Source organism: Nicotiana tabacum, chromosome 20 (assembly GCF_000715075.1).
Source record: "Nicotiana tabacum cultivar K326 chromosome 20, ASM71507v2, whole genome shotgun sequence".
NCBI classification, from domain to species: Eukaryota; Viridiplantae; Streptophyta; class Magnoliopsida; order Solanales; family Solanaceae; genus Nicotiana; species Nicotiana tabacum.
The window spans coordinates 161,963,737-162,107,915 of record NC_134099.1 but is presented as its reverse complement, the minus strand read 5'-3'; the positions used below and the strand labels follow the sequence as shown (position 1 = coordinate 162,107,915).

At 37.4% G+C, this 144,179-nt stretch overlaps 5 protein-coding genes, 1 long non-coding RNA gene and 1 pseudogene across 12 annotated transcripts; 2 read left to right on the top strand and 5 right to left on the bottom strand.

Annotated features, from left to right (window-relative positions):
• Positions 1-53,014: 53,014 nt before the first annotated feature.
• On the bottom strand, positions 53,015-53,669 carry LOC107787728 (ubiquitin-ribosomal protein eS31 fusion protein-like; annotated as a pseudogene).
• A 17,354-nt stretch (positions 53,670-71,023) lies between these two features.
• LOC107787729 (uncharacterized) lies at positions 71,024-75,947 on the top strand. Of its 4 annotated transcripts, XM_075241124.1 has the most exons (7): positions 71,024-71,183; positions 74,381-74,761; positions 74,849-74,969; positions 75,067-75,414; positions 75,551-75,620; positions 75,704-75,731; positions 75,812-75,947. In XM_075241124.1, exons 1-4 carry the CDS (start codon positions 71,140-71,142, stop codon positions 75,085-75,087), a joined length of 567 nt encoding a protein of 188 aa, XP_075097225.1. In that variant the 5' UTR covers positions 71,024-71,139; the 3' UTR covers positions 75,088-75,414; positions 75,551-75,620; positions 75,704-75,731; positions 75,812-75,947. The 4 variants fall into 4 exon arrangements, with proteins under 4 accessions (XP_075097225.1, XP_016464827.1, XP_016464824.1 ...); XM_016609341.2 differs by having other exon boundaries at positions 75,067-75,620; XM_016609338.2 differs by having other exon boundaries at positions 74,849-74,973; positions 75,067-75,620.
• A 10,782-nt stretch (positions 75,948-86,729) lies between these two features.
• Positions 86,730-89,511, bottom strand: LOC142174637 (uncharacterized). Its single transcript, XM_075240469.1, has 7 exons — positions 89,166-89,511; positions 88,789-88,993; positions 88,326-88,613; positions 88,091-88,173; positions 87,785-87,916; positions 87,332-87,678; positions 86,730-87,131 (listed from the first exon to the last, which is right to left on the bottom strand). The coding sequence occupies exons 1-7, from the start codon at positions 89,509-89,511 to the stop codon at positions 86,730-86,732; spliced, it is 1,803 nt and encodes a 600-aa protein (XP_075096570.1).
• Positions 89,512-92,685: 3,174 nt separating this feature from the next.
• On the bottom strand, positions 92,686-100,724 carry LOC107830819 (rab GTPase-activating protein 22-like). Of its 4 annotated transcripts, none has more exons than XM_075241317.1 (5): positions 100,221-100,724; positions 99,841-99,963; positions 99,672-99,760; positions 99,161-99,266; positions 92,686-93,096 (listed from the first exon to the last, which is right to left on the bottom strand). In XM_075241317.1, exons 2-5 carry the CDS (start codon positions 99,866-99,868, stop codon positions 93,053-93,055), a joined length of 267 nt encoding a protein of 88 aa, XP_075097418.1. In that variant the 5' UTR covers positions 99,869-99,963; positions 100,221-100,724; the 3' UTR covers positions 92,686-93,052. The 4 variants fall into 4 exon arrangements, with proteins under 4 accessions (XP_075097418.1, XP_075097419.1, XP_075097416.1 ...); XM_075241318.1 differs by having other exon boundaries at positions 100,488-100,724; XM_075241315.1 differs by lacking the exon at positions 100,221-100,724 and having other exon boundaries at positions 99,841-100,208.
• Positions 100,725-120,740: 20,016 nt separating this feature from the next.
• On the bottom strand, positions 120,741-122,664 carry LOC107830817 (uncharacterized). The gene is made up of 2 exons (XM_016658467.2): positions 122,285-122,664; positions 120,741-121,415 (listed from the first exon to the last, which is right to left on the bottom strand). The coding sequence occupies exons 1-2, from the start codon at positions 122,565-122,567 to the stop codon at positions 120,964-120,966; spliced, it is 735 nt and encodes a 244-aa protein (XP_016513953.1). The 5' UTR covers positions 122,568-122,664; the 3' UTR covers positions 120,741-120,963.
• A 3,924-nt stretch (positions 122,665-126,588) lies between these two features.
• Positions 126,589-131,767, top strand: LOC107830818 (large ribosomal subunit protein uL18c). Its single transcript, XM_075240981.1, has 3 exons — positions 126,589-127,224; positions 129,349-129,510; positions 131,473-131,767. Exons 1-3 carry the CDS (start codon positions 127,048-127,050, stop codon positions 131,620-131,622), a joined length of 489 nt encoding a protein of 162 aa, XP_075097082.1. The 5' UTR covers positions 126,589-127,047; the 3' UTR covers positions 131,623-131,767.
• Positions 131,768-132,622: 855 nt separating this feature from the next.
• Positions 132,623-133,704, bottom strand: LOC107830820 (uncharacterized). Its single transcript, XR_001658234.2, has 2 exons — positions 133,502-133,704; positions 132,623-133,102 (listed from the first exon to the last, which is right to left on the bottom strand). It is a non-coding gene; the product is annotated as an uncharacterized LOC107830820 (long non-coding RNA).
• Positions 133,705-144,179: the final 10,475 nt, after the last annotated feature.

Here is a 144,179-nt window from a genome sequence, read left to right as displayed (position 1 = left end):
TCATCCCGAGGCCCCCGGGACCTCAACCAAAAATACCAATACATCCTATAATGTTATTCAAAGTTGTTCCAATTATCAAAACACCTCGACTAACACCAAAATCATCGAATTACACCAAATTCAAGCCTAAGTTCCTTTAAAACTTCCAAAACGTGTATTCGATCAAAAACTCGACCAAACCACGCCCGAATGACTTGAAATATTGCACACACATCCCAAATCACCTAATGAAGCTACAACAACTTACGGAACTCCATTTCGACCCTCGAATCAAAATTTCATCTATCAACCGAAAATCGTCAAAATACTCACTTCGCCAATTCAAGCTTAATTTTACACCGGTCATCACAAAAATATTCTGGACGCATTCCAAACCTCAAAATCACCTAACGGAGCTAACAAAACCATCAAATTTCCATTCCGAGGCCGTCTTCACATTGTTCCAATTACGGATCATTTTTCTACACTTAAGCTCTCATTTAGGAACTAAGTGTCCCAAAACACTCTGAATCCCAACACCGAACGTCCCGACAAACCAAAATAGTAGAAATGGACATAGGGGAAGCAGTTAATGGGAGAACGGGGTGTAAATTCTAAAAACGACCGGCCGTGTCATTACATCCTCCCACACTTAAACATTCGTTCGTCCTCGAACGAGCATAAAGAACAAACCTGGAGTAGTGAAAAGATGAGGGTATCGGCTGCGCATATCCGGCTCGGTCTCCCAAGTTTCCTCCTCGATCGGCTGGCCCCGCCACCGAACCTTTACTGAATTGATGTCCTTTGATCTCAACTTTCTAACATATCTGTCCAATATAGCCATTGGCTCCTCAACATAAGATAAATCCTTGCCCAACTGGACTGAGCTAAAATCCAACACGCTTTAATATCTCAAAAAGGGTCAATAAACCTCAAACTCAACTTCTCTTTCTTCCTAAATCTCGTAATGCCCTTCATAGGAGAAACACGAATCAGAACCTTCTCTCCAACCATATCAGAACCATCACGATCTCTTCGATCCGCATAACTCTTCTATCATGACTAGGCTATATAGAGTAAATCCTGAATCACTTTAAACTTTTCCAAAGCATTCTAAACCACTTTCTGTGGCACAAATTTCAATCCTTTTGCTAGAACATATGCTGCAAACTCCAGTGATCAAAATAAATCTCACAAGGCGCGACGTACAAATAATAATGGCAGATCTTCAAGGCATGAACAATATCAGCTAACTCAAGGTCGTACACATGGTAATTCTTTTCATGTATCTTCAACTGTCTATACGCGTATGCAATCACAACCAGTAGGCAATATCAAAATTGGGGCCGTGGTCAAAAGCTCGTCTCACACTCCTATGTCCACTGAAATGGAGCACTCTTCTGGGTCAATCTAGTCATAGGGGCTGCCATCGATGAAAACCCTCCACAAAACGACGGTAGTAACCCGCCAAGCCAAGGAAACTGCGAATCTCTGTAGCCGAGGGTGGTCTGGGTCAACTCTGCACTGCTTCTACTTTCATTAGATCCGCCTGAATACTCTCACTCGATACCACGTGGCCTAAGAATTCCATGGAAAACAACCAGAACTCACATTTTGAAACTTTGCATAAATTTTCTTTTCTCTTAGAGTCTGAAGCACTATCCTCAAGTACTGCTCATGATCTTCCCGACTCCGGGAATACACCAGAATGTCATCAATAAAGGCAATGACAAAAGAGTCGAGATGTGGCTAGAATATATTATGCGTCAAATGCATAAATGCTGCTGGGACATTGGTCAGCGCAGATGACATAACAAGAAACTCGTAATGACCATAACAAGTCTTGAAAGCAGTCTTCGGGATACCTGGCTCCCGAATCTTCCACTAATGGTAACTTGAGCGCAAGTAAATCTTAGAAAACACCTGTGCACCCTAAAGCTAGTCAAACAGATCATCAATATGAGGCAAAGGATAACGGCCCTTCATTGTTGCCTTGTTCAACTGGCGGCAATCAATACACATACGCATAGAACCATCCTTTTTTTTCAAATAACACCGTGGCACCCCAAGTGATACACTAGGCCGAATAAAACCCTTTTCAAGAAAATTCCTATAACTTATCCTTCAACTTCACTGAAGGTTTCACCTCATCCTTAGTTCATAACCTTAGGACAGGACCCAAACTTCAACATCTAACATTCATCATAGGGTCCGAATTCCCCATTGTCACACTGCATTAGTCTTATTTCAACATACTTCAACTTTTCATAGCGCTTAATTACTTCGAAATTGTTTCTTCGGGATGTTACATTCTCCCACACGTAGGGTCATTCATTCTCAAATACAGAACGTAACTTATCTGTTTCTTCGCACATCTTAAAGTCTCAATTTTTTTTTAACTCCCAAATTTTTCAGAAATTTTGGCAGAGCCTCCCCTGTAATTAGGCCTATCCACCTGCCAGAGTAACACCAAAACAACTCCTAACAACATATCCACAACCCAATGAAACACCACAATGTATATGTAAATAATACTAATCTCTGCATTACAAGCATCATATTATTATAATGATATCTGGACATGAAATACGTCATCTGTATGCCCATAACCTCATCTCCGGCCATAATAGTTGTTCATAAATCACAACATTGTCAATTAACCTTATGTTAACAAACATCTCATTTCATACCTCCGCTTTACTCACAACGAGGCATGAAGATCTCATAATTACTTACCCGAATTAACGAGTCACATTTAACGCCACCTGGGTGCCCATCTCGTAGGCTAAAACTCAATGTTTACAACACAAAAATGACTAAATATGAAAAGAAAATACACAAGAATTATCAAATAAGCCTAACAGGCATGACTCCCATTTTTAAAATATAGTACAAAATTTTAAATTTCATGAAATGAGAATTTTAAACATATAAACTTTTCACCGCCAGGACCTTGTCCTTATATAACATCCACCGCAGCTTCTAGCTCGGTTCAAAATATTTCACATTATATAAATATTTGAGGATATCACCCTCAATTCTGAATCACAAGTATTTGCACATTGTGCCAACTCAAATTTTTCATTTTCTTTCTTTCTCTCTTCAATAATTTCCGTCAAAGAGAATCACAACATATAATGAACCCTCATACCGATAGGGCATATAATTTGACAATTGAAATTAATTATCCTGAAATTACATCAAAACCCACTATAGTAAGTAATAGAAAGTCACTTTTAGCCTCATAGATATTCTTAGTGACAAACACATAATGATAGGGATAACTATCTCCATATAATATCCCAATGTGTGTATTCACATAAGTAGATTTGAGGATTACGAAGCTCACTCATTAGTTGATCATATTAAGAGGACTCGCCTCAATTTTTCAAAACTCAAAACCAAATCAAGTTAAGAAAATTTTTACTTTTAATAATTCGAGATCGTACTTGTAACGACACCATCTGGTGTTGCGACCCCAGCCATACCATAGAAAATATATCAACGGCTGGGTCTCCACCTCTAGGAGTCTCACCTCCACCTCTAACATCCTGACCCCTACCTCTGGCTGGTCATATAAGCTAAGTACCGACTGCAATGGGGCACGTAGCTTGAGTTATGTCATAATTTATATTTCTCCAAACTACCACATTCACAACAATTCCTTTGAGGCTCAGCTAACTTATTGAACCTGATGACATATTCAGACATTGTCATGGTGACCTGGCATAACTGTTCAGATCACATATACCACACATTGCAGAGAATCCGGGGGGTAAACTCTTTTAAAACATTTCTTAAAATAGAGTTGAGTAGGTAGTGTTGCATTGGCCAGTCTGCCCTCTTCGTAGGCTTGTCACAAACACCAACGACCAATTTCCTCTTTTGCTATGCTGGCTTAACACTGCTGAGCTACCCTATTTATTCATATACTCTTCATTATTCTTTGGGGGAGATTCTTACCCCTCTTTACGCATAACGATCACAAAGGTAAAACTCCATACAGATAAATCCTAGCACAAACCACATAGTCGAGAAGGTCATCTACCACTGTACTTCCTCCAAAGTACCCCAAATTCGCAACCGTGAGTGCCATACTAAGTAGACCTTTTATAAATTAAAGTTGTTTTCCCTAACTCCCTTGATACTGAAATGTTGGATTATTAAGGAGGCAGACATACCACAAGTTCCAACCTTACCCCCTGCAAAGTACCAAGCCTTAAATATGTATAAATTATTTGGGGAACCTTTCCGTTCCATATATATATATTCCAAGCCAAAACTGACATAACACATGACCATACAGTCCATTCACTGATAGTGGAATTCCCCTTTTGGCGCTAAGTCAAAGTCATAAAATTCGATAATCCACAATATTTGTCCCTCACAACTCAAACAAATCAACCAGACGTCAAGGTCCGTTGAACCCCCACATAATTCATTAGGTGATCTCTTGATACATCTGCATCTTCCGTTGGAACCACAACTGGTCTGGTAAATACATTATCATTCCACTACTTTTATTTGCCATCCGAAGCACAGAAAAATGAACCCCTCGCTTTCCACTATTCTCACGTTCTGCTATACCTCATAGCAGCGGTCAAGAAAATCCCGTAGGTTCTCAAAAGATGCATCACTGAAGGTGGTAGAAAAGAGTTTGGTGAAACCTATCCGACCTCCACAAAACCTCTGAAGGCTTCGTTGATCTATCACCGGCCTGTGCCATTGTTCAGCTGAAGAAGGGGTACGTGACTTCGCCATTCATGGGAATACAAGAGTAGAAATTCAATTAGCTTTGAGAAATAGAACCGCACGACAAGAAAGAACGAAGGTGAAATTTTTCCTAACTCTGTAGCCTCTGGGGGATAAATACAGACGTCTCCGTACCGATCCCTCAGACTCTACTAAAGTTGTTCGTGAGTTGTGAGACCTACGTAACCTAGAGCTCTGATACCAACGTGTCACGACCCGAATTTTCCCACCATCTGGAGTCGTGATGGCGCCTACTAATGGGAGCTAGGCAAGCCAACCCTTACTTATCTTTCCATTTTTAACAATACTTATTTAAAGCTATTGTCAACAATATTAAAATTATAACGGAATAATTAAATTTAGCGGAAGACTTAGGTAAATATTACTAAATACGATACAGAAATCCAAACATAAACCTCTACCCAAGAACTGGTGTCACAATACTCACGAACTTCTAAGAATACTAAACACAACCGTTTGAAAGAAATATAAAACTGTTTGTCTCGAATACATGAGATAACAGACTGAATAAAAAAAATAGAGGAGACGTCGGGTCCTGCGGAAGCCTGCAAGGCTACCTCAGTGTCTCGCTGATCATAATGCTAACACTCGCACTACTACTGTTGCTGCTGTCCGAAACCTGTATCTGCGCAAAAAGAGCGCAGAGTGTAGAATCGGCATAACCGACCCCATGTGTTGGTAAGTGTCTAGCCTATCCCGACGAAGTAGTGACAAGGCTAAAACTAGACACTCACATAAACCTGTACAGTTCAAAAATAAATATATACAACAAAAATGGCAGGAAACAACATTTAATATTCGGGAAGGGAAAACATGCTCTGGGGTAGCAACAAAATATAATGGAAGATACGGAATAAAGGAATTTAATGCCACTTTCAGGTGCAACTAATCTTGTTGCAGGCGTGCAACCCGATCCTATTTCATTTCATATCTTGTGGTAGGCGTACCACCCGCTCCCATTTCAATATCATTTGTAGTAGGCGTACCACTCGCTCCCATTCAATATAATTTGTGGTAGGCGTACCACTCGCTCCCATTTCAATATAAATTTGTTCTCCCATTTCAATATATAAGTGGTCGGCGTGCCACATGATCCCATTTCAATATATAAGTGGTCGGCGTGCCACACGATCCCATTTCAATATATAAGTGGTCGGCGTGCCACACGATCCCATTTCAATATATAAGTGGCCGGCATGCCACACGATCCCATTTCATCTATATATAATTTACAGTATATTATTGGCGAGAAAAAACTATAACTCGATGCCAAAGCTCAACAAATAATTCTTTCACAGAATCAATTAAGAATACAAAATTATCAATTCAAGACCCACGGTCATGCTCGACCCCCAATGTATAGATACTCGTCACCATGCCTATAAGTTTGAGGAGGAGGTTCCAACACCAGTAGCTTTGGTGGGCCCAGCTCAGGACCCAGAGGGGTTCATAGCCATCCCAGTTCTTCAGGGCGCTTTGGTCAGATTGGTAGGCCTTGTGGAGAGCATCATTCGAGTGGGTTTGCTTCCAGGAGTTCAGCCAGCAATGGCTCAGGTCAGGAGTGAGATCACTGTTCAGGAGACGGCCAATGTGGGCCGTAGAGTTGAGGTGGTTTTGCCACAGGGAGGCGTCCATATGTCAGATGAGAGGCCCTGTCATGCAGGCAGATTCAGTCGTACCTCGTCTGGAGGTAGGGGTACTTATGGTAGAGGCCATCCTCCCAGGCCCTTTCAGTCAGCTCCCTATGTCACTTATGGTACTTCAGGTGTTCATTCAGGTCGACAGGGTCAGACCCAGTTTCCTTAGCTGCAGTGTTTGAGTAGATGTTATGAGTGTGGTAAGTATGGTCGTAACAGGAGGGTTTGCCCGAGGTTGAGGGGTGCTCAGCCGCAGCAGACGAGGTTTTGCCATGCTTGTGATGATCCGAGGCACATTGTCAGATATTTCCCTCGAGCTTATGGTAGCTTCCAGCATCAGAGTTCTCAGCTCTGACTACGGCACCGATATTGGTTTTGCCCACAGGATCGAGGCCTTAAACCGTTTATTATGATGCTTCCCGTATTGGGCTTGGTGTAGTATTGATACAGGATGGCAGAGTCATAGCATATTCTTCTAGGCAGTTGAAGATCCACAAGAATAATTATCCAATCCATGATCTAGAGTTGGCAACCACCGTTCATGCTTTGAAGATTTTAAGGCATTATCTATATGGTGTGATGTGTGAGGTATACACGGATCACAAGAGCCTTCAGTACTTGTTCAAGCAGAAGGAGTTGAATTTGAGGCAAAGGAGGTGGTTGGAGTTGTTGAAAGACTATGATGTTACTAACTTATACCACCCGGGGAAGGCCAATGTGGTGGCCGATGCATTGAAGTAGGAAGTCCGCCAGCATGGGTAGTCTTGCTTATATTCCGGTCAGCCAGAGACTGCTTGCCTTGGATGTTCAGGCCTTGGCCAATCGATTTGCGAGGTTGGATATCTCTGAGCCTAGCAGGGTGTTAGCTTGCACGGTCGCTCGTTCGTCGTTGTTGGAGCGTATCCGTGAGCGGCAGTTTGATGATCCCCATTTGTGTGTCCTGAGAGACACGGTGCAGCGCGAAGGTGCCAAGAAAGTGACCTTGGGATATGATGGTGTATTGAGATTGTAGGGGCGAGTTTGTATGCCCAATGTTGATGGTATTCGGGAGTTGATATTAGCGGAGGCCCAGAGTTCTCGATATTCTATTCATCCGGGCGCCGCGAAGATGTATCAGGATTTGAGGCAGCACTATTGGTGGCGCAGAATGAAGAAAGACATTGTTGCATATGTGGCTCGTTGTTTGAACTGTCAGCAGGTTAAGTACGAGCATCAGAGGCCCGGTGGTTTATTTCAGAGGATTGAGCTTCCCGAGTGGAAGTGGGAGAGGATTACCATGGATTTCGTTTCTGGCCTTCCGATGACTCGGAAGAAGTTTGATGCGGTTTGGGTTATTATGGATAGGCTGACCAAGCCAGCGCATTTTGTTCCAGTTGCCACCACCTTTTCGTCCAAGAGATTAGCCAAGATTTATATCAGGGAGATCGTTCGCCTTCATGGGGTGCCTATATTTATCATTTCGGACTGGGGTCCGCAGTTTACCTCGCATTTCTGGAGAGCAGTTCAGCAAGAGTTGGGCACCCAGGTTCAGTTGAGTATATCATTTCATTCCCAGACGGTCGGTCAGTCCGAGAGGACTATTCAGATTCTTGAGGATATGCTCCGAGCCTGCGTTATTGATTTTGGAGGCGCGTGGGACCTGTTTTTGCCATTAGCAGAGTTTGCCTACAACAACAGCTACCAGTCCAACATTCAGATGATTCCATATGAGGCGTTGTATGGTAGGCGGTGTCGGTCCCCAGTCAGATGGTTTGAGCCAGGAGAGGCTCAGTTATTGGTTACAGATCTAGTTCAGGAGGCCTTGGATAAGGTCAAGATCATTCAGGACAGACTTCGGACAGCTCAGTCTAGGCATAAGAGTTATATAGACCGCAAGTTCAGAGATATTGCTTTCATGGTTGGTGAGCGAGTGTTGCTCCGAGTGTCATCTATGAAGGGCTTGATGCGATTCGGGAAGAAGGGCAAGCTTAGCCCTAGGTTCATTGGCCCATTTGAGATTCTTGATCGTGTGGGAGAGATGGCTTATAGACTTGCCTTGCTGCCTAACTTGTCAGCCGTGCATCCAGTTTTTCATGTATTCATGCTTCGGAGGTATCACGGCGATCCAGCCTATGTGTTAGATTTAAGTACTGTCCAATTGGACAAGGATCTGTTTTATGAGGAGGAGCCGGTGGCTATTTTAGACCGGCGTGTTCCACAGTTGAGGTCGAAGAGTTTTCCTTCAATGTGTGTTCAGTGGAGAGGTCAGCCTCCTGAGGCATTGACCAGGGAGTCCGAGTCCGATATGCGGAGCCGTTATCCTCATCTATTCCCCGACTCAGGTACTTCTTTCTTTTGTCCGTTCGAGGACGAACGGTTGTTTTAGAGGTGGAGGATGTGACGACCCAAAGGGTCATCACTGTAATTCTTCCTTTTTCCGTGCTTCCGAGGCCTTGAAAACCTCGTGTTTAGTTACCTCGATTTGTGTGCATAGTTAGGGCGCGAAGCCGGAAAGCTTTTATGTTGAAATGTGTGAATTATGTGTAAAATTTGAAGAATTTTGATGTTAATATTGTTAAAGTTGACTTCGGTCAACATTTTGGGTAAACGGAATCGGACCCGTGATGTGATGGTCCCGGAGGGTCTGTAGAAAAATATGGGACTCGGGCGTAGTCCCGGAATCGAAATTCGAGGACCCGAGTCTGAGTAAAGAATTTTTGAAAGAAATTATTTGTCTGAAAATGATATGAAAATTTGAAATGAAAGTAAGTTAGAAAATATAGGTATCGGGCCCGTATTTTGGTTCCGGCACCCGGTACTGGTCTTAAATATGCGTTAAGCACTTTTTGTGAAATTTGGTCGAAATCGGACGTCGTTTGCGTGTTTCGGACCTAAATATCTAAAGTTAGAAGTTTAAGAAGTTTGAAATGAAAATGAGGATTTTGAAGTTTGATTCATTGATTTTGATGTTATTTTGACGATTTTATCGCTCGAGTAAGTTCGTAGGATGTTATGGAGTTAGTGTGTGTGATTGGTTAGGAGCCCCGAGGGCTCGGGAGTGGATTGGAGGTGGTTCGGGCTGTTTTTACACTTTGAATGGTAGCAGATTTTTTCTGCAATTTTTGCTTAGGGAATTCCTTCTTCGCGTTCGCGGCCTTAGGCTCGCGTTCGCGTACCTTCCCCTGATTCCTTCTCCGCGTTTGCAATTGTGTCCACGCGTTTGCATAGCTTCAGGCCGCCCTTCATCGCGTTCGCGTGATGCCAAACGCATTCGCGTAGGCCAATTTTTCGGGCACCCAATATTTTCTCTTAGCGTTCGCATCCCTTGTCCGCGAACGCGATGCTTGCCAATTTTTGTACATCGCGAACGCGATCCTACTATCGCGAATGCATAGGGTAATTTCACCCAGCGATTTTTAAGTCATAAAAACAGAACCATTACGGGATTTATTCCCAAATTTCATAAACCTTGTCTTCTCCATAGCACTTAGGCGTCCGTTGAAGCTCCTTTTCACCAAGACCTTTTGGGTTAGTAAATCTTCACTCGTTTTCTTCATTTTTCTATCATCAATTATCAAATTCCTAAACCTAAATCATGAAATCAAAGTAGAAATTAAGGGCTTTGGGTAGAGTTAGGGTTTTGATTGTTTTGGGTGATTCAACCTCAATTTGGGGTCGAATCTTAAAACAAATTGCATATTTGAACTCGTGAGGTTATGGGTGATTGAGTTTTGGTCCGAGCCTCGTGTTTGGACCATGTGGGCCCGGTGTCGGATTTTGGTAATTTTGGAAGAATGATAGGAATTTCATTTCTAGGCCTTGGGATTTCGTTTTTGAGCCTTTATTGATATTAGTGAATTGTTTATACCTAGATATCGTGGTTTCGGAGTTGGATTGTAGATGAAAGGCGGTATTAGAGAGTTGAATGCTATTCTTGGACCGAGGTAAGTGTTTGATCTAACTTTGGCTTTAGGGAATAGGATTAGGGTATTATTTGCTAATTGCTAAATGTTGCGTACGATGTATAGGCATGGTGACGAGTATCTATACACTGGTGTCGAGTATGACCGTGAGTCTTAAATTGTTAAATTATCGAATTCTTAATTGTTGTTTATGAGGTATTGGTTGAAAATCTTTAATACTAAGCCAGTAATTATTGAGACTAAGTATGGATTTTATCGTGTTAAGTAGACATTGAATGAGTTTGGTTATAGTTGGGTCTCCCTTGCCGGGATAGTTTATTATAATATTTCTCCTCCCTTGATGGGATTACTTTGTGTTTTGTGTTGAAAGATAAGGGATCGTGTGGCACGCCGACCACGAGATATTATGATTGAGATCGTGTGGCACGCCGGCCATGAGATATTATGATTGGGATCGTGTGGCACGCCGACCACGAGATATTATGATTGGGATTGTGTGGCACGCCGACCACGAGATATTATTATTGGGATCATGTGGCACGCCGACCACGAGATATTATGATTGTGATCATGTGGCATGCTGACCACGAGGTATTATGATTGGGATCGTGTGGCACGCCGACCACGAGGTATTATGATTGGGATCGTGTGGCACGCCGACCACGAGATGTTATGAAATGGGAATGTGTGGCACACCATCCGCTTATGAATTAAGAAATGGGATCGTGTGGCACGCCGACCACTTATATTTGAGTTATGGTATTGAGATAGCTTCGTTGTTATATCCGTTGATCTGTGTTCACTGTATCTCCCCCGATCATGCCCCTTCCCCTTTTAGCTGATTTTTTTTTGTTATTTCCGTTGCTTCTGTATTTGTATATATCTGCACAGGTTGTTTTAGGTAGGTACTGTCTAGCCTCGTCACTACTTTGCCGGGGTTAGACCAGGGACTTACCAATACATGGGGTCGGTTGTGCTGATGCTACACTCTGTGCATCTTTTTGCATAGATCCAGGTGTTGGAGCAGCATTTGAGTAGCAGTAGCATTTCGGGAGCGAGCTTCCAGTCCAGGGACATTCGAGGTAGCTTTGCTGACGTCCACAGGCCCGGAGTCCTTTCAATTTCATCAAGTTTGATATCATTGTACCATAGCAGACAGTTCTATGCTTCATTCGAACCTTGTATTTAGTATTCTCTAGACGTCCGTGAGTAATGTGACACCAGTCTTGGGTAGAGTATTTGTTAAACTTCCGCATTTTTTTCAGTAAATTATATTTGAGACTTCCGCTTTATTGTTAAATGTTTTATTGTTGTTAATATTTTCGATGTTCGTTAAAGAGGTATATGATAATTGGCTTGCCTAACTCCTATTAGTAGGCGCCATCACGACTCCCGAGGGTAGGAAATTCGGATCGTGACAATAAAGACTTGGACTTTTATCTAAATGATATTTCCACTAATTATTTTCAATTATTTACCCTCATTATAGTTTACGAAATCTTTATTTCTGTTAGTGTAGTAAAGGAATCCTTTAATAATATGTATGAGCCCCTTGGAAGTCAAGTCGTTTCTCACATATATTTTAAAAGTAGGTACTCTTACCAATTGTATCCTCATGCAATTTTCTTAAATAGCTCTATGTCAAATAGTCCCCTGGTAGTCAGGTCGATCCTATTGGCATAGTTGAGTTCAACCATCATGATAGCAAAGAACTTATTAAATTTTATACTCCCCCGGATAGTCCAGGCGTCTAGTATAAAATTGAATATTTCTTTCAATCCATACATCTAATGCAATAAATAATTTTAACATATTCTCGAACTATAAGTCTCATGGTAGTCAGGCCGCTCCTTATAACAAGAAATAAGTAAAATTATTACCTTGATGGATAGCTCTATAGTAAAATATCTTATATTTTATTATTTAAGAACTCAAATTTTAGTAAGAGAGAATTGTTACTAAAATAATTTTTAATAATATGAAGATCAAATCTTTTGTAGCATGTGAATTTAATTCAAGTTGTCTACATGCTTAGTCCTAAATTAATTTACATCACATGTAATAAATAATTCAAAATTATGTAATGAACAAGCACATGACATAAAAACGAAATTCAACATCCTCTAACATGTTTATCTTATATATCACATAAAAAGAATTCATGCTAGAATATTATTATTAATTAACATCTCATGAACTAATAACAATTAAAAATAACAATAGAATCATGTAACATATTATAGATTTCCATTGTATCTAATACCAAATTTCAAATTCAAGTTATAAACTATCTCAATAGTTATATGAATATATATTTTATCCACAATAAAATAATATCAACATTCAAACGATTTGACTATTGCACAAGACACATGTATTAAGGTTTGAACTCTTCAAATATAATACTATAATATTTCGTAAATAAATTTTAGACACAATAAACCACGGCTCTGATACCACTGAAGGATTGCGTATAAGTTGTAACGACCCGACCGGTCGTTTTGAGTACCAGCGCTCCGTTCAGTAGTCGGAGGACGTGAACAGCTTCATTTCGGGTATTATGACTTGTTCGCATGGTCGGAATCTAAATTAAGTTGAAAGAATGAACTAGAATTGGATTTTTGAGTAAACGACCTCGGAATTAGGATCTGAAGGGTCCAGCAGGTTCATATAATTATATCGGACTTGGGCGTATGCCCGGTTTGGGTTTTGGATAACCCGGGAGCATTTTGGCGCCTATTGTGGAAGTTAGCATTTTGGAAGAAATTTCATAAGTTTGGCTTAAAATGCATTTCAGCGTTATCGATGTCCGTTTGGAATTCAGAGACTGGGCGTAGCTCCGTATAGTGATTCTGGATTTGGGAGCACGATCGGAAGTGAATTCGGAGGTCCGTAGGTCATTTTGGAGTCGTTTGGCTAAAGATAGATTTGAAGGTTTTTAAGAAGCTTGACTGGAAGTGAAAATTTTGATATCGGGATCGAAATGCGAATTTTATGGTTCGGATAGCTTTGTTAGGTGATTTGGGACTTAGGAGTGTGTCCGGAATATTTTTGTGATGACTGGTGTAGAATTAAGCTTGAATTGGCAAAGTTAGTATTTTGGCGAATTCCTATTGATAGGTGAGATTTTGATTTGAGGGTCGGAATGGAATTTCGAAAGTTTTTGTAGCTTCGTTATGTCATTTGGATTTGTGTGCAAAATTTGAAGTTAATCGGACGTGATTTGATAGGTTTCGACATCGGAAATAGAAGTTGGAAACTTCAAAGTTCATCAAGCTTGGATTGGAGGTTGACTCATGATTTTAGTGTTGTTTGATGTAATTTGAGGCCTCGAGCAAGTCCGTAATGTGTTTTGGGACTGGTTGGTGTGATTGGTCGGGGTCTCGGGGGCCTCGGGTGTGTTTCGGGTTGTGATTACACTCTTATTTGATATTTCAACGTCGTTTCTTTGGAAATAAAGGGGTACCATATTAAGTAAATGAGCTCCAAATTCAGTTTTGTTTGAACCATTAGATCCGTATCGAAATTACGGAGCCATAGGAAAAAGAATCATCGAATTTGGACATCGTATGAGGAAGTTATGCTCATTTTGGTGTCGGAAAAAATTGCTGCTTCTGGTATGCTCGCAATTGCGAACAAAGTATGGGAATTGCGAACCCTGTAAGCTTCGCAAGTGCGAAGAAAAAGGCTGGGAAATGCGAAAACACTGTAGCAAGTTGGGAAATGCGAAAACACTGTAGCTTCGCAATTGCGAAGAAATTTCTGGGAATTGCGACTTCTGCGTCTGGGCAGTGTCTTTTTAGTCCGAGTTTTTGGCCAATTTCCCTCATTTCCCACTTAGCCTTGGGCGATTTTTGATAGCATTTGAGGAGGGATTCCATCATCATCAAAAAGGTAAGTAATTTCTTCACATCATAAGTTAATTACATAGATTATGAGTAGATTTAACATGTGAAATTAAGGAAAATTAAGGGTTTTAGATGAAAAGCCTAGAACTCGGTGAAAACAAGATTTAACGACGAAGTGGAGTGTGGAACTAGGAGTAAATTATATATTTGAGTTCCTAAGGTTATGGGTAACCTTTATCTTAGAAAAATTTCGGATTCAGGGCACGTGGGCCCGGGGGCATTTTTGGTCATTTCACAAAGCGGAGTTGGGAAATTGTATAATTTGAATTGTTAGCAAGTATTTGCGTATATTCTCATTAGTTTGCCGTTATTTGGATAGTTTTGGAGCATTTTGCGTTGGTTCAAGCCTTCGAAAGAATGTAGAATGTCGGTTATGGATCTTCGGAGCGAGGTGAGTCTCATTTCTAATCATGTGCGGGGGAAATTACCCCATAGGTGAATTAAACTGATTATGTGCCCTTATTTGTGGGGGCTACATGCGCACAAGGTGACAAGAGTCCGTGCGTAGCTACTATTATGCTATTGTCCGGGTAGTCTAGGACCCAAAAGTATGTTATACTTGAATCATTTGTAAATCATTGATGGCTTGAAATGCTTTAATCATATTAAATTAATAAGCGGATTTCTAAAATGACTAAAGCTATGTTTTTCTCAAATTGTTAAAAGGGAATGGACCTTACTTGGATATTTGCTCCACGCTGACTGTTTGACTGATTATCTGTCTGCGTGTGTTTATATTTCTGTTGGAACGGGCCGATCGCCTCGGTGAAATGGATGCATCTATGGTACGGGCCGCTCGACCCTTGGCAGTGCACAAATTTACATTTCTGTTGGAGCGGGTCGTCGTCTCGGCATGATTTATGCATGTTTGTGTTGTTATCTTGAACTCATTTGAGTTGTTTTATGCCACATTATGGCTCGAGATCATTTATTTAATAATAACAAGAAAACTAAGGAAATTTTCCATGAAAGAATTGTATGACTACCTGTTTTCCCATATCTAGGTTAGAATCCTGTTTATAAAACAAATTCACTGCTTGGATATATTTTTAAGGATAAATAGTCATTGGACTGCTAGTGAGTGTCAGGATTGACCATCTCGTCTCTACTCCTTCGGGATTAGGCGGGACACTCATTGGGTACACGTTGTTTTTGTACTCATACTACACTTGCTGTGCATTTTGTTGCACATGTATATATGATTTCAGTAGTCTACTGGACGTAGCAGCACGGATGATTATGCGGACTAGAGAGCTGCATCATTCGAGTCGGTCGCAGCTAGGGTAGTCCCTTTCCAGTACTGTGTTTATTTTTCGTCCATTGTATTCCGGACGGATGATGTATTTATATTCCTCTTATCAGTATATGCTCATGTACTTGTGACTCCGGGTTCTGGGATGGTTGAAACATTGTATTAATTGCTTAACTTTAAAAGAAATTTTATTTGAAAATGGCATTCTTTAGAATTTCTAAATATGGAAGAAAAATCATGTATTTCCAAAAGTGTTAAAACGAGATTTGATTAAGTAATCTAGTTGGCTTGCCTGACAGCAGTGTCCGGCGCCATCACGACCCTTAATGGATTTTTGGGTCATGCCAGCATGGTATCAGAGCACTAGGTTCCCTTCGGTCTCACGAGTCATGAGCAAGTCTAGTAGAGTCTCGCGGATTGGTACGGAGACGTCTGTACTTATTCTCGGGAGGCTACAGGGCTGTTAGGAGTACTTCCCTTCTTGATTTCCTTATCGTGCGGTTTGATTCCTTTGAGGCTTATGCCTTTGATTCTTTCCTACTTAGTCTTACGCGATGCGAGCGCTTGCTAGAAATTGAAAATTTGAAGAATTGCAATGGCACTACAGATGTGGTGCGGGATGTTTCTCCCGGTATAGTTGATCGGACTGTTATAGTCGCTCTATGGAAGGATATCGTATTGTTTCAGCTCAGCAATGGTACTCTGAGGGCCTTGAGGCTAGGCACAGGTTGCCATGATGCTTATAAGCTATTATTCCGCGGTGTGGTTGTGATGGTAGGATATTTGCCCACGTGTCGGGGAAGTAGATGAATTGAAGGGAAGTTTACTCAGCGTGTGATCAAGGGATTCAGTATTTTATCCCCGACAAGGGGAAAGGCAGTCGGACTAAGGATGGTCAGATTTGGGCTGGTGGAAGTAATGAGACCGGTATCTACAAGCGTGGTTGAGCTTTCTATTACGAGGGGATGTTGTGGCCCTAACGAAACGTACTAAGTTTGTCGATATTATAATCTGCTACAATTCGCCTTATGGCAGGATATTGTGAAACAAGATTAGAGATACAGTTGTTAGATATCGCATGGCGCGGTGGTTTAAGATTGAAGCATAATTTTTTAATGTTGATGGATCGATAAAGATGGCCTTTGGAAAGATTCTAAAGTTAGCAGCAATGGTGGATTCAAGTGCCACGAAGATAGATTTCATTTAAGGCAACATTTGAGCAGTGAAGTATGAGGAAGGACATGTGGGAAGTGTCAGGCGGTGTTTAAAATTTTTTAGAAGGCCAAGTATGAGAAGCAAGGTCGAGTGACCGATTAAGGAGATGAGTTCCGCCAAAGTGGGAGAGTGGCGGGGGTTACATATGGGCTTGGTAGTAGGATGACTACGCGCCTTAAGGAGAGTTTGGAATGATCGGAGAACTTCAGAGATTAGTGATTGGGGCCTACGGGGCGAACTTGAAGCATGGGCCATTATGCGGCAGAAGATTTGATATAGCGGAAATGAGCTGCTTGACGTGAAGGAAGATGTAGCATAATTCTGAATTGGGAGGATATTGCTGCACATTTAATTGATGTCCGCGAGGGGTGAAGGGACTTGTGCAACTGGAAGGCGAGCTCGGACTCAGGATGGGTTATTGGTGTCGTAGTGAAGGCACCCCGTGTAGCGGCGTGGGAAGATGTTGAGAGGTGATTCCCCCAGATGGGTTATTCCACGTAAGCAGGTTAGCGGTCGCGTGGTTGGCGAAACTTCCGCAAGGAATTATATTGGTTGCTCCACAAGGAGACCAGTCGTGCAAATGTGGATGAGCATTCAGATTATGGAAGATGGGGATTTACAGGAAGATTCCGAGAAATTTGACAATTTATGGCTAAAAAGGATTGGGAGAACTCAAGGGTTGTGAAATGATGGCTTCAAGCTAAGTGGGAGAGTCCCCCCGCCTAAGATTGGGTTGTATGATTAGCTACTTGCGTGATTTCTGGTTATTATCATATTGATGGGTTATTTCAGCTATGAGAAAAGACCATAAGTGGTAATTCGAGCAAATGAATTGTTGGAGGCATGCGATGGTTGGCCTTATTGGCTCATATTCGGACTTGGAAAAAGATTTAGGATTTATGCCTCATATAGATGCAAGTTTCAGAGGAAGTGATTTCGCCGAGTGCTTCACTAAGAGAGTATTCGTAAGTTATAAGAGCTATGGAGTGAGTTATATTCAGGACCAAGACAGAGTGGGTGGCTCTCAATAATGGTCATAGTGAATTCAAGAGTTCAAGTGTGGTCCTCAGTAATTTCGAGCCTATGGGTACAGTTAAGAATCAAGCTTTGTAGCAACTTATGAGAAGGTGCCCAGAATTTTCTATGATATTTTGACTTACGGGTAGCATTGAGAAATACGAAATGGTTCGTGGGATTCGAGACAACATGGTCTCGTGATTCAAGGTCACTCGGGGTAAGTGTAGATGGAGTATATTATGTGTTAAATGAAGAAGCATTATTTCTAAGGCAATCAAGGATTTAGTGGAAGGAAGTAGATTGATTAGCCATGGTTAACTTGGCATATTGGTAGTGGTGATCAGTTCATCCAGTGTGATCAAGTCATGCATGTGAAGTGTGGCGGTGCGTGTGATGCTTGTCGGCCGCAGTGATTGATGTTATTCAGAAGCATTTTTCTGTTATAGCCTATTATGAGTAGGCGGATCCCGGAAGGGTTATGGTGGCTTGGACCACTACTTAGAGATTGACATATATGGTTATGAGAATCCACCTGTATGTTGCTATAGTTCTCCCAAAGTGGGTTAAATAAAAAGTTTTATACGATGAAGTGCTAGTCTATCAGTGGTTCCAGAGTAGAGATGGAAATCGTGTTCTATCGTAGGTTGGCACATTGGATGCAGCGAGTAGCATAGAAATTCGAAGTAAAGATCAATGTTGCAGCTTGGGCTGGCAAGGATATCACGGGCTCGGGTGAGCAAGGAAGTGGTTGAATGATTAAAGTAAATTGGTATTGTCTTCAGCGTGATCGCTTTTCAGCGTTAGTGTATCCGAAGCTTTAAAGGTACGGACTCGATACTTATTTCAGATGATTGGGGAGTGTGTCCCACGAGAAGATTGTGTAAGTGTGACATGTAGTCGCTTGATTGACTAAAGATTTAACCAAGTATAAGGATTTTGGTAATATCATCGATTTGAGAATTTAATCCTGGAAGGCACTTTGTTTATTGGGATATGAACGGAGGAGGTTGCTCCAGTTGTAATGGTTGTTCCTATATGTTATGAGGAAGAATGAGTTACTATGAACCTTTAAAGGTTATTAGTCAAGTTGGTGCAATCAGAAATCGGCTTCAGATCAGTGGATTAATTTATTTGTGGACAGGGCTTTATATCTGGCTAGTTGTGTTCGTTTCAGCGAGCGTTCCCTATGGAGGAACAGTCGGGGTGTTATTTTGTCATCAGCTATTCCAGATAGTGATGTATTGCGCCGTATGGGTTGTGAAACGGCTTGGTAAATTTCTTATGTGTTGAGGTTCCATGTAGCGGTGATGTTATATGAGCATGATGGCTTTTGAGATTCAGATCATGTATTACACCTCAGTTGTGCTTGAGTTTTGTAGCCTATAGCGCTAAATGGTTCCTCAGGGATGGTATTATACACCTTAGCGTGTCTACGACCAACATTCGGTATTTTGATGTGATGAGCTATTTAGCTCAATGAATATCTCCTTATGTGAGCCTGTATGTGGATCGGGTGGCACGCCACCACGGGTATGTTATTTGGATCGGGTGGCACGCCGCCATAGTTATGATGTGTGGATCGGGTGGCACACCGCCATGGTTATGCTGTTTGGATCGGGTTGCACGCCGCAACAGTATGATGTTCAGTACAGTTCCCCCTAGTTTCTTTTATGTGTTCTGTTTCCCATTTTTCGGAGGAAAATACGTATAAGTTGTTAGCCTGCGTCGCGTGTATGTTTCGCGGGCGGGGTAATTAGATGTCCGTTTCAGAGTTCGTATTCTCCTTGTATCATATCCTAATCGGCGGCCTATTGGAACATGGTGGCATCATATGGGACTCTTGATTGTGTCCGAGGTGGCTTATTGCCTGAGCAGTTCGTACTACGTGAGATGAGATTATGGAGTTTAGGATCAGTGCAATCTGAGCACATGAAGTATATTAGAGAGCAGAGATCCTTATTTGGTTCAGAATGTGGTAATGGTTCTGTTAGAGGTATGGACCCAATGACTTGTTGATTCAGCAGTTGGTTATGAATTTCGGCACATCTCTTCCGTCGTGTCAGTGTTGTAAAAGTTAGAACAAGACCTATGTAGGTCATGAGGTGCAATGGGAGCATCTGATTCGTTGAATTTTGGCTAAGTTGATCATAAAATATTATCGTGGTCCTGTGGATTTTGTGTTGCAAGGTAAGAATCCAGCAAAGTTATGTAGTCATATTTGAGGACGGCGTGTGGTGAATAATTGGGTGATATCTTGATGAAAACAGGCCTGACATAGAATTCCGAATGTTGGAATTGGGCTCTAAGACTTATTTGTTTGAATAAAAGGGAATATCTTCAGAATATACCGGGCTAATGTGCTCAGCTGAGTTGTGGTAGCACGGGAAGGTGCATAAGATGCTAAACAATGATTTCAGACTACTTCAGCATAGTTCTCAGCACGTTCGAGGACGAACGTGTGTTTAAGTGGGAGAGAATGTAACGACCCAACCGGTCGTTTTGAGTACCAGCGCTCTGTTCAGTAGTCGGAGGCCGTGAACAGCTTATTTTTGGGTATTATGACTTGTTCGCATGGTCGGAATCTAAATTCAGAGAGATTGGAGTTAAATTTAAATGAAAATTCCCATTTCAGAAGCTTTAAGTTGAAAGAATGAACTAGGATTGGATTTTTGAGTAAACGACCTCCAAATCAGGATCTGAAGGGTCCAGCAGGTTTGTATAATCATATCGGACTTAGGCGTATGCCCGGTTCGGGTTTTGGATAACCCGGGAGCGTTCTGGTGCCTATTGTGGAAGTTAGCATTTTGGAAGAAATTTCATAAGTTTGGCTTGAAGTGCATTTCAGTGTTATCAATGTCCGTTTGGAATTTTGAGATTGCGCGTAGCTCCATATAGTGTTTGTGAATTTGGGAGCGCGATCGGAAGTGAATTCGGAGGTTCGTAGGTCATTTTGGAGTCGTTTGGCTAAAGATAGGAATTTGAAGGTTTTTAAGAAGCTTGACCGGAAGTGAAAATTTTGATATCGGGCTTGAAATGTGAATTTTATGGTTCGGATAGCCTTGTTAGGTGATTTGGGACTTAGAAGTGTGTCCGAAATATTTTTGTGATGATCGGTGTAGAATTAAGCTTGAATTGGCAAAGTTAGTATTTTGGCGAATTCCGGTTGATAGGTGAGATTTTGATCCGAGGGTCGGAATGGAATTCCGAAATTTTGTGTAGCTTCGTTATGTCATTTTGGATGTGATTTGATAGGTTTCGGCATCGGAAATAGAAGTTGGAAACTTCAAAGTTCATCAAGCTTGGATTGGAGGTTGACTCATGATTTTAACGGTGTTTGATGTGATTTGAGGCCTCGAGCAAGTCAGTAATGTGTTTTGGGACTGGTTGGTATGATTGGTCGGGGTCCCGGGGGCCTCGGGTGTGTTTCGGGTTGTGATTACGCTCTTATTTGATATTTCAACGTCGTTTCTTTGGACATAAAGGGGTACCATATTAAAAAAAATGATCTCCGAATTCAGTTTTGTTTGAACCATTAGATCCGTATCGAAATTACGGAGCCATGGGAAAAAGAATCATCGAATTTGGACATCGTATGAGGAAGTTATGTTCATTTTTGTGTCAGAAAAAATTGCTGCTTCTGGTATGCTTGCAATTGCGAACAAAGTATGGGAATTGCGAACCCTGTAAGCTTCGCAAATGCGAAGAAAAAGGCTGGGAAATGCGAAAATACTGTAGCAAGCTGGGAAATGCGAAAACACTGTAGCTTTGCAATTGCGAAGAAATTTCTGGGAATTGCGACTTCTGCGTCTGGGCAGTGTCTTTTTAGTCCGAGTTTTTGGCCTATTTCCCTCATTTCCCACTTAGCCTTGGACGATTTTTGAGAGCATTTGAGGAGGGATTCCATAATCATCAAAGTGGTAAGTAATTTCTTCACATCATAAGTTAATTACATATATTATGAGTAGATTTAACATGTGAAATTAAGGAAAATCAAGGGTTTTAGATGAAAAACCTAGAACTTGGTGAAAATAAGTTTTAACCACGAATTGGAGCGTGGAACTAGGAGTAAATTATATATTTGAGTTCCTAAGGTTATGGGTAACCTTTATCTTCGAAAAATTTCGGATTCCGGGTACATGGGCCCGAGGGCATTTTGGTCATTTCACAAAGTGGAGTTGGGAAATTGTGTAATTTGAATTGTTAGCAAGTATTTGCTTATATTCTCATTAGTTTGTCGTTATTTGGATAGTTTTGGAACATTTTGCGTTGGTTCAAGCCTTCGAAAGAATGTAGAATGTCGGTTATGGATCTTCGGAGTGAGGTGAGTCTCCTTTCTAATCCTGTGTGGGGGAAATCACCCCAGAGGTGAATTAAACTGGTTATATGCTCTTATTTGTGGGGGCTACGTACGCACAAGGTGACGAGAGTCCGTGCGTAGCTACTATTATGCTATTGTCCGGGTAGTCTAGGACCCAAAAGCATGTTATACTTGAATCATTTGTAAATCATTGATGGCTTGAAATGCTTTAATCATAGTAAATTAATAAGCGGATTTCTAAAAAGACTAAAGCTATGTTTTTCTCAAATTATTAAAAGGGAATGGACCTTACTTGGATATTTGCTCCACGCTGACTGTTTGACTGGTTATCTGTCTGCGTGTGATTATATTTTTGTTGGAACGGGCCGATCGCCTCGGTGAAATAGATGCATCTATGGTACGGGCCGCTTGACCCTCAGCAGTGCACAAATTTACATTACTGTTGGAGCGGGCCGTCGCCTCGGCATGATTTGCGCATGTTTGTGCTGTTATCTTGAACTCATTTGAGTTGTTTTATACCACATTATGGCTCGAGATCATTTATTTAATAATAACAAGAAAACTAAGGAAATTTTCCATGAAAGAATTGTATGACTACCTATTTTTCCATATCTAGATTAGAATCCTGTTTATAAAACAAATTCACTGCTTGGATATATTTTTAAGGATAAATAGTCATTGGATTGCTAGTGAGTGTCTGGATTGACCATCTCGTCTCTACTCCTTTGGGATTAGGCGGGACACTCATTGGGTACACGTTATTTTTGTACTCATACTACACTTGCTGTGCATTTTGTTGCACAGATATATGTGATTTTAGTAGTCTACTAGACGTAGCAGCACGGATGATTCTGGGGACTAGAGAGCTGCATCATTCGAGACAGCCGCAACTTGGGTGGTCCCTTTCCAGTACTGTGTTTATTTTCCGTCCATTGTATTCCGGACGAATGACATATTTATACTCCTCTTATCAGTAGATGCTCATGTACTTGTGACTCTGGGTTCTGGGATGGTTGAAACATTGTATTAATTGCTTAAATTTAAAAGAAATAAGATTTGAAAATGGCATTCTTTAGAATTTCTAAATATGGAAGAAACATCATGTATTTTCAAAAGTGTTAAAACGAAATTTGATTAAGTAATCTGGTTGGCTTGCCTGACAGCAGTGTCCAGCGCCATCACGACCTTTACTGGATTTTTGGGTCGTGACATAGGTGTTCGTAACACGCAGTGGAAGACTATAATAATCTTAGGCAGATCTTTTTGTGTTTAAAGTTTATTTACATGTCAATAGATCAGATCTAAGACGTACCTGGTGAAGAGAGTCCCGTTTCAAAATTTCTTCGATAGTGCGAAGACTCTATGCGTATCCACACCGAGATTGATCATTGCTATCAACTCTTTGTTCAATGAAACCCGCGAACAAATTGAACGAAATATTGCGTTGAAATTTTTCACAAAATGATATTTTCACTAATTATTTTAAACTATTTACCCTCATTATAGTTTACGAAATCTTTATTTTTGTTAATGTAGTAAAGGAATCCTTTAACAATATGTATGAGCCCCTTGGAAGTCAAGTCGTTTTCACATATATTTTAAAAGTAGGTACCCTTACCAATTGTATCCTCATACAATTTCCTTAAATAGCTCTATATCAAATAGTCCCCTGGTAGTCAGGTCGATCCTATTGGCATAGTTGAGTTCAACCATCATGATAGCAAAGAACTTATTAAATTTTATACTCCCCCGGGTAGTCCAGGCGTCTAGTATAAAATTGAATAATTCTTTCAATCCATACATCTAAGGCAATAAATAATTTTAACATATTCTTGAACTATAAGTCTCCTGGTAGTCAGGCCGCTCCTTATAACAAGAAATAAGCAAATTATTTACCTTGATGGATAGCTCTATAGTAAAATATCTTATATTTTATTATTTAAGAACTCAAATTTTAGTAAGAGAGAATTGTTAATAAAATAATTTTTAATAACATGAAGATCAAATCTTTTATAGCATTTGAATTTAGTTCAAGTTGTCTACATGCTTAGTCCTAAATTAATTTACATCACATGTAATAAATAATTCAAAATTATGTAATGAACAAGCACATGACATAAAAACGAAATTCAACATCCTCTAACATGTTAATCTTATTGTCACTACCCAAATCCCAAACCCGGTCGTGATGACACCTCTCGTAAAGACAAGGCCAGCCAACAAAACAAACGCTTCCTTGTAATAGTTATTTAACATTTATAAAGCTAAAACGTGATTAGCATAATCATAAGCGTGGAAAAACAATGATAACACCTGGGAACCATCCCGTCACAGCCCGACATCGGGGTGTCGCTAGTCATGAGCTACTACAGAATTCGCTAAAGAACTACAAGTTCGAAAATGGGAAACAAAGTCTGAAATTAATATGAACAAAATAAAATAAGGGAGAAGATCCGGTGTCGCGGACGCTAGCGGTCACCTGGCTCAGCTACGATAACAAATCTTCAATTCGCTAATAACCCGCTACCGGGCGAACAATACCTGCAACTGCACGCGTGGTGTAGAAAGTAAAGTGAGTACTTCCAACTCAGTGGTAATAAGAGTAAATAATAACTGAGAGGCAAGAAATCGCGTAAGAGAACACCAACATGCAATATGGGACAGCACAACTCTTTTAGAAAAACAGTAAGTCGGGGAAAAATCCTTTAGAAAATATCCAGCTCAGTTTAAAACCTCTTTTAGAAATGATCTTTTCAACTATTGCGCATATACTTTCAAAAACAATTTGTGACACTATGCACAGAAATTCGCCCCTCGGGCAATATCCTTGTTCCTGGTCAGCCACTCGGGCCCCAACGATCAATGATCAGATAGCACCAGCAAAAGCAGATAAATATCTCCAGAAATATCACAACAACAAATAATGAACAAATGCATGAATGCAATGCAATGCATATGATGGTACATTCCAGTACCCACTGCGGCGTGCAACCCGAGCCATCCATATTTATTTATCGTCGACGGCGCTCACTGAGGGTGTGTACAGACTCCGGAGGGGCTCCTACAGCCCAAGCGCAATATCTTGGTCAGTCATTGTTACCTGACCGGTTATCCATTATTACCTGACCAATTTATATCATACAGTGCCATTGTTACCACTGTTCAAGTATATCATCCAGTGTCATTGTTACCACTGTTTCAAGTTACATCATACAGTGTCATTGTTTCCACTGCTCAAGTTACATCACACAGTGTCATTGTTATCACTGTTTCAAATTACATCATACAGTGTCATTGTTTCCACTGTTCAAGTTACATCACACAGTGTCATTGTTATCACTGTTTCAAATTTCTGCTCGGTCCAGAAAAATAATATAAGCCCCTTGGGCATTTATAAAACAGTAGTCCTCAGCCCGAAATAACACTTAAAAATATCATTTGAGTTTTCAAAACTTAGAGATATGGCTGAGTTTGCAAAACAGTATTCAAAACCTTGGTCTGAGACCGTATGATATGCAAATTATGCTAAAACAGTAATAACAAACTTCAATTTTCTCTCTCTAGGAAGAAGGTGAATAGTACTTCCGTCACTTTTCATCGAGCTATAACTCCGGCATCCGGCGGTAGATTGTCGCAATCTTGGTGTCAAAAGAAGCATCTACTCTTTGCGCACAATCCTCAATTAATTTTATCCTCAAATTTGTAACCAATATTTCCAGATCTTAAACTCTATCTCGCGAGTTACTGTAGCATCCAGATTTGTTTTCCAGATTTAGGCTTTAATTGATGCTATTCACGTCAATTATGTGATGTTTTGAGCAGCCATGGATGTTGTCGTCTCTCCCCAGCTCCAAGATGTGGGAGAGCAAATGCAAAAGGCTAAGCAAGTTACTGCCCTTAGTAACAACATCACATATGCAGCGTGCGTTAATACCCAACAAACAGTCCCACCTATCACAACAATTCAACTCAAACCTACGGTTCTTGTGCATGGAATTCCTACACTACAGTTTACTTTGGACGAACGAGAGCAATTTGCAAAGGAAGAAGGATTACACCAAGCTGTTGTAATCAAGATAACCTTTGGTGCACCAGATTTGCAAGTGCTAAGAAGTTTACTACCAAAAACCATAGGTATTAAAGGTCATTGTGTTTTAGGTTTACTTGCTCATAGACAAATTTTGCTGCGTTGTGATCAATATGAAGATTTTGTTTGTTCATTGTCACGACCTGTTAATTACTTTCAACACGCTGGAAAGGAACACCAATTTAGAACTTTTCCCTGGAGTGTTGGATATAATCCTAAGGAGGAAACATCTAAGGCGGCAGTTTGGATTTCACTTCCAAATCTGTCACCTGACTTGTTTGCAAGCAAACCTTTAATGTCCATCGCAGCTGCAGTTGGTAGGCCAATTGCCATTGATAAGGCCACACAAGTTAAGTCACGTCCGAGCACAGCGAGAGTGAAGGTGATCTTGGATCTGCTGGATCATTATCCAAATAAGGTGATGATGCAATACATTGATTCCAAATCTGGAAAGATTGTCGAGGACTTCCAAACAATTGTCTATGATAATTTGCCTGCATATTGCTCCCACTGTAAGCATCAAGGACATGAAGATACTCAGTGTCGTTTGTTAAAAGGAAAGAAAATGCAAAATGCTCAAGGTGATGATGATCGTGTAGTGCCTACTGAAGTTTTGGCTTTGGCTGAGGAGATGAGCAAAGTGGAAAAATTACAAGGGGATGCTAGGGATTATTTAAATGCTAAGTTGCAAAAAATAACTAATGCATCAAGTCGTGCCGATATTCCAGTTGATCGAGCTCTAGCTAGAATTTCCAGTGCAGTGAATTTGGTTAAAGCTGGGAATGTGGATGAAGGAACTGTTGAGAATCGAGTGAGGCATGGAGGACAACAAAATGTTGATGTTACTGAAAATGTTAATGGAGATTTGATCGTAGTTAATGCTGGACAAAAAAGAGATGGTGAAGGGATAGTTGCTGGTAATCGAACAGGTGTTCAAGAATTTGATTTGAGTCGAGTAATGACTGGTAATAAGCAACAAGGGATAGCAGTAGGTGATGCATCAGCTCCTATGAAAGCTAAACTTCCAGCTGATATCCATGCTGCCACAATTTTTGCACGAATGAACGCAACTGGTGCTTTGAAGGATGATGTTGATCTAATTGTTACTAGTTCTGGGCAGAATAGTCAAGGGGCAGGACAAGTTGAAAAAGTTGTAAAAATTCCAGCTATTGTAGGATCGAATCAGGAGGTTGTTGTTGCATTGAATGCAACTGAGGATCGACATGCATCTACCATTGTTAATATAGGAGTTGTTGCACCTTGTAAACCTGAGCATCTTCAGTAGATGGTGGAGGACAATGCAACAACAGTAGCTGATCGTGACAGAGCTGGGCATCCTACTGTAGGTGAAGTTTCAATGATCGATAAAGGTCCACCTAAACCTTCACGTGATGTTCCTGCTAAGACAGAATTAGCAAGGATTTTTAATGTGGTGAATCCAGTTGTGGAAGCCTATGATAAGCAGAATTTGTCTAAAGCTTCAACTGGGTGTTTTACAAAAGAATCAATTGACAATCGAACTGAAGTTGCTGCAAAAATTGGTAATGCAGTGAATGGTGTGGCAGATGGTAATCGAGCCTCAGTTGGTGTTGAGCAGATAAATTGGTCAGTTGTGTCACATAATAAAAGGGCTGCTACAGATCTTAAAATGCAGGAAGTTGCATCAGAAGACATTAGGTGTAGTAATGCTTTTGATGCATTGGTCATTGAACAAGAAGATGGAGAGAATGATCATGCTAAGAAATTGGGACTGGTATGTGGAGATACAATCTCAAAATATGGAAAAAACAACTCTCCAACTAGTGGAAAGCAACAACACATTTCTCACAAAACTGGTGCTCGAGTGAAGGAACAGGCTGTTGGGACTTTAACAATACCTGATATCCACGCTGCAGCACATGAGCAGAATAAACTGATGGCAAGATCAAGTAGTAATGAAGGCTTCCAAGCTCATAGTTCCAATGTACCTATGCTGCAATTTTCCAATCCTCATCTAGAGCAAATCATCAAAAATGCCCAAAATGAAATGATGATGAATTGAACATTGGCTAAACAACCTTTTGTCACGCTGAACACTTCCGTGTTTGATGTCTCATCTCAATCAGTGGAGTCGTTTGGGGTGTTTGAAGGTGAATCTGGAAAGCCTAGTTTATCAATAGGATATAATAACGAGGTAATATGGTTGATGGATATTAACTCTAAGTTATGGGCTAACCAACGTGAATATGAAGATGAAGAAGATTTGGGCATAGGTTTTGCGGAGGATTCTTCTGATGAAGGTGAGAAGTGTAGTGGGGATGAGGAGGTGCTGTCAATAGCACCTAAAACGGAAGCTCCACAAAGGTAAACTCTAATAGAAAACTTAATGCAACAACACCAGATTTTGTGCCTCAAGCTGGAAAACAACAGGCTGGACCAAACACAGCAGGTGTTTCTCTACTGAAAAATGCAGCAAGGCCTGGACAACAGCAGCAGAGTAATGCAATCATACCAGCTGTGACATCTGTGGAGGAACATACATCAGAAGCACAAGCAGCTATTGAACAACAACAACACACTGGAAAAAGGCACGATGCTGCAACAATAACTACAACAACTCGAAATGCAAGAGCTGGAAATTTAGCTCACACCTATGCAACACAGTCCAAGCAGCAGCAGCAAGCCATGGAAAACACTCCAACTGATAGGCGTAATGGTGATCAACAAGCAGTAGCTGGAAGATTGGTTCAAACTGTAGAATCGAAGCAGTCCACTACAGTGATTCAAACGATGGGGCAGCAGCAGATTGTGACAACCAATCCTGCTATTTCATTAGAGGAGAGGAAGTTATTGGATACAATGGTAAGTTCCAATCCAATTAACTCTTTAAATCTTACTGTGGGTAGCACTGGACGCATGAGTAGAAGCAGAAAAAATATGCAACTCACTGAACAAAATCAAAGCAAGGCAATAGTGGCTAAAAATCAGGATGGAAACACATTGGTGTCACTTGGGTTTGAACAAAATGATCCACAACCAGTACACTTGGGGAGAGACTTGTATGAAGAAGGAGAGGAAGATGCAATGATACAACAATGTAGAGCAGAGGCCGCAAGAAAAGGAGATTTATCACCTATGCATAGCGGCAAAGGTAAGAAGACACATACAAGGAAAAATAGTTGGGACGACAAGGTCAGTGATTTTTTAAATGTTAGGCGACTTCCAATGAGAGTTGCCAAACAAAAGCAGGCTGCCCCAACTGCATCCACGAGGTCCAACCGCTCAAAAAAGAAGTCATGAATTTTGAAAACATTTTGAAGAGTTGGGACAGTGATGACAAAGAATTACAAATTGAAGAATTTACAAGTTTGGGCAAGAAGGGACAACAATTTAATTCCATCTACATTTTATTCTACCATTATGTTAGTATACTCATTTGTAATATCATCATAGAATATGTTATAAACTCTGTGATGATCATTAAATATTTGGTACTTTCCAGTTCTTTCTTTTTACATGCTTATTAGTAAGCGAGGCTTTTTATTTGCCTCAATAGGATTAGTACGTTAAGGTTTAGCCCGGTTTGTGTTGCCTTGGTCCTATGCCTTTGGAAAAATATCCACATGGCTATGAGATTATATGCCCTCGTGAGACATTGCCGACAGCTACACCATGAATTCTCTACATGAGGCTGTCATCATAAGGCAGTGTGAGGCGCAGAAGAGTGATTATATAGCTAAGGCATAAGGGTAACAATACCGGTGCTATTGTCCCCCTTATTTGTACTTTTCCTAATTGTTGTATTTTCTTTTCTTTTATTAATAAAAAACTACCCCTAGGCGCTTGCCTAGCAGATTGCCAAAAAAAAAATCCCCGAAGGATTCTACAAGTCGGCACAAGGATCTAAACATGACAATCAGCCCAAATTATGATGATAACAAGTAATTTCAATTAAATACGCAGTAAAATCAACAACCGGGACGGACCAAGTTACAATCCCCAATGATGATCTACCCCACGCTCATATCTGGCGTGCAAGTCACCTCAATACAGCACTATGATGTGCAAATCCGGAGTTTCAAACTCTCAGGATATCATTTACAAGTATTACTCACCTCAAGAAGGCCAAAAGTCTAGCTCGATATGCCCTTGCCTCTCGAATTGGCCTCCTCGTGCGACGAATCTGCCCAAAATACACAAACATCGATAAGCTCGATTTCTAAAAGGCGGGGTTTTAGCCATACATATCTGGCTCTTGCCTCTTAATGGTAATACAATGATCCACTACTCTTAGGTAAACTTAAATCCACAATACAACATTCAATAGGGCCAATATTAGTAATAAATTCCATAACTTATTCCATTTGGGCATATTATCAAACACCTTGTAGGCATAGATATTTACACCTCATTATTATAGTATTGGTTTCTCCAACTATCACCATTAACCAACAATTCATCCCACTACTATTCTTTAACAATTTATACTCCTAATATCGCATGTGTGATCAACCATTCACACCCAAACCAATAAAAATTCCATCAAATAAATACCTTTAAATCCCTACCATATTCATGTATTTAAATTGGGAATTTATGGCTTCTAACCACTATACTATAAGTTGTAATACTTGATTCATACTCATATTCTCATAATATATCCATATATGTAAGTCTAAGGTGTAGGATTTACCTTGTGGAAGAAATCTTGCAAAACCCTCCTTTAAGTTCTCGAAGGAATTTCTTGAAAATCTAATGATTTTTAAGATCAATCCATGTTAATATAAGTGTTTGGGAGTAATAATCAACTCAAAGTACTCCAAAAATCTTACCTTAATCATATAAATGAAGAGTGGGACGAAATCCCCTTGAAAGAGAAAGCCCTTAATCCAAAAATGGGTATTTAGGGGCCTGTTACTAGAGCGGCCGCACATCTGGGCGCGCTAGTGACACATGCCCAGTAAAATGGTCATAACTTTCTGTATACATCTCCAAATTACAAACAGTTTGTTGCATTGGAAACTAGACTCAAAGGGATTTAATTTGATAGGTAGATCCTCACACAACTCCTTATATAACTGGAGATATGGTCGTTTAAATTGAGGTCTTGTGCACACTCATTTACAATTTCGTCTATTATGAAATTTCTCAACTTCAAAAGTTCCCATTAGCCATCCGAAATCACCCCGAGGTCCTCGGGACCTCAACCAAAAGTGCAAACCCATCCTAAAACATCATATGAACGGGTTCCAACCATAAAAACACATCCAACAATACAGAAATCACCAATTCTCAACGGATTCAAGCCTAAGAACTTTGAAACTTCTAACTTCCACATCCGATACTGAAACATGTCAAAACTAGTCTGAATAACCTCAAATTTTGCAAACAAGTCTAAAATGACATAAAGAAGCTACCTAACTCTCGAAATTCCATTCCGACTTCCGGATCAAAATATCGCCTATCAACCGGAAATTGTTAAAATACTAACTTCGCCAAAATAGGCTAACTCTTTCACCGAGCCTCCAAAATTACTTCCGGTTGCTCTCCTAAGCCTTAAATCATCCCTCGAAACTAACTGAATCATTGGATATAAATTCCGAGCCCTTTAACTCACAAGTCAATATCCGGTTAATTTTTCCAACTTAAGCCTTATTAAAAGAGACTAAGTGTCTCATTTCTTAATAAAATCACTCAAATTAAATTCTAACGCATCCAATACTGATAATGAAACATAAGGAAGAAGAAAATGGGAAGAACGGGGTAGTTACTCACGAGATGACGGGTCGGGTCGTCACATTCTCCCCAACTTAAACAAACGTTCGTCCTCGAACGTGCCCAGACTTGTTCCAAAAGCCCAACAATTGCTGAATAACCTTACCATGTATAAATCCGGGGATGAACTCACGTCATCCTATCTCACATAGGTCTGATAATACAATACAACTGAAATTTCACAGCCATTTAGACCATAAACCGTAGACCCACATTGCACTTTCCGAAATCATACCCAGAATTAACACGAACCAGCTGTAATAACCCACAATCCAACACTCGGAATGATAGTCTCTATTCACAGCAGTTGCCCACAATACCCAAATACCGATAGGAAACCTCTTGTTAGCTAAAGTCTTATTCCAACACTTTCATATACTGCCAACTATAAATAAAACACGCGATAAAACGTAACTATTTCTCAGATCAACCATTTATAAAGTCATTTCCTCTTTTACTAATATCGCAACAGATTTCCGAGCCGAACCTCGATATTATCCTCCTAACAAGCCGAAATCGATTTTGTTCGTATTCATCACTGCCCCTAATGATCACCTCAAATCTAACACACCACTCTGGTGTTATAACACCCCAATACATGCCTTGCATAATACGCGCACCCATAAGAAACGGTCCGAACATACTCAAATCATGAAAATGACTCAACTGAGAGAGTTGTACCTCAAACTCACTAGTACTGCCACAACACAAGGCTGAGGCCCGGTCTCACATCATAGAAATAGGACACACAAATTTGACCAGCAAAGTCATGTTTCCACACATCTTTGCTGCAACGCACGATCTTATCCAAATACTACTCCACATGAAACACCTCAAGTCACAATGCTTGAAATCGACAACTATGCTCAATTTATGGCTGGAGGCAGAGCAAATCATTACACCCACGGTAATACAAATAACACCTACTACGCAAACCTGATAGAACATAATCCAACTCACCTCGCCACTCAACCCGTGGCATTCCCGGCATAGCCCATGGCACAATAGTTCAGAATTGCCTGACGCTAAGACAACCAGTCTAAATTCTGACATCACATACAAAATCTAACATACCAGCAAGTAACGATCTACTCGAACCTCCAAATTTTGATAGCCGTTAAATAGTACCGACGCACACGATTCACAACCACAATATAGCCTGTACATGAGAACTCCTAGTCTCCAACTCCATATAGCACATGCATCATCATACCTTACCCCAATACTATTGAAGTGACATCAACTTAATCACATTGGCCTTTTTCTGAAACATGTAACCTCTACAAATCACTATGATTAGAAATAAAATTTCCTTAATCATCTGAAGATCATTCACCTTAATCATCTGAAGCTCATTTCTCTAATCACCCAAAGTTGCCTGTACTGCCTAAGAATGTTATGAATTTCCATTCAGGACTGAACCATGACCTTACACACGCAATTCTCAATCCTTCACAACATATCGCATATACCATATCATCCTAAGGTAACATGAGGACTTCACCTCCCCTTCCAAACCAGGAATGTTTACGTACTCAATTAGTCAAGAACTTTCATTGATCCCCTCTAGAAGAAAAACCATTACACATCCCATGCTCTGCATGACACATATAGGTCTTGTTCAAATTCTTACAATACTGATACGACGGATAAGATCTGTATAAATTCATAACACTTCCGAATCAATAATTCATTGGGTCTATACTTCTGGCAAAAACTATCACCTCATTCTGAACCAAAAAATAGTCTTAGCCCCTTAATTTACTTTATATACTCAGATTGCACTGATCTCGAATTCAATGATCTTGTCTCACCCATTACGAACTGCCCAGGCAATAAGCCACCTCAGATATAATCAAAAGCTGCATATGATACCCCAATATGCCAATAGGATACTAATTCGAACGTGTCACAAAAGGAAAACGAACTCTGGAAGGAATTACCAATCCCACGCACTAATACGGACTTTCCTTAGAAAATAGGAAGTAAGGTATACAAAATAGCATATAGAAAACTATACTCAGTATCACACTGTTGTGGCGTGCAACCCGATCCAGATAATATACCCATGGCGGCGTGCCACCCGATCCATACATAGATCTCACATAAGGAGATGCACATCGAGCCAAATTTGCTCATTATAACAAAATACCGAGTATCGGTCATAAGCATGCTAAGTGCATAATAATATCTCTGAGGGACATATAGCGTTATAAGCTACAAAACTCAAGCACAACTAAGGTGCGATGTACAATCTGAGTTTCAAGAGCCAAGATGCTCATATAACGTCATTCCTACACAGATTCTCAACACATAGCAATTTCTCAAGTCGTCTCACAACTCACATGGCGCAATGCATCACTACGCAAAATATCTGACAATGAAACATCAACCTAGCTACTCCTCCATGAGGACCGCGTTACTAAAATGGACACATCTGGCCTGATATAGAGCTATTATTCACATTAAATCTATCCATCGACTTCAAGCCAATTCTGATCACACTGAACTAGTTTGATAACCTTTCTAAGGTCCATAATAACTCCCATTTGATAACACACAAGAACAACCATCACAAATTTCCTACTTGGTTTACATCTTTAATAAATCAAGTGATCACATGCCACACTTATATAATCTTCTCATGGTACACACTCCCACAACCTACCACAACAATGTCTGGAATGTACCTCCAAACCACCAGTTGCACTAATGCTGAAGAGCGATCAAGAATCATTAACCAGGATGCAAAACCCCTTTTTCAAAGCACCGACCTTAGGTGTAGCTGAAAACAATGCCAACTTAGCGTAGACATCGAAATTTATATCCTGCTCATCCGAGCTCATGACATCTTGTCAAAAAATTTCCTTCACTCGTGCCATTCTCGACCCAATTTCCACAACCAGAACTGATTCACTAGTATGCATCAAATCGGAACTAACATAGTAGATAACCGTGCAATCCGCTAACCAGTAGAAAGCTCCCCAACTTGGCTCGAAGCCATAGATCACAACACATATACTCTATTGTTGTCGTAATATCATGGTGAGATCAAACTCACTCCTTCATAAGCTTGTGGAAACATGAATCATCAGAATTTTAACTCTTCTGCAATTTTTGCATTCACTCACACAACAGTTAAGCCCACTTTTTAGGCGACAATTTTTTTTTACTAAGTCCCAAATTTTTCAAAAATTTCGGCAGAGTTTCCTTTGTAATTGGGCCTATCCACCTGCCAGAGAATCACCAAAACCATCCTAACAACACGTCCACAACTTGACAAAGCATCACAATGTATATCAACAACATTAATCTCAATATTACATGTATTATATTATCAAAATTGATACATGGACATGCGTTGCACCTATTTGAATCATAACACATAGAAAATACCTTTCAATCCTCCATTATTGGGCTATTCAACCGAGTAAGAACATATTCTTTCTTTAATGTTTTCGACCCTCAAGGTGGTCTCCTTGACTCAACGATTTCGTCATAATACATTTACAGAAGCGATCTCAGCTCCCAGACTTATCTAACTAGTATGACAAATAGATTCCCCTCATAAGCCAATTACCCACTAGCTTTACCTTTAGTTAATATTTTTTGTATACCTTCCACTGCCATACACATTACACAATCACTTAATCTTCCTGAGTCTAAACTCATACTGTAACATGAAATTTACTTCACTCCAAATAGGAGACATAAAAAGATTCTTCACGCACCCATAACTTGGGACTACACATCCTATCACAATGGAAATCATACACTCAATAGTTCATCTATCATCCAGTAGACCTTCCTCGTCACTTCCAAGTCATATAGATACATCTCGCAGTACTATCATACTCCTCACGTAGCTATCCAGCCATGATTCCCACTAATAGGACTGAACATATAAGGTCATAATACCAGCTCGCAAAATCAGCACCTCGGTGCTCAAGCCATAGGCGAAGATTCGGCCTCAAGTCCTCCAGACTGGCCTAACATCGACTCATAGAAATTACATTTTGCCCCTCGATCGGGGAATCACGAGCCATCAACACACATATAATACTGAGCGCTAATGTGCGCATACAAATGTGAGGAAGGAATTGTAAAAGTTACTTTTCAAGCTGAATCAAAGACGCACGATAAGAATTCAAGAATATGAAGTTTTTCCTAAAGATTCTACAGCCTCTCGAGGATAAATACAGACGTCTCCGAACCGATCCGCGAGACTCTACTAAACCTGCTCATGACTCGTGAGACCTATGCAACCTAGGCTCTGATACCAACTTGTCACGACCCAAATCCCAAACCTGGTCGTGATGGTGCTTCTCATGAAGACAAGGCCAGCCAACAAAACAAATGCTTCCTTGTAACAGTTATTTAACATTTATAAAGCTAAAACGTGATTAGCATAATCATAAGCACAGAAAAATAATGATAACACCTGGGAACCATCCCGTCACAGCCCGACATCGGGGTGTCACTAGTCATGAGCTACTACAGAATTCGCTAAAGAACTACAAGTCCGAAAATGGGAAACAAAGTCTGAAATTAATATGAACAAAATAAAATAAGGGAGAAGATCTGGTGTCGCGGATGCTAGCAGTCACCTGGCTCAGCTACGATAACAAATCTTCAATCCGCTAATAACCCGCTACCGGTTGAACAATACCTGCAACTGCACGCGTGGTGCAGGGAGTAAAGTGAGTACTTCGAACTCAGTGGTAATAAGAGTAAATAATAACTGAGCGGCAAAAAATTGTGTAAGAGCACACCAACATGCAATATGGGACAACACAACTCTTTTAGAAAAACAGTAAGTCAGGGAAAAATCCTTTAGAAAATATCCAGCTCAGTTTAAAACCTCTTTTAGAAATGATCTTTTCAACGGTTGCGAATATACTTTCAAAAATAATTTGTGACACTATGCACAGAAATCTGCCCCTCGGGCAATATCTTTGTTCCTGGTCAGCCACTCGGGCCCCAACAGTCAATGATCAAATAATACTAGCACAACAGATAAATATCTCAAGAAATATCACAACAACAACAAACAATGAACAAATGCATGAATGCAATGCAATGCATATGATGGTACATTCCAGTACCCACTGCGGCGTGCAGCCCGAGCCATCCATATTTATTTATCGTTGACGACGCTCAATGGGGGTGTGTACAGACTCCGGAGGGGCTGCTACAGCCCAAGCACAATATCTTGGTCAGTCATTGTTACCTGACCGGTCAGCCATTGTTACCTGACCAATTTACATCATACAGTGCCATTGTTACCACCGTTTCAAGTCACATCATACAGTGTCATTGTTACCACTGTTTCAAGTTACATCATACAGTATCATTATTACCACTGTTTCAAGTTACATCACACAGTTTCATTGTTATCACTGTTTCAAATTACATCATACAGTGTCATTGTTACCACTATTTCAAGTTACCTCACACAGTGTCATTGTTATCACTGTTTCAAATTTCTTCTCAGTCCATAAAATAATATAAGCCCCTTGGGCATTTATAAAACAGTAGTCCTCAGCCCGAAATAACACTTAAAATATCATTTGAGTTTTCAAAACTTAGAGATATGGCTGAGTTTACAAAACAATATTCAAAACATTGGTCTGAGACCGTATGATATGCAAATTATGCTAAAACAGTAATATCAATCCCCGAAGGATTCTACAAGTCGGCACAAGACCCCAAATATGGCAATCAGCCCAAATTATGATGATAACAAGTAATCTCAGTTAAATACGCAGTAAAATCAACAACCGGGACGGACAAAGTCACAATCCCCAATGGTGCTCTACCCCACGCTCATATCCGGCGTGCAAGTCACCTCAATACAGCACTATGATGTGCAAATTCGGGGTTTCAAACACTCAGGATATCATTTACAAGTATTACTCACCTCAAGACGGCCAAAAGTCTAGCTCGCTATGCCCTTGCCTCTCGAATTGGCCTCCTCGTGCGATGAATCTGCCCAAAATCACACAAACATCGATGAAGCTCGATTTCTAAAAGGCGGGGTTTTAGCCATACATATATGGGACTTGCCTCTTAATGGTACTACAATGATCCACTACTCTTAGGTAAACTTAAATCCATAATACAATATTCAATAGGGCCAATATTAGTAATAAATTCCATAACTTATGCCATTTAGGCATATTATCAAACATCTTGTAGGCATAGATATTTACACCTCATTACTATAGTATTGGTTCCTCCAACTATTACCATTAACCAACAATTCATCCCACTACTATTCTTTAACAATTTATACTCCTAACATCGCATGTGTGATCAACCATTCACACCCAAACCAATAAAAATTCCATCAAATAAATACCTTTAAATCCCTACCATATTCATATATTTAAATTGGGAATTTATGGCTTCTAACCACCATACTATAAGTTGTAATACTTGATTCATACTCATATTCCCATAATATATCCATATATGTAAGTCTAAGGTGTAGCATTTACCTTTTGGAAGAAATCTTGCAAAACCCTCCTTTGAGTTCTTGAAGGAATTTCTTGAAAATGTAAGGATTTTTAAGATCAATCCATGTTAATATAAGTGTTTGGGAGTAATAATCAACTCAAAGTACTCCAAAAATCTTACCTTGGATCATAGAAATGAAGAGTGGGACGATATCCCCTTGAGAGAGCAAGCCCTTGCTCCAAAAATGGCTTGGGAACTCTCTATTCCCAGTCTTGGGGTATTTAGGGGCCTTTTACTAGCGCGGCCGCACATCTGGGCGCGCTAGTTTGCCCAGTATTCTGTCTTGGGCGCGCATCTGGGCGCGCTAGTGACACATGCCCAGTAGAATGGTCATAACTTTCTGTATACAACTCCTAATTACGAACGGTTTGTTGAGTTGGAAACTAGACTCAAAGGTCTTTAATGTGATAGGTAGATCCTCGCACAACTCCTTATATAACTGGAGATATGGTCATTTAAATTGAGGTCTTGTGCACACTCATTTACAATTTCGTCTATTATGAAATTTCTCAACTTCAAAAGTTCCCATTAGCCATCCGAAATCACCCCGAGGTCCTCGGGATCTCAACCAAAAGTGCAAACCCATCCTAAAACATCATATGAACTGGTTCCAACCATAAAAAACACATCCAACAACACAGAACTCACCAATTCTCAACATATTCAAGCCTAAGAACTTTGAAACTTCTAACTTCCACATCTGATGCCGAAACACGTCAAAACTAGTCCGAATGACCTCAAATTTTGCAGACAAGTCCAAAATGACATAAAGAAGCTACTGAAACTCTCGAAATTCCATTCCGACTTCCGGATCAAAATATCGCCTATCAATCGGAAATCGTCAAAATACTAACTTCGCCAAAATAGGCCAACTCTTTCACCGAGCGTCCAAAATTACTTCCGGTTGCTCTCCTAAGCCTTAAATCATCCCCCGAAACTAACCGAATTATTGAAAATAAATTCCGAGCCCTTTAACTCACAAGTCAATATCCGGTTGATTTTTCCAACTTAAGCCTTCTTAAAAGAGACTAAGTGTCTCATTTCTTAATAAAATCACTCAAATTAAATTCTAACGCACCCAATACTGATAATGAAACATAAGGAAGTAGAAAATAGAAAGAACGGGGTAGTTAATCACGAGACGACGGGTCGGGTCATCACACTTATATATCTCATAAAAAGAATTCATGCTAGAATATTATTATTAATTAACATCTCATGAACTAATAACAATTAAAAAATAACTATAGAATCATGTAACCTATTATAGATTCTCATCGTATCTAATACAAAATTTCAAATTCAAGTTATGAACTATCTCAATAGTTATATGAATATATATTTTATCCACAATAAAATAATATCAACATTCAAACGATTTGACTATTGCACAAGACTCATGTATTATGGTTTGAACTCTTCAAATATAATATTAAAATATTTCGTAAATAAATTTTAGACACAATAAACTACGACTCTGATACCACTGAAGGATTGCGTATAGGTATTCGCAACATGCAGCAGAAGACAATAACAATCCTAGGCAGATCTTTTTGTGTTTAAAATTTATTTACATGTCAATAGATCAGATCTAAGATGTCCTGGTGAAGAGGGTCTCGTTTCAAAATTTCTTCGATAGTGCGAAGACTCTATGCGTATCCACACCGAGACTGATCCTTGCTATCAACTCTTTGATCAATGAAATACGCGAACAAATTGAACGAAATATTGTGTTGAAATTTTTCACAAAAATTTCAACTCAATGTTAGAAGAACAAGAAACACTTTTCTTGTAATTATATTTTTTTTCTTGGTTTTGTATTGCACTCTCACTTTCATAAAGTGATTTTTCTTCTCAAGAATTATTGTGACTAGGAATAGGTTTTCTCTCCCAGAAAAATTCTTTTCTCTCTAACTTCTGCGACAGCCTAATACCCTTTTTATATCATCAATAGGAACGTTTTCCTATTAGGTTAAGTAATGGTTAAGGTATTGATTTTCTTTTTGGAGTAAAAGTTTAATTTTACCGTTCTTGAAAATCAAACTCATTCCAAAGGAGAATCGCCGACGTCCTGGACTAACGTTAATTGGATCTAACAAATTAGGCACCATTAATATTTATATAAATATCTTATATAAACAAATATTAATTACATGCACTAAATATATATCACATATATAATTTCAAGAGATATAATTTAATTTTCCATTTCAAATAGAAAACTTCAATTTATTCACAATATTAATTATAACCTCTGTGCTAGCAAAGAATATAATAATATTTCATTTGGACTAATAACTTAAATTCTTTAATTTAATTATCAAATAATAAGTTAATTATTCCTTTAGCAAAGATCAGAACACTCGTTAGTGTGCGACCCCATAGGTTCAATACTAAGCCGGAAGTAAATTGACCACATCAATATACTAATCAAGGTTGGCGTCTAGCAACACTCCTTAACGACCGGATAGCATGAAGTATACAATTTACTCTCAAGAACCAGTAGAAGAATAATCTAGTAATTACTTCTGTCCTTGTAGCTCTGGATCACCCTAGGATATGGTTCAACTGTCAAATCCAAATAGGCGACCTACTATGTGTTCATGTCAAGTATAATTGATCATTGAACAACCTAAGAAACTCTTTTCTTGTTTCATTCAATTGCCCTGGCCAAGGTCTTAGTTTGGTCGTTTATAATTTATGACAACATGGAGCTTAAACACATTACCAGGAGCTGACAGATTCCATCTTGATCAATCACTAATTCTATAAGTATTTAATCGTACCCAATATCCTTTCAACTATCGTCCTAGGGCCATAGGTGTCTAGTATTAAAGCACAATAAATAACTTGTCAATTACTATGACGATCTCATGTCAAAGAAAATTCTTACATCACATTCTTCAAGAGAATATCCTATTGACAGTTTATGGTAATTCTAACCATTAGGAATTATCTAATGAGTCGGTTCAATGATCATATCTCTATATGCATCATTTATCTATGTAATTTAGTTAATGGGATCAACTAATCTTTATCCCATAAAGACAATCACATAAATATTGATCTAACTGGATTACTAATGTCCACATTAATAATCCTAAGATCAAGAACAAATTTAGATTAAATTATAAGAAATTTTACTCTCATTATCATGATCTCCATCACAATGTCAAGTCTCAAAATTTAATCAAGGACCTTGTAAAATTAATCAAGCAATTAATAACAATGATAAAAGAATATCAAATACCATATATATTTTATATCAAATAACGTTCACAAAATATGTTCAAATCATCAAATATGATATTGGATCTAGGGCATATTGTGACGACCCAAGGGGTCATCACCGTAATTCTTCCTTGTTCCGCGCTTCCGAGGCCTTGAAAACCTCGCTTTTAGTTGCCTCGATTGGCGTGCGCAGTTCGGGTGCGTAGACGGAAAGTTTTTATGTTAGAATATGTGAATTATGTGAAACATTTAATGAATTTTGGTATTAATATGCATAATGTTGACTTCGGTCAACATTTTGGGTAAACGGACCCGAACCTGTGATTCGACGGTCCCGGAGCGTCCGTAGAAAAATATGGGACTTGGGCGTGTGACCGGAATTAAATTCCGAGGTCCCAAGCCCGAGAAATGAATTTTTGGTGTGAAATTGTTTTCTGAAATTAATTAAGGAAAATGAAGAAGAAAATTGATTAGAAAATTGTGGTATCGGGCTCGTATTTTGGTTCCGACGCCCGGTACGAGTCTTAAATATGTTTAAGCACTATCTGTAAAGTTTGGCTAAAAACGGACATCATATGACGTGTTTCGGACTAAAAATGGAGAGTTTGAGTTATGAAAGTTGAAGAAAGAAAATCATGTGTTTGAGGCTTGATCCTATGTATATGATGTTATTTTGGCGATTTGATCGCACGAGTAAGTCCGTAAGATGTTTTTAAGGTTGTATGCATGTTTGGTTTGGAGCCCCGAGGGCTCGGGTGAGTTTTGAATGGGGCCCGGGAGGTCTTGGACTTAGAAAAAAGAAAATATTCAGGTTCAGATGTTGCAGGCCCAGCGCGGCTGCGGCCATTTCCGCACGGTCCGCGCTGGCAGCCACACGGCCGCGGTGCTTTTCTGTGCGGTCCGCGTGGTGGGGGTTCAGAGGGTCGACCAGCGCGGCCGCGCACCAAATCAGTGCGGTCCGCGCTGGGTGGGTTCAGAGAGAGCCCACTTCTTCCCTCCCTCGGCGCGGCCGCGGTACATTTCCGCGCGGTCCGCGCTGGCAGCCACGCGACCGCGGTGCATTTCTGCGCGGTCCGCGCCAGCCACCAGCATATATATAAATTTGGGATTTTCAGTCATTTTTTCCACTTTTCAAAAACCCAAAACCTAAGAGGCGATTTTCCAAACAACTTTTCTTCTTCAAAACGATTGGTAAGTGATTTCTAACTCATTTTCTTCACTTCTTAACATCTTTTAACATGATTTCAACTTCAAAACAAAGATTTTCATGGGGGAAATTGGGTGTTTTGGGTAGAACCTAGGTTTTCTACAAATTGAGGAGTTGGACCTCAATTTGGGGTCCGATTTCAAAACAAAGCATATACTTGGATTCGTGGGAGAATGGGTAACCGGGTTTTGGTCCAAACCTCGAGTTTCGACCACGTGGGTCCGGGGGTATTTTTGACTTTTTTGGGAAAAACCTTGAAAAAAATCTATTTTCATGCATTGGGGATGATTCATTTAGTAATTATTAATGTGATTAAGTAACTTATGACTAGATTCGAGCGGATTGGTGGTGGAATCAAGAGGTAAAGCTGTACTAGAAGCGTGAGTTGAGTTTGGAGCATTCGAGGTAAGTGTTTGTTCTAACTTTGGCTTGAGAGAATAGGATTAGGATGATATTTGCTACTTGCTAACATGGAGTACGGTGTATAGGCATGGTGACGGTTATCTATGCACCGGAGTCTAACATAATATTTTCGGTGTATAGGCATGGTGACGGTGGAGTACGGTGTATAGGCATGGTGACGGTGTATAGACTGATATATATACTCTCCCCTGTTGGGATATTTTCGGGCTGTTAGCTGTACCCTTGTCGGGTTAAAGGTATTGAGTTGTTATTCTCCCCTGAAGGGGTCTACTATATGAAGTCAGATATTATGAACTATAATTGGGATCATGTGGCACGCCGTCCACTTATATATGATATTATGGGATCGTGTGGAACGCCGTCCACTTATATATGACATTATGGGATCGTGTGGCACGCCGTCCACTTATATATGATATTATGGGATCGTGTGGCACGCCGTCCACTTATATATGACATTATGGGATCGTGTGGCATGCCGTCCACTTATATATGATATTATGGGATCGTGTGGCACGCCGTCCACTTATATATGACATTATGGGATCGTGTGGCACGCCGTCCACTTATATATGATATTATGGGATCGTGTGGCACGCCGTCCACTTATATATGATATTATGGGATCGTGTGGCATGCCATCCACTTATATATAATATTATGGGATCGTGTGGCACGCCGTCCACTATATGTATATATATCATGGAAACCGGAGTTTCTTCTATTTATTTTCGATATTTCATTTTTATCTGTTACTCCCCGATAGCATGTCCCCTCCCAGCTTTACTTTGTATTATCTTGTTATTGTTTTCTTGCACTTGTTGTATATATATCTGTACAGGTTAATTGTGGTAGGTACTGTCTAGCCTCGTCACTACTTCGCCAGGGTTAGGCCAGGCACTTACCAGCACATGGGGTCGATTGTGCTGATGCTACACTCTGTGCATTTTTGGTGCACAGATCAGGGAGCAGCTTACGGACCGCAGCAGTAGGACTTGTGGGAGCTATCTTCAGTCCAGGGACTCTCGAGGTAGCCTAGCTAGCGTTCGCCGGCCGAAGTCCCTCTCCATGTTTTTCGTTTGTTCATCTTGTATCAGACAAACATGATGTATTTCCTTTCAGACATTGTTTGTAGTATTCTGTAGTAGTCCGTGAGCTAGTGACACCAGACCTTGGGTACTGGTGTGCATTAAACTTCTGCACTTTTGGTTTTCAGTCGCTTTAGATTTAAAGTCTTCCGCTTAGATTTTGTCTCGTTTATTTATTGTTTGAAAGAAAGCAGGAAAGGTGTTTTACATATTTGGCTTGCCTAGCTCCGATAGTAGGCGCCATCACGACACCCGATGGTGGGAAATCCGGGTCGTGACATAATTGTATACTTTATGTAAGATAGGTCTCACAACTCACGGACAAGCTCTGTAGAGTCTGAGGGATCGGTACGGAGACGTCTGTATTTATCCCGCAGAGGCTACTGAGTTAGGAAAACTTTACCTTGTTCATTCTTGTCGTGCGATTCTGTTTCTCAAGTACTGATTGTCTTTCCACTCTGTTCTTTCGCAGATGGCGAGGACACGTGCTTCCTCTTCTACCGCGCAACAACCTGAGCCCCCAGCAGCAGCCCCTAATAGGGGCAGAGGGCGAGGCCGATGCCGTGCCAGAGGCCGAGGCCGGGGCAGAGCTCAGCCCCGAGCAGCATTTCCAGCGACGGAGCCTCAGGTCGATTTTGAGGAGGAGGTTCCGGCCCCAGCTGTTCCAGTGGGCCTAGCTCAGGTCCCAGAGGGTTTATAGCCACTCCAGTGCTCCAGGACGCTTTGGTCCGACTGGTAGGCTTTATGGAGGGCATTTCTAGAGCGGGTTTGCTTCTCGTAGCTCCAGCCACATCTCAGACTGGGGGAGGAATTCAGACTCCCGATACTCGTACTCCAGAGCCGGTAGCTCCTCAGGCTCAGGTTCCAGCAGTTCAGCCAGCCGTGGCAGTTCAGCTAGCTGTGGCAGCCCAGCCAGGTATTGCGGCTCAGTCCAGCGATGGTGCGGCTATGTCCGCGGATGCTTTGTGGAGGCTTGATCGTTTCACCAAGCTCTTCACAACCACATATAGTGGCACACCCTCAGAGGATGCTCAGGATTTCATATTCAGCTGTCATGAGGTTCTACGGACTATGGGCATTGTAGAGACCAATGGGGTCGACTTTGCCACTTTTCGCCTGGCAGGATCCGCCAAGACTTGGTGGAGGGATTTCTGTTTAGCCAGGCCAGCAGGGTCGCCATCATTGACCTGGGATCAGTTTTCAGAGTTATTTCTGGGGAAGTTTCTTCCAGTTACTCAGCGAGATGCTCTTCGCAGGCAGTTTGAGCGTCTCCAGCAGGGTCCTATGACGGTCACCCAGTATGAGACCCGATTCATTGACCTTGCTCGTCATGCCATTGTGATACTCCCCAACAATAGAGAGAGGGTGCGGAGGTTTATTGATGGGTTGGCCCATCCGATCCGTATTCAGATGGCCATAAGTGCCGGTAGTGAGATTTCATTTCAGGAGGGAGCAGATGGTGCCCGCCGGATAGAGATGGCACTTGCTCAGGGAGGTGGTCATGGGTCTAATAAGAGGCTCCGTCATTCTGGTAGATTCAGTGGTACCTCGTCTGGAGGTAGGGATTCTTATGGTAGAGGCCATCCTTCGAGGCCCTTTCAATCAGCTCTCCAGGCTTCTCATGGTACACCAGGTGGTCGTGGTTCTCATCCGCAGTATTCTGACCAGCAGCTCTTTAGTTCACCATCAGCACTTATCAGTGCACCACCACTTCGTTATTCTCAGCAGCCGAGGGCTTGTTATACTTGCGGTGATGTGAGTCACATTGCCAGATATTGCCCTCGAGCCTCTAGCAGCTCGCAGCAACAGGGTTCTCGCCCGATGATCCAGGCACCAGTTGCCCCACCGCCTGCCCAGCCGACTAGAGGCGGGGGTAGAGGACATAGAGGTGAAGGTAGAGGTCTTAGAGGTGGAGCTCAGACCGCTAGAGGTAGGGGTCAGCCAGCAGCAGATCGTCCTAGGGATATGATTCAGGGAGGTGGGTCCCAGCCCCGTTGTTATGCTTTGCCAGCCAGGCCAGAGGCTGAGTCATCAGATGCTGTGATTACAGGTACCATTCTGGTCGGTGATAGGGATGCTTCTGTGCTATTTGATCCCGGATCTACGTATTCATATGTGTCGTCCTATTTTGCACCCTATTTGGTTATGCCTAGTGACTCGTTGAGTATTCCTATTTATGTGTCAACACCGGTGGGTGACTCTATTGTGGTCGACCAAGTTCATCGTTCTTGTATCGTAGTGTTTGGGGGTCTTGAGACCCGTGTTGATTTGTTGCTTTTGGACATGGTCGACTTCGATGTTATATTGGGGATGGATTGGTTATCCCCGTACCATGCTATCTTGGATTGCCATGCCAAGACCGTAACCTTAGCCTTACCGGATTTACCCCGTTTAGAGTGGAGGGGGACTTCTGGTCATTGTAACCGCAGTGTTATCTCGTATGTGAAAGCTCGGCGTATGGTCGAGAAGGGATGTTTGGCCTACTTGGCGTATGTTCGCGATTCTAGCGCGGAGGCCCCTTCTATTGATTCTGTGCCCGTTTTTCGGGAGTTTCCTGAGGTTTTCCCTTCAGACTTGCCGGGTATGCCGCCCGACAGGGATATCGACTTTTGTATTGATTTGGCCCCGGGCACTCAGCCCATTTCTATCCCGCCATATCGTATGGCCCCGCCGGAGTTGAAAGAGTTAAAGGAACAGCTGCAGGATTTGCTTGAGAAAGGTTTCATTAGACCCAGTGTTTCGCCTTGGGGTGCGCCGGTGTTGTTTGTTAAGAAAAAGGATGGTTCAATGAGAATGTGCATCGATTATCGGCAATTGAACAAGGTTACAATTAAGAATAAGTACCCACTGTCGAGGATCGACGATTTATTCGACCAGCTTCAGGGTGCGAGGGTATTTTCAAAGATAGATTTGAGATCTGGCTACCACCAGCTGAGGATTAGGGCATCTGATGTCCCTAAGACAGCATTTCGCACTTGGTATAGGCACTATGAGTTTTTGGTCATGTCATTTGGATTGACTAATGCCCCGGCAGCGTTCATGGAGTTGATGAATCGAGTGTTTAGACCTTATTTGGACTTGTTCGTAATAGTCTTCATTGACGATATTCTTATATACTCCCGCAGTCAGGAGGAGCATGAACAGCACCTCAGAGTGGTCCTTCAGACCCTAAAGGATAGTCAGTTGTATGCTAAGTTCTCAAAGTGCGAGTTTTGGTTGAGTTCGGTCGCATTCCTGGGTCATGTCGTATCAGCAGCAGGTATTCAGGTAGACCTGAAGAAGATAGAGGCAGTCAAGAACTGGCCTCGACCAGCTTCAGCTACGGATATTCGGAGTTTCCTGGGGTTAGCAGGTTACTACCGTCGGTTCGTGGAGGGGTTTTCATCCATTGCAGCCCCTATGACCAGATTGACCCAGAAGGGTGTCCAGTTCAGGTGGTCGGACGAGTGTGAGGCGAGCTTTCAGAAGCTCAAGACGGCTCTGACTACGGCACCAGTATTGGTTTTGCCCACAGGTTCAGGGCCATATACGGTCTATTGTGATGCGTCTCGTATTGGGCTTGGTGCAGTGTTGATGCAGGAAGGCAAAGTCATTACTTATGCTTCGAGGCAGTTGAAGATCCACGAGAAGAATTATCCGGTTCATGATCTCGAGTTGGCAGCCATTGTTCATACCTTCAAGATCTGGAGGCATTACTTATATGGTGTGACGTGTGAGGTTTACACTGATCACAAGAGTCTTCAGTATATGTTCAAGCAGAAAGAGTTGAATTTGAGGCAGAGGAGGTGGTTAGAGTTGCTAAAGGATTATGATGTTACTATCTTATACCACCCGGGGAAGGCCAATGTGGTGGCCGATGCATTGAGCAGGAAGTCCGCCAGCATGGGTAGTCTTGCTTATATTCCAGTCAGCCAGAGATCGCTTGCTTTGGATGTTCAGGCCTTGGCCAATCGTCTTGTGAGGTTGGATATTTCTGAGCCTAGCAGAGTGTTAGCTTGCACGGTTGCTCGTTCCTCACTATTAGAGCGTATCCGCGAGCGGCAGTTTGAGGATCCCCATTTGTGTGTCTTGAGAGACACGGTGCAGCGTGGAGGTGCCAAGAAAGTAACCTTAGATGATGATGGTGTATTGAGATTGCAGGGGCTAGTTTGTGTGCCCAATGTTGATGGGATTCGAGAGTTGATCTTAGCGGAGGCCCACAGTTCTCGGTATTCTATTCACCCGGGCGCCACGAAGATGTATCAGGATCTGAGGCAGCACTATTGGTGGCGTAAGATGAAGAAAGACATCATTGCGCACGTGGCTCGGTGTTTGAATTGTCAGCAGGTTAAGTACGAGCATCAAAGACCCGGTGGTCTATTTCAGAGGATTGCACTCCCCGAGTGGAAGTGGGAGAGGATTACGATGGATTTCATTACTGGACTCCCGATGACTCGGAAAAGGTTTGATGCAGTTTGGGTCATTGTTGATAGGCTGACAAAGTCAGCGCATTTTGTTCCTGTTGCAGCCACCTATTTGTCCGAAAGGTTAGCCGAGATTTATATCAGGGAGATTGTTTGCCTTCATGGGGTGCCGCTATCTATCATTTCGGATCGGGGTACGCAGTTTACCTCGCATTTCTGGAGAGCGGTTCAGCAAGAGTTGGGCACCCAGGTTGAGTTGAGTACAACATTTCATCCCCAGACGGACGGTCAGTCCAAGAGGACTATTCAGATTCTTGAGGACATGCTCCGAGCCTGTGTCATTGATTTTGGAGGCTCGTGGGACCAGTTTTTGCCTTTAGCAGAGTTCGCCTACAACAACAGCTACCAGTCCAGCATTCAGATGGCTCCGTATGAGGCATTGTATGGTAGGCAATGTCGGTCTCCAATTGGATGGTTTGAGCCGGAAGAGGCTCGTTTATTGGGTACGGATCTGGTTTAGGAGGCCTTGGACAAGGTCAGGATTATTCAGGATAGACTTCGTACAGCTCAGTCCAGACAGAAGAGTTATGCAGACCGCAAGGTCAGAGATGTTGCTTTCATGGTCGGTGAGCGGGTATTGCTCCGTGTAACGCCTATGAAGGGAGTGATGAGATTTGGGAAGAAGGGCAAGCTCAGCCCTAGGTTCATCCGGCCCATTTGAGATTCTTGATCGTGTGGGAGAGGTGGCTTATAGACTTGCCTTGCCACCTAGCTTGTCAGCTGTGCATCCCGTGTTTCATGTATCTATGCTCCGGAAGTATCGCGGAGATCCATCGCACGTGTTGGATTTCAGCATTGTCCAATTGGACAAGGATCTGTCATATGAGGAGGAGCCGGTAGCTATTCTAGACCGGCAGGTTCGACAGTTGAGGTCGAAGAGTTTTCCTTCGGTGCGTGTTCAGTGGAGAGGTCAGCCTCCTGAGGCATCGACCTGGAAGTCCGAGTCCGATATGTGGAGCCGTTATCCTCATTTATTTCCCGACTCAGGTACTTCTTTCTTTTGTCCGTTCGAGGACGAACGGTTGTTTTAGAGGTGGAGAATGTGACGACCCAAGGGGTCATCACCGTAATTCTTCCTTGTTCCGTGCTCCCGAGGCCTTGAAAACCTCGCTTTTAGTTGCCTCGATTGGCGTGCATAGTTCGGACGCGTAGTCGGAAAGTTTTTATGTTAGAATATGTGAATTATGTGAAACATTTAATGAATTTTGGTATTAATATGCATAATGTTGACTTCGGTCAACATTTTGGGTAAACGGACCCGAACCTGTGATTCGACGGTCCCGGAGCGTCCGTAGAAAAATATGGGACTTGGGCGTGTGACCGGAATTAAATTCCGAGGTCCCAAGCCCGAGAAATGAATTTTTGGTGTGAAATTGTTTTCTGAAATTAATTAAGGAAAATGAAGAAGAAAATTGATTAGAAAATTGTGGTATCGGGCTCGTATTTTGGTTCCGACGCCCGGTACGAGTCTTAAATATGTTTAAGCACTATCTGTAAAGTTTGGCTAAAAACGGACATCATATGACGTGTTTCGGACTAAAAATGGAGAGTTTGAGTTATGAAAGTTGAAGAAAGAAAATCATGTGTTTGAGGCTTGATCCTATGTATATGATGTTATTTTGGCGATTTGATCGCACGAGTAAGTCCGTAAGATGTTTTTAAGGTTGTATGCATGTTTGGTTTGGAGCCCCGAGGGCTCGGGTGAGTTTTGAATGGGGCCCGGGAGGTCTTGGACTTAGAAAAAAGAAAATATTCAGGTTCAGATGTTGCAGGCCCAGCGCGGCTGCGGCCATTTCCGCACGGTCCGCGCTGGCAGCCACACGGCCGCGGTGCTTTTCTGTGCGGTCCGCGTGGTGGGGGTTCAGAGGGTCGACCAGCGCGGCCGCGCACCAAATCAGTGCGGTCCGCGCTGGGTGGGTTCAGAGAGAGCCTACTTCTTCCCTCCCTCGGCGCGGCCGCGGTACATTTCCGCGCGGTCCGCGCTGGCAGCCACGCGGCCGCGGTGCATTTCTGTGCGGTCCGCGCCAGCCCCCAGCATATATATAAATTCGGGATTTTCAGTCATTTTTTCCACTTTTCAAAAACCCAAAACCTAAGAGGCGATTTTCCAAACAACTTTTCTTCTTCAAAACGATTGGTAAGTGATTTCTAACTCATTTTCTTCACTTCTTAACATCTTTTAACATGATTTCAACTTCAAAACAAAGATTTTCATGGGGGAAATTGGGTGTTTTGGGTAGAACCTAGGTTTTCTACAAATTGAGGAGTTGGACCTCAATTTGGGGTCCGATTTCAAAACAAAGCATATATTTGGATTCGTGGGAGAATGGGTAACCGGGTTTTGGTCCGAACCTCGAGTTTCGACCACGTGGGTCCGGGGGTATTTTTGACCTTTTTGGGAAAAACCTTGAAAAAAATCTATTTTCATGCATTGGGGATGATTCATTTAGTAATTATTAATGTGATTAAGTAACTTATGACTAGATTCGAGCGGATTGGTGGTGAAATCAAGAGTTAAAGCTGTACTAGAAACGTGAGTTGAGTTTGGAGCATTCGAGGTAAGTGTTTGTTCTAACTTTGGCTTGAGGGAATAGGATTAGGATGATATTTGCTACTTGCTAACGTGGAGTACGGTGTATAGGCATGGTGACGGTTATCTATGCACCGGAGTCTAGCATGACCGTGAGTCTTGATTGCTTTTAATTCGAATAATGTGACACAAGCTCCTTGTTTATTTGATGAGTTTCATATAATGTGAACGGTTGAGGTAAAATTGTGATTGGTGTACTTTTGGAGCGTTAGCTTGAACATGAATGTTTTAGTTGAGGAAGAATGGATTTAAGAAGGAGAATGTGTTGTGAATACTCCCTTGCCGGGATGTGTAGACTGATATATATACTCTCCCCTGTCGGGATATTTTCGGGCTGTTAGCTGTACCCTTGTCGGGTTAAAGGTATTGAGTTGTTATTCTCCCCTGAAGGGGTCTACTATATGAAGTCAGATATTATGAACTATAATTGGGATCATGTGGCACGCCGTCCACTTATATATGATATTATGGGATCGTGTGGAACGCCGTCCACCTATATATGACATTATGGGATCGTGTGGCACGCCGTCCACTTATATATGATATTATGGGATCGTGTGGCACGCCGTCCACTTATATATGACATTATGGGATCGTGTGGCACGCCGTCCACTTATATATGATATTATGGGATCGTGTGGCACGCCGTCCACTTATATATGATATTATGGGATCGTGTGGCACGCCGTCCACTATATGTATATATATCATGGAAACCGGAGTTTCTTCTATTTATTTCCGATATTTCATTTTTATCTGTTACTCCCCGATAGCATGTCCCCTCCCAGCTTTACTTTGTATTATCTTGTTATTGTTTTCTTGCACTTGTTGTATATATATCTGTACAGGTTAATTGTGGTAAGTACTGTCTAGCCTTGTCACTACTTCGCCGGGGTTAGGCTAGGCACTTATCAGCACATGGGGTCGGTTGTGCTGATGCTATACTCTGTGCATTTTTGGTGCACAGATCAGGGAGCAGCTTACGGACCGCAGCAGTAGGACTTCTGGGAGCTATCTTCAGTCCAGGGACTCTCGAGGTAGCCTAGCTGGCGTTCGCCGGCCGAAGTCCCTCTCCATGTTTTTCGTTTGTCCATCTTGTATTAGACAAACATGATGTATTTCCTTTCAGACATTGTTTGTAGTATTCTGTAGTAGTCCATGAGCTAGTGACACCAGACCTTGGGTACTGGTGTGTATTAAACTTCCGCACTTTTGGTTTTCAGTCGCTTTAGATTTAAAGTCTTCCGCTTAGATTTTGTCTCGTTTATTTATTGTTTGAAAGAAAGCAGGAAAGGTGTTTTACATATTTGGCTTGCCTAGCTCCGATAGTAGGCGCTATCACGACACCCGATGGTGGGAAATCCGGGTCGTGACACATATCTACTATATCCCTAAGTTTTATTCTCCTGTTACACAACTGATATATTTGTGATAAAGTAATAAATTTCATTAAAAGAAGGGCCAAAAAAACAAAAAAACAAAAAAAACAAGCCAGATTATACCAAAAAAGTAGAAAACCCTTACAAAATGATATGAATTGATAAATATTAAAAGCAAAACAGCTCAAACGATGAAAAACAACATGGTTAGCCATCCAAGCAAAATCATCACAGAAGCACAAAATGATCGCAAAAACAAAAGGGAAAACATATTTTAGCTGACAAAAATCCTTAATTTCATAAGCTGCAAACATAATCCCATAATTCAAATTCATTACATCTTCTCACAAACAAGACATTAGGAGAGTATAGGGCAAGAAATGCGGGGAAAAACTAGTGCTAAAGTAACAAGCAAAGTAACACTCATCTAATCACCACCAGCCTTCTGGTAAACATAGGTAAGCCCACATTTACCACAATAGTGCCTGTCAAAGTGGTTAGCCATGAAAGTCCCGGCACCACACTCAGCATTGGGACACTCCTTGCGGAGCCTCTGAACCTTACCAGAATCATCAACCTTGTAAAACTGGAGGACAGCGAGCTTAACCTTCTTCTTCTTGTGCTTAATCTTCTTTGGCTTAGTGTAAGTCTTCTTCTTACGCTTCTTTGCACCACCACGGAGGCGAAGGACAAGATGGAGGGTGGACTCCTTCTGGATGCTGTAGTCAGCTAGTGTTCGGCCATCCTCAAGCTGCTTACCTGCGAAAATCAACCGCTGGTGGTCCGGTGGAATGCCCTCCTTGTCCTGAATCTTAGCCTTAACATTGTCAATGGTGTCCTATGACTCTACCTCTAAGGTAATAGTCTTCCCCGTCAGGGTCTTCACGAATATCTGCATCTTTCCCAACTATGTGCACCAACTGAACAATTCAACAAACAAAACTGGAATCAACCATATAAATCAAGTGTACCCGTTACTTGATTACGCTCCATTAGGATCAAATGAAGAACAAATATTTCACCAATCAATGAATCAGGCCAAGTATTCCAATTCGGGACCGGATTAAACGAAGAACATATTTTAAGAATTATAAGAAACAATGATATGTGAAAATGGGGCCAGCTATATGAATTCTCCGTGACTATTCAGTTTCATTTGAGCCAAATCAATGGGTATATGTTATCCATTATTCTCTATTATGGCCAAAATCAAACAAAGAACAAAAATTTAACCAACCAATGAACTAAGCCTCTATTTCTATTCGGGCCAGATTAAACAAAGAACATATGTAACTTGTAAAAGTTACAAGAAACAATGATATGTGAAAATGGGGTCAGCTATATGAATTCTCTGACTATTCAGTTCAGTGGCGGACCCAAGTGGTGGTTAGCGGGTTCAACGGAAACCGCTTCACCAAAAAATAATACTGTGTATATGTATAAATTAGGATTAAAGCTGTGTAAATTTTGTATATTTATTTTGTATAAAGCTATGTATAACTGTCTCCAGATTGTAGTTTAAATGTGGTATAACTGTAGTCATGTTATTCATTTGTAGAGAATTTGTAGTTAAAATGTAGTTTAACGTAGTTTAAATGTAAATAAATTGTATTTTTCTTAATACTTTGTAGATAAATTGTGGATAATTTATTTATATGATTCCTGTATTTATTTCATCTTTAGGTTATGTACCTTAATTTCAAATGACAGTTATATACAGAAATTACTTGGCACTTGAATGTATTTTATAAAAATAACTTGAAGATTAAAGGGAAATTGTAAGATGAAGTTGTTGCTGTAAAAATGTAATCAGAGTACTCGAGTATAAGATAATCAAGATAAAGTGCTGTAGAAAACCAAAACGACATATTTCCTACATTGTTTTCTAATTCAACTACAAAATTACACCGACTAAACTAGGAACACAATAGTCTATTTCTTCTTTCGCTGCACTCTAGTCCTCTCTTTTTTTGCAGGAGCACCCTTCCTCCTTGCTAGCCTTCATGTAACCTCACTCTCACTGATTGACGCATCTTCTTGCTTCTTTGTAGCATAGTCCCACAGTAGAGCTCCATAGCGTCTACGGTATTGGTCAATATCAGAAAGATCTTCTTTTGGGATTGTCAAATCTCCAAGGCTAACATACTCCATAAAAGCAGCCACAAATACACCACAATCGCTGCATAAGATCAGATTTTCTCATTATGTAATAGTTAATTAAAATAAAATAATTAAACATATAGAAAGGGAGAATGGTTTTTTACAGTGAGCTTTCCTTTTGTTGTGGAATCTCAGCAACCATCTATTGTATGTCGAGAGGGTCTGTAACTGGTTTCTCAATGTAGGCCTTTGTGGTCTTGAAGTCAATGTCTTTACGTTTCCTATAGAAACTAGTGCATGACAAATACAGAGGGATAATGATTGAAAACTTATTAACCAATGTCTCAACAGTATTATGACGGTTTGAAGACACCATGGAATCATAAAGTTAAAGTTCTCTGTCCGATATGTCAAAAACAAGCAACAACCAATGGAAATTCTCTACAAGGTTCACAGGCATGAGGACATAGTCAACTAGATCCCAGGCAACATTAGCAAGAATTCTGTACCCAAGAATATATTCTGCAACATCATCATCGGGTTTAACAACCGAATACTTTTGTTCCGGCGGAGAACTTATGAACTTGACATAGATTCTTTCAATCTTGGTCTTGAACAAGCAATCGGTTGTTGTGAACCTAGTGTTGTTGTTGGGGCCATATTTGCCTCTTTTTCTCAGATAATACATAATAACATCAATGTGCTGCCAAAATAAAATAAAATCTACTATAAGCTCCAGTGTAACAACAACTATCTACATACCAGCTACATCTTAAACTACAATTTGTACTTATGAAAAAATCTAATAGATTGCTACACTTTAGCTACTATACATAGGAACAAATGCAACATAGCACCTAACATAAGGTCTCAATAATCAACAAATTCAACCTACAGTTAATATTATAAGTCACCATAACCTGCTCTACAATATTACTACAAGGTAACTACAGTTATGGTACACAGAGATTCCAATTCAGTCAAAACTACCAAAATTCCAGTTTCTACATACAATCATCATCACATATGATACATAAGGTCCATAAAAAGCACAATTACATAGCTGAAGACAAAACATAGTAACCTATATATGCTGTCTACAATATAACTATAATAACACATCACAACTGAAGACAAAACTACAATTACACTACACAACTGAAGATAAAAAAGATATTGTGAATGATTCTGTTCTTTATACTTACTGTGTTATTGATGACTTGTCCTGGGTGAGCAAGGGAATAAAACCAGTCCTTCTTATCCACCATTTCACAACCAAACTCCAACAAAGGCTTGATTTGGTTATCCTTTTTGGAAAAGTATTCTTTCCTCCTGTAATAACAAAAAAATATCAAATACAAAAAAATGACAGAATGAATTACAAATTTAAAGTATAAAAATGGTGAAATGAAAGTGTAAAATTAAGCATTCATACCTCTTAGATACTTTGTCACTACAAAGGTATAACTAGTTGGTGAACCTTTCTGTCAAATCAGTATCTACATTTTCACCTATAACACTTGTGAAGGGGTGCTTGAGGTAGAAATATTTAGGTCCAACAGATGTTCTGCCTCCAGAACTATACAGAGGTGTGAAAGGTGATCGTGCATATTTCCCTAGTTGCCTGGTTCTACCCGGATGAATAGGGGTTGCTTCATCTGGTATGGGCTCGCCATACATGACCAATTGTGTTAAGTTGTCTGGCAACTCAAAGTCATCCAATGTCAAACCTTTGTTGTCATTGCTTGAACCTTCAGGAACTTCAATCACAGTCACACCGTGAATTGGCGACTGTGGAACGTTATCTTCAATATCTGTTACATATAAAATAACATACTTAACATCATTGTATAATTGTACAAGCAACAATTATCTATTCAAAAGTATATTATGATACTATACCTTCTTTTTCTACCTCAGCTCCTTCCTGAAATCCTTGTTCATCCTCAACCATTGCTGGCATACCCCCGGGAGAAACTTCACCTTCTGTAGATAAATGTAGAGCTTTGTAGTTATGTACAATATTGTAGATATAAAGTGAATATAATGAGCTTCTGATATTGTACCTGCTTGTTGTGCCTCAGCTACTTCTTCAATTTCTGGTTCTTCCTCAACATGTGGTTGGAGCTGTTCTGTTGAAACTTCATCTTGAATGGATAGTTTAAAAAATGAGAATTGTAGTTATATGTGGGAATTTGTAGTTAAAGTATAAATTATAAAAATTTTGCATTGTAACCTTATTGTAATGAAAGTATGATAGCATACCTGCTTTATATGCCCCAGCTGCTTCTTGAAAATCAGGATATAAGTCAACATGTGCTTGAACATGTTCTGGAGAAATTGCAGCTGCAAAACATAGTGAAAAAGGATTTAATATTATTAAATAATGTTGTCTTGAACTTTGTAGATATGTGTGTAGGAATTCTGTAGATACATGTATTGCTTGTGCTTGCATGCAGTTGATCACCAACATTGAACTGAAATTGCTGGTTGTTCTCTCCTTGTTGTTGGTCAGTATTTTTGGTTGAACTACCAGCAAACTACAATATTGGGAAAAATTTGAGAATACTTGTTTCATATGTCTTAATTAGTTTTTGTACAAAATTATATGTAAATTCTTACCTTTGACTCGTCCAAATCGTACCTCCTGCTTATGACCTTCATCACACTCTTCAAAGAATCATCTATGAACTCTCGAAGGCTTGAGAGTTCCTCAAAAACAGCCTTCCTAAAATCATCTAACTTTCCATCAACCTAAAAATTAAATAAATAATTAGTTGGTAATCTTATTCAATTTGCTACAGTTCCACTACAATTTAACAAAGATGAGTTCAATATAGAATTATACCACAAATTAACTACAATGTATAACATACTATAATTGTTATGGAATGAGGTTAAATTGTAGCAAAAAATGTCAATATATTGAAGTTATTTATATTACCTGCTCAATCCCCTTTTCCAACTTCCTGAGCTTGCTAGTCACAGATTCAGTGTCCTCTTGACCATCTGTATCTTTGGGTTTAAATGTTGGAGAAGCAACAATTGGAAACTTTGATGATTGAGCACCTGTAACCTTATCTTCATATTGAATCTTGTCTGGCAGATTAAGCACTCCAAGCTCTTCTCCAGATTCAGTCATGTTTGTGAACTGAATGATGGAAATAACAGTTAGTTCAAGTGAAAAAAAGAAATGTGTTATAAATGTAGTTATTATGAAGGTAAATGTAGCATCATACAAAGGTGAAAAAATTATACCTTGAGCCACTCATGCTTGATCATCTTCTCTTCAATTGCAGTTAACCAAATTTGGCTCTTTGTAGCTGACCATCTTAAAATGCGAGGTATAGATTCAGAACACCTCGTAGCAAGCTCTGTGCTAACGGACGAGCAACAGTCATATAGCCACACTTACAAGGCTAATGAGCATCCCCGTATCAAATAAGAATGTACATGGGGATTAAGACGATGTCGGACAGATTCAATAACCTGCTTGAAGGATTTGATACCCCATGAGTATGACTCAAAATTACCAGACTTTATCCGAAAGAACATAAACTTGTCTATGAAAGTCACATGGTCTTTATCAGAAGGACAAATAAAAAATTCCAACATATAAAGAATGCACAACTTCACCGCATCCTCATCGTTTGCCCAAGCTTTATTTATGACTACATTTTTCAAATGTCACTTCTCAACCCTTTGTTTGTTCAGAAAATATGTCTTCATTAAATGGCTAACATAGGTGGAAGTGTAACCATAGTCTGAAAACTTATTCACACAATTAAGACCAGTAAGCAACCCAAATTCTCTCAAGGAAAAATTCAATTTTTCACCCTTCAATAGTACTGAAAAATATGAGTCAGTAGACTTTGACAATTTATACTTTATCAGAAGATGAAGTGTTTGGTTTTGCATACAGATTGTGGGGAGACCAAATAAGTAACCAAAATAAGTTTTTTGGAAAAACTTTAAAGCATTTGGAGAGAGTAAAGCTTTTATCTGGCTAGGTATGCTAGGATCACACAAACTGTAGAATCTAAACACACCATAATCAACATTTTGTTGTGCAAAGTAAGGGTCATTCTGCAGAAAATAAAAAATTATTGAACATTAGTAGTTTGCATAAAAAGGAAGTAGTAATCTACATATAACTACATGACAACTACAAAATATAACTAAAAGAAGAACAACCTACCCACACCTATAACTACAAAACAATACAGGACATCTACACATGTAAACATTATCTCAAAATAATAAGGAAGAAAAGGGTAACCATAACTCTAGAACTACAGAAATATAACAGTTAGTTCAAGTAACTCACAAAATGTAGATTAATTATAGTTAGAATGAAGTTAAATGTAGCAGCAATACAACTACAGTGAAAAATACCTTATCTACAATTTAACCATCAAACTACAAAACAACTACAAATTAACTACATTTATGCACTGTCTAAGAATCACAGTTCAAATTAACCTACAAAATTGATACAAAGAATCTACAAAATTAGGACAATACCATATTTTACCAAAAAATACTTGAACAACCAAATAACACTTGAACAATGGATTTTTACAATCAAAATCAAACTAGAAAACAGTAAGGAAAAATAAATAGTGTTTACCTATATCAAAAATTTTTTGTGAACCAATTTTGGTACTTTTTTTTTAGGGTTTCTTCTTTTTTGGTTTTGATGAAGAAGGTGAGACCTTGGGTTTTTTCAAAGATGGAACTTTAGGGGAATCTTCTACAAAATCATCATCAACACTCAACTCTTTCCCCTTGCGTTTGAGTTGTTTCTCAACTGGTTTATCAACTCCACCAGCATCAACATCGTGCAAATACTTACTTCTCATTTCCGCACGGATTTATCTAGGAGATGAAATACTAGTTGTTTGTTCACTTGCATGCGTCGATTGTAGGTTTTTGGGTGGTGAGTTTGGTGTTAAAACACCCAAATCAAAGGATGGAATATCAACTAATGTAGCTTTTGATGCTTTTTTTTTTTTGGGAGTGTTGATTTTTTTCATGATTTGGGAGTTGAAGACAAAGATGGAACTTCAAAATAGGATTTTGTGAAATTAACTGGAGAAGAAACTGATGATAAATGTGGGTGAGAGGAGAGTATACGAAAATGGGAGAAAAAACTGAAGGTAAATCGTGGGGGGGAGGAGGAAATTAACTGAAGGTAAATCGTGGGGAGGGGGGGAGGAGAGAGAGGCGGGTAAACGAAAAAAGTGAATATGCGCTCCTAAAATCACGCCTAGTATAAATAAAGCAATAATTATACCCTTAATTTGAATTATGGTATATAAATGGTAATTGGTATGCTTAAATATAATTAACACATTCCTTAAACAATGAAGGTAATAAGGTTTGATATATGGTATAGGTAGGTAAAAATTCATTATTAAATTGTCAAAAATAGGCACTTGGTTACTTGAGCCTTGGGAGTTGGGCCAAATGCAAATAGTTTGAAATTAATACTATTTTCAGTCCCCTATCAGATTGATTTATTCAATCAAAATGTTTTTGTTTTGTTCATGCAAAACGTTTTTTTAACAGATTTTAAATTCAAAACGGCAATTGTTTGTTACTAATTAAACGGAAAACACCTAAAAATGCCATTCAACTTTCTGAAATGGTCTATCCATGTCATCCGTTAAAAAATGTTATTTCCATGTCACTGCTGTTACAGAAATGGCCCATCTATGTCATTATTTGACTAACGGCTGGAGTTTTTTTTTTTAGATATTTATAAGACTTGAATTTCCACGTGTCGTGCCGTCATTGGTCCGAATTAACCCATGCCCCACTTAATTTTAACTTTGGTTAGGTCCATCTAATTTTAACTTTACCCAAATAATTAACCCAACCTAACCCTTCCAAATCCATCTCCAGTCGTCTTCCCCATATCAAAAATTCCTAAAACCTCCAAATTGGCGAGGATGTGATGATGAAGGTTGTGCTAATTGATGGGCTGGGATGGAAAGACAAGTGAAGACAAACTTTATTCAAGGAAATTAACCATTCAAATTTTTTGGCATATGCATGGATATGCATCCTATTGATTAATTACCCCTCTGTGAATACGGTTGCTGGATTTGGAAGGGTTAGGTTGGGTTAATTATTTGGGATTGTATTTCTGATTATGTTAATTGGTCTTTATTCTTTGTTTTGTGGCGTCAGTAAAATATGCATGTGATTAATATATTGTTGATAAAGTAGAAGTGCAGAGAACATTTCTGAGTACAGTGCTTAGCCCTAAATTAGGCAAAAATTAAAGTTGCACGCTGCTTAAAGGATACATGATATAATTCAACACGAATAGTTAAGAATGATAAATAAATGAATTAAAGACGAAATAAACGATCAATTAACTTATTTCAGCCCATCTATGATTTATCCCTTTAATGGAGGTTTTAGGGATTTTTGATTTGGGGAAGATAACTGGAGAGGGATTTGGAAGGGTTGGGTTGGGTTAATTATTTGGGTAAGGTTAAGATTAGATGGACCCAACCAAGGTTAAAATTAAGTGGAGCATGAGTTAATTCGGATCAATGACGATACGACACGTGGAAATTCAAGTCTTATAAATATCTATAAAAAATAATTCCAGTCGTTAGTCAAATAATGGCATAGGTGGGTCATTTCCGTAACGGCAGTGGCATAGAAATATCATTTTTTAACGAATGGCATGGATAGACCATTTCAAAAAGTTGAGTGGCATTTTTAGGCCTTTTCCGTTAATTAAAAAAGTGGTTGTTGCAAAGTGCCTCTTCCTAAAGGTTGGAAAAAACATCTACGAACAAACTCCTAACGATTTTATAAATACTTAGTACTGCTTCAAAATGAATATAACAATTGCTTAATTGTTTCTACTTTTCTCTAAAATTCACAAAAGTTTGTTGTCGTGGAAAAAACCGAGTTAATTGCTGAAATTGGCTTAAATCCTAAAGGATAATGATTCCCCAATCTATTTTTCTAACATCTATAATTTTTAGGGTGAAATTAAAAAATAACCAAATTTATAAGTGATAATTGAAAAATAGCCACAGTTTCAAAAGTAATTGAAATTTAATCACTTTTCATATAAAGATAAATTTGAAAAAAAAAACATTGTTCAAAATCCGAAAAATATTCCAGCATAATATACTGGAGTTCGAATGTTTTACATGTGAAATTGCAGCATAATATACTGGTGTTCCAACATAATATGCTGGAAGTTCATACTTCATACACAGCTGCTCCAATCTCCAGTATATTTTGCTGAAACTTTTCGTGTGCTAAAGTTCCAGCATAATATGCTAGAAGTTCATACCCCTGCTATTTCTTGTAGGCAGCGTTTGCAAATAATGAAAGTTTTCAAGAGAAAATTTTAAATGAGGTATGCTAATATATGATTCAAATAGATAATATCTTGCACAACTTTTTAGACATGAGAATTTTATCGGGAAAATGACAATACATATATACACACACATACACATTGTATATCATATACAAAAATTATATAAATTTTATATACTTTTTTGCCTACCAAATATAAATAGGTTCTGGAGCATACTAAAAGTAATAATACCCCAATCTTAGTTTAAATAGAATTTTTCACAAAGCACCATCTTTTAGTCCTAATTAGTCATTTATAGATACCCTTTGCTATATTACGTTCTATAGATACCTTTTATGTTTTTAGACAATGTATTTCATGTATTTAAACGGTTGTATTCATTAATACAAGAAAAAAATAGGTGTAAAAACGGGAAATCCAGCTAAGTGTTATCTGTATTTAACTGTATTCAAGCAAAATTTTAGCTGTATTTAACTATATTCTAGCAAAATTTCAGTGAAATACAGTAACTTTTTTGCGCAAATTCTGGGAACTTAAACTTGTTAAAAACGGAAGGAAATCAAATCACATGATAGTCTCCTAATTTAACTCAAAGGACTAAAACGTGTACACACTAATTTGTATTTTTGCTCAAAGAAAGCAACTAAAAAACGTGAAAAGAAGGAAAAACCAGAGCAACACATCTGATCGAACTTCTCAATTCTCTTCTCCTTTTTTTCTATTGAATACAATAAAATACAATTGAATACAGCTGAATAAAACTCTTGAATGCAACAAAATACAATTAACTTCTGCTGAATAAAAGTTGAATATAACTAACTACAACTGAATACAGTTGTATAAAACAGTTGAATAGTACTGTTGAATAAAATAGTTAATTACAACTGATTAAAACCGAATACAAGAGAATAATCACAACTTTTTAATACATCTAAAATATATAAATGAATGCTGCTGAATACATGTGAATACAGTTTCACCTCTTTCATCTGTAAACATGGCTTTCGACAAAATCAAGGTTGAAAACCCTATCGTTGAGATGGACGGTTAGATCTCTTTCTCCTCTACTTTCTCTATCTCTATATTTCTTCCTTTTTTCTTGCTGAAATTTGTTGTTTTATAGATCTGTTTTTGTATGCCAAATAATAATAAAGATTGATTATGCTGTGAAAATACAGAGAGGACAAAGAATTGGAGTAACGTGGGTATGTGGGAGAAGAGAGTAGAGGTGATAATGGCGGAGAAATAGAGATTTAGGGTGGGGGAAGATTTATGAAACGTGGGTTTATGGGAGAAGAGGTAAAGTGTATGGAAGAAGAGAGAGAGAAGCTGATCAGAGGAGATATACGCTAATTAGGTGAGAGAAAATATAAAAAATGAGAGAGAGAAATATTTTGTAGCATATATGGTGCCTTAATTGTAGGATGGAACTATATTTAGATTTTTTGCTATAAACTGTAAAAGGTATTTATAGGATGTAATATTTTAAAATGGTATTTATTTAATATAAATAGGGTACTAACCTATTCTATAGGTGGTAAAATTTCCTAGTTTAAACACCTCCAATCGGTATAATTTTGAAGTCCAATTTACAAAAAATGGCTTTGAAAGTGAGTGATTTTTTTTGACCCTGCTTGCCCATGAGCAGAATTTTAAGTTTAACAAGTATTGCGTCTCGCTTGGGTAACACTTTCGACTTTTGACCTTAAAGGTTTGCCCATGAGGCAAGCGAAGATCAAAAAATCAAAAACATCTATTTTTCAGGTCATTGGGTATAATTTCCTGAAGGAAAAATGCATTATTACTCCCCTAACATGTACCTAAAGTTCCAACTATACACTTTTTCTTTGCGGGATTCCTAGTACCTCCCTAAACTTGTTTTTACCTTAATTATTTGGACCTTTTGTGTTGAGCTGGACTGGTACCCCAGTAAAAATACATGCGGTGTATACACGCGCATCATTTATTAAAGGAAATTTTACCTCTTATAGCAAAGGTTGATACCTTATTTATTATAAATAAATACCCTTTTGAAAAATTATATCTTATAGCTACCTTTTAATTTTTATAGCAAAATATCTATTTATGGTCACTTCCTACCTTTAAGCCATTAAATACCTTATGTATTATTTTCTCTCTCTTCTCTCTCTCCTCCTTTATCTTTCCTCTTTCTTCACTTTTTGCCCCGGTTTTTTCCTCCCTTGCTTTTAGAAACCCTAGCAGGGGTTGTGTTCCGCCAACGACAGATCCGGTTGGCGACCACTTTCCCCCTTCCTTGTTGTGTCACCCCTAACCTCCTCATCCGGTCGGTGATTTCTTTCACACAGTTGTGTTACACATTCTAATTTTTTCTTAGATTTTGCATTGATTGTTCATATTTGCCTTGTGAGATCTGAAGAAGTTCGGTCTCTAGTTTCCGTTTGATCCTTTAAATTGGTGCTTCTCCAATAACTGTCTTCATTTAACCGGCGGCGACGCCCCACATATCGGCGGCCTGGATATTGGTGGATTGGGGACATAGTTTGGGGATGAAGAACTTGAAGAGTCTGTTACATTTTTTTCATTGTATTTCAATATATCTCACTGTATTTCATGTATTTTATTGTATGCACTATCTCGCGGTTAGGTTTTTGACGCGAAACATGAGTGATTGTTTAACGAGCGAAATGGATATCGCACTGGGCAAATGAGCTCCGAATTGAGTTTCGATTGAAGGGTTGTGTTCGTATTATTATTGTGACTCATAGGAACAAGAATCGTCTAATTCTGAGTTCGTATGATGGAGTTAGAGTCATTTTAGTGAAAAATGGTTGTGCTGCAATTTAAATTGGCTGCTGGTGTATTTTTTTAGCAGCAGTGAACAGTAACCCGCGCGTGAACAGTGCCGCGCGGGTGAACAGTAATTGCGAAAAATCTTGGCAGCGAGTTTATATCCGATTTTGGGTCATTTTTCCACCATTTTCAGTCATTTTGAGAGCTTTTGGACGGGGATTGAAGGGAGTTTCAACTGAGATCGATTGGAGGTAAGTTTTATGAGTTAAATACATGATTTTATTGAAGAATCATCCTTGAAATCCATGAAAACACAATCAAATTATAAGAAATTAGGGCTTGAGATTGAAATTCTAAAATGAAGATTTGAGGGGTCATTTGAACTCCAATTTTGGTAAATTTTATATGTACGGACTCGTGGCAAGACGAGGAATTCGGTGATGTGACTTTCGTAATTTTTCGAGAAGTGGGCCCGGGGTTCGGGTTTTGCAAATTTCGTGATTTCGATATTTTTCGAGTCTTTTCGATTGAGTTATATTCCCTTAGCCTATTGTAATATATTCCTTGTGGTTTTGGCAAGATTCGACGCGCGAGGAGGTCGATTCGAAAGGAAAGGGCATCGTGGAGTAGACTTTTGGCCGTCTTGAGGTGAGTAATAGATGTAAATGCTGTTCTGAGGGTTTGAAACCCCGGACTTTCACATTGTAACACTATATTGAGGCGTGACACGCACTTCATGGCGAGTGCGGGGTCGGATACTATCGGGGATTGTGACTTGGTCCATCCCGTGTGATGTTTATACTATACTGGTGATTGGTACACATACTTCATTGATATTACGGGGCTTGATGCCATGTTTGGGGCCTTGTGCCGATTTGTAAAATCCTTCTAGGATTGATATTACTGCTTAGCATGATTTGCATATCATTTAATTTCAGTCCAAGGTTTTAAATGCTGTTTTGCAAACTCAGCCATAATTCTAAGTGTTGAAAACTTAAATGATATTTTTAAATGTATTCTGGGCTGGGAACTTCTGTTTTGTAAATGCCCAAGGGGCTTATTATATTATTTTCTGGACTGATTATAAAGTGAATTGAAACAGTGGTAACAATGACACTGTGTGATATACTTGAAACAGTGGTAACAATGACACTGTGTGATATACTTGAAATAGTGGTAACAATGACACTGGATGATATACTTGAACAATGGTAACAATGGCACTGTATGATATAAATTGGTCAGGTAACAATGGCTGACCGGTCAGGTAACAATGACTGACCAAGATATTGCGCTTGGGCTGTAGGAGCCCCTCCGGAGTCTGTACACACCCCTAGTGAGCGCCGTCGACGATAAATAAATATGGATGGCTCGGGCTGCACGCCGCAGTGGGTACTAGAATGTACCATCATATGCATTGCATTGCATTGCATTCATGTATTTCTATTTATACTATTGTTTAGCTGCTCAGTTCCATATGTTGCTGTATATTTGGATTTTAGCTTACTTTGTGTATTTACTGGATTTTCTTATCTTCGGACTGTAGTTACTTTTATTACTCACTGGGTCGGAGTACTCACTTTACTCCCTGCACCTTGTGTGCAGATCCAGAGCAGTCTCAGGCTCAGTAGATCCAGTTGATCAGCAGATCCAGCTTCTGAGAGTATCGAGGTAGCTGCACGGCATTCACAGCCATTGATCTTTTCCCTCCTATCCTATCTCTTTATTTCCGCATTATCAGACTTTGGATATACCATGTATTAGGATGATATTCTGTATTCTAGAGGCTCAGATTCGTGACACCGGGTCCTAGTGAGATTATATTGTGTATTTTGTTAAATTCTTCAGTACTTTAATCTTGCTTAATTGATATTTCTTTCCGCTATTTTTGATAAATTGGGTTAAGTGTTGAATAATGGTCGGGCTTGCCTAGTAGTGTGCTGGGCGCCATCACGACCGGGACTTGTTTCTGAATAGTCTTCTCCTAGATCCTTATCATCATCACTTTGATCATTTATTTCGTTTATGCTTATTTTTGGTGGATTATCTTGTACCTCTTCTAACTGTAATTTAAATTTTTCTATTTCATTTGTCAGTCTTAACTCTTGTTCTTCTTCTTTGCGTTTTTCTTTTTCTTTTTGTCTACTTGCATATAGCTGTTTTAGTATTTCTAATTTTTTTTCTAATTCTATTATTTTAGTGTTCTTTAAAACTCTCTATCTGTTGTATTTTTTCTCTTGCTTGCTGTTGATACATGGGAGAAAATATAAAAGAAATTTCAAGGTTAATTCCGCTAGCCGCAAAATATTATGAAAAAACCTTTAGCTTATAAAACTTATAATAAACTAAGGGTCCTCCCTATTGAGAAATATTGAAAATATTGAAAATGGTGATGATTTTGTTGAAGATTCACCTAAAATTCATCTGTGAAAAAACCCAAGGTCTCTCCTTCTTAATCAAAGCCAAAAAAGAAGAAACCCTCCAAAAAAGTACCAAAATTGGTTGAGAAAAAGATTTTGGTGAAGGTAAACATTAATTATTTTTCTTTCCAGTTTTTAGTGTGATTTTGGTTGTAAAAATCTGTGGTTCAAGTGTTTTTGGTAAATTGTAGAATTGTCTTAATTTTGTAGATTGGTTGTCTCAATTTTGTAGGTTAGATGTAATTGTGATTTTTAGACAGTTCATAAATGTAGTTATTTTGTAGTTGTTTTGTAGTCATATGGGTAAATTGTAGATAAGGGTGGGTTAAGGTCTATTTTTCACTTTTTATATGTTGCTACATTTACCTTCATACTAACCACAATTGTTCTACATTTTGTGAGTTATAAGGGTGATATAAGAATTTAATACCATCTTAATATTATGTTTGGTTAACAAACCAGGTATAAGTTATTCCGGTATTAATTTTAACACCGGGATAACTTATACCTTATAGATAGTGGGATAATTAGTACCGGTATAACTTATACCTTTTTCTTAGAAATTATGCAATTGTCATTCTTAATACAACATACCAAACAATGAATAAACAACAATCCCAGCATAACTAATCCCAGCATAACTAATCCAACATAACTTATACCGGCATAACTTACACCGGCATAATCCGTAATCCAGCCAAACGACCCCTAAGTGTTGCCACAGGTTCTTCGCATTGACACACTCGAGGAAGATGTGATTTATATTTTCATCCTCCTTTTCACAAAATAGACAAGTAGCATTAGGAATAATGTTGATATGTTTTAAGAAAACCCTTGTTGGTAGTCTATTATGACAAAGGAGCCAGATGAAACTCTTGATTTTTGGGTGGATTGGGAGCTTCCAAAGCTGAGTATAATAAGTAGCTTCCAAAACTCTTATATGCAATGAGCATTCATCCTCTAACTGATTATATATGAGAAATTTTACTTGAGACTCAACCAACAAATCTTGTATGAGGCACCTCTAATTATTGGACATGTGGAAATTTAGGTCCCACATAGCTGGCTCCCCCTTTTATCTTTTTGGCAGTTATATTTTTCCCATTTCACCTATCATTTTCTTAACTTTTTACCCATTTTACTGAATGCAAAATCAAAAATCAGTCATTTTCATTTCTCTCTCTTCTTATTATTTTTTTTCCAGCGTTCTCTCTCTTCCTCACTTTTGAGTTATGTTCTCCTTATCTTCTTAAAAAATATCAAAAAAGGGATCGAATAAGGGATGTTTTTGGGGTTGTTATTCCCATGAATTTTGGGAGAAAATGATTTGTTCAATATTTTTGTAGAAGAATCACTTATTTCTTAAATTTCATGCTTTTCATTTTTGTGTACTACGATTATATGATCAATAGTTTGGTCGAAGTTGATTAATCTAGGCATCTCACTAGTGTGCAGTGATACAAAGAGCCTGTTTGGCCAAACTTTTGGGAGGTCAAAAGTATTTTTTTCAAAAATTTGAGCTGTTTGGCCAATACAAAGAAGTATTATATGCTATTAGTTCCCGAATCTTTAAAACAGTTATCCTATCTTATTTGGGAAAATGATCTACAAATAGGTAATAAATTTACAATTATATTTCATAATCTATCTATATATTATCAAAAGAAGAAAAAAATGCATCCATATTAAGTCAAGTGGCAGTTCACAATACGTCACTTGGCATATTGGGACAAAATTAGTATGGTTATGTAATAATTATTTTTTTAAAATTATATTTTTTTTAAAATAAATAAATTATACATTATGTGTTGTTAATAATTAGTTACTCTTTTTGAATTAGAATTTAAACATACTTAACTATTTCTTTTACGATTTTTTATATATTTAAAATTATTTCTATTTTACGTTCAATGCCATCTTTCAAGTTTGACATTGATGAAATTGTTGAAAAATATTATCATGTGTGAGTGACTTTACTTATTATTTTATGATGGATTATCAATATATATTAATTAATGGATAGATTTCTAATTTATACTGAATGATGTTAATGTAATTATTCATATCATCATATAACAATAAGTAATTATACTACATAATATCATATGCTTTGGTATAACTATACTATATATGTAAAATTATCTTAAATATTTAATATGTTTGTTTACTTTATGCTTTATATTTTAATCAAATAAAATAAAAAAATAATAAAAGTCTCTTACGATAAATATTTAAGTTTATTTTTCTACTTAATAAAGTTATAAGACCTTCGTACTATCTTTTTAAGTAATTTAACACTCAAAAGCACTTTTTAGAAAGATTGGCCAAACACAATTTATTTACCAAATGTTGTAAAAAGTATTTCTTAAATGAATTGGCCAAACACAAACAGTTTTTTTTCAAAAGTACTTTTAAAAAAAATACTTCTGAAAAAAGGTATTTTTTAAAATAAGCAGATTTTAGCAGCTTGACCAAATGGGCTCAAACTCAATTGTACATTTATCTTTTTATTTTGTTATAACTACTTGGGTACATATTTGAATATATTTTAGGTTTGAAGACATTTTCTATTGTGGTGATCTGGTATTTAGGTTTGAATTTTTATGTATACTTTATTTTTTCCATGGTTTAAAATTATAGAGTATTTTCTTAGTGATGCAATGCTAAGTTTATACCATAGTATTTTATTGTTTGAATTGAAGTGTTAATTAAAGTATTTGATATCCTATTCTTTGAGACTGCATTGGAAAAAAGAAGAGGAACGAAAGAGAAATGACATATTTTTATCCTCTAATTGTCATATTTGACTGAAAAAAATTGAAGACGATGCAATTTAGTAAGAGGGGACAGAAGAAAAGTAAATTTGCTGAGAGAAAGAGTGCATAAGCAGTGTTTCTCCGTAAGTCAAATTCAACAGGTTTATTCCTTCCTCCGTGTAAAAACTTTATTATTTTGAACTCATTAGTTTTCTCTCTTTTTATATTTCACTGTTAGTTTGTAAATATGTATGTAATTAGTTTTTTAAGTTCAATGCTTCTCTTGCTCTCTTTCAAAATATTATATGGGATTATATGTATGCATTCTTTTATATGTATTGATTAGATTTATATATAATTTTATTTATTTATTTGGGATTTATAGTTTCATTAGATAATATGGGATTTCACTTATATATAATTATTTGGGATTTATATGTAATTTCACTTTATTTGGGACTTCTATATAATTTCATTAGATAATATTAGATAATATGGGGTTTATATATATATATATATATATATATATATATATATATATATATATATATATATATATATATATATATCACTTATTTATAGTTTTTTTTTTCAAAATTTTATGCAATTTTACCTATTTAATAATATTTTTTATAATTATATTATTTTATAAAATATTAAAAATTGAATATCCATGGGGCTTACGCCCCGCTGAGGCATATACAAAACATATGCAAAATGTCTTGCCTTACACCCGCGCCTTTTAAAACACTATGCATAAGTATCATGGGACCCACCTTTCCACTTATCCAACAAATAATGGTACCTCATACAAGTTTTGTTGGTTGAGTCTCACTCAAAATAAAATTTCTCATTATATATGGATTTTGCCGAAAAGATACCATTATGTGACAATGAACCCTCTTAGTACAAGGTGCGTCCGCCCCTATTAATTCCTATTGTTCGCTCTACTAAAAGGAAAACCCTAGCCCCTATTTCCGATTTTCTCTCCGATGGAGATGTCGTGGGCAGATGTAGCCAGGGATAAAGCCGACCGGTAAACAGAAATTCTCCTTTTTCTTTATCTTCTCTGTATTTTTTAGCATAGTTTTCTTTTTCTTACAAGTATAAAGTGATGCTCTCCTTTTTCAAAGAAATGGCACACATGCTGATGTTCAACCTAACAAACAATAATTACCATGGTGAAGTAATGAGTATTAGTCATTGTTTTGTGGATATAATGAGCACAAATGAGTACATGCTGATTTTGTTAAAAAAAAAAGAAATTGACGGACTTTGATTGTCTGAAATTTGTAGATCCATAGAAAATGGCCTAGTGACCTATATTCATTGCTTTGTTATCACTTTCTTGTTCATTTTTTTATATTTAGGTCACGCAACACGAATTTTAATTATATCCACTTTTTTGTATGTATTAGTACATAGGTAGTAAGCACTTCTTATAAATAAGAAAATTACAAAAAATTAACGTTATGCTAGGCTGGGGCCTGTGTAGCATGGACACTTCCTCACTATCCTTTTCATAAATGACAAACATTCTGGACTTGTTACCACGGCTTTTAATTTGGTTAAGTTTAGTAAATAATGAATGAACTATAAAACAGAAAAACATACCTGTCTGGAGTACAAGGCAAGTCATTTTCAGATGAATGAATATTGATAAGTTACAACGAAAACGTTTGAGTCGTCCACACAGTATAACTTCAAGTTTTCATATGAACCAAACTTATTGTTACATCAAATGAATGAAGGAATTATTTGCAAACTATAAACAAATACTCTATTGTATCGGAATCTCTTAGGTATGAAACATACTGTAAGAAACTTGTCTCCATTTTGACGTACACAAAGCTAAAAGACAATCTTCACTTGGGATTCATTCAAAGCGCCTGCAGTTTGGCAGCTATATCATCATAATCAGGCAGCTTTGGATGTAAATGACTAGCTTTATTCATACTATCCTCTCTGGAAAATTTGTTCCCACTTTGGATGTTGCTCCGAACTCTACCTTTTGTCTGATGGGGCTTCATGCATCTCACCACTGTAAAATTTCCTGGTCAGTTTCTGCGGTACTTGTGTATCAGCAACATCAGCAACATAAGAATTCATGACAGGTTTCTGGGGTTCCTGTACTTTAGCACTGAATGAGTTCCTGCTGGATTTTCTGTCTGAACCCGAGTCGGAATTAACAGCTGCCTCATAGCTCATTTTAAACTTAGAGGAAAAGTTTGTATCTAAGCTGGAGGAAGAGGCTTTAGTCCTACGAGAGAATCCACTACCCAATTGACTTCTACCAGCAAGAGATTGCTCTTTAGGACCAACCTCGGAACCACTGCTATCAGAATCAAAATATGTAGTTGAACCTCGTAAGACCGCATGTTTTGTATTAACTTTTCTTCCTGTTTTTTGCCTGTAGCTTGAAGTCTCTTGTGAAAAATCCTCATAAGAACTGTCAGTATCTGAATCAGAACGGGTGCCTTCCAATCTTGAGCTTGACTTCTCGTCTCCTTTCATCCTCACTCCTAAACCAACGGAACTCTTAGGGGGGCAACAGCTTGTGACCTCAACTCGGGACTTTCGTGAGGTTTCTCTACTGAAGATGAAGCATTATTTAACTGGCTCCTTATGTAAGGTGGAGGGATATGACCTTTGTACTTAAGGCCACCTGTTAACTTCCCAAATGTCAATTCCTTTTCGAAACCAGAAATTGAAGAAGCTAAAATACCATCATCTGTCTGTGTCCCGGGCAAAGCTGGGGCACTGCCGTCGTCCTTTCTATTGTAATTTTGTTCTGTCATAATTAGATTTCTGGGGTAAATACGGATCAATTGGTTTTGTGGCTTTACAAATTTGTTTTTAGTTTTATTAAATCAAGTTTCCTGCATTATAAGCTCCTGTATATCCTGTGGCACCCCACCAAAATAAATGGAGCTCTTTGATGTATTTGCTGTTAGTCCAGATGCCCTTGAAAATTCCATGAAACAATTGTACACCATTTGAATAGAAATAATGTCACTTCTGCTGAATAGCAATAGGTCATCTGCAAACCCCAACTGGATGATATTTAGTTTGTCACACCTTGGATGGAAATTAAAATCTGGCTCATTCCTCAATGTTTTGAAGCTTCTTGTAAGATACTCCATTCCCAGTACAAATAAGAATGGTGATAATGGATCTCCCTGCCTTAATCCTCTTCTAGCTTGAAATGACTCCATTGGTTTCCCATTGATGAGGATGGAGTATGAGACTGTTCTTAAGCATACCATAATCCACTTCACAAACTTCTCTGGTATTCCTAGTTGATTCAGTACTTGCTCTAGGAAATCCCATTCTATTGAGTCATATGCCTTTTGCAGGTCCAGTTTTATCATACTTCTAGGAGATATGCCTTTTCTTCCATACCCTTTTACCAACTCATGACTTAGGATTATATTGTCAGTTATTACCCTTCCAGGTACAAAACCAGACTGCTTTTGTCAACTAGATGATCCATCACTCCTTGTAATCTGTTGGTCAATATTTTTGATATGATCTTGTATAAGACTGTGCAGCAAGATATGGGCCTGAAATCTTTGACAGTTGTAACATTGATAGGTCTATACATTTCTGCTGTGTTGAAGAAGTGGAGCACTGCTTCAGAAACTTCATCCCCTATAATTCCCCATGTCTTCTTAAAGAACTTAGAGTTGAATCCATCACATCCTGGTGCCTTTAATTCATCTATTCCTTTCAAAGCAAGCTGGATTTCTTCTATAGTGACATCTTCAATTAGCTTTAACTGTTGTCTTCTATCTAGCATATTTCCTTCTTTCATGATACTTGGCTGAATGGCTGGTATACTATCAGCTGCTGCTCCCAGTAGCCCTTTGTAGAATCCTACTATTTCTTTTTCAATTGTTTCCCTTGTCTGAATAATTTCTCCAGCAGCATTTTTCAAGGTTCTGATCTTGTTTTTGTTCATTCTATTCTTGGTACTAGCAAAGAAGAAGGCTGTGTTTTGATCTCCTAGTTTCAGCCACTGATTTCTTGACTTCTGCTTGTATATGCTTTCCTGAATATTTATCCATTTTTCTAATTGCTGCTTTAGCTCTTTTTCTTCTTCCACCTTCTGTGCTGTTGCATTTGTTGTTCCCATTTGGCTTTGTAGCTCCTGAAGCTTATGTCTTGTATTTATTACCTTCCTATCAATTGCATTGAATTCCTTTGTGTTCAAACTCTTCTCACTCTTTGCAGTTATAGACCGATTCCCCGGGATCCGGGTACTGATTTTGGAAGTTATGAGTTCAAAATCGGCATGGAGGAGATTGCCGACAACTGTAGTAATGCCATGGTGAAATTTGATAAAAATTCGCATGTATGGATAACAGCTAGTGCCATAAAGTATAAAACATTTAAAGCGGCGGCCAATATGTTTGATACGCATCGCACTATTGTGAGGCACGGGGGTGTTCGTGTTGCACATCCTATTGGTTATACCGAGTTCGAGAGTCAAGGGATTTTGTTTGTGCAGAGTTTGAACACATTGACAAATGTTTTTAGCAAGAGTGATCCTCTTTGGAATGATCAGAAAGGCAAACGTGTGCACTTTGAGGAAAAGTACACGAACAAGTTTGGGTAAGCACATTCTGATCCTGTACAGCTCACACGTTTGTTTTATCTTGATAGTTATGTAATAATTCATTGATGTTTTGAATTATGTAGGCAAATTCTGCAAGGATTGAAGTCTATACATAAGGATAATACATACCATGGACGACTTTCAAAAGGGTATTTGTATGGAGAGGACGGGAATATACTTCTTTATAATCTAGAAGAGCAGGAAGTGCGTATGTATCTCTAATTTACTTAATTTAGAATGAACATTTCAATGTTTTCATGTATGCAATTTTTTAATAAGTTTTTACTTAAATTTTTTGCAGTCAGGCCAGAAAATTATATAGATGATTACAAGGGTTTTTGCTCCTTGATTAAAGGTGTTATCGATTCAAATTTGTATCCACGAAACCTGCCTCCTCACGTTGTACTGTTTTTCAGTATAGTGAACCGGAAATGGCCATTACACCCATTTCACCCCTTTTTTGGAGCAATGCCAAAAAGGGTGCTTTCATCGATTCGTTGGCTTTGGTGATGCAACAAGATAAGCATTTGGTTGAGAGTGATTTCAATTTGCACAATTATTTTGGTCGATGGAATGCTACTTTTGATGGAAAGCCCAGATTTCATGAGTGCTTTAGCTATGAGAACAGACACCTTGATCCAATGAACTGGTACAGAACCTCTAGTGGCGTTATTATATTTTGAAGAAACTTTAGAGCTTATTACGGTTTTGCCAGTGATGTTACTTTGGAACTGGAGACTCAGTTCCCTTATATTGTTGCTGGTACATATTACGCGTTGGTAAAGGGAGAAGGAGGGTTCAAGGATATGAATTTGAAGTTTGGTCCAGTTCATCCAGTTGAGGACAAAGATATGGGTTAGTATGTGATTTTAAACTTACTTTTTAATTTTTGGGTATTAATTTTGTATGGCTCTCTAAACTTGCCATTTTATTTGCAGGGTCATGACATTTCTTAACAAGACATTGGTAGGTTTTACTTTTACATATGCGATCTTTTAATTCTCCCCACCACATTATGCTCACACTAATTGATTTTCTTGCAACAGGCTTATATTGTGTAGATAGGAGCTGCATTCGGGAAATATCATCTCATATTCTAAATCTTTTAGATTACTTGTAAGTTGTTTATCGTGAAGCTTGGGTATATGATGATTAATAATGGTATAATTATGAGAGCCAAAATCATACACGTGTTGGGAGTTGGGACTGCGGTGGTAAAAAAAAAGTTTAGAGGGTGGGTCGGTGCCTACAAAGAAAATAGTGGTATTGAAATCTCATCTAAATGTTATTATTGTTTGCGGCAATATATAAAGCTAATTAAAACCTCATCCTTCGTTCATTCGAAAAATATTTGGGTGGGGCGGCTCGTGAAATAGTAAACAAGGAAAAGATAGAAAGCGGAAGATTTTTGATGAGTAGAATTTTACTTAAATGTTGTTTTGTCTTGAGACGAGAAGAAAGTTTTTTACCTTTTAAAATATTTACTAAGATTTTATGACACATTCGTTCATTCTTTCGTTATAATTTTAATTATAACATACATTTTGCAAATTTTAGCCCTCAACTTGAGAATTCATTCAGGTGTCTGATTCACTGGGGTTAATGTCAAAATTAAATAACTAGCAATAATTGTTAGGTGTTTTGGGATTAATACTGCAAAAGCTAGCTATAGCTTTCTTTATTCTCTAGCTAAACAAAGTATCCGAAGTACTTCGAGGTATAATGTTCAACAGTCCACTGCCAACGTTGGAAAAAGAAAAAACAATGATCTAGCAAATAATTTTCAAGGTAAAATCTCGACATAGCTAGGATATTTTCTATGGAAAATATTTAACCTTATACGTAGCGATGTTAACTTTAACTTTTGCCGTGTTATGAAATATTTAGTAATTGATCGATCAATTATTTGGTATATAAAATAGAGCATTTTATTTTAATTATCTATCAGTAAACTCTATCATTTTAGAAAGAATAGTATAGCATTATTCCGGGAACAAATATATTTTACTCCTTTTATTTACTCAATTTAAAAAGAAAGTAAAGGTTTTGTGATAACTACTAGTTAGGAGTGTACATAAGTCGGATTGGTTCGGATTTTACAATTACTAAGCCAAACCAATTGTGTCGGATTATTAAATCTAAAGACCAAACCAAATCAATAAAACCGGGTTTTTCAATCTCGGTTTTTCTCGGGTTTTCGAATTTTTCGGGTTTTTTCGGATTTTTTTCCGGTAAGATCTTCGTAGAACAAAATATATAACTTGTGCTCAAAATATTTCTTTAATCCTAGTAAGATAAAACTATATAAAGTATTTTCTAAGAAAATAATACAAAATATGAGATGTGTCATGGCATTATCCTAGAATATTCAACAATAAAGACAATAAAATTATGTAATATAAATATTGCTAATTAAAAAGCCATAATAAAAATAATTATAATTTAAAAGTACTAAGTCATGCTACAATAATTAGACTAATAAGGGAGTATTATTTACATGACTAAACGCTAAAGAAACAATAAAAATAGATTATGCATTTTTATCGAAATTATTGCAAAACAAAAAATAGATATTCAATACATTTTCGTTCGTAGTATTAAATTGAATGTCTTTTGTAAGCATTAGTATTGATTTGATTTTGGTTTGGACTTTTGTTAGCATTATTTAATTTACTAATATTAATGGCTATAAAACTTATTGGAACATTCAAAAATTCTAAGTCCAACCTTGAAATAATACCTTTAAAGATAAAATTATGATTTTTTTTAAGAAATATTTAGAAATTACATCACAATAAGTATATTTTAGTATTAAATATATCAAAAATTTCTATATATGTAATGTCGGGTTCAGTGGCGGACCCAGAATTTTTATCAAGCGGGTTCAAAAAAAAAAATTAAAACTCATATGTGACTAGCTAGTTTCGAACTCAGGACCATGTGAAAAACTTGAACCCTCTTTACCAAAAGGTTAGACATTTTACTTGTTTGAAGTGAGTTCAAAATTATATTTATACCTTTTACTTGTTTGAAAACAGCAAAAATATACCTATATATACAATGTTATTTTTCGATGAAGCAGGTTCATATGAACCCACTTGATTCCACGTGGGTCCGCCCTTGGTCGGGTTGGTTTGGTTTCGGTTTGACTTTCTTTAGTTAAAACCAAACCAAACCAATTATGGTCGAGATTTTTTTTTCAACACCAAACCAAATCAAACCAACTCATAGTCAGGTTTTTTTTGTCGGTTTGACTCGAATTAATACCTTTAAAGATAAAATTATGAGTTGGAGAAAGTAAAGGTTTTGTGATAACTACTAGTAGTACCAATAATGAGAACACATGAACTTTTACTATAGCTGCACCATTAACGTTATACCTTGTGCGGTACTACTAGTACCCATACTCTAGTCGATCGAGAGCTCTTGGGAGGAAAAGAGTTAATTTATTGGTAATTTTTAACTAAAAAAAAATAGTTAGAACAGTAAAAGTACTTTAAAAAAAAACAAAGTGAACTCCCAACATGTTGTGTCGTAAAGAAGAAGAAGAGGAAACTAAGTCATAATTCATATTCATGAACATTCCTAGTTTGATTACGTTTTTTGCCTTTCTGTTTGAGTCCGGTTTGTATTTTTTTCCCTGTCGTCAACTGAGCCGAATTTGATGACCAGTGACTTCTAGAATTTTGCTACAGAATGTCCATTGTTTTCACATTTGTACTTCTTTAATTTATACTGATATGTTATCTGGAGCTAGAGTATTCAGTACGGATTCGGTCGAATCCAGTACTTTAAGTCTTAAAATTTTATTTAAAATTTATAAATTATTAATTTGAAATGATTAGAATTTTGAATTCATAAACTTCAAAATCTAACTCTTGTACAGGAGCCTTGAAGCAATGGTAAAGTTGTCTTCGTGTGACCTATAAGTCACGAGTTCAATCCGTGGAAGCAGACACCAATACTTACATTAGGGTGTTGTCTACATCACACTCCTTAAAGTGCGACTCTTCCTTGGATCCTAAATGAATGTCGGATACTTTATGCACCAACTGACTATCATTGTACTTGGATAAAGAACTAATGAATATGTATCCAAGTAGAAATAGGCAAGTGAAAGCTAACTTCTCACTGCTTTTGCACTTAATAGATATATGTTCACTATTTTTCAAACAAAGATTGGGGAATGATTAACATTCATGCACGTTTCCATGCAAAAATGATCTTTTCATTTTTCAAACTTTGGAAATGTCAAAAGTCCAGTTCGGAACTAGCTTCTCAACAAAGGGAACTATATGCTTTTTCTTTCTTGTTTTTCTCTATATTTTATAAAAGAAAAAGTACTGGGCGTGCGTTATATTATATTCTTTGTTTATCATTTTGACAAAAGCAGCTGATAGATCATAGGTGAAGAAACTTGTCTTAAATTTTTCTATTAGATTTAACTTTTATACACTAACAGTTTCAAGAAAATTTTACACTATCAGATTATTTCAAAACTGATACAGGTATTGTGTCTATAGGGCTTAGAGTTAGAGAAATATGAAATATGTAATTTGTTGTAACATGTTAAATTATACTAATCGTTCTTTTTAAAAAAAAATAAAAATTGATGTATATAAATTAAATTGTATTATTATTATTTATTTTTGGGTCCCGGGCCTATGCGCCGTTTAAGGCTGATTTTTTTAAGGGATTTTTACATACATATACCATATACCAAACCTTATTATCTTCATTGTTTAAGGATTGTGTTAATTACATTTAAGCATACCAAATTACAATTTATATACCATAATTCAAATTAAGGGTATAATTATTCTTCCATTTATTGTAGGCGTGATTTTAGGACCGTATTTCACTTTATTTCGTTTACCCGCCTCTCTCTCCTCCCCCCGCCCACCCCCCACGATTTACCTTCAGTTAATTCCCCCTCCCACGATTTTCATTCAGTTTTTCCCCCATTCTCGTACAATCTCTTCTCACCCACAATTACAATCAATTTCTTCTCCACTTAATTACCTTCAGTTGTATCCCCCACGATTTACATTCACTTCCATCTTTGTCTTCAACTCCTAAATCATGAAAAAAACCAACACTCCCAAAAAAAATCATCAAAAGCTATATTAGCTGATCTTCCATCATTTGATTTGGGTGTTTTAACACCAAAATCAACACCCAAAAACCCACAATCGACGCATGCAAGTGAACAAACTACTGGTATTTCATCTCCCAGACAAATCCGCGCGAAAATGAGAAGCAAGCATTTGCATGATGTTGATGCTGGTGGAGTTGATAAAGTAGTCGAGAAACAACTCAAACGCAAGGGGAAAGAGTTGAGTGTAGGGCTGTGCATTTGGATCGGATATCCGAAATCCGATCCGATCCACTCTATTTCGGATTTTCGGATTTCAAATTTCGGATTTTCGGATTGGATACAGATTGTGTTTTATGATATTTCAGATTTTCGGATTGGATTCGGATTGGTATGATTTTAATCTGATCCGATCCGATATCCGAAATTATATGTACCTATATAAATACACACTAAAATTTTAGGGTTATGCTTATTCATTTTTCACACACCCCCTCACTCACTTAGATTTTTCCGCCTCTCTTGCACCTCTCTTCTCGTCAGTGAAGACTAAAAGAGTCTCAATGACTCAAACTTCCGATTTTACTTTGATTTTATGTCTCTTTCTTCCGCCTCTCTTCTCTTCTCTTCTGTCTTTTATGTCTATTTCATGTTCTATTCTTCAACTTTTGATTTTATTTTGATTTTTTTGTTTGTTTTGGTATATGGAAGATGAGATAGAGACACCGAATGAACTTTAAATTGTTGAAAATTTTTGTGACAATCCGATCCGACAATCCGAAAAATTATCCGATCCAAAGTTTAAAATCCGATCCAATCCAATGTTAATTCGGATTGGATTCGGATTGCCCTTTTCAGAATCCGAAATCCGAAATCTGAATCCGAAATAGGCTAAATCCGATCCAATCCGATCCGTGCACAGCCCTAGTTGAGTGTAGATGACGATTTTGTAGATGATTTCCCCAAAGTTCAATCTGTGAAAAAAAACCAAGGTTTCTCCTTCTTCATCTAAACCAAAAAAGAAGAAACCCTCAAAAAAAGTACCAAAATTGGTTCACCAAAATATTTCAGTAAAGGTAAACACTATTTATTTTTCCTCACTGTTTTGTAGTTTGATTTTTGTTGTAAAAATATGTTGTTCAAGTGTTAATTTAGTGTTCAAGTGTTTTTTGGCAAAATATGGTATTGTCCTAATTTTGTAGATTATTTGTCCCAATTTTGTAGTTGTAGTTGAACTTTGATTCCTAGACAGTCTATAAATGTAGTTAGTTTGTAGTTGATTGTAGTCTGATCGTTAAATTGTAGATATGGTATTTTTCATTGCAACCTGTATTGTTGCTACATTTAACTTCATTCTATATACAATTAATCAACGTTTTGTGAGTTCCTTGAAGTAACTGTTACATTATGTAGATAATGTTTACACGTGCATTGTTCTTCTTTGATTGTTCAAGTGTATTTTGGCAGAATGTGGTGTCGTCCTAATTTTGTATATTCTTTGTCTCAACTTTGTAGGTTACTTGGAACTATGACTCTTAGACAGTGTATAAATGTAGTTCGTTTGTAGTTGATATTTAGTCTGATGGTTAAATTGTAGATATGATATTTTTCATTCTAGCCTGTATAGCTCATATATTTAACTTCATTATAACTACAGTTAATCTACATTTATGCAAACTACTAATGTTCATTAATTTTATATTTTCTGCAGAATGGCCCTTACTTTGCACAACAAAATGTTGATTATGGTGTGCTTAGATTCCACAGTTTGTGTGATCCTAGCATACCAAGCCAGATACAAGCATTACTCTCTCCAAATGCTTTAAGGGTTTTCAAAAAAACTTGTTTTGGTTACTTATTAGGTCTCCCCCAAATATGTATGCAAAACCAATCACTTTATCTTCTAATGAAGTATGAATTGACAAAGTCTACTGACTCATATTTTTCAGTCCTATTGAAGGGTGAAAAATTGAATTTTTCCTTGGGAGAATTTGGGTTGATAACTGGTCTTAATTGTGTGAATAAGTTTTCAGACTATGGTTACACTTCCACCTATGTTAGCCCTTTAATGAATACATATTTTTCGAACAAAGAAAGGGTTGAGAAATGGCATTTGAAAAATGTAGTGACTAATAAAGCATGGGTAAACGATGTGGATGCGATGAAATTGTGCATTCTTTATATGTTTGAATTTTTTGTTTGTCCTTCAGATAAAGACCATGTGACTTTCATAGACAAGTTTATGTTCTTTCTAATAGAGTTCGGTAATTTTGAGTCATACCCATGGGGTATCAAATCCTTCAAGTAGGTTATTGAATCTGTACGACATCGTCTTAATCCCTATGTACATTCTTATCTGATACGTGGATGCTCATTAGCCTTGCAAGTGTGGCTATATGAGCGTTGCTCGTCCGTCAGCACCGAGCTTGCTACGAGATGTTCTGAATCTATACCTCGCATTTTAAGATGGTCAGCTACAAAGGGGCAGATTTGGTTAACTGCAATTGAAGAGAAGATGATCAAGCCTGAGTGGCTCAAGGTATTTTTTTCCACTTTTGTATGATGCTACAATTACATTCATAATAACTACATTGAGTCTACATTTTTTTGTCACTTGAATTAACTGTTACTTCCATCATTCAGTTCACAAACATGATTGAATCTGGAGAAGAACTTGGAATGCTTAATCTACCAGACAAGATTCAATATGAAGATGAACATGGTGCTCAACCATCACATGTTCCAACTGCTGCTTCTCCATCATTTGAACCCAAAGATACAGATTGTCAAGAGGACATTGAATCTGTAAGTAGCAAGCTCAGGAAGTTGGAAGAGGGGATTAAGAAGGTATTATGAATAACTACAATATATTGACATAATTTGCTACATTTGACTTCATTACATAACAATTATAGTATGTTATATATTGTAGTTAATTTGTGGTATAAATCTATAACAATTATAGTTTGTTGAATTGTAGTATAACTGTAGCAATTAGAATAAGATTACCAACTAATTATATATTTAATTTTTAGGTTGATGGAAAGTTAGATGCTTTTAGGAAGGCTGTTTTTGAGGAACTCTCAAGTCTTCGAGAGTTCACAGATCAATCTTTGAAGAGTGTTATGAATGTGGTAAACAGGAGGTTTGATTTGGACGAGTCAAAGGTAAGAATTTACATATAATTTTGTACTAAGACTAATTAAGACATATCAATAAAGTATTCTCAAATATTCCCCAAAATTGTAGTTTGTTGGTAGTTCAACAAAAAATAATAACCAACATCAAGGAGAGAACAACCACCAATTCCAGTTCAATGTTGGTGATCAACTGAATGCAAGCACAAGCAATACAGGTATCTACAAAATTCCTACATACATATCAACAAACTGCAACACAGCATTATTTAATTATAATAATCACTTTTTCTATATGCGTTGCAACTGCAATTTCTCCAGAACATGTTCAACCACATGTTGACTTATATCCTGACTTCCAAGAAGCAGCTGAGGCATATAATGCAGGTACAGAACCATTCCTTCATTACAATAAGGTTTTTATGCAAAATTTTAATATTTACACCTTAACTACAAATTCCTACATATACCTATAATTCTCATTTCCAATTATTCATTCAAGCTGAAGCTTCAGCAGAACATCTACAAGTAAATGTTGAAGAAGAACCAGTAATTGATGAAGTAGCTGAGGCACAACAAGTAGGTAATATATTCTCTATATTCTCTGTAATTCCATAATATTGTTCATAACTACATAGATCTACACTTATCTACAGAAGGTAAAGTTTCTACAGGGGGTGTGCCATCAATGGTTGAGGATGAACAAGCAATTCAGGAAGGAGCTGAGGTAGAAAAAGAAGGTATTGTTTCATAATATACTTTTTAATAGTAAATTTTTGCTTATACAATTATACAATGCTGTTAAGTATGTTATTTTATATGTAACAAATATTGAAGATAACGTTCCACAGTCGCCAATTCACGGTGTGACTGTGACTGAAGTTGTTCCTGAAGGCATTGATAAAAAAGTTGTTCCTGAAGGCATTGACAACAAAGGTTTGACATTGGATGACTTTGAGCTGCCAGAAAACTCATCATAGTTGGTCATGTATGGCAAGCCTATACCAAATGAATCAACCCCTGTTCATCCCAGTAGAACTAGGCAGCCAGGAAAATATGCACGATCACCTTTCACACCTTTCTATAGTTCTGGAGGCAGCACATCTGTTGGACCTAAAAAAAATTTACCTCAAACACCCCTTCACAAGTGTCATAGGTGAAAATGTAGATCCTGAATTGACAGAAAGGTTCACCAACTGGTTATACCTTTGTAGTGATAAAGTATCTAGGAGGTATGAATGCTTCATTTTACACTGTCTGTTCACCATTTTTATACTTTAAAATTGTAATTCATTTTGTCAATTTTCAATATTTGATATTTTTTTGTTTTTACAGGAAGAAAGATTACTTTTCCAAGAAGGATAACCAAATCAAGCCTTGGTTGGATTTTGGTTGTGAAAAGATTGATAAGAAGGACTGGTTTTATGCCCTAGCTCACCCCGGACAAGTCATCAATAACACAGTAAGTATAAAGAACAGAATCATTCACAATATATGTTTTGTCTTCATCTTTTTAGTGTAATTGTAGTTTATTCTTCAGTTATGATGTGTAATTGTAGTAATATTGTAGACAACATATATATGTTACTATGTTTAGTTCTCAGCTGTGAAATTTTGCTTTTTATGGACCTTATGTATCATATGTGAAGATGATTGTATGTACAATCTGGAATTTTGGTACTTTTGACTGACTTGAAATCTCTGTGTAGCACAACTGTAGTTACCTTGTAGTAATATTGTAGAGCTTGTGATTGTGCCTAATAATATTAACTGTAGGTTGAACTTGCTGATTATTGGGACCTTAAGTTAGGTGCTATGTTTCATTTGTTCCTCTGTATAGTGAATTAATGTATACAGTACATAAATGTAGTTAATCTGTAGTTGTTTTGTAGTCTGATGGGTCAATAGTATATATAGTACTTGTTCACTATGGTCCATACTAACTACAATTAAATTACATTTTGTGAGGTACTTGGACTAACTCTTATATTTCTGTAGTTATAGTGTAGCTAATGTGCAGCAATCTGTTAGAGTTTTCAATAAATTCAAAATGTAGTTAATCTGTAGCTGTTTTGAAGATAAGTGTGGTTACACTGTAGCTTATTGTATATGTTTATTCTATTTTGGCAGCACATTGATGTTATTATGCATTTATCTGCGTAAAAGAGGTAAATATGGCCCCAACAACAATACTAGGTTCACAACAACCGATTGCTTGTTCAAGACAAAGATTGAAAGAATCTATGACAAATTCATAAGTTCTCCACCGGAACAAAGGTATTCGGTTGTTAAACCAGAGGATGATGTTGGAGAATATATTCTCGGGTACAGAATTCTTGCTAATGTTGCCTGGGATCTTGTTGACTATGTGCTCATGCCTGTGAACCTTGTAGAGAACTTCCATTGGTTGTTGCTAGTTTTTGACATAAAAGACAGGTAACTTTGTGTTTATGATTCCATGGTGAGAGCAAACCGTCATAAAACAGTTGAGACGTTGGTTGACAAGTTTTCAATCATTATCCATCTGTATTTGTCATGCACTGGTTTCTATGGTAAACGTAAAGACATTGACTTCAAGACCACGAAGGCATACATCGAGAAACCAGTTACGGACCCTCTCGACATACAATGGATGGTTGCTGAGATTCCACAACAAAAGGAAGGCTCACTGTAAAAAACTAATCTCCCTTTCTATATGTGTAATTATTTTGTTTTAATCATTTATTATATAATGAAAAATTCTCATCTTATGCAGCGATTGTGGTGTATTTGTGGCTGCCTTTGCGGAGTATGTTATCCTTGGAGATTTGGCAATCCCAAAGGAAGATCTTTCTGATATTGATCAACACCGTAGATGCTATGGAGCTCTACTGTGGGACTATGCCACAAAGAAGCAAGAAGATAAGTCAATCAGTGAGAGTGAGATTACTGGCAGGCTAGAAAGGAGGAAGGGTGCTCCGGCAAAAAATGAGAGGACTAGAGTGCAACGAAAGAAAAATAGACTATTGTGTTCCTAGTTTGGTCTGTGTAATTTGGTAGTTGAATTGGAAAACAATGTAGGAAATATGTCGTTTTGGTTTTCTACAACACTTTTTGTTGATTACATTATACTCCAGTACTTATTGTTATCTGATTACATTTTTACAACAACAGCTTTGTATTACAATTTGACTTTAATCTTCAAGTTAATTTTATAAATACCTTCAAGTGCCAAGTAATATCTGTTTATAACTGTCATTTGTTACATAGCATAAAGATGAAATAAATGCAGGAATCATATAAATAATTTAGCCATTTTTTGTCAACAATTTTTTTCAAAAAAATACATTTTATCTACATTTAAACTACGTTAAACTACATTTTAACTACAACTCCTCTACATATGACTAACAGGACTACAGTTTTACCACAGTTAAACTACACATTCACTACAATCTGGAGACAATTTACGTTGAATGCATTCTTTATTAATATCAGTTTTTTTGTATATAGGAAATAGTAATATTTAACTATTCTATAAAAAATAGACAACTTTAGATGCTTGACAGAATACATAAAAACATAAATAGTGCAGATACACAAATTGATGTTTATACTTCTTAATCATCTTCAAAAACATAAACAATTACACAAGAATATCCGATAATTTGAGCTCACTAACATTTATTTTGAATAACTATTCTAACTACATGATATTCATTTCTTTTTCGGCGCATTCTTGCAAGTTCTTTGTTATGCCCCTCCACAATTGCCACATGCCACCTTGTACTTCTTTGACTTTATTTCATCAAATATTTTATATCTTTCCTTGTGAGGTCTCCCTGACTGCCTTTTATCTCCCGCCGGTGGCTTTACTACCTCATCCAAAATATGTTGTGGCACATCCCATTTGCCTTCATCAGGTAGAGGATTTACTGGCATTTCATAGGTAAGCAGAAGGCTCTTCCTTGTGTAATACGGAGAGCAATAGTTTTCGTATGTTTCATTCCTATGCCTTAATGCTGCCAAAGCATGCGCACAGGGAAGTTCATCAAGTTGGAATTGTCCACAGCTACATTTCTTGTTTTCTAGACACACAATGTACCGTTTCGCACCATCTAACACAGTATTTATATGATCTGTTGAAGCCCTCACCTACAATTGAAGACCAAATAGAAATAATAATACATCAATCATTAAAATGGATTATCAACAATTTACCTACAAATCAGCAACTAATATATTAGAACTCATCAACAAACTACAATTACCTACAATTTGACTACAGGTTAACTACAATATGGAAACACTGCAGCTAGTACTTTTTTTTCCTGCACCAAAAAAAAATATCTTACCCTTAGTTTCTGAGATAATGTACTGTTGTCTTTCAATTCTTTGTTGTATTTGTGACCAAGGTATGTGAAAGTACCCTTTGCCTTCGATAACTTTTCTTTTGCCCAACGTTCAAGAAGAGTCCTCATATACTCAAATAAATCAAATATTGGCAGCTCTCTTGCCTCTTTTGTTACAGCATTCAACGACTCGACAATGTTTGACGTCATAGTAAAAGTTCTATTCACCGTTGCATGTACTCTTAACCATCTATGATAGCCAATATCATATAGGTAAGACTTTACACGCGGGTCTATCTCTTCAATCTTCAACATCCTTTCGTTAAATTCATCCAGAGTGTATGACCGTGCTGTAGCAAAGTACAATTCATGTAATTGTAGATGTCCCTTCTTGAATTTGGACCTTATATTTGTCCATATATGCCACATGCAAGAGTAGTGTTGCCTTCAGTATACTGTCATGCCTATCTGAAACAACACACATTGAAGGTCTTTCACCATATGCCTCCTTGAATTGCTCAAAGAACCACTTCCAAGACGCATCGTTTTCAGAATCAACGACAGCATATGCCAAGGGTAAAATAGTACCTACATTTTATAGACATAAAATATGATTAAATAACAACTACAATATATATTGATAATATAGACAATTTTACTACATTCTTTTATATAACTACAAAATGACTACAACATGACTACAACTAAACTGCATTATAAAAACTGTCTATAAAATAACTACAAAATTATTTCATTTTTTACCTGCTGCATCCATGGTGCTTGCTGTCAGCATAATCCCCCTATAGGCTGACTTTAAGAATGTCCCATCAACCACTACTATCGGCCTACAATATTGCCAACCATTTATTGATGTAAAAGAGCAACAAATGCGTATAAGAAGCAATCATCTGCTGCCTTCTTCAATTTAACAACAGAACCAGGATAATTCTTCTCAAAAATATAAAAATATTTGGGTAATTTGTTGTAGGAATCACACGGATTCCCTCTCAAAAACTGTAAAGCTTTTTCCTTTGCTCTCCATGCTTGCATGTAGCTTAGGTTCAGTCCATGTTCGGATAACATGTCAGTTTGTATGTCCTTTGGTGTGTAAACAGTCTTAGGATCACAATACTTTGGAACGACCATGCTACCAACTACTGCTGCAGTACGTTTGCGTTGTATGAATGTTTCGTCCATTAGGCAGCATGTGTGTTGTCGGCTGAAACTTCTTATCTTGAACATTGCCGAATCATTAATTGATGTTGCCTTGAAATGCCATTTACAGCTTTCAGCAACACATATAAGCTAGTAGCTACAAAAAAAATACAATATTTACACAAATTTATGAAAAACTACAATTAACTACAAACTGGCTACAATTTAACTACAATTTATAAAACTTACCTATGTTCAACAATACACTGATTTTGCTGATATATTATCCACAAATAACTACATACCTTCTATGACTTGATCTTTTTACTCTGAACTGGAACTTGTGCATGACTGAATAATTCCTCATTGCAGCAACTACTGTTTTCTTGTCCTGATAAACTTGTCCTTCTTCAATATATGTTTGCGTAGATTCAGTTATTATTTCACTTTGATATTCCTCTATAGCTGGTGAGGATGGAATTTCTAGTAACTTTAGGGATCCAGAAGAACCTGCAGACAATAAATTCATAAATGTAGTTTCTATGTAGATAATTTTTAAAGCAACATTGCTTTATCCTTTTCAGTAATATGTGAGATTTGTAGTTTAATTGTAGGTAATTGTAGTAATATTGTAGATAACATAGTAACACCATAACTCTCTGCAATGTCGAATCAAATATACCTGCACTGGTGCTTTCATTGATGATTGCCAATTCCATATTGAAATCTCTTACGGTTATACATAAAGGATACGAACCTAAGTTTTTATTCTCCTTTTTCGTTTCCATGTACACACGAACCCCCATATCATTCTTAATCTCCAATGGAGGACAATTCTCGTTCACAATGTATTTGATTTCTACAATTTTATCAGATGTATCAATCGATAATTGTTCTGCAATTGTAGAAATGAGAATTCCGTAGCTTGCATTATCATCAACCACAATGGCATCAACTTCAAAATCTCTAAATCTATCATAGTTATCCCAATTACCATTCGATTTCAGCATTATTGGGATTTTTGACATGATTTCGTGTAGTTGATAGAAAAAAAGACGAAGAACAGATATAATTTCGACAATTTGAGTACTGATGTCGACGAAGAACAATTTTGTATTCTACAATTTGTATTGCGTTGTAGAATTAGTAAAACCAATTTGATTACTGGAGCTTTAGTAGCTTGCGTTTTTTGAGAATTGTAGTCGAGTGAGAGAAGACAGATCTATTTCCGTTGAGGAAGGAGAGAATTACGCAGCAATAAGATCTCCTTCCGTTTCAAAATTCAATTTAATGTCCACATAATCACACGCAGATCTGGTGCCTTATTTTTAGCGCGCTTTTTATGGCAAAATATACCTATTTTTGGATTGGTATATATTTTGTAGAAAAAGTGTGGACTTCACGGGTAAATAACAAATTATAAACAATTTTGGTAATAAGGTTTCATATATGGCATAGATAGGTAAAAATCCTTTTTTTTAATTATATAGTTAGTTAGCTAATTGATTTCCTGAAGAAAGTGATTAATTTCCTATAACTATGGACTAGTTATTAACATAATGAGCCGCTTTTAGCTTGGATTTTAGTAGTTACATCAATCAATAGTATAAATTTTTATACTAAAAATGTATTTTATTAAGAGTTTCAATTTATACATACGGTTTTCGTGTAGTCTCTTTATACTATCAAGTTACCGATTATCTAAAGGATATCTGCAAGTCACCAATTATAATCTTGAAACTATAAGATAAGATACATACTACAACAGGTAAAAATGATTTGATGGTATAAATTTTTTTTACTTATATAATTAGTTATCGTGCTTTCTGTAGATCACCATTATAAACAGTTATTTCTAGCTAGTCTGCTTTAATTTTAAGCAACAAATTCTTTCTATTATTCGTGTATAAAAATTCAAAACAGCTAGCATTAACCTAATATAATTGAAGTTAATTCTGTATGCTCTTTAGTAGGAGTAGTAAAAGGGAGAATTCTTTTGGTCTTAATGACTTAATTATAATTTATAAGCTATATATATACAGGTTCGCTCTTAATTTGATTTCATCAACCACTTTAAACTGGTCTTTGTATGGCTTCTTTGAACGATTAGATTGACCAAAAAAATATTTAATTTTAGGTAGCCATTTCATTCGATGCGTCACTTCAATTATATAAATAGAACAAATGTAATTGGCTATGGTCGTAACTCTTTCTCTTTCTCCTATCTTTCAAAAACAATAATATTCGGATCAATTTATGCACATCTCAACTAATTAGTTACATACATATAATCTCTCACTAGTATTATAGGCCATGTCTCCGCTAATTTATATTTAGACAAAAAAAAAATTACTTAGTATTTTTTTTATCTTTTTATTAAAATTTAAGTCCTAGTGTCTCATTGGTCAATTTGTAATTATAATGTGCATATACATAACAAAGTATTCACATTAATAGGTAATGACTTTTCGGTAGTTTGATTCATAAATTTTTCCTATCATTTTCAATCACAAGATTCGATTCTGATAAATGTAGCATTACTTAAGCATCATTTTCTCGCCGTTCATGTTAATCCTTTTCTTTTTCTTTTTTCCTTTCTTTCATTATTTAATTTTTGATCTTTTTGAAACGTCGTACCATATATCAACGGAAAAAAGAAGGATGAAATCTCACTTATGACTTATGACAATAAGATTTACTAGAAATATCACGAGCTCATAATTATTGTTTGGAATATTATACCGGACTCCTGAGAGTTAATCATATGATCCTTGGATAATAAAAATATTTGGAAGAATTTAAATTATATATATGCACTAATAGTGTAATAATTATTTATATATTAGGTCTAATTTAAAAGGTAATACGATGTACTAACTTATAGTACTAATTGATAATCTTGATCGTAAGTAATCAGTGGCGGATCCAGAATTTTAAACTTATGGGTGCTCGCCTATAAAAATTCAAAAGAAGAGGAAGAGTGAGTTTATTTGTGGATGCTCACTCTATATTTAACTAACTATTTTTATAATTGTCTGTGTAAATTTACTAAATTTGATTACAAGTAATGGGTGCTCAAGCACCCATAAGGGTCCACGTACATCCGCCACTGTAAGTAATATTAAATTGCATTGATAACGCCATAAGTTTATTATATTATCAGTGTATATACCTCAAATCCTTTTTGAAATAATATAATTACCAAAGTGGATATAGGCTCTATTTTTTGGTATATAAAAATCTTGTAATATAGCCGAAACTAGCCTGCTTGTGACCTTATTAATAAAGAGACTTTTTCAAGTCTTCAATGAAACACTTAGCAAATTAAGAGTCATAATATATTATTTCTTCAGTTAAATGAATTCTAAGAGGATATAGAGTTTCACTGAATAGATTAAATTCTTTAATTTATAGGGCTTTTATTTAAGATTAATAAAAGCTATAACTAATTACAAGAATAATAAAAAGGAGGGTCCAATAAATTAATTAATATTACACACGTGTTTAAAGAGGATGGAAGCGATAGCTTAGTCCCTACCTATAAAGCTTGGGGTTGGGGCTAGTCCGTGCTGAGCTCATTTATAAGCTCATTGAAGAGATCTTGTGACAAGCTTAATAAATGGTCTTTGATGTAAAATACTATAGACCGATAAGTATATTATTTATGTTTTTACATCAAATTAAAGAGGGATCTCTGGTCAGGTTGGTACACTTCTATTTGTATCCTTTATTGTTTTTTTCTGACAATGGAAATTCTACTAAAAATAACGAAATTTATGGAATGGCGGAATTATATCAGATTAGTTCTTCCTAGTAAAACAACAAAAAATAAAACAAAGGAATTGAGAATGACGTAATTATATGAAAACTGCAAAGTTTTCTGCTCCTGATAGCACTTTAACTAATCCTATGATCTTGTTGAGACACACTTGAGAGATCAATTATTGAAGCATTTATTTTGCTGTTCTCACCATATGTCAGAGGAGATTTGGTTTCCTTGATCCAAGAATTTTTATTTCTTTAATATTCATCTTCCCTGTCGTGCCCTTCGGACAGACTATGGACAAAACTTGAAGTTTTCTAATCTCTTCACTGTTGGCAAAGAAAAAGGAGCTACGTTAGAAAAGTCCTACTACAACTTGTTTGGTGAAGCAATTGACAAATGAATGTATACATTCAGCAAAGCTGAGCCAACAAGGAAATAAACAATAACTTTGTTTTTTTTTGTATCATTAGTCAAAGGCTTAGAAACTTACATAGATCGTACAAGGAAGAAAGCAAAGTCAAGCCAAAAAAGAGATCAGATTTTATAGTTGAGGCTTTCAGCAACTACTATTAGAGTACCAATATGCTTTACTGGGTGGGAAAATATAAATATAAAAGCCATAAAGTTACATGAAGTAATATTCATCAAAAGCACTTTGTCTGCTTCCTTCACATCAACAATAATCCTTCTTTACAGCTTGAACCTTGTAGGGTAATATACGACAATAGAAGATTCCATTTGATTTTCCTTACTTCTTGTCCTTCGTGTTATGCAAGCCCTTTTTTGTCATTTTCCTACTCTTGTCAATATTTGTGCTCCACTGACATTATTGGTTTTCTGCAAACAACTAAATACATGGTTCATGGACCTAAATCAATACGATTGGAATAAATGGCTTCAATGCTTTATAAGTTAAAAAAGCACCATGTTCCAAAGAGCTAGCTTCATCAAGTTTAAAGTGATCTTCCACGAACATACCTGGGATCGATCCCCTTAAATGTCTTTTGGGTCGAGCTTGTCGTATAGGGCTTGCCTAGTGTGATTTGCAGGCTATTAAACAATGGGGAGCTTGTTGCGGAAGCCAAATGTATATAGTGTGAATAAGTCACAACTACTATACCAAAATTATGACAGCCACCAAATAATAAATAAGACAATAAAGCAACAATAAAGGGAACACCAGAATTTACGAGGTTCGGCTAATTTTGCCTACTCCTCGGACACAACCAATATTTTATTTCACTCCAAAATACAAGTGAAATAATACTAAAGAGAGAAGATACAAATGCCTTAAACAGATGAGAAGGCAAATGAGAGGTGTGTTTCAATCCTAAACATTAGGCCTTCTTTTATAGGGGAAAAATCCCCCCAAACTTAACTCCCAACCAATGTGGGACTTTGGCATTTTGCCAAACTTCAACAAATCTCCACCTTGGCAAAATTCCACATTTTCAATTCTCTCTCAATAACAAATTTTGGTTGTGTCTTCATCTTCAATCTTCAGTGTTCAACAATGTTGATCAAATCCAAACAATGTTGAAACTTGACCGCAGTCACCACCTTTGTCAGCATATCAGCAGGATTCTCTGTAGTATGAATTTTCTTCACCGTGACTCCACCTTCTTCTATGATTTCTCGTACGAAATGATACCGAACATCAATGTGCTTCGTCCTTGCATGATAAACTTGGTTCTTCGCTAATTGAATAGCACTTTGACTATCACAAAAATTGTGATACCTTTTTGTTCAACACCAAGCTCCTTTAGCAATCCTTGAAGCCAAATTGCCTCTTTCACAGCATCTGTAATAGCCATGTACTCTGCCTCTGTTGTAGACAAAGCAACTGTTGACTGCAAAGTAGACTTCCAACTAACTGGTGCCTTTGCAAAAGTAAACACATAACCAGTAGTTGATCTTCGTTTGTCCATATCACCCGCAAAATCTGAGTCACAATATCCAACTACAAACTGATTGTCTTCCTGCTCAAAAACTAACCCGACATCTACAGTATTATGAATATACCGTAGAATCCACTTCACAGCTTGCCAATGCTCCTTCCCTGGATTGTGCATATATCTGCTAATAACTCCAACAGCTTGTGAAATGTCAGGCCTTGTGCAAACCATTGCATACATCAAGCTACCAACAGCATTTGCGTATGGTACCTTTGACATATACTCTCGTTCAGCTTCATCCATTGGCGACATAGTAGTACTTAGCTTAAAATGGGAAGCAAGTGAAGTACTAACTGGCTTAGTCTTGTCATCTATGCCAAAACGTTGAAGTACTCTCTTCAAATATTCCTTTTGAGATAAACAGAGTTTCTTTGAACGTCTATCTCTAATTATCTCCATGCCAAGAATTTTCTTTGCCTCACCCAAATCCTTCATCTCGAACTCCTTCTTCAGTTGAATCTTCAACTTATCAATTTCTTCCGAATTCTTGGAAGCTATCAACATATCATCAACATATAGGAGAAGATATACAAAGGAACCATCTTTAAGCTTGTGCAAATACACACAATGATCGTATTTGCTTCTCTTGTACCCTTGCCGTAACATAAACTCGTCAAATCGCTTGTACCATTGTCTAGAAGATTGTTTCAATCCGTACAATGATTTTTCAAGTTTGCACACCATATTTTCTTTTCCAGCAACTTTGAATCCTTCTGGCTGAGTCATGTAGATTTCCTCCTCCAAGTTTCCATGTAAAAACGCAGTTTTTACATCCATCTGAACTAGTTCCAAATCCAATTGTGCTACCAAAGCCAACATAATTCTAATGGAGGAATGTTTTACAACTGGAGAAAACACTTCATTGTAATCAATTCCCTCCTTTTGAGCATATCCTTTGGCCACCAATCTTGCTTTGTAGCGAACATCTACTTGGTTAGGAAATCCTTCCTTCTTTGCAAATACCCATTTGCACCCAATTGCTTTCTTTCCCTTCGGGAGATTGGCCAATCTCCATGTATGATTCTGATGAAGGGACTGTATCTCATCATTCATGGCAATCCTCCACTTATCTTCTTCTGAACTTTGAACAGCGTCTTTATAAGTAGTAGGAACATCATCAGCTACAATTGAGGTTGCACAAGCAACCGTCTCTATGAGACGAACAGGTTTCGTTATTGTTCTTTTTGGCCTGCTGGTTGCTATTGATTCAAGTTGTTGTTGAGATTCCAGAGTTGGAATCTCCTCTACTGGCTCTCCTTCCAGAGGGTAATCTTCATTTGTTTCCTCCTCTGCTTCTTGTGTAGGAAAAATAAATTTTCCCTCAAACTCCACCTGCTTAGAAGCACCTTCATTTTGTTTGGTATCTTCTGTTACCTTATTTACCATAGCAAATTCATCAAAGGTAACATCTCTGCTGAATATTACTTTCTTTGTCATAGGACACCATAAGCGATATCCTTTGACTCCAGAAGTAATTCCCATAAAAATAGCCTTCTTTGCCCTTGGATCCAATTTTGACTCCGTCACATGATAATATGCAGTTGAGCCAAACACGTGCAAAGAGTTATAATCTACAGCAGGTTTTCCGTACCATTTTTCAAATGGTGTTTTGCCATCAATAGCAGCAGATGGTAGACGATTAATGAGGTGGCATGCATATGTAATTGCCTCAGCCCAAAATTCTTTGCCCAAGCCAGCATTGGACAACATACACCGTACCTTCTCCAGCAAGGTCCGGTTCATACGTTCTGCCACTCCATTCTGTTGTGGTGTATGTCTAACAGTGAAGTGTCGGACGATGCCATCATTTTCACAGACCTTATTGAAATGATCATTTTTGTATTCACCTCCATTGTCTGTGCGAATACACTTGATCCTCCTGCCTGTTTGATTCTCCACCATCGTCTTCCATTTGAGAAAAATTCCCAGCACTTCATCTTTGTTTTTCATTGTATACACCCACACTCTTCGAGAAAAATCATCAACAAAGGTTACAAAATAGTGCTTCCCACCCAATAAAGGTGTTTTGGAAGGACCCCAAACATCAGAGTGTACATAATCCAAAATGCCTTTAGTATTATGGATCGCTGTACCAAATTTAACCCTTGTCTGTTTCCCTTTGACACAATGCTCACAAAACTCCAAGTTGCAAGCCTTTACTCCTTTTAACAATCCTTGATCTGATAGAGTTTTCAAGGATTTTCCTCCAGCATGTCCCAAGCGCATGTGCCATAGCTTGGTTGCTTCTGCCTCTTTGTCGTCACTGGATGTCACTGTCGCTGTCCCAATAACTGTACTGCCACGATAGCGATACATATTATTATTCTTCCGATTAGCCTTCATTACCACTAGTGCACCGGAGCATACTCTCATCACTCCATTTTCTGCAATGATTTTGAACCCTTTTGATTCTAGGGCTCCCACAGAGATGAGATTCTTCTTCAAATCCGGTACATATCGAACATCTATCAATGTTCTGATCATTCCATCATGGTTCCTTAATCGTATTGAACCAATGCCATATGAGGTAAGAGGGCTGTTATCCGCTGTGTGGACGACTCCATATTCTCCTTCTTGAAATTCCACGAACCAGTCCCTGTTGGGACACATATGATAGCTACAAGCCGAGTCCATCAACCATATGTCTGAAGATGTTGATGACTCTGTTGTAACTAATGAGAAGTCTGAATCATCACAATCAGCTACATTTGAATCCATAATGGCCTTTCCATTGTTATGTTTGGCTTTATTCTTCAACTTCGGACAGTCTTTCTTCCAGTGCCCTTTTTCTCGACAAAAGGCACATTCATCTTTGCTGGGTCTGGATCTTGACTTGGATCTTCCCTTCTTTGTCCTCGTTTGATTTTGAGGACGACCCCTCACAAATAGTGCTTCTCCTTCTCCGCCCTTCTGTTTTTCTCGCTTTCTTTGTTCATAGCTGTACAAAGCCGAACAAACTTCTCTGAGAGAAACTTCGTCATTTCCATGGAGTAGAGTAGTTTCAAGGTGCTCGTACTCATCAGGAAGTGACGCCAACAACATCAAGGCCAAGTCACCATCATCATAAGTTGTATCCATATTTTGCAAATCTGTAACCAACTTATTGAAACTGGTGATATGTTCATTCATCGTGGTACCAGGAACATAGGTGAAGTGAAACAGTCTCTTCTTCATGTACAATTTATTTTGACTGTTTTTCTTCAAAAATTTATCCTCCAGTGCTTTCCATAATTTACTTGCAGAAGTTTCCTTTGTGTATGGATATTTCTGCTCTCTAGCAAGGTAGGATCGAATGGTACCGCAAGCAACACGGTTGATAATTCTCCAATCTTCTTCTCCAATAACATCTGGTTTCTTTTCTTCAATGGCCAGATCTAGCCCTTGTTGAAAAAGGACATCTAGAACCTCGCCTTTCCACATCCCAAAATGTCCGGACCCGTCAAATATTTCGACCGCAAATTTCGCATTTGACACAATTCTTGTCATAAGCGAAGATGCCAATGATGACGTATTGTTGACACTTGATGTAGATTCTTCTTGTTTATTGTCTCCCATCTTTGACACAAATATTATTTAATAGCTGACGACACAAATCAAGATTATTTCCTTTCTGGTGTGGAAGATCAGACTAAGCTGCAACCACAGAGCATACTCAGACAGAACCTTGACTCAGTTACCAAGATAAATCTTTTCTGATGTGGAAGATCAGACTATGCTGCAACCACAGAGCATACTTAGACAGTACCTTGGCTCTGATACCAATTGTTGCGGAAGCCAAATGTATATAGTGTGAATAAGTCACAACTACTATACCAAAATTATGACAGCCACCAAATAATAAATAAGACAATAAAGCAACAATAAAGGGAACACCAGAATTTACGAGGTTCGGCTAATTTTGCCTACTCCTCGGACACAACCAATATTTTATTTCACTCCAAAATACAAGTGAAATAATACTAAAGAGAGAAGATACAAATGCCTTAAACAGATGAGAAGGCAAATGAGAGGTGTGTTTCAATCCTAAACATTAGGCCTTCTTTTATAGGGGAAAAATCCCCCCAAACTTAACTCCCAACCAATGTGGGACTTTGGCATTTTGCCAAACTTCAACAAATCTCCACCTTGGCAAAATTCCACATTTTCAATTCTCTCTCAATAACAAATTTTGGTTGTGTCTTCATCTTCAATCTTCAGTTTTTAAGGGCGATTTTCAACACCCGCCACAATACGCCTTGGGTGCCTCTCATTGATCACTATGTACATCCTTGGGTGCCTCTCCTAAGTGGATTTCTAAAGCTCACTTCACAATTTTGAAATTGACTACCATAAGTAAGGCGGTTAAGTTGAGCTAGAAGAAATGGGAGCAATAGAATCACATTATCTGATAAGGTGATACTTATATTTCTAGATGGTACTATACCTTTTTTGTCGGTTTGGGCCACAGTAAAAAATCTTCAATTAATTATTGTGATTATGGAAATCGTATCGTCTAAAGGCCATCACATATTCGTAAGTGCGTTGAGGCCAGATATCTAATTGCCAAAACTATGTCCTATCCAACTATAATTGTTAAAAGGCCGAAATTGCTTCCCTTATACCTTTCTTCCAGCAGTTATCACTCGGGTTTTAGAAGGGAAAAACCTCTCTCTCTATATATATATATATATACACACACTAACTGCTGGAGCCCATTTTTCCTTTCATCGTTTTCAAAACGATGAAAGGAAAAATGGGCTCCAGATAGTATCTTGAAAAAAAGCTTGAACATATCATTCATGAAATTAAATATCATGAAATCCATGAGAAGACACTACTAAAATCATAAAAATCTTTCAAGACACAAAATCAGATATTAGAAAAGGAAAAGCTACAATGTCATGAAGATTTTGAGTTCTCTACTTCACTTACGAGAATAGCGATTAAGAGAATTTACAAAGAACGGGATCCCCTTACCAAGGTGGTGATGAAGCTTTGGATCGACAGTTTTAACAATTTGTGCGAGTGTACTGAGCTGAGTTTGCACTCCCATAGAACTTGTGGTGCACTTGAAATTTTCTCGCTGTTGAAATGAAAGTAGAGTGATTATACACAGTGGAAGGCATAATCACAGGAAACAATGAGCACAAAAGATTGCACAAATGGAAAGAAAATGTCAACTAATGGAACATAAAAATACATGTACAAGTTGACAACCCCTTTCAGGGTGGAGTGCAGGGTGTTTTACCTGAGCAAGGGAACCATTTTCAGAAAATAGATGTGCTTGAAATATGTTTATACGTTAACTGATGGTAGATCATTAAAGAAGAGCAATTCCAAGAATAACAATTCAGTAGAAGCTCAAACAATGATGTGACAGCAATGCCGCTTTTACTTTTTCCATTTGTCATTTGCTGTTGCAACTTGTATGTATGCGTATAATCACTAACCAATAACCATGGTAGAACATTAGAAACAATAGACATACCAATCGACGCATTGCACGCTCAAAGCACCAGAATGCATCTGCTTCACTCTCAAGCAGAATAACCATTGGAGAGCAAATATCACTCATTCCTGTTCACATAAAATGAGAGCAGGAGTTTATGAATGGCCTTAACAATATCAAAAGAGAATGCCTAATGCGACCATAATACCTTGAACATAGCCGATATCTTTATCCATCCAGGCATAGACAGCAAGTGTATCCCAAAGTTTTGCCTGATTAGCTTCATTCTCGTAAAATACAAGAGTACCATCCGTTCGAACAACATCCAGACCTAAATAAACATTGCAAGTTGTGATAGTTTCAGATATCATTTGGAAAATCAATTTATCCTGAAACATAACTTCCTTAGCCGGTCAAAGAAGTGGCTTATTGGTACTTCAGATTCAAGTAATTTAAGCATAGCAGAACTTGGACACATGTGAAATCACCAAGATCAAGTTGATTTCTGTTTCTTCTATCATTAAAGATTACTAAAGTTCTTTCTAAATGTTTTCCTGTCAACAAAGTTCAAACACTCTAAACACATACCACATTAGAGTTGAGAGAGAGAAAAGATAGTAACTCCATCTGTCAAGTGAACAACTTTGAAAATGGAACTTAGCAATATGGTTGTTAAAAGCTTTAAAGCCTTGTACAATTGGAAGGTGTAAGGAGAGAATTGCCATAGCCTCTAGTCACTTATTTTATATCCTAATGTATGAAAAGTGAAAACCAGCATATGCTTTCTTGTTGTACTGTGAAATTCTTCATTCATATCAACAGAGCCTGCGGACAGGAAGTAGATAACTCGATTACCTAGCAAGTTAATTTTTTCAAAGTGATCTGCAAAAGCATCTACTTTTGTGCAAAAGCATGTGGAGTCACTCAGATGAGTTCCACTCTAAAAATATGATCGGATATGTGTTGGATTAATTAAATATAGGTATGATTACATTTTGGAGATTTCGCATAACATAGATTTCATTATCATTTTTCTAATACTTGCTATAGGAACAAATGGTAAAATGGTCCTTAATGTTTGGAGTAGATTCAGAATAATCTCTTAATTATACTCCTAACACTAACACATTTAATGAATTTTCAATACAAATACATATTCTGGACAAAAGCTACTAGATTCACGGGAACCCGCATCCGTTGAACTGAATCTGCCCCTGTTGATGTGACCATAAATCATATGGATTTAATAGTATAATGATCCTACTTACCCAACACAATGACATGCAACACGTTAATTCCACAAAAAATGTTTGTTCCACCATCCTAAATTTCTTCAACTTTTTTGTTTGTTTTTTTTTTGTTTTTTGATATAGACATCGATATATCCAACCGTTTCTTTCCGAAATTTTTTAACTTGATATATATATAGTTCGATCTTCAAAATTTTTGCAATTGAACTCATTGTATTTGAAATTATATATTCAAATCTAATGACATGTACTTTGTTAAATTTTTTTTTTTTTGACTTCTTATGAAAATTTATACTCCTTTCCATAAAAAATATTAGTCAAAGCACGGAATCCTACCCCTACTAACCCTGTCCTGTGCCCCATATATAACGCATCGTTGGCCCTAGATATAATTCTTCCCTATACTTTTCGTCTTTCACACACAAAACAATAATTTAGATAATTAGTTAGTCTTAAATCTTATAAATTCTATCTGGAAAAGGATAACACGTACACGATAAGCATTGATAGTACTAAGTAGCTTTAGGACTTATCATAAATTAATTAATCCTTAAACCTTATTTTTCTATACATAAGCGCCCCAACTTGATTGCCATTAACAAACATGTTATTTCTCAATTAGTTTACGTTTTATACACAAATAGAATTTAAAGAAAAAAAATCAGATAATTTATAAGGTAATTATCCATAAATCTCAATAGTAAGTACTCATCCTTAACTCGGAGTAATATAGATATTCAAAAGTACAGTGAGTTAAGTTGTAAAAACAAAAAACAAAAAATTGAACTCATGATAAATTTTAGATTCTAAAACCATAACTCCCGAAAATTAGAAAGGAGAATGGATTAAGAGATTACAAATAAAATGACAACAAAAATATATGGAAAATGTACTAGACAAACAAACATCTATGATATATATGTATACGGTTAGCTTTGTAGCTTTCGCGGTTAGGATGAGAGTGCAAGCTCGGCCCATGCCAAAGACGATGCCTTGAGCTCTGCAGTTATGGATGTGTCAATGTTGCTCTCCAACATAGCACACAAGTCTCTCATGGAAGTCCTGCTACTGGAATTTCCTATTCGGTGCTCAAGAACTTTAGTTAAGGATGAAAAAATCTTATTCATCCCAACACAACTCGTAGTGATCGATCAAAAACCATTGTATAATATTACCAACTTAGCATCACGTCAGGGGCGAAGCCACCTTTTGTCAAGGGTGATCAATTATCCCCCTTCGTCGAAATATTACGAAAAATTACATTGTTTATAAATATTAAACTTTAAATGTATATGACATATATTGAACTCTCTTTGCCGAATAAGTTTTTTATTTCTTTCAAGTCCGAACATCTTTAAAAAAAATCTGACTTCGTCAGCATGCTATAATTAATTCGAGTGTAGGGTTAGTCCTACCGTCAAATTAAATGATAGAGAGGAGCAGATGGTCCTTAATTATGGTCTCGTAGTAGGCTCATCTGTGGTAATATCAATATCAAACTTTCCTTTCCTTTCTTCCACAATTATTGAACCCATTTTTTGCAAATATTAATGCTTGTTTTTTTAGGTCGTCATTGTGTCCAAGATCCTGTCCAGTCCGTAATCAGTGCAGTTGCCATCTGCCTATTTTTTATTTTATTTTTTTTATTCGGTATTGAATGTTTGTATGACTTCGATCAATTGAAATTCGTGGTACATAAGATCCATTGAGATCTTTGATCAAAAGCGGGAAAATGCATAATTACTCTATACCCGAAATTTTAATTACACATTATTTTTTTTTTCGGGAATCCTATTAGCCCCCTAAACTTATTTTAAATGTAATTTTTTGCACCATTAACACTGACGTGGCAGAGTGTATGCATCTCACTCTCCCAGAAGCAAGAAAAAACGATTTTCAGATTCTTTTTTTTGTTCTTTTTTACCATTTTTTCTTACTTTTTTTTTTCCTTTCTCTTTTTCTTTTTCTTTTTTTTCTTTTACTTTTTTTTTTTTCATTTCTTGTCTAATTCCGGTGGATATTCATTCACCGACGACTTTTTCTAATCGTTTTTCTTTCATTTTTTTCTTTTCACACACAAATTAAACTCTCAAAAAGATCTATTCATAAGCAAAGCAAAATACACTCAGATTGGGGAGGGGGGGATTCATCATCGGAAAACCTTCCCACGCCGAAAAAAATAATGTATTGAAATTTTAACTGAATTTTTTTCTGAACTTATATTCGCATAAATTATACTTTCAAGAAAAGTTTATATATATATAATAAACACACTTAGATCGGGATAACCACACCACCATTTTATATCGCCAGTGACCAAAACAAAAAGAAAGAGAATGAAATAACCAAAAAAATGAGAATAATAAGAAATAAGAAAAAAAGGATAAGAAAAAGAAGAAAGAATAAAAAAAGTACTAAAAATACATGTGGGGGCGCGTGTAGCTCACCACTTGCCAAGAGTTTGGTTGTCAGCATTAAGGATGCAAATAATTACATTTAAAATAAGTTTAGGGGGTAATAGGATTCCCGCAAAGAAAAAATGTGTAGTTGGGCTTTCGGGTATAAGTCAGGGGGTAATTATGCATTTTCCCATTGAAAGCGGAAAGATATTAGTCATCCTCACAATCTTTAGTGGTCCATCTAATTAAATAAATGTTGAATTATTCATGTCTTAGTTATGATGTGGAGCTTACATATGTAAAAAGAGGGTAAGGATGACGACGACAACAACAATATATTCAATGTATTTTCATATAGTGGGTTAGGAAGAGTACGTAGTGTGTACGTCGACCTTACTCCTACCTTGTGATTATAGAGAAGTTGTTTCCAATAAACCTTCGGCTTAGGAAAACATAAGCTCAACAATTTGATTAAATGATAAGGAGCGCTTTACTTCACTTACTAGACCTATTCAAGGTGAATCTTGAATAGTCGGACATTATGCATCAAATCGTGCTAATTAATTTATTTAAAATAATTAAGTAATAAATTATGGTAGGAATAAATATTGACTTAGTCATGCTTTTCCCATCTTTACCATTTATTTGACAGTAACACTTACCAATTATTGCACACACATTGATCAATTGATAAACCTGAAAAGGACCAAGAAAATGCAATGTGTGGACCAAATTTGAGGTTTTTGATAGCCTGAAAATTCACTTTAATTTTCCAAGATTTGTTTTTTTTTTTTCTTTTTCTATACCATATTTACTCTTTTAAGTCTAATGTTTTTAGCCAAGCAGAACCCTGTTCGGACGAAAAATGATCGTCATTAATTTAGACGTGATGACAAAAATTACTTTGTATTTTCACGCACAATGATATTAAACGTGTTTGTTGGAATGATCAATAATTAAAATGTTCCCTAAAGTTTCTTCCAATATATATATGGTGGATTCTTCATAATACATAAAGAAATATGAAGACGCATAACATGTAGAAATGACACCAGGTCACCACTCTAAAGGGCTGCTATTTAGGAATTAGCTAGTGCACTCTGAATTTTAATTTTTTTGTTTAATTTTTTAGGACGAAAAATATCTTGAATTGTCGTGAAATTAAAATTTTTTATTTAAAATTTCTGGACAAAATAAGTACTGGCTAATCACTAAATAACAACCTTAAAAATGGCTATATGTGCACTTGCCCCCACATACGCAGGCATATTATTATTAAAGTACTCTTTGAATGTTAGCCATATTTGTATTTGTATATAAAGCTAAACTAGTATACATATTTTCAACTACATATTATTCCATTGGGTCCTGAATCTCAACCACTTGCTAAGTTTCCATATAAAAAAGATATTGCAAAATCCTAAAATTCCAGTTTTGGGTAGAGTTATATTGGTATGGAAATTGGATCATTATTAATTAGCTGCCAAAGGTACTTGTTGTCATATCGTGCTATAAATTAAGTATAAGTTGGACACGAAATACTAACTAAATTATTACTAAGTCTCTTAAATGGAAAGTAGTTGTTGCAATGAAGTATGCACAAATTCGACAAGGAATATTAACTAAGCTACTTTTTAAAGTTTTACAATTTGGGTATTTTTATCATTTTTGTTGTCAGTACTTTTTTTTCTACAATATCTTCTTTATAGTTTTTTTTTTTACTATTGTTTTTTCTAAACTTATTTTGAAAATGTTTTTCTTTAGCCGAGAGTCTATCGAAAATAGCTTTTTTACGTCATGCAAGATAGTAATAAGGTCTGTGTAAATCTACCCTTCCAAACCCACTTGTGAGATCACACTGGTATATTATTGGACTGGCTTTTTGCTTATGATCACTTTGTTGCACAAGTATTACTTACGAAGTAAGTAATGCACATTATTTACATGGTTATTGCGTATATACCATCAGGGGCGGATCTCTATAACCTCAATTATGGGGAACGTAAATCCATGGTCCTTCCGCCAAACTAGGTATTTTACGTATGTACTAGAATTGGTCCAATATTATGTGTTGGCACCATGCTCCATAAAGGTTGAATGGTGCACTTGGTTCAATACTTAATTATTAGGATCAATTCTCACTTTATACTTGTTCCTCCTCATTTTTTTTAGTAATGCACCCATATTCTTAAAATTATAGATCCGCCTATGTATACCGTAACACGTACTATTAGCAATTTGAAAAATAAGACAAGTAATCTTTTTTAGCAAGGTTAAATCGTATTGATAGTGTTAAAATTTTCATTACACTTTCAGTATATACAAATTATGTCCATTCTTGATTAATTTGATAAGGATCCAACTTATGTATGCATCATTTAAGCCAATTTTCAGAGGTAGAACTCCGATCAAGAGTGTGCATGCGCTTACTATTTTAAAATATCTATTCAAATTAAAGTATTTTAAATTTTATTTTTTTTCGTACGTCGAAAATTAAATTACTTAAAATCTTTCGTAAGCTACATGGCTTGAATCTGTCAGGAGAAGAAACTCCATATATCCTTGAGCGCCACAATATCCTAGATTATCAGAGTTGCTTCATGTTTGTGACCTACATTTGCCAAAAAGTCTGCACATTTGTTTGCTTCCCTCCGAATATAATACAGCCAGACATCTCTATAACAATATCCATATATAATAATCATTTACTATAAAACCTAAGTTTTTCTCAGAATCAATCATTATTTTATGTAATATTATATGTCCTCTGTAACAGCACTGTATACGGATAAAATTGCGCCCGCCCGATTTTACTGATTTGTCGGGGCAAAGAATCGAAGACTGGGAAACGAGGCACGGCCGAGACTGGGTACCGAATTCGGGATTCGAGACGCCTGTTAATATCAAAGTCAGTAGTGATCGAGGTCAAATGGGATCGGCACCGGGCAAGATCGATGACTGCATAATAACGGAAAGACGAGATATCCGTGATTGATCGAAGATCATGGCGATAATCTCGGAACAGATCAAATCAAGGGTGGTTGTTTAGGCTAATCGTGGGCTTTACTTCCGTAATTAGAATTGTACCATAGATAAGATTCATCTAATATATAAAGAAGGTTCTAATCATTTTGTAAGCAGTTACATTTACTCTTATCAGAGCAATACAATACTTTCTATCCAGCTTACATTCTTGTTCGCCAGTTTGCTTGTTTCTTAAATATTCGGGTACCGACCAGTTCGAAGGCACTCAAGCTCGAGGGCTAAATTACGTTTCAACACTGGTTTACTTTATCTTACTGTTAATTTCTATCACTAATCTTTACATTTACCAATTGGTATTAGGTGAATCACGTGTCCTTAAAACTATATTATAAGTTTAATTATTATCGAATTTTAAGGGTAAACAAGTACTTCATTACAGTATTAAAAAATATCGCAACAAACAAGACTATTATAGAGAGATTTGATTGTAGTAGCCTTGTTGATTTCCAACAAATACTTGTACTAGCCCTAAGTGAAGGTGACACTGTACGTCTTTCTCTGTTAAAATTATTTATAGTTACATTAAATTTACACTTATTGTCTCAAATAATAGTGTCTTACATATTGCCTAGACAACTCTAATGTATGAAAGGAAATGAACCATATATGGAAGATTTTCTTGTGGAACCCAACGTGTTTCACTTTCATGTCATTGTATGGAACCGGAAAAAAAAAGTATTTTTAAGGCTCAACATCAGTAGTATAAAGGATAACTCGGTATACTAAGCTCTCGCTATGTACGGGTCCGAAGAAGGGCGGGATCACAAGGGTCTGTTGTGCGTAGTTTTACTCTATATTCCTGCAAGAGGTTATTTTTATGGTTCGAACTGTGACTTCCTGATCACATGACAGTAACTTTACCAATTGCGCCAGGACTCCCCTTCCTCGACATAAGTAGCATCGAGAAATTAAAGTGGTAGTCACCTCTCATTTTCTACACACCCTCACAAAAAGGAAAAAGAAAAATGATACAAAAGAAGAATAGATGGTTGAGACCACATCTTTAATTATTGAAGAAATAAACATAAAATCTAAAGAGAATGTGAAAGATGTATAGAATCATTCAAATCTTAACTAGAGGTCGCGGATTAGTTTGACCAATAAGTGTCTCAGAAATAAAAATATTTCTAATAAGGAGAGCTTCGCCCTATTAACAGACTTTACATAATATGGATCTAAATTAATCAGGTCAATAGGTTCCACAAACTAAATGATTAAATTAAATGCACATACAAAAAAAAATCAGCCATGCTCCAATTTATGACTCAACTACCTGACTTGGCAAATGAAGCCCTAAAACAGGGATGTTTGAGATTGCATCACATCAAGAAAAGGTCTCCCACACATTAGCAATCTTTTTTCTTTTTGATTTTTGATTTTTCACTCGGTGTCAGATTCGTTTTGGAGGGTCCCGATTTATTCGCTTTAGCATTACATAAGGGCTCATTAAATGGGAAAGTAATTTTAATTAGATTTTTTTTAGAGCTCGAACCTGAACTCTAACACTACTAAAAATCGGTCGATTATTTTCACGCAAAAATACAATTAAAGATTACAAATAAAATAAAATAAAAGTCTTAAATAAAAAATGTACTAATGATCTAGTAGTTGAATAGTATGTTGTCACAGACTCCGGTTCGATTCCCAAATGGTACATTTTTTAATTATATAATTAAAAATACCAACCGACTACAGTCAGTTTTTTCGGCAGATTTTTTATTTTTTGGTCCTTTGTGAAATTTAATTGATCGACCGAAATCAATCGAAATTTGAGACCGACTTTGGTCGCTATTTATTGCCAACCATCCTAATTTCGAGGGATTAAAGTCGATCGGCAATCGATCGATTTTTTTAGTCTTCCAACCGATTTAGGTCAATATTTCTGGACGATTTTTTGCAGTTTTCTAGTAGTGTAATTAAAGTTGGAAGAATCTTATACATCCCATCACAACCATTGGCGATGCTTATACTTGATCACAGGGGCGTAGACACCTTGCTTGAAGCGGTGTCACGTGACACTGTTTCGTCAATTTTTTTCCTAATCTGTGTGTATAAATAATTCATAAAATTAAAATACTAGGTGTAAATATAAAAAATGACATTGCTTGTCGTTACAGTAATTTATTCATTTGTTTATTTTTTTTAAATATTGACATCGCTTACGAAAATTCTTGTGTACGCCACTGCTTCATCACACACATGAAAAATATTGAGTCGTTTGACAAGCTAAACGTGTTTAGTATAACATACATTTACTTAACAAATTGAAGTAACCTAATTATGTTAACGTTAGGTTTTCATCTGTTGCTTGTCAACTCTCTTTTTAGTCTTGATTCAGTTAACTCGATAGCCGCATTACAAAGTTTGGCTTTTAACGCATTGCATTAAATACAATATAAACAAAGCAGCATTATTTATGCAATATTTTCAAGTGATGATAATATAGAAATTTACTAGTATATGGAATTAGGGTTGAGAAATTTACCTAGAGAGAGTAACTTAATCATCGAAAATATGTACGACTCTTTTCTTTTTCTTTTTTCTTTTTGTATTTGGTGTACACATGAACTCCATAATCTAGCATATTATGTTGAAACTTTTCGTGTTTCAGCAAAATAGTGGCTATTCTTTAATGACTTTGCAAACGCTGACTATTTTTCAATTACCAGTCCGAAAACGAGTTAGCCCGTACTATTTTATCAATAAAAAAGTTTGACGTAGTTGCAATTCCTTACACTCAATTGGTTTTATGGTTCCTTGTAAATTTTTCTTTAATTTTATGGTCAATCTCCTAGAAAATATTTATTCTTACACGTTAAAAATTCAAAACAACAACAACAACGACCCAGTTTAGTCCCACAAATGAGGTCTGGGGAGAATACTGTGTACGCATACCTTACCTCTACCCCGATGGGATAAAGAGGTTGTTTCCGAAAGACCCCTAAACAAAATACAGAAAAAATATCATGTTATTCAATTCAATTCAAACTGACGAGAGTTATGTTGTACTATTTCCTCCTCTATGACAGCAGCTAGAGTTGGGTCAGCCCACCATTCAAAGCTAATCAGCTAAACGTCCCAAAATGGGGCAGCTCACTAGTCAAAGCAAACCAGCTAAGGTCCAAAAACGACTACTACTAATACTATGAATCTATGTTTGCAATGTTTAGGAAGAAATTCAAAAATAGCCAAGTTTACATGTGGTCATTCAAAAATAACCACATTTTAAAACCAATCAAATTTGGATCGAGAACGGACTGGAGTTCCAGCGTAAGTATACTAGAACTCCAACATAATAAACTAAAATTCCAGTATAATTTACCGGTCCAGTATAATATGTTGGACGTTCATACACAGGTGCTCCAATATCCAGTATATTTTGTTGGAACTTTCCGCGTGTTGGAGTTTCAGGATAATATGTTGGAAGTTCATACACAAGTGCACCGATCTCCAGTATATTATGCTGGACCGGTCCCTTTTTCAGCAAAATAATAACTATTTTTCAATGACTTTGCAAATGATGGCTATTTTTGAATGACCAATCCAAAAACTGGCTAGATCGTGCTATTTTAATATATTTGTTTTCAATTATCCAGCATATATAATTGAAAACAATTTGGGCGACAAGCTGCAACCAAGGTCTACTCATAAAAAAAGGGTGATTTGCATAAATAGGACAATTTGATGTCATTATTGATTTTTTGACCTCGCTTGCCTCATCAGCAAAAATTTTAAATATAGCAATTGTTGCACCTCAACTTACCTTATGTGTAACACTGTTAACTTGTGACCTTAAAGGTTTTTCATTGGGCAAGCAAGAGTCAAAAACTCAAGACCATTTATTTTCAAGATTATGTAATTCCCTGCGTAAACAAGAAGATTCAACCTATATAGTACCCACTAAATTACTTAAACTAATAATAGTCGGTGATATATAATATATGTATAATTTATATATAATATATATAGTTACTGTACAATTTATATATACCGACTAGAAAAATTAAATAATAAAACCTACAGGCTTTTTGTGCAAAGGTCTAAATTTAAAAATAGCCAGATTTATCACTGGTCGTTGAAAAATAGCCAAGTTTCAAAAGTCATCCAAATTTAGCCACTTTTTATGTAAAGATAAATCTAAACGAAAACACTATTCAAAATCTGAAAAATACGCCCGTAAATTTTACGGGAGTTCCAGTATAAGTATGCTTGAACTCCCGCATATTTTACAGGAGTTCCAGCAAGTATAAATGTCCAGTATAATATACTGGAGTTTGGAGCACTGGTGCTCCAGTCTCCCGTATATTATACAGGAGTTAGCAAAGTATACTGGTCCAGCATAATATGCTGGAGTTCGTACACAAATGCACCAGAACTCCCGTATATTTTACGGGACCGGTCCCTGTTGCAGCAAAATAGTGGCTATTTTTTATTGACTTGGTAAACGCTGGCTATTTTTTATTGACCAGTGTGAAAATTGGCTATACCATGATATTTGAAATTTAAAAATAGCCAGATTTACCACTGGTCGTTGAAAAATAGCCAAGTTTCAAAAGTCATCGAAATTTAGCCATTTTTTATGTAAAGATAAATGTGAACGAAAATACTGTTCAAAATCCGAAAAATACGCCTGTAAATTTTACGGGAGTTCCAACATAAGTATGCTTGAACTCTCGCATATTTTACGGGAGTTCCAGGATAACTATGCTGGAACTCCCGCAAATTTTACGAGAGTTCAAGCATAATTATGCTCGAACTCCCGCAGATTTTACGGGAGTTCAAGCATATTTATGCTGGAACTCCCGCATATTTTACGGGAGTTCCAGCAAGTATAAATGTCCAGTATAATATACTGGATTTTGGAGCACTGGTGCTTCAGTTTCCCGTATATTATACAGGAGTTAGCAAAGTATACCGGTCCAGCATAATATGCTGGAGTTCGTACACAAATGCACCAAAATTCTCGTATATTTTACGGGACCGGTCCCTATTACAATAAAATAGTAATTATTTTTCATTGACTTAGTAAATGCTGGCTATTTTTGATTGACCAGTGTAAAAACTGACTATACCATAATATTTTGACGTAAACAAGGGCATCCAAGCCCATTTCTTCAGAGGCTCTCGTCCAAAGCCTACTATCAGTATGGGCCCCCAGCTTTCAACAATATGAAAAATTGACATCTGATGACAATATATAAGGGGAATTGGCAAATTTTTAGCCTTGTATTAGATTTTGGCAAAAGTAGCCCCAAATAATTAGCATTTTATAGTCAAATCCTAAAAACTACCCTATTTTATTATTTATTCTCCTAACCGTTTGCTGCTCTCCCTCCCCCTTATTGTTCGCTGGTCCCCCTCTCCCTTCTTGTTCGCTGCCTCCCCCATTCCCTCCCTCCCTCACTATTCCAAATGAGATTAAAATGGTGGATTAACTTTACCATTGGTTTACTCAGTATTACCCATCAAGTATAGATGATCGAAACTTTAATATAGAGCGACAAATTAATATGTGCATACAATTCTTCGAGGTCCAAACATACATACATACATATACATATACATACATACATACATACATATACATATACATACATACATACATACATACACATATATATACATATGTATGTATGTATGTATGTATATATATATGTATGTATGTATGTATGTATGTATGTATGTATGTATTCATAAGAAATTATATATTATACATTGGTATATGCAGGAAGGAAAGTAATTTTTGATATACATTTTAATATACACAAAGAAGGATAATAAATTTGTGATATATATTTTGATATACACGTTTTATTATGTATTATACAGTGTGATATACAAATAATATAATTAGTTTTTTGTGATACACTTGGATACAAAGATAATAATAAATTATAGACAACTATCGAAGGAAAATAAATTTTTGATATGCACAAAGAAGAAAAATAAAGTTGTAATGTATATATTGGTATACACGTTATTTAACATGTTATACAGTATGATATACAAAAAATAAAATTTATTTGTGTTATACACTTGGATATACACTATGATATACAAACTATATTTATAATTTTTAATGCTTGTGAGAAATAATTTAAAAACCTAGAAAAAAGATTGTAGAAATTTGGGAAAAAATCTTGAAAGATTTTCGAATTCTAACAAAAAGAAAATAAAAGCCTATTTTTAGGGTAATGGTTGGACCATTAGAAGAGAGAGAAGATCATTAAATGTTAAATTTAGGTTACGTGTGCCAAATGCTAAAAGATAGGCTATCTTCTGCCAATTATTGGACTAAATTGTTATGCAATGCCAAATCCTCTTTCAATATAGGAGGCCTAGCCCCCAAAGCCGATGATTTCAGTCTCACGGTTTGCTCTAATTTTCTTGAATAAATAACCTTTGAATATAAGAAAATAACCAACGAATGTATAATATAATAATAATATATATATATATATATATATATATATATATATATATATATATATATATATATTATATACAATCCGTATATAATTTATGTACACTAACTAAAAAAAAATTGATTCGCTATTTGTATAAAGATCTTAATCTGATGGGGGAATTAACACTCGTATATAACTTGAAGGAATGGTAAACTAATTATTATAATTAATTTAATGTTTTTAAAAGAAAAATATAAATCTCTAACATGCTTAACAGATTCATCTCTTCAAGGAAAAAATTATGAACTTTATAAATTAAGAATTCATCTTTCTAACACAATAGCATCTATAATGTAGTCCTTAAAAGAATTTTATTTTGTAAAAATTATTCTCTTAATAATATTTATTTTTATTAATTAATTTTCTCATATATAGTCCTCTTTTATATTTTTCTTTTATTGTCTATTTTATCTATTAGATTCTGAATGCCTTTTTAAGGCTGTATTGTGGGCCGTTCTGGGCCCGAGACCGGCCCAGGACCGCGATCCTAACGGGCCGGTTCTAGTGGGCCTGGGCTTAAGTGGTGCAAAAACCCGTGGTGGGCCGGTTCAACACAAATAGCCCGTGAGCCCGGGACCGTTAAGCCCGGGACTGGCAGGCGGGCCTGGGCCGGTTCAACCGGGCCTAACGGGCTCCAACGACTAATTTTTTTAAAAGAAAATTAAAAAAAAGACCAACGGTCAGATTTTTAAAATCTAGCCGTTGACCTTCAAAATTTATCCATTGGGCACTTTAAAAAATAGCCATTTGGCCCTCAAACTTTTTATAATTACACTTTTTCCCAATTCTCAACTATAAATGCTCCCTCATTCTTTCATTTTTACTCACAAATTCATCAATCTCTCTCATTTCTCAAACTCAAATTGAAGTATTCAAGTCTTCACTCATCTCTCATTTCTCAAACTCAAATTCTTAATTCAAGTGAAATCATGCCCGGTGATTCTACATTGAAGTCATTTGTTTTGGAACACTTTAATGTGGTAGAAGAAAATGAAGAAATTTACATAATAGAGTGCAATAATTGTGGTCGAGTCTACACTCGTCGTCGAAAGGAGGGCACAGGAACTTTAAGGAGACATATAAAGAGTTATCTTGCGCGTTCTCCAGACATTCGTATTCAAGATTTTAAGTTTTTTTTTTTTGAAATCAGCAGGAATATATTATATATTTATCACATAATAGTAACAGTAGCATCGCCCGAGTGGGCATTTTCTACTTGGCTATTACAAACTACCAACAAGTCCCGCAGGACATTGTGGTTACCAAAAGAAGCTAGTCTATGACAAACATCCTTATTGAGATGCCTAATAACATAAGTTTTTCCATCATAGTCTGATTTAATGGCATTAGTAACAAAATACGGGGCATAGAAGATAAAAGTTGTATCCCTGCTGTTGCTATTTCCTTTCAATCCTTCTCTAGCCAGCATGTGTGCCACCTTGTTGGCCTCCCTGAATGCGTGATGTACTTTCTGGACCTTCATTTGCTTCATTAACCATCTGCATTCATTAACAATGTCATTAAATAAAAGTAGTCCATTTTCTAAGCAGCTAATAACATCGGTTGAGTCCGTTTCTATATCCAGCTTTGTGAAACCTTGCTTAAGTGCAGTCGTAAGACCAATCTTAAAGGCCATCAATTCTGCATGCAGAGCAATCCTGAGGTTTTCCCATGGTATCCAGCAATCCATTGGCCCTTATAGCCCCTGAATACCCCCCCCCCCCTCCCATAACCGCATAGTGATTGGTTTTTATTGAACGAACCGTCAAAGTTAAGCTTAATAGAGTCCTTTGAAAGTTTGTTCCACCTAACTTGGACAGGTATTTTTAATGGCTTAACAATTTCTCTACTAGTAAGGAGTTTGAACTCCACTGCAAATTTTATAGCATTTTGAATATTGGTAGAGTGTGTGTTCGTTGTTAAAAAGGTTATTATTCATGTTTAGCCAAATTATCCAAATGATAAAAGGAAATAGGTCTTGCCAATCGATAATGGGATTTTTGAGAGATGGTTTTGAGTCACGAAGTTGTATGAGCCAGTCAGTAGCATTATTCCAGTTTTGTGGGTTGATGCCTAAGTAGGTCCATAACTGTTTGACTGTTATGCACTCTAGGAAAACATGTTTAATAGTTTCTGGTTTAAGAAGTTTCTGGTTGGAAGCTTATTATGAATTTTTTTCCTAAGTAGGTACTTAATTTTGTTAGGACATTTTGTGTCCCATATCCAAGTGAAGTCCTTGTGGCAGATTGGTTGCTCCTCTAGGAGTCTGTAACAGGATTTGCTATTGAAAAATCCATTTGAGCTCAAAGCCCAAAGGGGAAAGTCATAGAGGTTATTACTGATTTGGGTAGCTTTGATTTTATTGATGATAGTTGGTTCTAGGGACATCGAGATTTTGGAGAAATCCCAATTGTTATTGTTTAAGATGTCCTTTATGGTAAGGGATTCATCTTGTAGGGTTAATGGTCTATCACGCAGAGATGTGAGCTCAGGGATCCAACGACTGTGCCAAACACTCAGGGTAGATGATTTGTGAGGCATCCAAGTGATCCCTTTATTACAAATTCCCCAACCTATGATAATACCATTCCATATAAAGGAATTATTAATTACAGTATTTTTTTTTACCATGGAGGCATTGTAATGTTTTGGCCCAAAGAGATTGGGAGTTGTGAAGGAGTCTCCAAATAAGGCTTGCTAGATTTACTAGGTTTTTCTTCTTTGCGGCAAGAATGCCTAGCCCTCCTACCTTCTTGTTTTGAGTTATCTTATCCCATTTTATAAGATGTAGTTTTTTTAAAGTACTATTTGATCCCCGTATAAAATCACGTTGAATTTTGTCAATCTTGTTAAGAATCTTAGTGTGGAGAAGGGTGTATTGCATTGAGTGGTTTGGGAGGGCATTTAGGAAAGAGCTTGCAAGGGTACATCTTCCTGCCATACTGAGAAGGTTAGATTTCTAAGTACTAAGTCTAGATACCATATTATCAAGAACAAATTGAAAGTCTTTGGCCCTAGGCTTGGAGGTTGTGATGGGAAATCTTAAGTATTTGCCAAAAGAGTTACTAATTTTGATATTAAAGGATTGTGAGAGGGTAATTTGTGTATTTTTAGGGCAATGTTTTGAAACAATGATTTTAGACTTGTCCTTGTTTATGGATTGTCCTGATAAGAGACAGAAGGAATTAATACACTCCTTAATGGCATTGATTGATTTTTTATTGGTGTTTGCCATAAGGTCAGGTCATCCGCAAAAAAACAGGTGAGATATTTAAGGATTGTTGTTACCAATTCTAATTGGGTCCCAACACCTTATGGCTACCTTATGGTTAATCAGAATGGACAGCATTTCCATTCATAATATGAAGAGATATGGGGACATGGGGTCACCTTGGCGGATCCCTCTACTAGGTGAGAAATAACTAGTTCTAGTGCCATTAACTAAGATGGATGTTCTATTAGTGGTGACACAACTCATTATAAGTTTTGTAATGTTTGGGGGGAATTTAAAGAATCTTAATGTTTTGTAAATGAAAGACCATTCCAAACGATCGAAAGCTTTTTCTAAATCAATTTTTAGAATCATATTGTGATTTTTGCCACGATATTTATTCATTTTGAGTATTAGTTCTTGAATGATAATGGCATTGTCACATGCTTTCCTATTTTTGAGGAAACTGCTTTGAGAAGGGCTAATTAAAAGGTTTAGAAAGGGTTTCAATCTGGTGGAGATAACCTTGGTGATAATTTTGTAGACAGTGTTGCATAGACCTATGGGTCTAAAAAAAATTAAGTTGTTAGCATTGGGTATTTTTGGAATTAGGCAGATCAGCGTATCATTAATAGAACTAGGAATTATACCCGTTTTGAAAGCTTCTTGGCAGATATTAGTTACTGAATTACCCACAATATTCCAGTAATTTCGAAAGAAAAAGGGGTGAAGTCCATCTGGCCCGGGTGCCTTGAATGGTTTGAAGGAGAAGCAAGCTTTGGTAATTTCAGCATGAGTAATAGGATCGTCAAGGGAGGAGAGATTTAGCTTTGTGAAACAATCAGGGTCATTTTTAATGAGGTTCCAGTCACTATTAACATGGGATGAAGTGAAAGCCATTTCAAAGTAGTTTTTAGTTTGACTAATAATGTCGTCAGGGTTATCAATCCACATACCTTGATCATTCTTGAAGTAATTAATCTTATTAACTCTTTTTCTATTCGTGGCCACAATATGGTAGAATTTTGTGTTAGCGTCACCTTCATTAAGCTAGTGAATTCTAGAGCGGAGTTTCCAGTAATCCTCCTCCATACGTAGAATATTATTGTACTCCTGAGTTAAGGATTGTTCTAAGGATTGGAGGAAGAGACTGTGGTAGTATGACGGGGAGTTTTGGATACTTTTTAGTCTAGAAAGGATGATTTTTTTCTTTCTACCAAGGTCTCCAAAGACAGTGTTTTTCCAACTTATAACAGCCTCATTAAATATTGAAGCAGCCTTACTATGCGAATTGTTGCACCAAGAGTCATTAAATAAGGTTTTAAAATGAGGATGTTTACACCAGTAGGGCTCGAGCCTAAAGGGTTTATCAAGTAGGTAACCCCTTTTAGGAATGAGATTAATTAAGAGAGGATTGTGATCTGAGTGGGTCTTGGGTAAGTGACTAATAGAGGCATTAGGAAAAAATTGAATCCACTCATTGTTTCCAAATACCCTATTCAAATGTTCTAGAATTAGGTCATTGTTACCAAATTTATTATTACACCAAGTATATTTACGGCCTTTATAGCCTAAGTCTTGTAGATTACAATAGTTAATATTGTCCCAAAGTTTAAAGGCACGTCTATGATTGATGGGTATTCCACCAATTTTATCATTAACTGAGAAAATATCATTAAAATCTCCTCCTGCTAGCCAAGGGATTTTATACAAATCAGCTATATTTTTTAGATTATTCCACATAGAATCCCTTTTACTAATGTCAGTGCTCGCATACAAAGAAGAAAATAGCCATATGAAATTAGTAGGACGTACCTCAATTGTAGCATGAATTTCATGGTCTCTACGTATGGCATTGTGGACTGTCACTCTCGTATGGTCCCAAAGGAGCACCATGCCTCCAGCTTGTCCATCTGCTGGCACCTCAATGAGTTCGGAGAAACCAAATTCTTGCAAGAGTGGTGTATGAATATGCATTCTAGTTTCAAGTAATGTGACCATGCATGACCTATGAGTATCAATGAGTTCTCTAAAATTTCTTCTAAATTTTCATTATCCCCCCCAGTGTTCCAAATAATGAAGTTTGTAGCGTTAAACATATTGATATTAGGGGTTTGGTTGTGACCATTTTCCAGAATGTCCCTTGTGGGATTCAGGAGGCTCCTCAGGGTTGGGACAAGTATCATTGCTCGGTTCCCCACTGTTGGGGCGTGGGGGGGGGGGGCGAATGTCCATCGAGCACTTGTATAAGGCTGGTGGGCATGAGAGGATATGCCTCTTCTCTAGGTTTTCCTTTAACAGGAAGACCTTTACTTCATTTAGGCTTCCAAATTCTACCACTGATTCCCCTATCAAATCGATTGGTTCTATCATTTCCTCTTCCATGTTGTTTCCTACGTTTTGAGCTACTGGGGGATTGAGGTTAATGTTCTCCATAGGAACTTCCATGTTGAAGTTCTGAGGTTGAGGTTGTTGGTGATTTTGAGGGGAATCCCATTGCATTAGGATGGGGTTCACAGCCGTTAGTGCTTCCGGTGGGAAAAATGGTAAATCTAGACCTAGGTTCTGGGGGAGAATTGGGACAGGATTGAAATGAGGGGAAGGTTTCATTGGCCTCTCATTTCTTGCACTAGGTTGGGGTTCAAAGCTGGGGCTAAGGGTTGTAAGATATTATTCACCCATACATCATTCAAGTAGTTGTTCATGGCCAAATGTAGTCCTCCGGACACAAGTTGGGCTAGGTATCTCGCATTTTGTAATACATATAATACACCCTTATATATACATATATATATATAAGGCAATATATAATTATATATACACATAATACACCCTTATATATACATACTCTACATACTATATATACTATATATATATTTATATAGCTATATATAAGCAATTTATACTAGTATATACATATATAGTTTACAAGAAAGTGCCTTTGATAATAAAAAAAAACGGAACGAAAAAAGCCCGTTAGGCTCGTTTAGGCCCGCGGGCCCGACCCATTTAGCCCAGGACCATGTGGGCTTAGGACCACCATGGGCCGGTTCCACACTTTGGGACCGTGAAGCCCGGGACCATTTGACCCGGGACCGCCAAAGCCCGACCCGCCTAAGCCCAGGCGCATTTGGCCCAGCCCGTTTAGGCCCATTTGGCCCGGGCCCGGACCACAATACAACCTTATGCCTTGTCATTTCAATCACAACATTCAATCTACATAGCTTTCTTTTAGCAATCGACCTTAGAGTATAATACCAATTTAACTTGCCTTATTTTCAATTGGAGAACTTACAGAAATGTCCCATATAAGTTTCAACTTACCAACCTCTAGCCAATATTCCAAAAATCGAAACAAACAAAGAATTTTTTTAATGGGTATAGTCGAAATTCATTGAAAACGTATAAATAAGTCAATATACAAAATTTGAGGAAGATTGGAGGTGATTTGGACTGAATTTATATCAAAATTCATAATTAAATCGATGTCAAAAAATTCTTCTGTGACACATGTATCAAACATGTATCACCCATGTATCTCACACACAGATATACATGGATATACATGTGATACACAATCGATACAAATATGATACATATGTTATACACAGTGTGATACACGTATCATTTTTTTTCATATTCAATTTTTACTTCGAATTTTCAATTCAAACCACCTCAAAACTTTACCAAATCATCCCAAAACTGAGATTCAAGCTCCTTAAGATATACCCAATCTATTCTAATAGCACTCACTCAAAAGAAAGTAAAAATTTAATATTTTTTTGCTACAAATAGCTAATTGGCCATTTTGGCTAATATTAGTAATATTTTATCAATTGACCAATTTTTATAATGAGCTACTTCTCAATGGACATAGCTGGTAATTTCCCTTTTCAATTACATATCTCATATTATTTTGGCGGTCGAAGATTTTCATACAACCATCAACATAGAAATTTGAAAGGTGTCAAATTTTCATAACTCGGCCAACATTTCCTCATAGCCAACACAGATTAAATGTAAATACTCACATTCAATATTAAACCCAGCAAAATTTTCCAGTATTATCAACCACAGTCAACGTAAATACTTGACGCGCAATATTTAATTGGTTGCCATGTTATTAGGTAAATTTCATAAATAATCATATAATTATAATTTTTTTTATATTAAAGTCATATAACTATATTATTTCATAAAAAAATCATAGAACTTCATAGTGACCAAAAATAACAATTTTTCGATAATACTTATTCCACATTTATTGTTGTTTTTAACCTAATAAATAATAACTCAATTAAAATAAAATAAAAATATTTTTAGCCTCCCAAAAACAATAACCAATGTAATATATATGCGTTTTATGCACGTGCGCACACACCCTATATATTAGCTAATAGCTAATGCACCGATCAATTTTATATATTTTTTTAAATAAAAATAATCCAACCCAACACAATACCCATATACAATAAATTAAAATAATACTAAAAAATAAATCCTTTCCTAAACAAAACCTTACCTATATATTAGCTAATAGCGAATGCACCCGATCAATTTTATATTTTTTTTAAAATAAAAATAATCCAACCCAACACAATACCCATATACAATAAATTAAAATAATACAAAAAATAAATCCTTTCCTAAACAAAACCTTAGTTTAATGCATGATATTTTGACACTGCTAATGCACAAAAACTAAAATATTACAGGTAGGTGCAAATACCAGAGCATTGTCCAAAAAGTATTATTAACAAAAAGTAGCCAAATTAACCCTAATAATACAACGGAAACATAAAAATACTACAAATACAACAATTTCACGACACCTAGAAAAGCCACCTGGAAAAATACCAACAAAAAACAAAATTCAAACTTACGACACCTGCCATCAGCACTGAATTATTACATCATCATGATATAATATATTAACCCGTAATATTCCAAAATTCTAATTTAGAGTTCCTCATCTCGTTTTTTACCAGCTATATTATCCTTAATTTCCTTTGTTTTTTCCTTTGCTGATTCCAAATTTGAAGCTATATTTTCCTTTGCTTTTTCCAATGTTTCACCTGCTTTTTCCTTTGCTTCTTTAGCTTTCTCTTTGGCCCAACTCATATGTTCTTCTGTTTCTCTTTCTGCTTTCTCTCCCATTTCTTTCATTTGCTCTTTTGCTTCTTCTGCTTTTTCTGTTGCTTTTTCTTTTGCTTCTTCTGCCTTTTCTGATGCTTTGTGTTTTGCTGTTTCTGCATCTGAATATGCTTTTTCTTTTTCTTCTCCTGCTTTTGAATAAGCTTCGCTTGATTTTTCTGTTGCTTTTTGTTTTGCTGTTTCGTATGCTTTGTTTTTTGCTTCTTCTGCTGTGTTCTTTAAATCTCCTGCCTTGTCTGCTACGTATTGTCCTGTTCCTGCATTTCAATCATATTTTTCCATACTTCAACTCAGCATCCACATTTTTATAATAATCACTACTAGAACAACGAAAATTAACTACGGACAAATTCGTCCCACAGATTATCAAAAAAATTATAAAATTGTGTTAGCTGCAAGCAATTTAGCGGCTTTTCATTTTTTTTTTTTTTTTTTTTTTTTTTTGGTGGTGAGTGACATTTAAGTTTCATGCTTCACTGCAGCAAAGGGCAGTCCAATGCAGGGGACGAGGCTCGAACTCGAACCACAAGGGTCTAGGACTCGAACCATTCAGCCAATTAATTTCCGCCAATTTCCGCGGTGAGTGCTAAGTACTACTATTAATAGTTTGCAGGATTTCTAGAATAGGAATTGGCTTTTTCTTTAGAGCAAGACTCTTTGCTTGCTTCTCTCCGCAAGCTCAGCGGATGAGTGGCCGTATTCGACACCTCTTTCTCTTACGACTAGTGCGTTAAGAGAGTAAGCTCTCTACATAGTAGGTAAAAATATATATGCTACATAGAACGGAAAATGTAAGAAAAATATTACACCGTCAACTTATATACTAAACTTAAAAAGACAACTAATTATAAGTTCACACTCTTGTGGAACAATTATACTGCAAGTAAAATTACACTTAGACTATGTATATAAGTTAATTACATTTTAATCTATGTCAACCTTGGTACAAAAACACTATAAATTGATACTTCCCCCTCCCAATCCCAATCAATTTATCGTAAATATTTTATTATGGTGCTCGAATCGAGAGTCAAATTCTTTTTGACAGCGAAAACAAACATAAAATATATGTAAACTAAACTACATAAAAAATAAAATAAAAACAGTATAAGCCAAAATAATTAACCTGTAGCAGTATCAGTAATCTTGTCTTTGGCATTCTTAGCAGCATCCATAGTTGATTCAGAAGCTTGTTTAGCAACAGAATCATCATCAGTAGATTTAAAACCAAGACCTTCAGAAATCTTATCTTTAGCCCATCCTGTCCAAGACTCTGAATTCTCTTTACTTTGCTGCTGCTCAATTTCTTCATTATTTTCCTTACAAATCACCAAACCAGATATAGACATAACCACAAATCCAACTAATAACAACACATAAATCAACTCCCTTAAGTTTCTTGAACCCATAATTGTATTAGCCAACTAACTATATGTGAAGAATACTATATCAGCAATGAAGTGATGGTACCACACAATCAAGAAAATGATTTGGTTGAGGCTGGAAAAAATTTCAGATATATATAAGAAGAGTTATGCTATAGGTTAGTGGACGAGTGGCATAATACGTGGGCACACGTGTCAGTTGTATGGCTATTGTAAACACAGTAGTCAATATGAGCTCTCTACGTGTCATTCAATATCTAATATTAGGTTTGGCTCTGTGTATTCATTGTTTGTCTCTATGTCTATCTTTACACTTAGCCCTTGGGTTTGAACACTGCTCTAGAATGTTTGCAAAAAACAATTTTGTTGAAAAGATATCGAAAAACATTTTTGAAATGGTAATTTAAGGTTTGAGTTCAGTTAGTTTTTTGAAGAAAAATATTTATTTGTAAAACCATTTACTACTACTACTACTATTTCAAATTTCCACATTATCTATCTGTCAACTTATGTTAATACCATAACAAATTAACAATATTCAAAAACAACACGTACTAAAGTATGGTTATTTTGTCATATCGTACCAAATTATATCTGTCATGTTAGAAGGATGTTATTCCAAAATAACATGTACTAGATTATGATGAACATGCTCATTTCTATAAAGTAGGATGTTAGTCAATGTATTGGGCCTGGAAAGAAGGGAAATATATATTATAATTAGTGTATATTTTTCATATAATTAACTAGGGAATATAATTATTTTTGGCCGACCGGCCAAAAATATGGTAAAAATAGCATGGTATAGCCAATTTTCGGATTGGTCATTCAAAAATAGTCAGCGTTTACGAAGTCAATGAAAAATAGTCACTATTTTGCTGCAACAGAGACCGATCCAGCATAATATATTGGAGTTCGGTGCACCTGTGTATGAACTCCAGCATATTATGCTGGACCGATATACTTTGCCGACTCTAGTATAATATAAAGCATCGGTGCTCCAAACTCCAGTATATTATACTGGACAATTATACTTGCTGGAACTTCAGTATATTATGTTGGAGTTCTAGTGTACTTATGCTGGAACTCCATCATATTATGCTGGAATTCCAGCATACTTATCCTGGAACTCCAGTATAATATGGTGGAGTTCAAGCATACTTATGCTGGAACTCCAATATATTATGTTGGAGTTCTAGTGTACTTATGCTGGAACTCCAATATAATATACTGGCGTATTTTTCGGGTTTTGAACAGTGTTTTCGCTCAAATTTATGTTTATATAAAAAGTGACTAAATTTCGATTACTTTTAAAATTGGGCTATTTTTGAACGATCAGTTGTAAATCTGACTATTTTTGAATTTCTCCCAAAAATATGCTTTACAAAGAATGCAAATGAATTTCGCGCATTAGGCCCAAGCTAAATGGGTCACTTGTCCAAAGTACAAAATATATAGAGATTTTTACCTAGCTATACTGTATTAGAAACTTATTTACCTATATTCTCTATATTTTGCAGTTTTTAATAAGTATCTAGGGTTTTCTTACAACTTATATACATTGCTTCTTAAAAGGCTCTGACCCATTATTAGTGCCTTCAATTAAGGAATTCAATTACATCCTTTCCTTTTTTTCCCCTTCTCCTCTTCTCTTTTTTTTTTTAAAAAAAATCAAAATCCCTTAATCTACGTCCAGGATCTCCATCTTCTCTCTTCACCATTGCCTACAGCTTTATATTATTAAAAAATATTCAGAAATTGTATGATAACTATATCATAATTGTAGTTGAATTGTATCGGATATATCAATGCCTAAAACATATATGTATCATACTTATATCACAATTGTATCTAACTTATATCTGGTACATTAATACCCAAAATAACACCTGATACGATACTAATAAATTAATATACAATTATCATATTTGTGATACAAATTGTGAAATTCATCACGAATTCACATCTGCTCGTAACAACATACAATGAATATACAATTATCACACATTTGTAATACAATTCCTGCAACAATTATGATACATATACATCTATAATACAATCGCGATACATTTCTAAAAAATTATGATACAATTATAATTTTCATCTTCCTCAAGTTTCAATCACAACTCTACACTAAAAATTTAATATAATAATATTATAATTGTATTAGTTGAATTTCTTCTATATTGTATAAATAAGAAAGAGATTTTGGATGATTGAAAGAAAGAATCGAATATCAAAAGCTTTGGAAGAGGAGTGAGTACGTGAGATATTTGGGTTCGAAAGATTTTGGGTATCAGTGGGTAAGGGAGAATTCTTAAGATGGTAAGTATAAATTTGGATAATTGTTAAAGAAAGAGAGAAGATGTGTTTTTGTAATCCTTTGGAAAAGGAAGAGAGTCTTAAATGTAGGGGGATTATGTGTAACTGATACGCTATATTTAAGGTATGTTGTCTTTTCTCTTTTTTATGGTTTTGTATAAAACTAGTAAATATAAGTATATAAAGTAATTAATAAGGAATCTAAATAAAGATAGTAAATATATTTTTATTATAGTATAACTAGGTAAAAATCTCAAATATATAGCCATAATCCAGGCCTCCTCAACTTGGTGACTGCATTAGCTAAGTAGTTTATACAGTCACAAGAAGGAATGATGCAACGAAGTTAGCAATTAAGTGCAGTTTATACAGTAGAAATGACACCTAAGTAGCCACTTCAAAGGGCTGCTATTTAGGAATTAGCCAGTGCCTCTTGAATTTCAGTTTTTTAATTAAATTTTTCAGAACAAAAATATCCTGAATTGTCCTGAAGTTAAGATTTTTAGTTTAAATTTCAGGATAAAATAAGTATTAGCTAATTGCTAAATAACATCCCTGAGAATGACTATTTGTGTATTTGCCCCGTTTATATACTTAAAAGAAATGACCGTCCATCTTGATATGTTTGGTTCGTTCATGAAACAAAAGATTTCGGATTATATAAAGTGCAACTTTATTGTATAAAAGAAGAGCTAATATAGAAGTAACAAAAAGTATTCCTAAGGCCTTGAAACAATATGTGCAGCAATTCCAATTCATCAAATACATTTCTCATAGATCTACATTATGCTCCAGCAAAATGAAAAAGAAAATGGTGTATTGTTCTTTAAAAAAAATGGGAGCTAGATGCACCAAAAATGAATAAAGAAACTAGCTAGTAACACTCCTTGCTATCATTTGAGAAAACTCCCCAATCTAGGTCACATACCTTAGAAACTCTAGGCTAGAGTATATTTGCAACGAGGGGCATAACTACAACTCTATTTTACGGGTTCGATAGAACCTAATAACTTTGATTTAAATTTTATTTTCGTGTTTAGAAATCATTTAATATATATAAGTAATTTATTCATAACCCAATAAGCTACCTTTTTTATAATTTAAAATCTCTAGATTCTTTTCTTTTGAATATCCTTTTAGTCTAGTCTAGTCTTAAACTCATTAAGTGGACTAACAACCTTATGTTTACCTTGCGATTCTATTAATTACGCAACAAAAGAAAGTTAATTTCTCATATGACCATATAACTTATAATTTTTTCTACTAAAAACAATAAACTAACTTATTTTATGGTGTGGATGTGAGGGATATTTAATGATTTATTTATGTATTTTCATTTAAATATAACGTTAATCTTAACAAAAAACACTTAATTTTGTATATCCTATCGTGACACATTAAAAGATTAACAAACTCATATCCTTCACAAATTCCACTTGACTTTGCATAGTCACACTGTTATTAATCATAAAAAGATTATCAGTCTGGAAAAGAAAATATTTTAACAACTTGAGTTAAAGCTTGTCTTCCCATTAATGGCCCGTTTGGCCATAAATTTTTTTTAACATTTTCGGAAATTTTTAACTTTTTTTCAGAATTAGTATTTAACCATGAAATTATCAATTTTCACTTGAAAATAAATTTCAAAATTTTCAAAAATTTGAAAAACTCAAAATAACTGTTTTTCAAAAGATCACTCACAAAAATTCAAAAACAACCTAAATTCTATATTCATGTCCAAACACAACTAATTTTCAAACACCATTTTCACTTTTAAAAAAATTATTTTTTCCAGAAATTTTATGGTAATTCTTATGTCCAAACGTCCACTAAAACTGAAGAGAGGCAACGCTTTGGAATATTAACCACCCTTCATCTTTACCAAATGGTGAGATTGTGGCTCTGGATCATTTCTAAATAAGAGCAATATAGGCCATTTTATAAAGAGATCTTTACACAAATAACCTATCAGGTTTGCGGTTTACTCATTACTGTGTTGGTTATATCTTTAAGCAGTTCTCTTATATTTTATACTGAGGTAATATTACATACTGTGACGTTTGTCAATTTAGCCCGACCTAACGACGTCGTTTTACTGTTATGCTTTCTTCCTTCCTTACCATATATAAGCTCGACTCAATCCACCTCTTATCCTAAAGTTCATCTTCGAACCAAAAAAGCCATGGCTTGTACTTCACTTTCACTTTCTTTTCTTCACAACGCTTGCGCCGATAACAAGCAGCTGACTCTTTCATTCCGTACCAAATTGGTGACGTCAGCTCGGCCTCTTACGGTTGAAGCCAAGGCCACAACCAGAAGAGAAGACAGAACTGCCCGACATGTTCGTATTCGGAAGAAGGTATTAAACTCAATTCCCTACAATGTATTATGTTAATCTTGTTTTTATTTATATGTGGCAATACAATCTATTCTTTGGGGTCTTGAATTTGTAGTCTAAGTATTCAGAGTTGTACAATTCCCAATTCCTAAATATTGATTTATGTTAGTCTTGTTCTTACCAATATGCTGAAATGCAATCTCTTAATGGGTTCTCGAATTTGTGCTCTATGCATTAAGCATTGTACTAAAAGGGGAGCCTTGACGTAATTAGTGGCAGAGCCAGGATTTTCATTAAGGGGAGTCAAAATATAATGAAATAAACTCACCAAGAAATCAATGGGTGTCAATATATAGTACATACACATTTTTAAAAATTATCCGCTACACAATATAATTTTTCGACGAAGGGGTGCCGATTGACACCCCTTGGATACATGTGGCTCCACCACTGGACGTAACTGGTAAAGTTGCTGGCATGTGACCAGGAGGTCACGGGTTCGAGCCATGGAAACAGCCTCTCGCAGAAATGCAAGGTATGGTTGTGTACAACAAACCCTTGTGGTCCCTCCTTTCCCCCGACTCCGCGCATAGCGTGAGCTTAGTGCACCAGGATGCATTAAGCGTTGTACTAATCCCAGGTCCTAATTGAATTTTTAAAAATTATCCAGCTACACCAGTATAATTTTTCGACGAAGGGGTGCCGATTGACACCTCTTGGATACATGTGGCTCTGCCACTAGACGTAACTGGTAAAGTTGCTGCCATGGTCACGGGTTCGAGCCATGGGAACAGCCTTTCGCAGAAATGCAGGGTAAGGTTGTGTAAAACAGACCCTTGTGGTCCCTCCCTTCCCCCTCCCCCTCTCCCGCGCATAGCGAGAGCTTAGTGTACCGGGCTGCATTAAGGTTGTATTAATCCCAGGTCCTAATTGAATTTGTGGTACAATGGAGGTGTTTAGCTAGCAGAGGAAGCAAAAAAAACCACCTTTCTTAATTGGGGTTTTTTAAGTTTTTAATCTTGTTTTTACCAATATGTGGAATTTGTACTCTATATAGAACTGTAGCAATGGCAGTAAAGTTGACTAGGAAAGCCTCGGAACCATATTTAGCCAAACCGTTAACTTCAAGGAATGAAAGCTTCTCAAGGAGTCCTAGGCAGGCATTACCAACAGCCATGACATACACAAACATCCCAAAAAGCACATGCCAGGGAAGTGAATCGCGTCTAACTTCAGCACTACCCCCAGGGTAGAAGAACACCACAAATCCATAAATCCACTGCAAATTATGCCATCAAGTGATGAGAAACAGCTGTTCATCAGCACAATTCTAATTAAACTGATAAATGAATTAGTGGTATAATGGAGTGTATAACTAGCAGAGCATAACAAAAATCTACCTTTTTCGATTGGGGTTTTCTTTTGGGGGCGTGGAGGGGAGTGGAGAGGATTAATCTTGTTTACCTGTGAAAATGCAAAGCCATTTTTAGCATTTGAGATTGCTTGAAGAAACTTTGATATTGGTCAGACCTGAAAATTGTTCTTTTAGCTAGATGGATCATGTTTGGTGTTTAGCAGCATTACATATGCTTGCTTGAAAAGATAGTTCCTTAAACGCAATGGAATATAGAAAGTCATCAACATTTTGGCACGAAGATGCTTGTTGAGAGAATGGGAGTTGTCTTTTTATATTGATTCCTTAGACAAAGAAAGCACCTCTATTCAAGTGTGTTGAAACTTGAAAAGGATGGCCTCTCTTTTTCCTTGTTGACTTGAGACCTTAAATCTTTTAAATGTGAAAAAATTGGAAAACCAATATATCCGCTTACATAAGACAATTTGCACATGCTTTTATACGTCATATAGACAGGTAATGAACCCTCTATCACCTTTCTCTTTGCTTCCATTTCCACAACTTTTTTTATGGAATACAATTTTTTTGACAGTGGAATAGAATTCTTTTCTTGTTAAACATCTATCTGTGATTGATATGCTACCTGTTTAACTTATTTGACCTGTGGTCACGATCTGGTTTCCCTTTCTTGGTCCTCTTTTTGTTTATGTAAAGTCGCAAATTCTCTTGCACGATTCTTAAGGTGCATTATTCAGCTAGATCAAGTCTACAACACATCTTTTGACTTTCAGGTTGAAGGGACACCTGAAAGACCAAGATTGTGTGTCTTCCGTTCCAACAAGCACATCTATGTTCAAGTAATTGATGACTCCAAGATGCACACACTGGCATCTGCTTCAACAATGCAGAAACCGATCTCTGAGGAATTCGACTACTCCGCTGGCCCCACTACAGTAAGTTCTCAAATATGTTTTCTCAAAAAGGTTAAAAGACATTTTCTTTTAACGACAATGCTTAGAAAAGTATATATTACTATATGAGAGAGTGAGGCAGATCAAGAGATGAAATTCTGAAGAAAAAAAAAACTATGGGAAGGTCCTCCTGAATCAGCTGAATTTGAGTCATGTTCCTAGAATTCAAGGAAACGTTTCCCTTTGTGCTCTGGACTACACATTTTCCTTGTCCTATGTTTTTTATACAAAAACTGGAAAGAGCGAAATCTCTTGAACTGAAAAGTGCTCAAAATACCTGATTCATTTTGCATTAAATACTTAAATTTGGCAAATACATACATATAAAGAATTGAAAGTTTGGTTAGATAGAGGTTGTAAGAAATGAATTATACAAATATATTTTGAATTAGTTCACGACTAAACATGTCCAATAATAAGCTAAAATAATCTTGCTTGTAGTTCAATGATCTCAAGCTACTTTTATCATCCAAAAGAGAAGTAGAGAGCTAGGACTTGAGAAATTTGTACTTTCTTGAGCCAGAAAACTAAATTGGGAGATTCAAAGATATTATAAGAACTACTGACTTTTGGAGCAGAAAAATTAGAGAACTGGCACAACCTGGCAGGAAAACTTCTGCCCAAGTTTTATCACTTCGTCCCTTGTTTGCTGTATAGAAGAAGAAAGAATATACCTCTGACTATCTGAAGTTTTCAATTGTCTGTTGCAGAAAGTTTCAAATTTTACGACAAATACCATCCAAAAATTTTGTTCTCTTTACAATTTACATGATTGCATGTAAATTTATCGGCTTATATTTTCGTAGTGGAGGTGGCATTACAAAAACCTGCCTTCAGAAGAGGACCTTGACTGTAATTTTAGATAACCTGTCCTTAGAAGAGAAAATTTGCTCTTTATATGGAAGGAAGGAATATCCTTTAGAGGCTTTATAGGATTTGTTTGGGGCGGATAACATCCTTGTGAGGCTGGACTTAAAAGATCAGAAGTGAAGTGGGAAGTATAAAGATAATAGTTTAAATCAGAAGATTATGGTAATGCAGATTTAAGAGGGATTATGAGAAGAGCTGTTTGGTCCTCATTATCCAATTTTTGTAGTTCCCGGCAAAGATACATAAGATACTATTGTTGTATTTGTCTTTATTTACTGGGTTTGTTGCTCTTGTAGTTTAAATGCCCTGAGGCTCCATGCTTATAACCTTTTAGAAATGCCATATAATCAATTGAAGTTTACCTTCCCATGTAGTTGATGCATGACTCAATTTGTTCAAGAAGCAGGCCTTTCTTTTCCATTTGGCAAAAAACTTAATTTTGCATTTCCTTTCTTTCTTTCTTTTGGATAGAGGATCTCGTGGATGTAGCTTCTCTTATAGTTCTCATTACAGTTTATTTTCTTATATTGTTAGTGCTGAGTACTGAAACATGTTAATGGCAAGTAGTTTTTGGCACTGTTTATATTGGTTACCATTGCTTTATAACACACTCGTGGCATAAGTAACTACCTTCGCATTATCTCCCTATTTATACATGTGCAGTGTTATGTTCATGGTGGAGTTCTTTCCAGCGATTAGGATCGTGTTGATGCTGTTAGATATTACTCCATAAAATATATACGAACTATCACATGGTTCCGTCAGTTGCAACATTGAAGATTTTGTGTATTTGGTTGATTTCCATTCTCACTTCCAAATTGCATCTCTTTTCTGAACCTCTTAGGCACAGGGAGAACCGTTCCTCTCCTCCATAAGAAAATGATTAAACAAACTAAGAAACAGAAAACAGAAAAACACTTGAAGGGTGAAAATGGACCCGGGGGGGGGGGGATTTATTATTTGATGCGATTGTGATTATCTTGACACTTTTCTTGTATCAGAATTTAGTTGCTTGAATACTTTTTATGCTTGTTTATGAACAGCAGGCTCATCATAACAAGCTTTTGTTTGCAGGACGTGGCGAAGAAAGTTGGGGAGGTTATAGCTAAGGCCTGTCTAGAGAAAGGAATCACTAAAGTAGCCTTCGACCGAGGAGGTTATCCTTACCATGGACGGATTGAAGCTCTCGCTGATGCTGCAAGAGAACACGGCCTTCAGTTTTAGAAAGTGCAGATTTCTTTTGTTCTTTTTTTGTTGTGCAAATTACCTTTTCTGATCTTCCCATTTGTTCCCAGTTTGTAAAACTCATGTCTAAGAAGTAAGATGAACTGGAGTTTAAATGTATGATCTGCAATTCTTTTTGGTTTTATGGCTCCTTTAAATCAGAACTTAGATTCCCTTTGTACTTCCAACTTTTTATGATATTTACTTTCAATTTTTGGGAAACTTAACTAGTGAAGATCATGGTTAATTTAGTTAGTACAGAACTCAGCTAGATTTTTTTGGGATTTTAAGAAATTAACAGGTCCAATACAGGCAGACCTCTCTATAACAACATCCTTATATAATAGTCATTCGCTATAAAAGTCGAGTTTTTCTTGGAACCAAATATTATATTATGTTATAATATATGTCCTCTATAACAACTCTTCGCTGTAGCAACCAAAAATTTTTGGAACAAACGAGATTGTTATAGAGAGGTTTGATTGTAGATGAAAAACGAATTAGGTATATAAAATGAGGAATTCTTTTTTATTTTATTAATATACTAAATTCGAGCATTAAGTTACAAATTAAAAAAATACAATGTTTGGTTGATTGCATATGAAAAAGTAATCATCTTATAATGCAACATTTGGTTGGTTTTATTAAAAAAAAATAGCACAAATAATGCATCATTTAGTTGATAGTATTAAATAACATCCGCATTAAATTATATGAGAATCTATATAGAATCTAAATTTTTATGCGGAATAGAATATGAAATAAGATATCTATAGCAATTCATACATTAAACTATAAAACCATAATAATGTTTTTAAAATAATTTCAGCATAATAATCTCTTCATTATTAATCTTCTTGAAACTGCAGCCCATCCTTTGTGTTCGCGATTCTTCATTATTAATCATCACATAATAATTCCTTCATTATTAATCATATAATATATCAATATTTATCGTATAAGTAATTCTTGCATAATTAGTGTGTGAATCAAACAACAATTGAATGTAAAATTGAAACGGTTTTAGATATTAATGCAAATCCAATACAGTAAAATCTCTCCATGATTTTCCATTAATCATGAGGATTAGCTGAAAAAAAGAAAAAACAAATTGGTATTAAAACAAGTCTGAGCTTGAATACAACCAATTTGTCAACTGTTTCTCTACCTAACCAACTATCTATCTCTTTTTCTTCTCCTTTTTCTTCTTTGTGTAGGGGAAAATACCAAACTAGAGGCAATAACAATTTCCAAATCTTGTTTTTGGGCGTCAGATTATAGCCACCACATCAACAAGATAACAATCAAGTATATACAGATTGGCTTGATTATTGATATATTCTCCAAACAAACTAATGCGAAAAAACAAAGGTTCAATTTCTGGGATTGGACTTGTCTAAAATTGACCACATCACTTGAACATCTTCATATGGACAAGCCATTACTTCAACTTGCAAATTTACTATATGGTTCTCCGGCCCTGCAACCATATAAGAGTTTATGATCAGTCGAAAAACAACGACAGAAAACCAACAGACAACCGACACATGTAGAGACAGATCTAGAATGAGTCAACGGGTTTAAATGAACTCATTGCTTTTACGTCGATTCATAAGCACATAAAGGGGCAGCCGGATGCACTAAGCTCCCGCTATGTGCGGGGTCCGAAGAAGTGTCGGACCACAAGGGTCAATTGTACGCAGTCTTACCCTACATTTTTGCAAGAGACCGTTTCCACAGCTCGAACTCTTGACCTCCTAATTACATGACATCAATTTACGCTTATACAGTATATAGACTCATTTTGTACCTACTGACCGTAAATTCTAGATTCGTTTGTGACACATGCAATATAATCTATGCAATGTACATCACATACCTTCTTGTTGAGACTTCTTATCCCTAGGTGATTGTTGATTGAACAAAGTTCGTCGAGCTTTTCTGAAAGGAGATGTGATTGATCGGACCAACGAAGACACTTTTCTATTCTGATGATAAGTCGTCATGATTGATCTCGTGAAAAGATGTTCTGCTAGAAATCTTCTTAGTACTACCTATCAGGATCTATAACTACTTACTATTGGCTAAGAACACAAAATTGAGTGGTTTATATAGAATGTACGTGTCACCTATAGCTACAATATTTTAAATAAAAGATAGTATGGACCATAAAAGGCAGGCAAGATCCGTGAGAATAGCTCTCTCTATATGTAATTTTAATTAATTTCTCTCTCATTTTAAATGTTTTTGTTATCTCTGCATTTTCAAGTTTAGGTTATTTCCTGTTAGCACATGGCTCTCACGCTCCATTGATGGACCATTCCATGTGAAAACCTTTACTTTTCCATTGTAGAAAGTTACGTTGACGTAAAGTTGAGCTCAAATATCAAAGTAAACAAATTTATAACGAATATAACGCCTAATCTGCAGGTTGAATATTATATTGTTTGACTTTCTATATTTTTTTGCATTTCAATTATATATTTTCTCTAGTGACTTTTGTATTTGTTCGTCAAATCTTTGTTCAATTCCATTCAAGCTCGATTTTGTCTAAATGTTTGTGAAGGAAGAAGCGGCTCAATTCAGTGGCGTAGCCACACTAGGTGAATGGTGTGGTTAAGCAAACGCCCTTCGCTGAAAAATTATACTCTGAATATAAATTAAAATACTATTTTATAAGATTATATATTATATTTTGAACACCCTTAATATAGAGCCCATTTGGATGAGTTTATTTTAAATGACTTTTAAGCCAAAATAGCTTTTAAGCCATAAGTTAGGAATTCTAACTTTTGGCTTTTGGTTTGTTTTTGTCATTTTAGCTTAAAAACAAGTATTTAAAAGCATTTTTTTTACTCTATCCAAACACTACAAAATGACTTGAAAGTTATTTTGGCTTAAAGCACTTAAAATAAGCCAATCCAAACGGGCTCATAGTTGAGTGAGACAGTCCAGTGATCCAGGGTGTTCAAAGTGATGTACTGTTCAGGGGTTCAACGTTATCTGGCCATTTTTTTTCCAAAACTAAACACAGACAGTACCACGTGGTCTATTAGGCTCTTTTTAAAATAGTTTATACCTTTCATTAGCAAAAACTTTATTGACCTGTTTAAAGTTTGAACACCCTTGACGAGATTTCTGGCTACGCCACTGTGATTCATTGGCCACTACATCAGTAGACAGAGGCGGACGAACATTATAAGGAGAGGGGTACTGACACCTGAAAACTTAGGCAAAAACTCTATGTATACTTGTAACTGTCGTCGAGAAATAATCAGATATTAACATAGGCTCCCGTACCAATCTTTATGAGCATTGATAAATTTATAATCATGATGTCTTGCGACCACCAAATCCTAGGTCCGCCTCTGTCTATAGATCCTACTAAATCATTAAACATTTTAGTTCAGCTATAATTAGGACACGAGTTCGAACACAAATCGCAACTGTAATTAGGAAACGTTGGTTCTACAAAGAAAACTTAAACGCGCTGCCGTAGGTAATTAGGAAGCAGCATTTGCCGTTTTTCTTGCTTTCTGTTCCAACCTCCAAGTTTAATTAAGGCTTCAGCCGACCTATCATTGTTAAGTAAAATGTTTATTAATTTTTAAACTTATGTTGGACTTTGATTAAGCCTCATGGGGCGGGAAAGTGGGATTTGAAATTAGTTAAAGGAAGCAAACTAAAATAAAGATGGTTAAGTAGAAACATGCTTGCATACGGGTAAAATCGGGGATAATGCATACCCTGATTTCCCGGTGAAGAAAACGGAAGAAGGGCATGGACGCACGAGATTGAAATCGAGGCTGGGAGCCCTTCGTATCCAGACCCATGAAAGATGAACGATGTGTTCATCATCGGGCATGATAAAGCGATGATCCCCGGACCCAGAACGAGTTCTATGACCTAGAAAAACACGGTAAATGGTTACACACGACGGATAGAGGGCCGTGATATTCGTATCTAACCGGATATCACGGCGCAGATCTCGCTCAATGTTGGTTACAAACCAGTAATTAACGAAAAAGACTTGTAATAGGGATGAAACTCTCCTACTATATAAAGAAAAGGTTTTCTTTTGTAACACGCAAATCAAAGCAATACAAATTCATTTTCTACTTTCTAGCTACTGAAAAAGTTCTTATTTAATCATTATGTTCCTCATTCACAGTTGGGCTCCAACCAAGGGTCCAATCGAGGGCAAAGTTACTCTTCAACCTAGGTTTGGGCTAGGCCATAACATTACAACTGGTTTGATCTTTTATTTTGTCTTTAACTCGTTTATCTAATATTCTTGATTATTTGTGTTGAATCAATCCACGTATCCTTAAAACTGCGTACAAATTTAATTATTATTTGATTTAAGGATACATAGTTTGGCGACCACCGTGGGGCTAAGGATAATAGTGGTGATTTGATATGAATCTCCATAACACACCTTATTTTACGCTTGTTCTTCAAAGTCTTAATTTCAAGTCAGCTCAAATATGTCGAATTCTCAGTCTGCCCACTTGAACGTTGATGCTAAGTCTGGCCATTATGGCGAAAATAGTACTTTGGTGCCTAGCGACGAGGCGCCTCCTATTGATCCCAACGGTATCCCAGTTGCCGATCCGGTCGATGCTAACTCACAGGTGCCCATCAACGCCAATTTGCCAACTGATCCTGAAAACAGCATCCGCGGAGAACCCCGACTAATAGCTCGAGAAGCGTCCGGAGGCAAAGGTGATGGGGTAAGTCTACGGCTAATCTTCGAAATGTTGCAGGCTCAAAAGGCGGCAATAGCACAGCTACAGAATCAAAGCCATGCCCCCAGCAAGGTCAAGCCCGAACAATCTCGGGAAAATGCCCGAATAAACGAACAAATCATTGAGAGATCGGGTGAAGCCGAGCTCAGGGTCAATCCTAAGATAATGAAAATGCTTGAAGCATTAAAGAAACGGGTAGAGTCAGGTGAGAGGAAAATTGAGGCCAATGACAAGAAGGTGGAAACATACAATTCCAGGGTCGATCAAGTCCCGGGAGCACCCTTGATATTGAAGGGTCCGGATTATAAGAAATTTATCCAGAAGCCTTTTCCTCCGAGCGCGACACCAAAGCTGATCCCAAAAAGGTTTTGTATGCCCTATATCCTCAAATATAACGGAACCACAGATCCGAACGAGCATGTGACCTATTATACATACGCAGTCAAGGGGAACGACTTGGAAGACGATGAAATCGAGTCGGTGTTACCGAAGAAGTTTGGGGAGACTTTGTCCAAAGGAAAAATGATATGGTATCACAACTTACCCCCAAATTCCATTGACTCATGTACTATGCTTGTTGATGCTTTCGCAAAAGCCCATGCCAGGGCCATCAAGGCCGAGACCAGAAAGTCAGACTTTTTCAAGGTTAAACAAAAAGACAACAAGGTGCTCAGAGAGTTTGTGTCAAGGTTCCATATGGAACGGATGGACCTGCCTCCAGTTGCAGACAATTGGGCTGTTCAGGCATTCACTCAGGGGCTTAACCCTCAGAACTCAGTGGCCTCGCAACAACTAAAACAAAATTTGGTAGAGTACCCTGGGGTGACCTGGGCCGACGTCCATAACAGATACCAGTTAAAGATCAGGGTCGAGGATGACCAACTCAGAGCTCCTTCTGGGTTTGTTTATCCATCAAGGCCGATGATAGATCTAAGAGAGTCGTTTGATCATGAGCCAAGACCGGTGCAGGATCGGTACGACCATACAACGTGGACCGAAGAGGAAATAGGTCCGGGTGTCATCCCACAAGGAACGAGAAGAGAGGTGATCGAGGGCCCAACATCCGAGGTCTGATGAGCAAATATGGTTTTGACAGGCCGCTTGGGGTAGGGAAGCACCGAGATTATTAGAGTGTAACTTCAACGTTGATGATGCCAGCATCGTGTCAGCCATCGAGCACATCAAAGAGACCAAGTGGCCCCGACCATTGTAGTCTGATCCTACCTAGAGAGATCCTAACATGATGTGTAAGTATCACGGCACTCATGGTCACATGACCGAGGATTACCGGCAGTTGAGAGAAGAAGTTGCCCGATTATTCAAGAATGGGCACCTCCGAGAATTTTTGAGTGATCGAGCTAAAAAACCCTTCAGGAACAGGGACGCTAACAAATAGGTCGAACAAGAGGAGCCTCAGCATGTCATCAACATGATCTTCGGAGGAGTCGATGTCCCCCAAGGACCAATGATAAAGCACACTGGAAAAACGCACCTGGGATTATGTCCCAAAGGGAACCATTTTGTTCAGCGACGAGGATGCCAAGGGCATTGTGCAACCTTATAATGATGCGCTGGTAATATTTGTACTTATTAATAAATCTCGAGTCAAACGTATATTGATTGATCCAGGTATCTCGGCCAACATCATCAGATCAAGGGTCGTAGAGCAATTGGGGTTACAGGACCAAATCATTCCAGCAGTCCGGGTGTTGAACGGATTCAACATGGCATGTGAAACCACTAAAGGAAGATAACCCTACCAGTAAACACTGTCGGGATGATCCAAGAGACAAAGTTCTACGTGATCGAAGGGGACATGATATATAACGCTCTATTCGGGAGGTCACGGGTTCACAACATGAGGGAAGTACCCTCGACCTTGCACCAGGCTTTGAAATTCCCTACACCGGGAGGAGTCAAGATGGTCTACAAAGAGCATCCAGCCACAAAGGAGATATTCGTTGTTGATGAGGTAATCCCGGTGCCTGCGGTTTTGACATCAAGGAACTCACAGCCGGCCAGAAAGGAAGAAATTAAATGGCAATCACTGATGTCGTCCCCGACCGAAATGGAGGAATGAGGAACAAACGAGGAGGACGATTATGGTGTCCTGAGATCATTCATAGCTTCTGATGGTACTAATGCCACCAATTTAACGGTTGAAGAGTTGGAGCAAGTCATATTAATCGAACACCTACTGGACCGAAAGGTATGCCTGGGCACGGGGTTAACCCCCAAGCTCGGGAAAAAAACTTATTGATTTTCTTAAAGTTAACGTAGACTATTTCGCTTGGTCCCATCTTGACATGACAGAGATCCCACCAGAGGTAACCACTCATAAACTGAGTTTGGACCCAAAGTTCCATCCGGTCAAGCAGAAGAGGAGGCCACTGTCAGAGGTCAAACATGCATTCATCAAGGACGAGGTATCCAAACTTATTAAAATAGGATCCATCCGGGAAGTTAAATACCCGAATTGGTTAGCTAATGTAATGGTAGTGCCTAAAAAGGGGAATAAGCTAAGAATGTGTGTAGATTACAAAGACCTAAACAAATCATGCCCTAAAGATTCTTTCCCTTTGCCTAACATCGATCAAATGATCGATGCAATGGCAGGGCACGAGATACTCATCTTTCTCGATGCCTACTCCGGGTACAACCAAATTTGGATGGACCCAGGCGATCAAGAAAAGACTTCTTTCATCACTAAATTCGGTACCTACTATTATAACGTAATGCCATTTAGATTAAAGAACACCGGTGCCACCTACTAACGCCTAGTAAACCGGATGTTCGAAGAACAAATAGGAAAATATATTAAAGTTTATATTGACGAGATGTTGGTCAAGTCCTTGCGAGTAGAGGACCATTTGAAACATCTACATGAAACCTTCGACATACTAAAGAAATACAACATGAAGCTAAGCCCGGAGAAGTGTGCATTCGGGGTCGGATCGGGCAAATTCCTCGGGTTCATGGTATCCAATTGGGGAATCGAGATCAACCCCGACAAAATAAAGGCAATAAAGGACATCACTGTGGTGGACAACATCAAGGCCGTTCAAAGACTGACCGGGGGTATAGCTGCCTTGGGCCGGTTCATCTCGAGTTCCTCGAACAAAAGCTATCGATTCTTCTTGCTATTAAAGAAGAAGAATAACTTTTCTGGACCCCAGAATGCCAGCAAGATTTGGAAGAACTCAAATGGTACCTATAAAGTCCACCCCTGCTGAACACTCCGAAGGAAGATGAACAATTGTACCTCTACTTGGCGGTTTCCGAGGTGGTGGTAAGTGAAGTCTTAGTCCGAGAGGAAGAAGGTGTAGAATTGGCTAAAAGCCTTAGGGCCGAGGTGAACGAAGCTAAGTACGACTCCCTCCTCATGGTAAATCAAGTTAATGGAATGTTCGAAGTAAAAGAAGAACGGATGCCAAGGTACTTGGACAAATTACAGGTAACCCTGCATCAATTCCGGGAATAGATCCTGCAACATGTACCCCAAGATCAAAACAGTGAGGCTGATGCACTGGCTAACTTAGGGTCGTCGGTCGATTCTGATGAATTCAGTTCGGGGGCAGTAGTGAAGCTAATGAACTCGGTGATAGAAGAAATTGACGCCGATGTGAACTCAACGAGTTTAACTTGGGATTGGAGAAACAAATACATAGACTACTTGAAGACAGGAAAATTGCCTTCGAAACCCAAAGAATCGAGAGTCCTGCGCACCAAAGCTGCCAGATTTAGCTTGGTCAAAGGGGATTGTTCAGGAGGACCTTCGTTGGCCCACTAAATAGATGCTTAGGACCGGGAAAGACCAAATATGCCTTGAGAGAAGTTCATGAAGCCTCTTGCGGTAACCATTCGGGGGCAGAGTCCTCGGTTCAGAAACTGATTAGGGTCGGCTACTAATAGACCGAAATGGAGAAGGATGCAAAGGACTTCGTACGGAAATGTGACGAGTGCCAAAGACATGCCCCGATGATCCATTAATCGGGAGAAATGCTCCACTCAGTCCTATCCCGGTGGCCATTTATAAAGTGGGGAATGGACATCGCCGGTCCCCTACCATGGGCACCCGGTAAAGCTCAATTCATATTGTTCATGACCGATTATTTTTCAAAATGGGTTGAGGACCAAGCATTCGAAAAGGTCCGAGAGAAAGAAGTCATTAACTTCATCTGGGACCACATAATATGTTGATTTATGATACTAGCCAAGATTGTTTGCGACAACGGAAAACAATTCATCGACAACAAGGTGAGTAAGTTTCTCGATGATCACAAGATAAAAAAGATACTATCGATGCCTTATAATCCTAGTAGGAACGGGCAGGAAGAATCAACGAATAAGACTACTTCAAAACTTGAAAAAGAGGTTGACCGGTTCGAAAGGTAAATGGAAGGAGATCATGCCCGAAGTCTTGTGGGCATACTGTACGACTTTGAAATCGAGCACCGGGGCCACCCCATTTTCTTTGGTCTACGGAGTCGAAGCCTTAATACCAATCAAGGTAAGAGAACCGAGCCTCAGGTTCCAGTATGCGATCGAAGTGCCAAACGACGAGGCTATGATCACGAGCTTGGAACTATTAGATAAAAGGCGGAAGGCCGCCCTGGTCTGGTTGGCCTCCCAGAAGCAGCGAATAAAAAGGTATTACAATCGAAGAGCCAGCCTCCGACACTTTCAAGTCGGGGACTTGGTGTTGAGAAAAGTAACATTGCATAGTAGGAATCCAACCGAAGGGAAACTGGGCCCGAATTGGGAAGGACCATATCGAGTTGTCGGATAACCGGTAAAGGCTCATATAAACTCGAAGATGGAAATGACGTACAACTACCAAACAACTAGAACGTGACACATTTAAAGCGGTACTACTACTATGGTACGAACTCAATTACTTTTTAATCAGGTTATAAATTGGACTAACGTATGCAGGAAGTCAACCAAGGACGGATGTGCCTATCAGGTCTGAAAACATGTGTTATACTCGTTTTCCCTTGAACTGATTTTGTCCCTGAGTGGATTTTTCGGTAAGTTTTTTAACGAGGCAACAATAAAACATGCTACCTTAGATTTGAAGACCGGTTTTAAACTGGAACCGATGGTCGTTTGCATCAAATCAATAGTATTCGATCCCTCTTGAGTTCGGCCTTGAATACTGGGGGCCAATACCCCCGGGTTAAGATCTTTAGCAAGGGAAAAAGAAAATTTTATGTGCTAAAAGCTAAGGCTTGGTGGCTACGATTCATTGTAAGGGTCAAACGGTCATATGAACCATGCTCACATAGTGCGTTCTAGCCACGACACAATTTTTATGCGAATTCGATCATGTACCTTGCACATTAAACAATGAAAGAAATTTCTACTTCCCTTACTGCACATTTTGCTTCTTCGATCCTAGATCCTAAAGCCCACGGGCTACCCCTGCTCGGGGACTGTTAAGCCCATGGGCTACCCCTGCTCTGGGGACTGTCGCCCCATGAAAATTCGGATGACCCGGGCTACCGAATCCTGGAGGCACCAAACCCACTAGGCAGCGCCCGAATATAAAAGGCTACGGCCACCCTAAAAATAGCTCGTAGATGTCTGAAGTCCGTAACTAGAAAGTAAGGCCCTTACGAAAATTCAAAACCTACTAAAAGGTTACCCTCGACAAAAATATCGCCTAAAAATAATTAAGTATCTTAAAAACCTTCGGTCTCACTGAGGGTTTGAAACCACAAAGTAAAACAAAATTGTATCGAAGTCGGGCTCCATTCGGACCTCCAAAAAAACGGATGGTCCAGAACTACATTTGATTATTCTAAGGCATCAAAAACAATACGCAAATAGAAATTGCAAGTAGATGCTCGAAAAAAAATGACACGGTATTGCCAGAAAGTGGAAAATTTATATACTCCAAAAAACATTTACAAAGGCCCGATAGAACCGACTCAAAATAAACAAAAAAAGATACATAAGGAAAAACTGAAAAAATACTAAGTCATCTACGCTTAGTCTTCACCGGGGCCTGACTCGTCACCAGAACCATCGGAACCCTTAGAGCCTTCGGGACCCTCGAGATCGTAAAGCTCCTTTGTTGCAGCCTCAAGCCTCTTAGCTTCTTCAATCTCGGCCGATAGGCCAAAATATTGGGCGTGGATCTCTTCGAGGGTCTCTCTCCGAGATAGCCGCTTTATGTACTCAGTCTTCGTCTTTAAGCGGGTCTCAGATACATCCACATCGGCCTTATACTGGGCCATCATTTCCTCATCATCGGTAGAGGTTGCATCCAATTTGGACCTGAGTGCGGCATATTCTTGTCCGAGAGCATCACCTTCCGTGACAGCCGAGCTCAGTTGTGCCCGGAGATTATCATTTAGCAGAGACCACTTATCGGCTTTGTCCTTTGCCACCCAGAGTTAGCTCTCGATTGATGCCAACTCCACTTTCACAGTTTCTTTCTCCGAAGCCATCATGTCCATCTTGCCCTTCCACACTTCGGGCGTGGCCTTGACCTCATCCATCTCAGTCCGAAGATGGTCGATCAGGTCTATCTTCTCTTGGACTTGTGAAGTTGTGTTGTTAGTAACCACAACTAGCTACTCATTTTTAACCTCAAAGATATTTACCTTCTCAACCAGGTCGGCGTGTTCCCGCTTCAGGGTCGAGGCCTCCTCGTGAGATTTTTCTAGCTCAACCTGGAGAATCGAAAGGTCTTTGAGGGTTTCGTATTGCTTCTCACTAAGAACCATGTACATGTCCTTATTCCGTACCTTCTCTTTGAGCTCGAACTCGAGCTGGCTAATCTCCAAGCCGTACTAGAGGAAGTTTTTACGGTGAAGCACTGAAGCCTTAAAAACAATGAAGTAAGTGGAGGACGTCAACAACCAAAGTGAGATTCATAAAGGGTTACAAAGGGCTGACGCCTTACCCGATTCAGAGTCTGTTGCGCCTCGTTAAAGAGGCTTGATGTGTCTGATAAGTAGGGATTTTAACGAGTTTCATGTTCCTTCTTGCCTATGCTTTGATTATAAATAGTTACAAAATAGTCCCAAAAGGCTCATAAGTTGTGCTTGATTGCACGTTTGATCGACAAAGTGACGAAATGTCAAAGATCGGCTCAAAGGAGTGAAACCTGCTCAAGTATCAAAGACAAAGTAAACTGAGGGCAAACAAGCCTAGTGCGGACCGCACAAAGTCGAATGCGGCCGCACTAGGTGATTCAGAGAGATGGCAAAACCAGGCTTCAGGCAACGCGGCCGCAGTACATATTGCACGGTCTACGGTAAAGGTTCCGTGGCCGCACTACCTTTTTGTACGGTCCGTAGAAGAGAGATTCAGAGAGATGGAAAATGCCAAAGTTCAAGACATGTGGTCCGCGGTCATGATTGTGCGGACCGCGCCAACTGCCTCCTCGGCTGCGGTCCATTCTACGTTGTTCGCGGAACCCAAGTTCAGAGAGCCCAGAATTGAAGTCCAAGAGCCTAGTGCGGCCGCGGTCCATTTTATGCGGCCCGCACTGACCCCGCAGGGGTATTTTTGTCCAGTTTTTTTAGCCTAATATAAATAGAACATTTTACCATTTTTAGGTCACCGGCTATTTTCTGAACAGAGTTGCACTCGTGAAAAGTTCATCAGATATATCTAGAACTGAGCTGCACTAGTGGGAACCTCATTTGTAGCCATTTTTGATATCTTAGCTTCAAATTAACGATAGATTCTTGTATTTTAATTTAGCATTTAATTAATATGCCTTGTTCTTCATCTATTTCTCTATTTTCTCCTTCAAGCATGAGTAGCTAAACCCATTAGCTAGGGTTGTGGCTC

Coding starts and splice junctions, on each gene's coding strand:
- LOC107787729 (XM_016609338.2), top strand. CDS start 71,140: ATGGAGATGTCGTGGGCAGATGTAGCCAGGGATAAAGCCGACCG. Junction 71,184..74,380: donor GCCAGGGATAAAGCCGACCG/GTAAACAGAAAT, acceptor CACTCTTTGCAG/TTATAGACCGATTCCCCGGG. Junction 74,762..74,848: donor AAGTACACGAACAAGTTTGG/GTAAGCACATTC, acceptor TGAATTATGTAG/GCAAATTCTGCAAGGATTGA.
- LOC107830818 (XM_075240981.1), top strand. CDS start 127,048: ATGGCTTGTACTTCACTTTCACTTTCTTTTCTTCACAACGCTTGCGCC. Junction 127,225..129,348: donor ATGTTCGTATTCGGAAGAAG/GTATTAAACTCA, acceptor TTTGACTTTCAG/GTTGAAGGGACACCTGAAAG. Junction 129,511..131,472: donor ACTCCGCTGGCCCCACTACA/GTAAGTTCTCAA, acceptor TTTTGTTTGCAG/GACGTGGCGAAGAAAGTTGG.
- LOC142174637 (XM_075240469.1), bottom strand. CDS start 89,511: ATGTCAAAAATCCCAATAATGCTGAAATCGAATGGTAATTGGGATAAC. Junction 88,614..88,788: donor AAAAGATCAAGTCATAGAAG/GTATGTAGTTAT, acceptor TGTTGCTGAAAG/CTGTAAATGGCATTTCAAGG. Junction 87,917..88,090: donor AAGCACCATGGATGCAGCAG/GTAAAAAATGAA, acceptor TATAAAATGTAG/GTACTATTTTACCCTTGGCA.
- LOC107830819 (XM_075241315.1), bottom strand. CDS start 100,030: ATGTTTCAGGATAAATTGATTTTCCAAATGATATCTGAAACTATCACA. Junction 99,761..99,840: donor AGATATCGGCTATGTTCAAG/GTATTATGGTCG, acceptor TTATGTGAACAG/GAATGAGTGATATTTGCTCT. Junction 93,097..99,160: donor AAAGCTTCATCACCACCTTG/GTAAGGGGATCC, acceptor CCATGTATTTAG/TTGTTTGCAGAAAACCAATA.
- LOC107830817 (XM_016658467.2), bottom strand. CDS start 122,567: ATGGGTTCAAGAAACTTAAGGGAGTTGATTTATGTGTTGTTATTAGTT. Junction 121,416..122,284: donor GATTACTGATACTGCTACAG/GTTAATTATTTT, acceptor ATTGAAATGCAG/GAACAGGACAATACGTAGCA.